This window comes from Canis lupus, chromosome 31 (assembly GCF_011100685.1).
Source record: "Canis lupus familiaris isolate Mischka breed German Shepherd chromosome 31, alternate assembly UU_Cfam_GSD_1.0, whole genome shotgun sequence".
NCBI lineage: Eukaryota > Metazoa > Chordata > Mammalia > Carnivora > Canidae > Canis > Canis lupus.
In genome coordinates, this window is record NC_049252.1 from 2,110,118 (window position 1) to 2,224,029 (window position 113,912).

At 37.0% G+C, this 113,912-nt stretch overlaps 1 long non-coding RNA gene across 7 annotated transcripts; it reads right to left on the bottom strand.

Moving 5' to 3' along the window:
* Positions 1-37,207: 37,207 nt before the first annotated feature.
* Positions 37,208-103,288, bottom strand: LOC106558107. 7 transcript variants are annotated; one of them, XR_005382057.1, is made up of 6 exons: positions 103,093-103,288; positions 101,304-101,387; positions 99,635-99,651; positions 98,456-98,482; positions 45,825-45,894; positions 37,208-38,201 (listed from the first exon to the last, which is right to left on the bottom strand). It is a non-coding gene; the product is annotated as an uncharacterized LOC106558107 (long non-coding RNA). The 7 variants fall into 7 exon arrangements; XR_005382060.1 differs by lacking the exon at positions 103,093-103,288 and adding an exon at positions 102,844-103,079; XR_005382058.1 differs by lacking the exon at positions 99,635-99,651.
* Between the last annotated feature and the right edge of the window lie 10,624 nt (positions 103,289-113,912).

The window sequence follows — 113,912 nt, forward strand, 5'->3', positions numbered from 1 at the left end:
CATTCCATCAAGCAAGATTAATATTCTGTGACCTCTAGGGACAATTTTGGGTATTACAACAGTCATTCCCCTAGCTCTTTAAACACAATCAGAGATTATTTTTTCACTCCCGAGACCTAATGAATTAAATTGCAAGTCATTGGTGTTGTGACATTTATATTTTTAAGAATAACATGAACTTCTAATGGACAATTGGTATTGATGTGTAAAATATGACATGGCCAAGTGAAGAGTCAGATTTTTTGCTATTCCTGGACGTGCTCCAAGAAAACTGAGTCCCCAGGAAAGTTATTAAAATTATGTAGGCTTTACTTCTACATTGGAGAGGTTAGGTAGTGTGTTTGGATATTCACCAAAGATTTATTTCACCTTTCTTATAATAAATTATTGAACTCTAATAAGCTTGCTATGGCACTAGTATATATATATATATATATAAAAAGATTTTCTAAACCTGCCATAATGATAACATTATCCGCTGTTTATTCTGGAAGCAAGATTTTGGTTTTTGATGCACCTAAACATTTCCTTCAAAGTTTATAAAAGCAAATTTCTATGTGTGTCCATAAATGTGCTAACAATACTTGATTCTAAAGATCTACATAGCATCGTTGAGTCTGGGAGAGAAAATACTGAATTGGATGCCAATATATTAATGTGGACATGTTTCAGTCTTATTTCAGTCATCTTGAAGTTTCAGATAAGTTCTATAGAAATGGAACTTATCTAAACCTTACTTTTATTTCATTTTTTGCTAGAGCAAACCATAAGTGCCAAACTCATAATTTGTAAAACATAGCAGGCATCATGAAAAGTGGGCGGCTGTATTGTCTTTCTTCTCTCATACTGACAAACTTAATTTTGAAATGCTGATGGAAAATTTAAAATGCAGTCTGCCAAAAAAAAAAAAAACATCACAAAAGTCTTTGTCTCTATTCTTTAGAGGAGAAAATCATTTTTTTAACGAAATTCGTAATTAGGGATAAATTCCTTAGTTGAACATGAGGATAGCTTTGTGGGTTTACTTTTATGTGAAATCTAAAATGGCATTTCTTTTATAGTGTTCTGGATGTAGGAAGTGACTTACATTAAAATAAAATATTAACTATATGTTATTTATTTAAAAAGTGAATACACTCTCATCTGGTTTTATTTGAATAACCCATTTTGGTATGCCTGTGATGTTTACCTAGATAGAATGTCAACTTATTTGCAGAAAATTAAAATCTATGTGGAAAATATAACATCTGTTAATTATTTTTCTGTTGAAGACAAATAATAAGTGAGTAGATTTCTAATAATTAAATTAAAAAGCTCCCTAGAATGTTGGGTAATTGTTTATCTATGCCCATATTTCACAACTAAAAATGCAAATTACTCACAGTGGCTGTAAGTAAAATGTGGGTCTTCAAATATTCATATGGAATTGAAGGAATTGAAAGATACAAAGAGAGTTTGTAAAACCTGCTTATCTTGCAGGTAAGTATCTTATTCAAAGAGAAACATTTAGATCATATTAAAGCTGAATTTGGAGTCTCACTTCCAGGTTTATTTCAATTCAGAGTCAGTTCCTGGATGAATTCCATTATTCTCAGTATATTATTAAAGAATAAAGAAGAGAAAACAGATGTTGGGAAACAAAGACAAATAAATGCAATCCAAGAAAAAAATTCAGATAAAAATATACATCAAAAGCTACATTTGCTTTCACCATATGGGGATAAAATGAAACGGCCAGACTTTCTCCTGAAAGGGATATAGAAGGTTCAAGATTATTGAATCATGTCAAAAACATTGTCACCATCAACAAATTGCTCTCTATTTTTCTCAATTTTTCTTCAGACATAAAGTTTTAGTTCTAACTTTTCCATTGTCTTCATTTCATTTCAGTCTGGCTTTAGCTCCCATTTCACAGAAATTTATTTCATTAAGGTTACAGTGACCTTTATAACTTTAAAGTGAATGGCCAATTTCTTCTTACTTTATCTGACATCTTAACTTTGGATACATGTTGCTGCTACTTTGTTCTTGAAATATTATTTCCCCCAGCTTCTGTTTATGATCTTTCTCTAATATCTCTGAACTCTCCTCAGTCTTCTTTGCTGACTGCTCTCCTTCCTCCAGACCTTTAAATAATGGACCACATCAAAGTCTGGCTTTAATCTATTTTTGCTTTCCCTACACTCTCCCTAGGAGATCTCATCCATTCCATGGTCAGTTTCATTCTGTACACAAAACACACAAATGTCTATCATAATCGTGAACCAGTCTTTTGTGTTTGAGAAACCTAATATCCAATCTTCATTTGTCATATACAAGATATCTCCAAGACCTTTTGAAACTAACGTGCCCAAAAGCCCAAAAGCAAACTCACCATCTTCTTCCTTGAAAACAAATTGCAAAATAATGTTCCAGTTGGCATTTCTTTACTGTTAACTGTACCCAACACAAAAAGAATTCCTTCTATTCCATAGATGATATTATTTCAGACAATATTCTTCTTTATGAAATTCTTTTTTACAAAACTCCATGACAGGCCACTGCCAGTCTTATACTGACTTCTCAAATAGCCTCTAATTCTGTAAAAAAGAAATCATGCTTTGAGTTGTAAGTATAATATTGTAAGTCCAATATTTTTGTAGTTATTCAATTTACTCATCATTTGCTTACAAATCTTGTATTTATGGCAATGAAATACAAAAGACTAGGCCCCTGGCCTCAAGGAATTTATGGTCTACTAAGAGGAAAACAAACAATAAATATATACACAAAGAAGGTGATTTCAGATAGCAATTAAATGTTATCTAGAAAGTTAAGCAGGAAAATGTATACAGATTGTCTTTTTTTTTTTTCTTTCAGATTGTCTTAAATAGAGTTATGTGGTACTTTAGTTTGAATGTGAGGCCAACTCTGAGTAGGAAATATTTTTGGTAAAACCAGAAGAATGGAAAGATTCAGGAGTATAAAAATCAGGAAGAAAAATTGAGACAAAGCTGTAGAAGTTTAGATGGCTTAGTGGGGCGGGAGAGGGCTGAGTGTGCATGATTGAGAGGGGGAAAAGGACAAGAGTAAACAGGAAATAATTAGTGGAGAATTCATAGGGTATGTGTGGAGGGGGGTGGAGGGGATGGCGGTGCAGATAAAAGAAGATGAAGTTGGGGTGGGGAGTGTGAGAAGCAACAGCCCACTCAGGTAAGGTATTTGGTTATGGAAAATTTGGCTTTATTGTAAGTGTAATGGGAAGCCACTGGGAGTCAGAGGTTTATGGAAGGCAACAGTACCACTTGTTTTATGTATCTAAATGCTTACCATCATTAGGGAGAAAGCATCGGTCTTTTCTGATGGCAAAACCTAGGAGATATAAAACATAAAAGTAGTTGGGGGCCCTGTCCTCAAATTGTGGAGGAAGCTGAACCACAATACAAGTCAAACCAAACATCAGAGAGAAGCAAAAATAAAGAGATGAGAGTAAAGGTTCTACATTATTTGTCTTTTTGATGCATAACAAATTACCTCAAATCTTAGAGGCTTAGAACAATAATTATTATCTCAGGTTTTCTGTGGGCCAGAAATCTGGGACAACTTATCCCGGACCTCTACTTCAGAGTCTCTCACAGGCTATAAACAAGATGAAAACTGGTCTTTAGTCATCTCAAATCTCAACTGGCTAAAGATTTGCTTCTAAGATCATGTGATTGATAGCAAGATTCCATTAGTCGAAGGTTGTCAAAACGAGCTTCAGGTATTCATTGACTATTCACCATAGGTTGCCCTTGGTTCCTTGCCACGTGGGCTTCTCCAGCAATGCAGCTTGCTTTGTAAAATAATACATGCTGAGGGGTACGTGTATGGCTCATTTGGTTAAGTTTCTGACTCTTGATTTTGGCGCAGGTCATGATCTCGGGGTTGTGAGAGGGAGCCCACGATCAGGCTTCAGACTGGGCATGGAACCTACTTAAGATTCTCTCTTTCCCTCTGCTTCTCCTCTCCCCCTTCCTGTCCCCCCTCCACCAAACAACATATATGCTAAGAAGGCAATAGAGAGAGTATGGTAGAAAGATAAAAATCACAGTCTCTTAAAAGCTAATCACGGGAGTGGCATTATATAATTTTTTCCATATTCTACTTGTTGGAAGCAAACCATCAGATGCAGGTATGTTCTAAAGGGAATTACACATGGGCAGAAATTCCAAGAGGTAGAGATCACTGGAAGCAATAGAAATGACTCCCTACTACACTCTATCCTCTGGCCTCCACTAATTTGTGTCCATCCTAAATGTAAGATATCTTCTCTCACATTCCCCAGAAATCTCATTTCATTATAATATCAGCTCAAAATTCTAGCTCTTCCTTATTAAAATCAGTTCTAATTCCTTCTTCAGTACCTGTGACCTGCGATAACGTATTGATGTCACGCACAGCAAAAGAATCATTTAACCAAGCTTCCCAAATTCCTCAGTCATGTAGTCACAGTATTTAATAAAATGGTTATTTTAAGCAGCTAGATTTTATAGCATTTTCTTATACAGCAAAAGAAAAACTTGTAAGAGTCCCAGTTCCCAGAACAACAGAAATGCAGGACCACAAAATATACTCTGCAATAGAAGTGTGTCAAAAGTCTTGAAGCAAAACATCCTTATGTTTCATGGTCAGATGCTCAGAGCACTATCCTCTGGGAGAGTAGACATTGAAAGCCAAAAAGCTACAGTATAAGACACGGGGTGCGTATTAGCACTGACCTTGATGCTCACAGAAGGTTTTTCCATATGTGGCACACAGGTGAAGCCATTCAGAGGCTATAGATAACTGAGTAACTCCGGTAACCAGTGAAGGGTAGCAAGATATGTCATCCCAAAATGTGTTGTGTTGGTATATTACTTTAAGGTTAGGCACTTGAAAAATTCAGGAAGAGATTCAGATAAATTTCCTTTATCTGCCTAAAGGTGGATCCTCCAAAAGAAACTCAATAGTCATAAATGCCTTCCCTGGGAGTTTGATCAGCCAAGGAAGATTGACTCCTATCAAGAGAAAGGAGACTAGAAGTTGATACCACACCCACACAAACCATCACATCTAAACCATGTCACACCACCCATTTATTCTTCTGAGAGCCCATTCATCTTTCCAAAAAATCACCTTTCCCTAAGATACCCATATCCCCTTCCTTTTCCTTATTAAGATAAATTTATTTAATCCTGAATTATAAACCACTCTGGAGAGTCACTCCCTTTTCCCTGGGTACCTCCATGTTTATTTACATGAGGTATACAAGTTCAGAAACTTTTGTGCATTCTTCTCTTATTAATATTTTATTACAGGGGTCTCAACCAAGAACTCAAAAGGGTAGAAATACAATTATTTTTTTCCTCTATACCACTCAAAGAAAACACATTCTTTCTATACATATCAAGAAGCGGTGGAAGACCCATTGTTTCTTATTGCCCAGTCCTCCACAAGCTCCTCAGGTAGAGTGGGGAACAAGTAAATAACATCGGGCCGCTCTTGTTCATAAAGTCAATGCCAGGCTCCTAGATGTTACTGAAACCTCTATCTCATTTCATAGATATCTTATTCCATAGTTTAGGAGAAATATTGATTGCCTGGATAGCTGAAGGTGGGTGAATATGTCTGACATGATTGTGTGTCAGAAAGTATAGGGCTAGGCTTCCAAATATCTAAACCAACAAAAGGTTGACTACTTCTTATGAAACTTTACCTGAGCAAAAGCTGGTTGGTATTTAAAGAAAGCTTTGGACTTCCTCTTGAGTAAAACCTTATTCAGTTAAGGAAAACAAAATATATCCCTAAAGATTAGAACATAGGAGCAGTAGAGTTATCAGCCTGGTACTGGGGAAGTCTAGCAATGTTCATGGCTGTGGCAGCAATTTTCATGGCAGATTTTGGACTCAGAGGATAGTCTTTACCACAGATTTTCTCTGTGTCAAAAGACTTATTCCTGTAATCCCCATCATGACTTACACTGACTCCTATTTTCTCATGTCTCATGACTTTAAATATCTTTCTACTGATGACACTCCAACAGCTCTCTCTGGTCTCCACCTATCATCCAAATACAAAATTCATATTTCCACCTGCTCACTTCTCCTCTTAGATGTCTAATTGGTATCGCAAACTTGACATGTCTGAAGCTAAATATTTGAGTTTTTCATTCCCCCAAATCTACTTTTCCCATGGTCTGCAATTCCTCCGTTCATCTACTCAATGTGAAAAAGCTGAAGTCATCTTTGCCCTCTCTCTCGCTCACATCACACAGTGCTCCAGCAGACAATCATGTTAAGCATACATTTAAATTAATCCTAAATCTATTCATATGACTCTATCTCCACAGCAGCCCCTCTGACTCATACCACCACACTTTAAGTAGATATTGCAATAGCCTCCTGACTAGTCACCCTGATTTGAATCTTATGCTTGGTCTAAAGCTATTTTGATTCTTTAAAGGTAAGACTGATTATGTTAAATCTTGTAATTCCAAAAAATGTTCTGTATTCCTAATAAACCATCACCTCTGGTATCCTACTTGAGCTGCACTGTTGGAATCCTTTAGCAGCCAAACCACTTCAATACATTTTATCTTCTCTATAATGACAGTAAACATTGTTTGAGTGCAGATATATTGCCAAAGATGCTTTCTATCCATTCCTAAGGTTATCAATAGTTGAAGGGCTAGAGTATCTCTGAAAATCACCTCCTTCCCAACCCTATGATGATATTTGTGTGTTACCTCCAGAAGTAGATCTGTGTATGCCTATACCCATTATTTCTCTTAACCCCAAAAAAGAATTGGGAAAGCTTCCTTAGGTATCAAAGGAGGAAAACAATCATAAGAATGGTACCTATGTGGGACTCAGCACTTAGCCCAATATGTCCTGCTAGACCTATAATTTGCTCATTTGGGCAATACTAACTTATGAATGAGGTGTCATGTCCTTGGTCAGAGCTTTCATTTAGTACCCACGTGTTTCTCTTATTCCCATTGTCATGCCCCTGACCCTGTGAACCTGTTGTACTTGGGCTTGAGGTTTCTTGAGAAGCTTTTTGCCAATATCAGAAGATGAACACAGATCAATAAAAGGTCATGAAACTTGGTGCTATATTTTATTAACAACATATTCAGACTGAGAACATTTGCCTGCTTTGAAGAAAAGTATGAAAAATAATGTGGGATCCTGGGTGGCTCAGCGGTTTAGCCCTGCCTTCGGCCCAGGGCATGATCCTGGAGTCCCAGGATCAAGTCCCACATCGGGCTCCTTGCATGGAGTCTGCTTCTCCCTCTGCCTTTGCCTCTGCCTTTCCCTCTCTGTGTCTCTCATGAATAAATAAATAAAATATTTAAAAGAAAAGAAAAATAATGTGATGAGCTGAAGTCCTACTGTAGAGTTTACAAACTTCCTTTTGTTTGTAACTTGTTACTTTCAGTCTTTGTTTCAAAGGTATTAGATTGCTCCTCAGAGTTTGGAATTTATCTCTCCAGAAAATTACAATGTCATAAAAATGGAAAATATCCCCAAGTTCAGACTTCTATATTCTGTGATAAAGGCATAAGAATCCCACAGAACTTATTCTTTATCGCAGTATTATGTACTCCGCAAGCGAAGAAGTAGGACAAAAAACTGCACACATCTACTTTCCCCTCAGTTCCTAGCAGTTTTCATCTTTTTAAGACTTTATTTATTTATTCATAGACACAGAGACAGAAGCAGGCTCCATGCAGGGAGCCCGACGTGGGACTCGATCCCGGGTCTCCAGGATCACACCCCAGGTTGCAGGCGGCACTAAACCGCTGCGCCACCGGACCTGCCTGCAGTTTTTGTTTTCAAGCAACCACTACAAAGTTCTCTTTCTAGTTATCAAGATGAATATTAGAAAGAGAGAGAGAGAGAAAGAGAGAGAGATTTAATGCTCCAGAATGCTTCTGTGTTAAAATATATATGTGTGTGTATATATATATATATATATATATATATATATATATATATATTCAAGTGATATATATATATCACTTGAATAACTAAATGCATACCTTAATGTGATTGATATTCAACTTTATGATTCCAGTTTAGGCAAAAAGAAAACAGATGACTTACACTTGACTACATACCAAGATATACCTGTAATCTTCCAAAAGAAACAAAAAAGGTAGATGCCTTTTCATAAGCCAGGGTTACCCCATTCATGACAATGCCTGTATTTCTCAACACCAAAATCCACTAACACAAAGCATAGTACAAAATGTACAGCCATCCACTCTTCTCACAGAAGAAAGCTACCACTAGAAAGTTTTCACCTGCATATACATATTTTTAATATAATTATGCTGATTACTAATTACAAAACAACTATAAAGGATCAGTTTCTGTAGTTTTGGGATGTAAAGTATTTGAAAGGGTTTGCATATTTTCCATGTGGGAATTAAAATTAGTCAATAATTTTAATGCACAGAAACTTTACTGAGTCATTATTAACAGTGAATTCCCTTTGTAGATGAATACCCATCTTTTCAAAGGACTTTTTATAATTATTTCAAAACAAAAGAATAGAAACTATAACCAATTACATTGAAAAACAAGCAGTAATTACTTTTACTTTATAAACTTCTAGGATGTTAAAATCCAGTGATCCTTATAGACAAGGAAAAAAATACAAATACACACATGTAAAATAAAAACATAATATGTTTAGTTGTTTTATTTTAAGCTTCCACCATAAAATTAGATTTTTTTCAATTCAAAAAAGGTAAAATAACCCATAGATAAGTGTTTAAACTTCCCTGTGTCAATGATAACCATAGTGTGATAGACTCCTAATTGGAAAAACTGGGTTTGAATTCTGATTTACACCTCACTGCCTAAAGAATAGGTAGGCAATTCAGTTAGTTTCTATTGGAAGCTACTTGGAGTACAAAAAAGATTTCTTTAAGAAATTGTCCTATGAAAAGATAATTAAATTTGTTTTCCTGTATCTCAGTAGTTATAATAGGACTACCATGTACAAGCATTTAATTTAAGATCAAAGCTTCTACGTGTCAGAGGTACCTAAAAATGGTGTGGCCAGCAGGCACAGTATATATTCAAGCTTAAGCTTATATTGGATTATTACATGGCAGGAACCTGAGAGAGGAAGACCCAGTACTTGAAAGAATACAGGACTGGAATTTCTACTTACCCTGAGATTTTATGACTTTCTGGCATCCATATTTCCAATCTTTCTCAAATACTTTCTTCAGGTACTTGCCTTTGCAAAGGCTCATTAATTTAAATCATATCAAGTTCCTTTGAAAGATTCTTATGACTGATTATTTCTATTTAAACGTATACATCCTTCAAAAGTATCTTCCCTTCTAGCCCGGGCAGTCTTCACCTTGGGCCACAACACACTGAGGTCATACTACCTCCATTCTCCACTGCACCCACCAACTCAGAACACCTTCTTAATTTTCTGTGTAGGCTAAGGCCTGCGTTCTTCAAGATCTGCCTTACTATTTTAAGCACTTTCTATTTAGCCCATTGGTGAGGGATGGATTCTTGTCCTAAGGTTATGAGAATAGCAGAACACACAACACCCTGCTCTAGACAAGTGATATGGACAGCAGTTTATCAGCCACATATACTCAGCCCAGGGGAGGAGGGCACTATGTCACAGGGACACACAGCATATGTACTTCAGACCAGAATGGACAACCAATAGCTGTGGGAAGTAGGTTTTGTAGTATCAAGAGGGTAAAGTTCATTATGGTTCCAAAAGAAAGACATGATGAGCTTGTTTGAATTAGTTCTAGGTCTAGCAGGAAATGAAAACGACTACTCAGGAATAAGTAAGAAATTTACCTATCCATTTAATGAGGAGGACTGTTTGGCTAGGGAACCGTATTTGTGCAGGAGCAGGCTGGTTAAGGAAACTTGCAGAATGGCTGTTTGAGGAGCTCAGATGTCAGTGCAGGACATAATACTGGACCTTAATCTTAGGCCTTCCTCCACAACTATGTCTTATGTTTCCCATAAAATCTTCTGATAAAATGAAATAAAGTACACAGATATGATCTTTAAGTTACTATACTAATCTATTATTTTTCTGTTGACAATAACTTCCATTGATGTCCCTAACCAATTGAATAGCAAGAATGTAATATTATTTTGTATTTGCATTCTTATTACTAATTCGCTATTTGTGTCTTAATGTTTAGTTTTTATATCCCTTAAAGATACTGACTTATAAAAGTCATATTTTACTTCACATTCTCTACTGCATATCACTGAATACAGAGTAGTTATTTGACTGATTCAGTCACCCTATGAAGGGGGGAGAAAAAAACCCTAATGCTTTACCCACTGCTTTCTAGTAAATTCGTTCATTCTCACCAGAATGTATGCATTTCAGGAAAATAAATTATAACGTGTATTCCCTTTCCTAGATGACTTCTATGATAAAATTCGGATTTCTTTCCATGAAAAACTAGGCCTCACTAGACCATGTTAAATATCTCTAAGGTCGGGGATCCCTGGGTGGTTCAGCGGTTTAGCACCTGCCTTTGGCCCGGGGCGTGATCCTGGAGTCCCGGGATCGAGTCCCACGTCGGGCTCCCTGCATGGAGCCTGCTTCTCCCTCCTCCTGTGTCTCTGCCTCTCTCTCTCTCTCTCTCTCTGTCTATCATAAATAAATAAATAAATCTTTAAAAAATATATCTCTAAGGTCAAAGTGATTAAAATAGTCATATGAAATTCTGGAATAGAAGAATTATTAAACAGGAAGTTTGTGGGCACCTACAAAATAAAATTAAAACAACTGCAAATCAGCAAAGATTTCTTATAGACAGTCACATGAAAATTAACTTGCTTTTTAGCAATTTTACAAGTATTATCAATTTAGAAACTACCATATAGTATATTTTAATTTTGTTGAGATATTTGACAGGACTCTAATACTTTTAAGGATTAGAAATAAACGTATAACTGATAGAGAAATACATAAAGCATATTAATGTCAACCTAACCAGAAGTTTCTTCTAGTTTGATGAAAGGCTCCATCTTGGTCTTATTCTTTACAAGCAAAAAAAATTTTAATGACTAGGTTTGGACACAAAGTATGCTTATCAAATTTTAAATGGCATACAGCTGAGAGAGATGATAAATGAAAAAATCAGATATAAACATATCTCAAAAAAAAAAAACATATCTCAACAAGCTAGAATGCTTAGTCCAAAGGAATAAGACTAAATTTAACAGCAATATTACAAATCAAATCTTACCTTTAATTTAAAAATAGTTGTGAAAGTTGCAGGATGGCTAAATTTGGAAGTACAGTTGGCCATAAGGTCACTAATGAAATGTCAGTGTTATGATGATGATGTCCAGGGTCTAGACTGATGGGGCAGGTTGAATAGGCATACGTCCACAATGCTGCTCTGCACACATTGAGAGCTCTTCTCTGTTCCGAATGTGCAGGGGAGAACATACGAGAGGAACAAGATGACCAGGGAAAGATCCACTTAAGTTGAGAAAAGATACAAGAGAGGACAAGCTCCATAAATTTAGGGGGAAATGCTTGGCTGTGATTTGAACATACTAGTTTAAGCTTTCTGTGCTTTGATTTTGTACTTAATACTAAATTGAAGAATGGAGATATCATTCTCAGTTACAAGGGGCTGTAGTGGAATGCATATATACTTGCATAAACATCAAAAGTGAGTCTGACAAAAATTACTACCAACCTGAAGTTGATCGATATTCACTTACCAAGCTCTCAAGCCCTCTTCCCAGATCACCAGGCTAAAAAACAAATGTATATCCCTGAAGCCAAAAACATTCAGAGGTCACCCACAAACACAACTTCCCCTATATATCTAACAAAAAGGTAATAGAAAGAAGCTGCAGGAAAGGAGAGATAAGAGACAAGATAATAATAGTGCATTTCAAAGCTGTGAACTTCAAAGGGAGAAAGTTTGGAGAAAGGAAAGCAAAGGGTTGATGTGGTTCGGCAGGCGTGGCCAATAGCAAAAAGTATTTTGGAAAATAATTTGAAATTCACTGCTTTTTCCTCTCCTTTTCTAAAAAAATCCAATTGATAGTGCAACACTGGTAAAGAAGATTTTCAAATTTGCATATTTACTTTAAGATATTCCAAAATGTCAGGCAAATTAGATTTTTATTTATATTTAGCAAATTAATCATTTTCCCTGAGAAACAGAAATCTCTGATGTTCTGAGATGTTTTTTCAGCCATTAAATCAGTTGATATTCTCTCAGAATGTCCCAAGCTATTAGGAAACTGAAAAATTGACACAAAAATAATTTTGTTATGCCAGAGAACCTGACAGGTGGGTAAAGTATTTGAGGGGAATTGCAGTGTCTTTCAATTATCTATCCTTAGACACTTATCCGTTCCTCATGGTGCCCTAGCTAATGAATAACTCTTCTGCAGCTGGTGAGAAAACCAGGATTCTTAATTGCCACTGGGCTAAAATTAACAACAATCATGAGCAACGCTTAAGGGAAGAACCAAGGTATAATATAGTTCATCTATCAAGAAAAGGAAGCGTAGTATAAACTTTGATGATGTGCATTATAAAATGGGTGGTAAGGATCATTTTAGCATTATGAAACCCAATGAAATTCTGTTACTTCTCAGGGGGTTGAGAACAAGTCTCCCCAAAATGTGCCACTCTGGCATGTGAGCTTTTTTGACCTTACAGCAATTGAGACTGAGGGCTCTAGAGAGACTTTTGCCTCTCTCTTAACTACCTAGAAGAATCTAAATTGGGGATCTTTCCCAGAATAAGTGTCATTACCAGAGATAAAATTTGATCTGAGTGACCCATCTGAATGACAGAGCAAATATCTAATTATCAAACATCTGCTCTTTTCTTTACTCCCAGTTATTGTCTTCCTCCCTCTTGAAGCCTCAGGCCCCAATCCCATTCCTTAGCTCAGGATGACATATATACCTCATTGTTCCTGTCTTTGACCCTCTCATGCACGTGGAGCTCCTGTGTGTACAAAACTTTATTTCTCTTGTTAATTTGTCTTATGTTGATTGAATTCTTAGACCAGCCAGGAGAACCTTTGGAGATTAGAGAAAAAACTTTTCTTGTGTAACACTTCTAAGAGCAAGTATTGATAAAAACAATTATAATTTTATATAATTTTTCCTTTTCCCTGAATTAATGTTTCCTAAATATGCTTTCATATTTATATTGATTAGCCAATTCTCAAAGCTACCTTGAAAGAAAATGTAATATTGCTTATCTATATCTCAACATTAACAACTGTAATATGAATTTAAGTAACTCAAGTTGATATCAGCGACTTCAACAGTATATACATTCCTCTCTCAAGATCTGAGTTCACAGTTTTATAAGTGCTACCATTATTTCTCATATGAACTTGAGTTTCTGAAGCAATGATTATATATCCAAATAAATGTCAACAAAATGGTGATGGGTATATACAGTGTGATTTCTGGACACATTTAACATTATTTTGTTATAAGTCATCCTGTGCACACAATTTAAAACTTAGGGTAATAATACACACTTGCAAGGGAAAAAAAGGATTGAGTACACAATGGTTTTTTTTTAGAAATTTATTTTAGATAATCACCTAGATCTCAGATAATTTATTTTAGCTGCTATATTCCCACCACCAAATATTCATGAGTTCAAAATCTTGCATATTGCCTCTTTCAATTTTCATTTCTTTATCACATCTTGAAAGTGAAGATATGGGACAAAAACAAGGAAGCAAGAGAACACGCTGCCTTTTAACCGTAGCTCTGTGTTTCACTTCTGTTTCAGTGCTCCAACTTCTAGGTCAAACAATCTAATGGTTTTGGGAATGAGAAAGGTTAGTGAACTTTCTCCTTTCCTAATCTCTCCTTTTATTGGCTAGTTAAACAAGGTCTACGAGATTAGAAACTTGGCTCTAGGTTACTGGTATAAGTACAGACTTGAATCTATACCAAGGCAAGTGATGTGCTGGAATCGATATAATTCAAGTTCTACCCTCAAGCATCACTAAAACAGGAAGCAGTACAAACATAAATCTAGGTAAGTCTTGCTGGACCAGGGTCTTCTAGGTGGAATTACTCTGTAGGGGATTTCTAGACCAACCCCAAAACCATACCACAAAACTCCAGAGTTAGATGGCTCAAACATCAGGAACTCATAATTTTCATCATAAAGTTCTCTTCAGTGGTGGAATTTCAAATGTCAAAATTTTTTTCTCTTCCATCAGGAGATTTTATTTCTGTAAGAATAATTAGATTGACAAACCTGGGTCTCATGGTTATATTTTGTTCTGACTGTGGCTACATGGAATCTTCTAAATGGCTTCAAACTGGTGCTCCAGTTCCCAGGTTGAATTTGAAGGTGGGCAAATTTCACGATATTGAAAACCTTTATATAAGAAAAGTCAGATATAGACTAATTTTTTCATCTTGCAACCATGTGTCTTAATTACCTTTCTTTGTGTTACTGGATATTTTTGGAAAGCTGTTACAATAAAAATACAAAAAGGAAAATTGAATGGCTCTTTTCCAAGCCTTCTTGAGCCTTTCAGGACAAATAAACAAGAAGCTATTAAGTTCTGTGACAGCCTCCAACTTACGCCCTCTCTATGAGCTGTAAAGAACTGCATGAAAAGGATAAGAAATTAGAAGCTCTTAGATATCAGCCTCTAAGATGGAGTTGTCATACTTCCTTATACCACGCAGTATTTAGGTCATTATACAAATATTGACCAGTTCTTAAAGAAAAAAGATTTATTTCCTTGTGGGAGGAGCATGTAAGTGTTCTAACTATTGTTTTTTTTTTTTGTTTTGTTTTGTTTTTGGCTCTCATATCATCCAGGGGATTTAAATAAGGCAACTTTGGAAATTATTTATAAAGAGTTGGCTAAGTGACATGATGCTTTAGCAAAAATCTCTGTGTGGCTTTTTAAAATTTAATTATGTCTTCAAGCATCTGGCTACTATTCAATTACTGCCCTTGGTGTCATCCATATCTACACTTACTAGAAAGAGGCAGTACTTGAATGGTCTGCAGTTTAATGTTCCCGATTTTACTGGTTATTTATTCTTGCAAATGCCAGTATGCCCAAATCAAAAGCTTTACCCCAAAACACAAACACAATTTCCCAGAGCTTATGTGTCTGTTCTGCACATTCCATTATCTTAGATAAGTTGTCTATTCCATCACAATGGAGAAATGTTTTCTTTCCTGCTTGGCATTAGACACGTACATTTTACTTCGTAATATGTTTATTATCAATCAGTTTTCAGGAGCTGAGTCTATTACTAACTTAAAACAGTGGAATGCTGCCTTGATGATAGAAAACAGAATGTCAGAGCCACAAAGACAGTAACTCTGGGAGACAGAAAGGCTAACACTTAAATACAATTTCCTATTTTTTGGAAAGGAATTATTGGACTTCCTTTGGTCCTCTTCACTTATTCTGTTGCCCCTCAGGTCTTTCCTTTTTCGCTTTTAATATTAGATTTGGGGAGATTCAATTGACTGCTGTGCTCTACTGCCTAATCAGTCAGTAAAAGAGCACCAAAGTCAAGAAAAATATTTTAAGAGATGTCAGTTCCATAAAAGTCAACAGAGATAAAGAGATTTATTGCTTCTATCCTCACTGCTGACCTGATTCTATTGGAGTCGGAAATCAAGAAAATCCGATTGTTTGTGTGTGGGTATGAAAGCAAGCAAGCAAGCATGAGAAATAGATTTAGTTTGCAGGGGAAAGGAATAATATTTATAAGTTGTCAGAAATCCCCAGAAGTTGATATTTTACTGTGCTACCTGAATTTCTGGAACTGTTTTTTTCTTCTCCTGTTGACAGAAGAAAAGAAAACAAAATAAACTAAAAGTTAAAATATTCTTTTATGTTTGTACATTACCTTATGTCCTTATTTCATAAACATTTATTATGCTCCAACTGGATGTTAGAAATTGTGTTAGTCACTAGACTTATAATAGTGGACCATCCTAATTGGGCCTATTTTCATATTACACAGCTTAAGGGGAAAGACTCACATTACTCAGTCATCTTATATAAAGAAAGAATAAAGGGTTTAGGATAGAGCAATAATGAGTGAAGAAACTGCTCAGGTTGTAGGCCATCTCCAGCAAGTTCTATAATTATTAGGCACCTTCCGGGGCAGTTCTAAGTTAGAAGAGACTGGCCAAGACTGAGTCCCTGGATGGTCCTAGGGTCATGTAAGATATTGGTATAGAGATTTTTCTGGGGTAGCAGGGAATTCAGAGATCATAATACCGTCCTTCATTTTACTGGTGACGAAAAAGAAAATATGTGGCTCATAAGGGCTAATTTGTTCACAACTTATTACTGATAGTGTGAAACGAATGCAGTTTCCTGTGCTCTCTTCACTTCGTCAATTCTGCCAAAACGTTTTAACAGTCTCTTATACAAACAGCTTCTTTCAAAAGCCTTTCTTGTTGTAAGGTCAGTAGGAATGAGTGCTATATACTACATAAAGTAGGTTACGCTTTGGTTTCTGTAAGAGAGTGTTAAATACTATTTACATATATCTCAAGTCTTACAGTATACTCATATACTAATATGAAAGATTTTAAGCCTACTTACTGCCATAGGGACAATTTCATTTAATAACCTGAATATTCAAATAATCAATTAATTCAACAAATAGGAATTACTTATTACTTCAAGTGAGGAATTCTACAATGTGAATATCTTGCCACACCATCTAAGCTCTCAAAATGTACTAGCACACATAATCCATAGTCACTTAATAGCCATGTTTCTCCATTTAATATCATTTGGGAGAGGAGAAGAAAGGAAGCTAAAAGTTACAGACTCATTTTCACTTTATATATATATATATATGCTCAAGCATTATGAGTCTGGTTAAGACAAGGTAACTCCAATATGCCAGAAAAATTCATTATAATTTACCCTGAATCAAATTAACCATTTCTTTTAAAATAAATACGTTTCAGATATTTTGTAAATACAGTATAGATTTATTTTTTTAAGATTTTATTTACTCATGAGAGACACACAGAGAGAGGCAGAGACACAGGAAGAGGGAGAAGCAGGCTCCATGCAGGGAGCCCAATGTGGGACTCGATTCAGGCATGAGATCACACCCTGAGCCGAAGGCAGGTGCTCAACCACTAAGCCACCCAAGCATCCCTACAGTATAGATTTAAAAACATAGTGAAAATCAGCTTTATTAGAAATTTTAATAAGATTTTAAACATAGAATACCATTATTTTTATTCCATATTTTTTGAAGGTACATACCTCAAATGGACAACACCCAGGATTTAAAAAATATATTTATTTGAGAGAGAGAGAGACAGAGACTGAACACATGCATGTGCACACACATGCATGCATGCATGCAACTTGGGGGAGGGTGAAATGTGTGCAGAAGGAAAGAATCTCAAGCAGACTCCCCACTGAGCACAGTGCCCAATGAAGGGCTTCATCTCAGGACCCCGAGATCACCACCTGAGTCAAAATCAAGAGTCAGTAGCTAACAGACTGAGCCACTCAGGCTCTTTGGTCAATCTCCTTTAAATGCCTCCAACTGCGTGGGGTGCCTGAGTGGCTCAGTCTGTTAGCGACCAACTCTTAGTTTCAGCTCAGGTCATGATCTCAGGATCTTGATCAAGCCCTGGGTTGGGCTACATGCTTCGTGGGGAGTTTGCTTGAGATTCTCCCTCTGCCTCTGCACTCCCCCCACTGCATTCAGCAGTCTCTCTCTAAATAAATAAATAAAACATTTTTATAAATAAATACATGCATACATGCATCTAACTGCTCAGCAAATTTTAGGCATGGACCAGAAACCTACCCATCTTATAAATACTGATTCCACATTTCAATATATAGCTCTAACGGGTTCTAGTTTGTCATTGCTCTTATTCTTCTTCTTGAACTTTAATCACCAGAACCTAATGCCTTTAAATATTTTGACTGCTCATAATATTTTTTAAAGAGAATGGCCATGATTTATGCTTCATAATTATAAAACATTTTTTAGGTCTATGAACACCAATTAAAGAAGCCAATTAATCGTTTTCCATTTCCACTTGATCAATTTCTTTTCAATCCTTTTGTATTACATTGGCCTTCAGCATTTTTTCATTTATGAAATATATCAAGTACATTTCAGTGACTATCAAAAAGATAGAAAATATCATCACATGTTTTGTAAGGAAAAAAGCATGCCTCAACTCTGTTATAAACTGCATGAGAATATCGTATTTCCTTCTCTGTCCTTAGAAATGATGGTCCTGTGACTCAGTGTTACTCATTAATACTTGAGTCTGAGGAAATTCATGTAACATACAGTATTCTGAAGGCATATAATCTGAGATTTCTATTTCAACATCACCAATATCATTAGAATCTTAGGTGCACTATCTTGCTCTGCATTTATCTTCTTATTACCTAATAATCTTGAAATGTCTTCTTTTGTTCATGTCCTACTCATTGCCATTACAGATGGAAAGTATTTTTTTTTTTAAATTAGAGTTCTTAATTCTATTCAATGAGAACTTCAAATTAACTAAAATACTACAAGGAAGGTGGCACCAGATTTCCCTAAAACATTTTTGAAGAAAGAAGCAATCCTTTAGGCAATGTATAAGACAAACTGACAAATGATCCAAAGCTGGTCATTTATTTCACTACTCTATCATTCTACCAGGTGATTCCACCATTTTCCCATTTGCATATTACTTTCATTTGTATTAGAATAACTTGGCACGTTGCAGTTCTAGATGGCAACATAGAGACCCCGAGCCCACTTTCTCCCACAGATGGACCAAATCTAGCTATACATAGAGAAATTCCCTCTCAAAGAAATTCAGAAAGCCGAGTGACTCCTACATATTAGACAAAAGAGAAAAAACCCACAGCAAAATGGGAAGAGGCACAGACAAAAAAACTTACCATTAACCCTACTCCTAGCATGGCAACATATGGTTAGAAGGAATTTAAAACTCCTCACTTCATTCTGAAAATTGAAGGATTTGGGCCCGATATCTAATGCCTCATCTTTTATTCCTTCCACCTGAGGGATAGGCCCTCAAAACACTTAGCTCTGAAAGCCAATGGAACTTTGTCCAGGATACCCAGGAGTCAGGCAACAAACAAATAATTTGGGGGCTTGTTAGGACTCACTTTGGCTATCCTCCCAGGGCTCAGTGATGAGGAAGCAGATTGAAATGCCCATCCCCTTCCCCCCACCCAGTCTTTCCTGGAAAGAGGTCTATTTGCGTATCTTAAAAGCTGCAGCTCAAGGTCAGGCTCCTAATTTAAGACAAAACTAGGGACTGACAGTAATTTTCTCCAGAGACAGGGAGGCCAGCAGATACCATCTCTGCACTCTCCCTGTCCTGCTCCAGGTTGTGAATCTCCCTGGGAAGATGTGCTTATGCACACAAGATATGGGAAAAGATCACCAAGGTTCCATAGTAAATCTTATATTTATGAAAGGGCCCAGTTGGCACTTAGGGAAAAAGCAAGATAAAAGTTGTTTTATTTCTTTAAAAATGTATATTTTCTCTTTATTCATTGGAAGATCTTCTAAAAGAATAAAAGTTATGAAATATAAATCCTTACAAATAAGACTTTATTTTATTTATTTACTTATTTATGTTTTATTTTATTTATTCATGAGAGACACAGAGAGAGGCAGAGACACAGGCAGAGAGAAGCAGGCTCCATGCAGGGAGCTCCATGAGGGACTTGATCCCCAACTGGGATCATACCCTGAGCTGGCAACTGCTGAGCCACCCAGGTGTCCCCAAATAAAACTTTTTAAAGAAGAAACCCTAAAGATTTTATTTCAGAGCAACCTGCTAGTATTCCTAGTGTTAAATTTAAAGAGTTTATACTTTGTATTAATAAAGTTGAGTAAGTTCTTTATATGTACTCTTAAGGGCAATAATAAACATATATACTTATCAAAACATTTATTATTCAAATTTGCCTCCTTCTTAAACTGCTGGTAGATAGCCGAGACCTGAATTTAAGGCCAAGGTTTTTAATTATTCAATTCCTGCCAAATGGAAGGAAAATGCACTTCCTTAGGCTTTATAGGGGGAAAAAAAAAAGTTTGCTAAAACCTTAATATGTTGCCCTAAAATCCCATGGTTTTTAATCTACTTAGAATAAGTTTTCACATTCTTGTAGGCTTTATTTCCGATTTGTTTGTTTGTTTGTTTGTTTTATTCCTCCCTCTCCCCCCTTGCCCTGTGATTTCAGATTGAGGTATTGGGAAAACTTTGCTTGCTTGCTATTTATTTATTTATTTATTTAAGATTTTATTTATTCATTCATAGAGACACATACAGAGAGAGAGAGAGGCAGAGGGAGAAGCAGGCTCCATGCAGGGAGCCCGACGTGGGACTCGATTCCGGGTCTCCAGGATCACTCCCTGGGCTGCAGGCAGCACTAAATCACTGCGCCACCAGGGCTTCCCTAAAACTTTGTTTTTAATTAATTTTTTTTGGCATTATATATTCTGCAAAGGTAAATCTTGGAGTGCCTGACTGAAGATCCAGCAATTAGCTGTAGGACCTGGTGACTCCACATTATTCAGGGATAAAGTTCTGCTCACCCAAGGAAGTCTGACCTTGGAAAATGAACTTTAGCTTTGCATGAGAAAGCATCTATTTGGCTGAAGATAACTAAAATTTATTGATAGGGGTTTGGAAGACTGCACTGAAGCAGCCATGTCAGAGTTAAAGACTATTCAGGCAAAAGACTGGTCTGTGAACACTCCAGGGCATGAACCATAGTTTACCAAAAATATCTAATAGCAGCTACTGTTTGTGCTTTTGATAGGCAATAATTAATATAATTGCAAGTGAAAAAGTTGGGTTCTGCTTTAGGGTATTTCTCTCTACAGCAAACATTTCCTAGGTATTTGGATAAAGATAACAGTTACTAAAACAGCAAAACAAAAAGTTCTTCTTGCTTTGCATACATTTACCTAGAGGTAACACAACATTCAAAAAGATGGAGAAACTCAAGTAGGTGAATTAACAAGAATTTAACAAAACATTGCATATTTGAATAGATGCCGCCTTACATTACCCTCTTGGCAGGTCTTGGCTTTTATTATTTCTGGATATTAATCATATGACTTAATCCTTCACCGATTTATTTTAGATTGAACAATAGCAGAAGAATTAAGAACAGCAATTTTATTGGGTTGTCAAAAATACTTAGCCAGGTTGTCCAAAGACATACCACCTACAAGTCAGGTCCACGTATATCCTGGTGTGCCTAGGATAATCCTGGCTTATGACTAGTTTTTTCTTCTTTTATTCTCAAAGAGTTCTGATCTCCAAAAGAAATAATATGGTCATTCTACTTACAAGAATGTAAAAGTACTCATCCTTTCACCCCTTAGTTTTTAAATAAATTTTTTAGTTTTTATTTTTTTTTAATTTTCTAAAAGATTTTATTTATTCATAGTGACAGAGAGAGAGAGAGAGAGAGAGGCAGAGACACAGGCAGAGGGAGAAGCAGGCTCCATGCAGGGAGACTGATGTGGGACTCCATCCGGGGTCTCCAGGATCATGCTCTGGACTGAAGGCAGAGCTAAACTGCTGAGCCACCCAGGCTGCCCACCCCTTAGTTTTTAACAGCTAACTTTGACCATAATAAAAATGACTGAAGATGGAGATTAGGAAAACTCAGACCCTATAAACCCTTGCCAACAATGGGAAAGTTCTCTATTAGACGAAGGTATTGAGTTGAAGGATACAGCAAACAGATCTGTGAATCATTCAAAGACCAAAGTCTGATTCCTTTATTGATTCTTCTATATTGGAAGAATTGGAAGTGTTGGATAGGTAGAAACAGTAAACACTAGCAGATAGATTAAATACAGGTAGTTTGACAGACACGAGAATGACCACTCAATATCAGAATAATATATATTTGTAGTGCTTTTAGGGAATGCCTCTCTGAAACACACACCCATACATAAATAGGTTACTAAGATTTCATTTTGAATAAACTTTTCTATTTAGTAAATACAGTAAAGAATGAATGTACTTGTCTCTGATGTTCTTTGAGGCAAAGTATGACCCGTAGTCATTGACAATTGATTTGAAGGGAAAAAGAAAAAACAAAACTAGCGTAAGAATGTATTTATACTGAAAAAAAAAGTTGTTTTTACAACCAGATTCACTGTTAGAACAGTGAATTTTTTAGAACATGTTCTAAAAATGAAGCTTTAGGTTCCAGTGAAGAATATTTTTTTCTCAGTAAATTTTGTATTTCTCTAATTACAGTGGTTTTAATATTAAACAGACTTTTCTAGTCTATGCCAAGAACTTATTTGGGAGTAATTTCCATACCTGAATGAAAAAATTATGATGTAGACCTGCCAAAATGTATCATTAAGTTAGTGAATCCTAAACTAGGACACTGTATTTTGTGTGACTAAAGAGGCACCTGAGGTGCTGTGGAAGTATAGGGGCTTTTCCTGAGATCTGTTTCATGACTCATACACCCCGCCCCCCCAAAAAAAATTGAAACAGGACAAATCTCAACAGGGACACAAACTAAAGATATAAAGCACAATTAAAAAACAAAAGCAAAAAATGCCCACAAAGTATTTAAAATGGGCATTTAAGATAAAAATCAGAGTCATCATAGAAGTCAGAGTACTTGACAATGATTAGTTATTGAAAGAGCCTATAGAAGGTGAGGAATGGTCACTCACTCTGAGTGGCAGCCAGGGTACTCCTTGACCCTGTTTTTCCTCACATAGTTTCTATCTTAATGAATAACATTACCATCCACCTGGTAACCTAAGCCATACCCTGAACTCATTTATCTCTCTTTCACCAGCCTCCTTAGTCATACCCCCACAGCCTTGCCCAAGATCAATGAAAGTGCCACACTCATGCCAGCTTCCTGTTAATATATGCTAATCCTAATGGGGGTTGATCATTTTGTTGGACAACCTACTAGGTATGTTTGAGAGTTACCAGTTAGTAATATGTTCCTTCTTTAGGCTAGAATCTTTTTTTTTTTCCTTCCTCCCTCAAAGAGGTGGAATATTCAGGACTGCAATAGATAGAAGCTATCAAATACAATGCCTAGGCAATATTCTATGTGATATATGGGGTCTATATAAAGGTGGGCATATTCAATTATATGAACTAGGCTCCTAAAGATAGATGGCAGAATGGTCTTGCTTTCACCTTGTAGCCCAAATTCAGTAGAGGTTGAACTTCAAAGAAGGTTTTTTTTGTTTGTATTTTTTAAGAGAGTGAGGCAGAGACACAGGCAGAGAGAGAAGCAGGTTCCATGCAGGGAGCCCAACGTGGGACTCGATCCTGGGTCTCCATGATCACGCCCTGGGCTGAAGGCAGCACTAAACCGCTGAGCCACCCGGGCTGCCCAAAGAAGGCTTGTTCTAAATACTGGGATTACTCTCCTGAGATTAATGTGTGGGCCATGATAAATCCCAGTAAAACTTCAATTTATTATATACAAAGAAATTCGTTCTCAAATTTTTAAGGACCCAGGTATATTAAAAAATAAGCAAGGTTTCTGAAAAGGTTGCTTATTGCAGACAACACTGAATTTTTTTTTTTTACATGTTGCAGGCACTGTACTAAGTTTACTTGATATAGCAATAAGATAAACAAAAATCCCTCTTAAGCAAAAACTACATTATTTTTTTTCTCTGTAAATACTCACTTCATTGTTTAAAAAAATAGCAAAGTTACCATGGACCCCTAAGAACAATTCATTTTGTTTTGTTTCTGTGAGAAATGCAAGTGTTTACATAACATAATGCCAGAGACCTCAGTCTCCATTTGGAGTTTGAGGACACTGAAACTTTCCACTCATTTCTAATGACTACCCCACGTCCCTAAAGAAAAAAAAAAAAAAAACATTTATTACATTTCGATCCAACATCCATTTCCTATTCTTCTTGTAATCATTCCACTGTTGTACTAAGAATGACCTTCTCACTACCAGATGATGATATGATCAATCAAGATAAAAAAAAAAAAAAAGACTGGAAAAGCTGATCATAAATTCATACCCCCCAGTGGTAACCAAAAAAAACCTATTACTTCTTGCTACCTGAAACCCAGGTTCTGCCCTTGTTCCTTACTTTCTCAGCATCCAGCTATCCCTGGGAGCTCCATAAATCACCCCAAGAAATTTCCTTTAGCTTAAATTAGCTTCAGTATCCTTTGTTTGCAGTCCAAAATTCCTAACATACACCATGGATTCTTCCGGAGGCACTAACTGCATTCCTTGGGCTCAGAGCATGCCTTACTGTTCCCAGCAACAAGCACTGAGACAAGTATATTTTACTTAAAATGAAAGTGAAGTAGCACAAAAAGATGGTGTTAGACTCATCTTCTAATCTATTTTTATAAATTTTTCCTTGTGATTAATGTAGGTAGTAGTTAAAACTGTTGCTTGGACACACACAAAAAAAGCCAGAAAATTATTTTGCTGGGTAGTAAAAAGCTACCGACTCTTGTACCAGATTATTATTATGGCAATTACACAGCTGACGTGCAGAAGCCTTGAAGATATGTGGCTCTTGGGAGAGCAAACAAGAAGTTTGAAATAAATGAAACTCCAATACCAGAATCATGTTGATGGTCAGCACTGCTCCTCTTGGCAAGAAAGCAGTTTCTCCTCTTCCAAGAAACAATTTGCATGACACTTGCTGTAGACATTACTTTCCTCCCGGCCACACATTAATTGACTACCCAGGTGCTCAGAGTAATGAGAGTAACACCAAGTGATTTAAAAAAAAACAAAAACAAAAAAACCTTTCAAGAAAGCACAAAGTAATCACAAACATGATTGCCTTGATAATAATTAATGCCTGGGGGCTAGCTTGTAGCCTAAATCAATAATGATTATTTTTCCCTATCTCAAATCTATAAAATTCCAGACATGATTCTTTCTCCACACTCCTTGCCATAAGAGCTAAAAGCAAGACTGTGTCAAATTCTTGATTCCATATCTGTTGCAGACACAATGCAAGAGATAAAACCTAATGAGTTTCTACAAACATAAACAATTTGTTAGCATTGACTGGTCACTTCAGTGAAAGAACCAGTCAATTTAATCAAATTGGCCAAACTGGCCTTAAGCTGAAGTGACAAATGGATGCAGTCAAAATAATCAAACTAAGTAAATAGACTGGGTGTGTTCACTTCAATATCCTTATTATGGTTCCGAATCCTAACACTTTTGCTAATAAGCACTAGTCTCTCTGCAGAGTGAAAAAGCATTAGTATCGGGGAACACAAGGCAAGATGCCTGCTCACCCCAGTGGTCATAGCCAATCATCTGAATGAGCAAAACATGTAGGCAAATGGCATCAACCTTTCCCCCTACCTCTTGACTGAGGGCATGCCCAGGAGTGCTACACCAGGTTTTCTAATCATTGGCATGTGAAGAATCCAGAAGAGACATTGCCCCTAGCCACAGTATAATTGGTTATATACATACAGTATAAACATACGTTTACTGGACAGTGGACACAGGAATACTGAATTAGAAAACATACCCAAGTGACTCTACCAGGAATCTAAGAAGAATAGACAGCAGAGAGGGCTTTCTAAAGCCCCAAACAATCATGGTAATTCACTTCCAACTGTTGCCCTGCTGGCATTCTTCCTAAGCAGACAGGGGAGAGCTGCATCTCTCAGATAACAAGGTAATTAATGTTAAAAAGGAAGACCATATTGAGGAGGGTCAGTTGTAGCTTCAGAATTATAAAAAGGTAGAATTAAAGAGCCTATTTTCTTTTGGCTCAACTTTTTTTCTAAGGCTTATTTTAAAAAGATTTGAAAAGGCAGGGGGAGAGACGTGAATAAACAAAAACTATTACGGGAAAATGAAATTCCTTTCCTCTTAGCCTCTTTCCATTTCAGAACTTTTCTGAAGCCCCAGTGGCATTTCATAACCCAACCTTCCAAAATTAGTTTCATCTACTTAAAAAAAATCACATCATAGAATTTGTTCATAAACATCTTTAGAGGTGATGCCATCCTTTCAGTGAACTAAGGATCTGCCTCACCTTCCCACTCATAGATTCTCCTCTTTACAGGTAAATACATAATCACCATTTGTTAATTGCTTGAACTCTACTGACAGGAAGTACAATTATTATTACGTTACATCTGGGCGAATTTTACCATCAGAAGATGGTGATGAGCTTGCAGAGGGCTATATGGGTGGTTTACACAAGACTTACATGTTCTACATTAAAAGAAAAGACTAAGAGAAAAATTTTTAAGAGATTTTTATTTATTTGGGGCGCCTGGGTGGCTCAATTGGTTAAGTGTCTGACGCTTGGTTTTGGCTCAGATCATGATCTTGGGGGCATGAGATCAGCTTGAAATTGAGCTCATGCTCAGCCCGGAATCTGCTTGAGTTTCTCTCTCGCTTTCCCTCTGCCCTTCCCACTCATGCTCACTCATGCTCTGTTTGAGAGAAACAGAGAGACAGACACAGAGCATGAAGGAACAGAGGGAGAAGGACAAGCTGACTCCATGCTGAATGTGGAGCCTGACAGGGCGCTCATCCACCTCCCCAAGATCATGACCTGAGCTGACATCAAGAGTCCAATGCTGAGGAGGCGGGCAAGACGGCGGAAGAGGAGGGTCCCCAGGTCACCTGTCCCCACCTAATTACCTAGATAACCTTCAAATCATCCTGAAAATCTACAAATTCGGCCTGAGATTTAAAGAGAGACCAGCTGGAATGCAACAGTGAGAAGAGTTCGCGCTTCTATCAAGGTAGGAAGACGGGGAAAAAGAAATAAAGACACAAAAGGCCTCCAAGGGGGAGGGGCCCGCGAGGAGCCGGGCTGAGGCCGGGGCGAGTGTCCCCAGGACAGGAGAGCCCCGTCCCGGAGGAGCAGGAGCTGCACCGACCTTCCCGGGGGAAAGGGGCTCGCGGGGAGGTGGAGCAGGACCCGGGAGGGCGGGGATGCCCTCGGGCTCCGGGGACACTAACAGACACCTGCGCCCCGGGGGGAGAGTGCTCCACACCCCGCGGACCACGCAGCGGAGCGCCCTAAAAGGCTGCAGCACACCCCAGGCTGGACCCAAGAGCAGCTGGGAGCAGCTTGGGCAGAGGCTCCGCGCAGAGGGGCTGTGCTGCCGGGAGCGCGATTCTAGCAGCACAGGCCCCTGAGCCCAGGGCGCCGGGGACACAGCCCAGGATCCGGCCTCACCCCCCGCCCCCCGGACAGGCAGAGGCCTGGAGGACACAGGGCAGCAAGGACACTCCTGCCACACGCTGACCCGGAGCTGTGCAGATCAGCGGCCCCACCCCCCGAAGCATCCAGGCCCTGCAGACCGAGAGCTGCAGTAGTTACTGTGGGAGCTGACTCCAGGGCTGGAGAGCTGGCTGCCGCCACTGTTGTTCAGCCTGGGGCCTCACAGGATAAAACCCCCCACTGAGCCTCACAGTGGCCTCAAAGGATAAACAGATTAAACAACTTTCACTAAGCCCTGCACCAGGCAGAGGGCTGAGCAGCTCCCCCAGGTGCTCACACCTGAGAATCAGCACAGCAGGCCCCTCCCCCAGAACACCAGCTAGAAGGACAGGAGAAAAACAAATTATTGACCAAGCAGCACTGGAAAGTTCCAGGGGAAGTCGAGGGATTTACAGTATAGAGAATCAGAGGATACTCCCCTTTGTTTTTTGATTTGTTTGCTTCCCCCCCTTTTTTTCTTTTTTTCTCTTTTTTTCTTCTTTTTTTTTCTTTTATCCTTTTTTCTTTTTCTTTTCTTGTTTCTCTTCTCTTATGTTCTCCCTTTGCCAATACAACTTGTTTTCGGCCACTCTTCACTGACCAAAATGACTAGAAGGAAAACCTCATCTCAAAAGAAAGAATCAGAAACAGTCCTCTCACCCACAGAGTTACAAAATCTGGATTACAATTCAATGTCAGAAAACCAATTCAGAAGCACTATTATACAGCTACTGGTGGCTCTAGAAAAAAGCATAAAGGACTCAAGAGACTTCATGACTGCAGAATTTAGATCTATTCAGGCCAAAATTAAAAATCAATTAAATGAGATGCAATCCAAACAGGAAGTCCTAACGATGAAGGTTAACGAGGTAGAAGAAAGAGTGAGTGACGTAGAAGACAAGTTGATGGCAAGGAAGGAAGCTGAGGAAAAAAGAGAAAAACAATTTAAAAAATCATGGGGATAGGTTAAGGGAAATAAATGACAGCCTCAGAAGGAAAAATCTACGTTCAATAGAGGTTCCTGAGGGCGCCAAAAGGGACAGAGGTCCAGAAAGTGTATTTCAAAAAATCATACCTGAGAATGTGCCTAACGTGGGAAGGAAAACAGGCATTCAGATCCAGGAAATAGAGAGATCCCCCCTAAAATCAATAAAAACCGCTCAACACCTCGACATTTAATAGTTAAGCTTGCAAATTCCAAAGATAAAGAGAGGATCCTCGGATCCTCAAAGCAGCAAGAGACAAGAGATCCCTAACTTACATGGGGAGGAGTATTAGGGTAACAGCAGACCTCTCCACAGAGACCTGGCAGGCCAGAAAAGGCTGGCAGGATATATTCAGGGTCCTAAATGAGAAGAACATGCAGCCAAGAATACCCTATCCAGCAAGGCTCTCATTCAGAATAGGAGAGATAAAGAGCTTCCAAGACAGGCAGCAACTGAAAGAATATGTGACCTCCAAACCAGCTCTGCAAGAAATATTAAGGGGGACTCTGTAAAAGAAAGAGGAAGTCCAAGGAAACAATCCACAAAAACAGGGGCTGATTAGGTATCATGATGTCACTAAACTCATATCTTTCAATAGGAACTCTGAACATGAATGGGCTTAATGATCCCATCACAAGATGTAGGGTTTCAGACTGAATAAAAAAACAGGACCTATCTATTTGCTGTCTACAAGAGACTCATTTTAGACCTAAGGACACCTACGGCCTGAAAATAAAAGGTTGGAGAACCATGTACCATTCAAATGGTCCTCAAAAGAAAGCAGGGGTAGCCATCCTTATATCAGATAAATTAAAGTTTATCCCAAAGATTGTAGTAAGAGATGAAGAGGGATACTGTATAATACTTAAAAAAAAATCTATCCAACAAGAGAACCTAACAATCATGAATATTTATGCCCTAAATGTGGGAGCTGCCAAGTATACCAATCAATTAATAACCAAAGTTAAGACACACTTAGATAATAATACACTTATACTGGGAGACTTTAACACGGTGCTTTCTACAAATGACAGATCTCCTAAGCACAACATCTCCAAAGAAACAAGAGCTTTAAATGACACACTGGACCAGATGGATTTCACAGATAGTTACAGAACTTTACATCCAAATGCAACTGAATTCACATTCTTCTCAAGTGCACATGGAACTTTCCCAGAATTGACCACATACTGGGTCACAAATCAGGTCTTAACTGATACCAAAAGATTGGGATTGTCCCCTGCGTATTTTCAGACACAATGCTTTGAAATTAGAACTAAATCACAAGAAAAAACTTGGAAAGATTTCAAGAATGTGGAGATTAAGGACCATCTTGCTAAAAGATGAAAGGGTCAACCAGGAAATTAGAGAAGAATTAAAAAGATTCATGGAAATCAATGAGAATGAAGATACAACCATTTAAAATCCTTCGGATACAACAAAAGCAGTCCTAGGAGGGAAATACATCACAATACAAGCATCCATGCAAAAACTGGAAAGAACTCAAATACAAAAGCTCAACTTGCACCTAAAGGAGCTAGAGAGAAAACAGCAAATAGATCCTACACCCAGCAGAAGAAGAGAGTTAATAAAGATTTGAGCAGAACTCAATGAAATAGAGACCAGAAGAACTGTGGAACAGATCAACAAAATCAGGAGTTGGTTCTTTGAAAGAATTAATAAGATAGATAAACCATTAGCCGGCCTTATTAAAAAGAAGAGAGAAAAGACTCAAATTAATAAAATCATGAATGAGAAAGGAGAGATCACTACCAACACCAAGAAAATACAAACGATTTTTAAAAAATATTATAAGCAGCTATATGCCAATAAATTAGGCAATCTAGAAGAAATGGACACATTTCTGGAAAACCACAAACTACCAAAACTGGATTAGGAAGAAATAGAAAACCTGAACAGGCCAATAACCAGGGAGGAAATTGAAGCAGTCATCAAAAACCTCCTAAGACACAAGAGTCCAGGGCCAGATGGCTTCCCAGGGGAATTCTATCAAACGTTTAAAGAAGAAACCATACCTATTCTACTAAAGCTGTTCCGAAAGATAGAAAGGGATGGAATACTTCCAAACTCATTCTATGAGGCCAGCATCACCTTAATTCCAAAACCAGACAAAGACCCCGCCAAAAAGGAGAATTATAGACCAATATCCCTGATGAACATGGATGCAAAAATTCTCAACAAGATACTAGCCAATAGGATCCAACAGTACATTAAGAAGATTATTCTTCATGACCAAGTGGGATTTATCCCCGGGATACAAGGCTGGTTCAACACACATAAAGCAAACAATGTGATTCATCATATCAACAAGAGAAAAAACAAGAACCATATGATCCTCTCAATAGATGCAGAGAAAGCATTTGACAAAATACAGCATCCATTCCTGATCAAAACTCTTCAGAGTGTAGGGATAGAGGGAACATTCCTCAGCATCTTAAAAGCCATCTAGGAAAAGCCCACAGCAAATATAATTCTCAATGGGGAAGCACTGAGAGCCTTTCCTCTAAGATCAGGAACACAACAGGGATGTCCATTCTCACCCCTGTATTCAACACAGTACTGGAAGTCCTAGCCTCAGCCATCAGACAACAAAAAGAAATCAAAGGCATTCAAATTGGCAAAGAAGAAGTCAAACTCTCCCTCTTTGCAGATGACATGATACTGTACATAGAAAACCTAAAAGACTCCACCCCAAGATTGCTAGAACTCATACAGCAATTCGGTAGCGTGGCAGGATACAAAATCAATGCCCAGAAATCAGTGGCATTTCTATACACTAACAATGAGACTGAAGAAAGAGAAATTAAGGAGTCAATCCCATTTACAATTGCACCCAAAAGCATAAGGTACCTAGGAATAAACCTAACCAAAGAGGTAAAGGATCAAAACTACAGAACACTTCTGAAAGAAATTGAGGAAGACACAAAGAGATGGAAAAATATTGCATGTTCATGTATTGGCAGAATTAATATTGTGAAAATGTCAATGTTACCCAGGGCAATTTACACGTTTAATGCAATCCCTATCAAAATACCATGTAGTTTTTTCAGAGTTGGAACAAATTATTTTAAGATTTCTGTGGAATCAGAAAAGACCCTGAATAGCCAGGGTAATTTTAAAAAAGAAAACCATATCTGGGGGCATCACAATGCCAGATTTCAGGTTGTACTACAAAGCTGTGATCATCAAGACAGTGTGGTACTGGCACAAAAACAGACACATAGATCAATGGAACCGAATAGAGAATCCAGAAGTGGACCCTCAACATTATGGTCAACTAATATTAAACAAAAGAGGAAAGACTAACCACTGGAAAAAAGACAGTATCTTCAATAAATGGTGCTGGGAAAATTGGACATCCACATGCAGAAGAATGAAACTAGACCACTCTCTTTCACCATACACAAAGATAAACTCAAAATGGATGAAAGATCTAAATGTGAGACAAGATTCCATCAAAATCCTAGAGGAGAACACAGGCAACACCCTTTCTGGGCTTGGCCACAGTAACTTCTTGCAAGATACATCCATGAAGGGAAAAGAAACAAAAGTAAAAATGAACTATTGGGACTTCATCAAGATAAGAAGCTTTTGCACAGCAAAAGAAACAGTCAACAAAACTAAAAGACAGAATAGGAGAAGATATTTGCAAATGACCTATCAGTTAAAGGGCTAGTTTCCAAGATCTATAAAGAACTTATGAAACTCGACAGCAAAGAAACAAACAATCCAATCATGAAATGGGCAGAAGACATGAAGAGAAATCTCACAGAGGAAGACATAGACATGGCCAACAAGCACATGAGAAAATGCTCTGCATCACTTGCCATCAGGGAAATACAAATGAAAACCACGAGACACCACCTCATACTAGTGAGAATGGGGTAAATTAATAAGGCAGGAAACCACAAATGTGGAAGAGGATGCAGAGAAAAGGGAACCCTCTTACACTGTTGGTGGGAATGTGACCTGGTGCAGCCACTCTGGAAAACTGTGTGGAGGTTCCTCAAAGAGTTAAAAATAGACCTGCCCTACGACCCAGCAATTGCACTGCTGGGGATTTACCCCAAAGATACAGATGCAGTGAAACGCCGGGACACCTGCACCCCAATGTTTATAGCAGCAATGTCCACAATAGCCAAACTTTGGAAGGGGCCTCAGTGTCCTTTTTTTGTTTGTTTGTTTCAAAGTTATAATGCATGGTTTAAAAGAGAGGAAAGAAAAAGGAGAGAGAGAGAGCATGCCAGTTACAAGTCTGAGAGAGTCTTGGAAGAAGGGAATATAGAGGGAAATGTCAGGGGCATGGGGATAAGTTTGGGGAAAATCCCGTGGCCCAAAATCCCATTTTCCTACCCACAGCCTAGCCCTTGGAGTGAAGAATTATATCAGTTTTGTACAAGAGTTTTTAATGGATAAAGAAGATGTGGTTTATGTATACAATGGAATATTCCTCAGCCATTAGAAATGACAAATACCCACCATTTGCTTCAACGTGGGTGGAACTGGAGGGTATTATGCTGAGTGAAGTAAGTCAGTAGGAGAAGAACAAACATTATATGGTCTCATTCATTTGGTGAATATAAAAAATAGTGAAGGGAAATAAAGGAGAAAGGAGAAAAAATGAGTGGGAAGTAACAGAAAGGGAGACAGAACATGAGAGACTCCTAACTCTGGGAAACAAACTAGGGGTGGTAGAGAGGGAGGTGGGCCCAGGGGGTGGGGGTGACTGGGTGACAGGCACTGAGGAGTGCACTTGATGGGATGAGCACTGAGTATTATTCTATATGTTGGCAAATTGAACACCAATATAAAAGAAATTTATAAAAAAAAAAAAGTCTAATGCTTAACCAACTGAGCCACGCAGACACCCTGAGACTGAAATTCAATATCATATTTGAATCCATGATATTGATTTGCTAATAAATGACCATAGTAAATCTTGTCTTTAAATGTCAAATAAAGAAAATGTGTAGCCTTATGCAAGGGCCAAAAGAAATAAATGAAACCGTAAGAAATATTAATTAGGTTTACTCAGAGAAGCTGTAATCCTAAAAATGTAATAGTTAACATGTACTAAATACTCTGCTGGATACTAGGCTGTTTTAATATGTATTAGTACCTTTAAACTTCATAACAACTTTAAGAGGTAGTTATGGTTATTATCTTCATAGTTTTAAGATAAAACTGAGACACAGAAGTTAAGCAACTTGACAAACATATCACAGCTAATAAGTTGAAAAGCTAGGATTTGAACCCAGAAAATCTAGCTCCATGATCGAATCAATGGGTAATAGTTCCATTTTTAAATTATTATCAATGGATAATAATAGTTCCAATTAATCTATACAAACAGTAGCCCTTAAAATATCTGGGTATCTGTACAAGTACTGTACATAATTTAGTTTTATAGACAATGTTGGAGCAGTAGGGTAACCCCCCATAGAATGCTAATATTAATGGTAGAAGAAAATATAGTAAGGAGCATATAACTTCTAGGTAACTTCTAAAAATAAAAAAGCTCACATTAAAAAAAGAAAAACATTTTGATACTATTTACTTGTATATGTGTAGGTACCACACTCCCGTACTTAGTACTTAGTGACAAAATATATATTCAGAAACAACAGCCATTACAGAAATTTTAAAGTTTTCTTTATATTTAACTATAATGCCTGTGTTTTTTAAATAAGTATGCATGTATTACTTTTTGAGTCATAAATTTAATTGATGAGTTTGGATTTGGAGAAAACTATCTTGAATGATAATTACTTTATGGTAAGTCTTAACAAGCTTTTATGTATGTATAACACCAACTATTATTTTATGTTTATAGTCACGAGAGGACAACTGAATGGTCTCATTAAAATCCTGCTAGATAGAGAACAAGTCAGAACTTTGGGTACAAACTGAAATGCAGTTAACTAAAATCTATGACATTGGGTATTTCCTAAAATACTTCCTAACACATGTTAAATAGTATGGAAGCAACCTTAGCCCCTGTTGGAAGGGGCCCTCCTGCACACATAAGCACACACAACCCCACCACCAATTCCATGACAGTAAAGCAGGAAAGGAAAATAAAAGGAAGTGAAGGAAGTGGTCACAAAAAAGTCTCTGAATATTTTATATTTTTCAAAGAATAACTTTATCATTTTGATCAAGATAACTAAAAAGCCAAACAGCTCATAACTCCTAAAACTGAGGTATGCCATAAACACAGGGAAAAGACAGTCATGATTCTCACGCGAAGAAAGTCCACACAGAGCATTTTCACCCAGGAGACAGTCTGCCTCATTAACCTTTAGGTGATGGCAACTGAGGGAGACAGCAGAAAAAAGGGGTTGGAACAGCTCAAGGAAAGATGACAACAAGTCAGAAGTAAGATGGGTTGTGACAGGGACAATCTCCAAAGGAAAGAAAAAAACATGGAACTCGGTGACACAAATGGAAAGTGACAGGAAGAAACTGTTTGGGACTATAAATTAGCTCAGTGGGAAAAGAAGTAGAACATGCATTGGAGTGAAACCACTGAATTATGGGATTATGCCCCCAGAATTCTTAGCATAGCAATATTGTCTCCTAGCCAACAGAGCACGACTAGATTTATTATACGTACATCCTTCTGCCTTCTTCACCCTGTTCTCAGAGAAGCAACAAAGTCAATTGAGACTAGAAAATTAACCAGCTCTCTCCTTTTTTTTTTGCCTCTTCTTTGCTTCCCAAATTAGTGAGAAAATGTAAATGTGAATTTTCCCTCTGTAGCTGTCTCCTCACAGATGGTGACACATTAGAAAATCCTGGTGAGAAAATTTAATTCCAGTTTTCTTCTCTCCATCTAGGCTGATGTCCCTTTGAATGTGCTAATGAACCCTTTCTATTCAGACTCTAGTACATTTACTTTTAACTCTTTTCTATAAAAGGTCTTTTAAAATGAAGAAACCTGACAATGTAAATGTCTCCACTGATTCTCCGTATTTGAACCCTCAGGTGTTTCACTTTGTATTTCCCCTATAGGCATTCTTAATAGATTGTCAGTGGAAGGCCCCCTCACTCTGAAATCTAGGTCACAGATTGCTCCTTACTCAGCATCCACTTTCCTTTTTGTTTCTAAGGGACAGCCTCAGTCCACTTCGAATTAAAGATATTTAACATATCTCTAAATACCGTGAAGTATTGCAGACTTCTACAATTGAGTTCAACAGGAGCACATCAGCTCACACTTCTTGAATGTTGGACAGCAAGAGCTGGGACCATTCTACGCTCTACCCCATGCAGTCTAGCCTTTAAATGAGTACCCAAATAAACACCTAGCATGCGGTGTGTTCAGTGCCTCTCTGCATGCATTACTTGCTTTATAACAGATGCTTAAAGATGAAGAACAATAGTAGTCAGGAAGTAGATTTGCTTGGATAAAGCCTGTGAAACAGGTTTTATTATTATTCTTTTTTTAGATGCAGGTTTTGAATAGAATATAGATATACAAAGTTATTATAAGTCAAGGATTAAAAACAAAACTTGGGGATCCTTGAAAACTTGAAAGTACTGCTGTGTTTAAAATAAAATGGCTGCTTTGTAACAAAGCACAGGGGGATGAGGCAATGAGAGGGCAGGATATGGACACTCTTGAATATGCATTTTAAGCCCCTACAGTAGATGGAAATTGTCCTCTCTGGAGAAAATGAGTGATTTTCAGGGTTTGAACAGATATATTTATTAATTAGGAAGTTCTGAGACAAAAGCTAGCATGAATAGAAGCTGGAAATCCCTCACCTCATTATCTACCACATATTAGATGGGCAACAGCAGGAGTTGCCAAAATGCAAGAATATATAGAAGACTGAACTACTTTCTCCAGGTCACTCCAATCTCCTTCAAGAGAGAAGGAAGATTCAATGTCCGCACTCTTCAGGTGAGGGGAAGCTTTGAGGGAGAGATGAGAAACTATTGACCTCCCTTGGGTTGCACTTCAAGGTGTCACACTAGGGGATCAATTCTTCAATTTTCTTGTCTGAGAGATGTAAGAGAAAACATCAGACAGCCTATGTGAGTTCTCACAAATTTGGGACATGTTTTCCCAGATGAGTGAGAAGTGCTACCTGAAAGAGGAGGGGATTCACACCAGCGCAGCAGGCAGGATCAGGAAGCCTGAATGAGGAGATGGAACAAGGCAGGGAGTGTATTTCAGTGCAGAGGAGAGCCTAGGTGGAGGTGATGTACAGAGCACCAGGTGACATTCGCACTTATTACTAGTATTATCCATAGGAGGAACTGACAATCCCAGAGCTTGGAAGTGACCACAGCAGGGACAGCTGGATGCAACTGTTCACTGGGAAATATAAAGCCTTGAGCAAGACAAAAGAATCAAAGAGAATAGTGTTTTCAAATAGGAGGGGATGCATTTCTTCCCATTATTTCTTCATTTCAAATCTATGAATTGTGGTCTTATAGAACCAAATACCTCAGAGACTAAATATTAGGGCTAACAATTGAATATTTTTATATAAATGCTGGCACAGTTGGCTTGGCTCCAATGAGGAAAACTGCTATAGTTTCCAATGAAAATAAGACTTTTAATCTGGAGAAAACAATTTTTTTAATAATTTTTATTTAAATAAAAATTTTTAAAATTGTTTTTGTAGCTTAATATCTTTAGTAAAGTGTTGTCCATTTCAGTAGGAAAATATAGTTCTTTATAGAATACAGACTTTCAGAATACAGACTTCTAAAAATTTCTTACAAACCGCATAAAACAGAAGAGATGATCTTCTGTTGTAAATCATGTAAATTTCAAGTAAATCATGAACATTTTAGTAGTTAAGGCTGAAATAAAACAATACAGAATACTGAAAATTTAAACTTAATTTAATAATTAAAATTCTGAAAGAACAAAATATGGTTCAATTATAGCAACTAATATTATTTGAAAGTATTTAGTAATTTCTAAAATGAATTTGTTATTAAGTCTCATAAATATCAATAAAATCAGTCAACCAATAAAAGTAACAAATAAGGTCAACAACATCAGGTTTTATTTCACAAAAATGTGTAGATATTAAATATGTATATTTAATATATATATATATATATACCTTTTAGAGTTGGTGAAAAATAGGAAAATAATGATCACATTAAATCAGAAAAAAACAAAATAATAGTTCTACAATCTCTTATCTGAAACCTCGGTTAATGGATTTTGCATATAGCATATATTACATAAACTTTCCATCCATACTTTATAATTTAACACATTGTTTCTCAATATTCACACTAAGTGGGATAAATAAGAATATCAATGGTAATGTTAGCATAGTCAAGTTTAGTTACCAAATACGATTTGGTGCCAACCCAATAGGGTGGAGGGAGAAAAAAGTATTGTTTGTTATTTTCATAGTTTACTATGTCACAGGATTATAAAAATATGGTTATGTGCCTGTATTTAATACACACACACAAACCTAAGAACTTCATTGACATTAAACGTTTTCTGTCCTTTAGCAGCAATTCTACTAGCTATGTAACTCAATGGGAATGTAGAAGACTAGAGTCTATGTTGTGCTGACTTGCAGAGGACTCTACAGCCACCAATGCTATGCAGAAATTCAAATGTACCAAAAGGATAATAACTGAATTCAGAATGTTAACAGAAAGAGATTTACAAAGAGTGTTGAAATATAATTTCAAGCTATATAATTATTAAACAGTGTTAAAATTCTAATCACTTCTTCATTATGTCATTGAGTATTACATTGAGTACATCCGCTGTAGCTTTTCATCCTTGAAATGCTGTATTCTTCAGGCAGGAATCACAGTGGACACTAAATCACAGTGGACAATACATACTTTAAAAGGGCTCCTTGATGTCAGGAAGAGTCGTGAGATGGTGGACATGGTTACTATAAGGCACCACAGCCTGGACAGAGATCAGAACAATATGACCATTAGATCTTTGTAGTAGTTTACTGACTTTAGTATCTCTAGGACAGAAATAGGCAATTGATTCAAAACCCGACTTGAAATGCATACCAAAAACAAAGCAAAAATAGGTCTGGTGAACAAAAGCCTAATATGAATCAATACAACAAACAATCATGGTCTTTTATTCAATGCCCAGACTGAGCCAGTCTATATACTAGGAGTCTCTTTTTAAAAATGACTGTGTCACCGTAAGTAAAGACTGACAGTTCTAGAAGTATATATTTCTAGATACTTCCCCTAAGGGACCTGAAATCATTTACCATGTAACTGAACTGGAGAAAAGAAATGAGATTACTGGATACTGGGTTGAAGTGATGATAAACTCTGGGCACTGTGGTTTGAATGTCAGGTGATAAATGGAGTTTTGGTCCAGGTCTGTCTCTGCTTTCTCATTTTCAGAAAGCAAAGTTGAAATAGACATGCTTATGCTGAGTGAAATAAGTCAATCAGAGAAAGACAATTATCATATGGTTTCACTCATATATGGAATATAAGAAACAGCATGGAGGATCATAGAGAAAGGGAAGAAAAACTGAATGTGAAGAAACCAGAGAGACAAATCATGAGACACCCTTAACTCTGGGAAACAAACCAAAGGTTCCTAGAGGGGAGACCCCCCCAAGGGGGATGAGGTAATTGGGTGATGAGTATTTAGGAGGGCACATGATGTGATGAGCACTGGGTGTTATACAGAAGTGATAAATTATTGAACACTACCTCTGAAACTAATGATGTACTATATCTTGGTTACATGAATTTAAATTAAAACAAGAAATAGACATGTTCAGCAACTGATAGAATTAAATGCTTAGCTATGTTTTTTTCAAATAATCATACTTTTATTTTGTGACATCAAATAGAATAGTTGAAGTTATTATTTTAGAAGTTAACCTGGAATTTTAAGAAGTTAATCTTCATATAAAGAATTATGCATCTAATTTTATAATTGATATACAGAGAAGTAACATTTGGTACCCCTAAATATGTCCCTTTGGCATTTGGACTATTTTAGTTGGATTATTTTTAAGAAATCAAAGTCTCAAGGTTTGTTTTATTTTTTGCTTCCCCACTGATTACCTAAAAGAATTTAGATAGAGAATCTGTTTCAGGAGGGGAGCTATCACTAAAGAGAACTATAGTAGAACATGAACTAGGTATTTGTAGACAGGGAGAAACCGAACGAAATATATAATTAAAATTTCCTCTGTATGACGCATTGTTCTTGGATGGTCAAGCAAAGATTTGTTTAACCAACATTTACTTTTTCCATTCTCCTAGTGAACTAACTTCCTTTCTTCCCTTTGAAACCCCAGACTCATACTCCCTTCATGTTAGCCCAAAATGACATAAATAATTCATTTTGCTTGTTTCCAAAATCTCTCATTTATTTGAATTCTCCCTACATATATAACTAAATTAGATTTTTCTCTTGTTAATCTGTGTCATGTCAATTTGATTCTTAGACCAGCCAGAAGAATCTTGAAAGATAAAGACAAATCTTTCCTCCCTAACAATCAAAATACTATGAAGTTTAATTTATGAGGGTCTCAAATTTTCCTTAACAGCAAAGATATATGTAAAGACAATGCCTTAACACTATCAAATATAATTTTATTCAAAGAAGAGCTTCTCAACCAAGGTGCTGCAGAAAGACTTATAGTTTTAATTCAATAATTATAACCCTTTTGTTGTGATTAAAGTTCTCGTCACCCATTTGGAAATTCTTTCACCCTACAGCAGAGGATGGAATATACATATAGATACGTAATTAAATTGGTTTTAGATAAATAAGCTTGCAAATATAAGGAGTATATTCCATATGTAATATACAGAGGTCATGTAATGCAGCTCAAATAATAAAAAATATAATTTAATTAATCTTGACAAAATCAGTATGAATTAGCCTCTTTTATTCTCCCCTTTTTAGAGATGAGGAAATTGAGACATAAACTGATTCATGAATTTCCCCAAGATCACACTCCTAGTAATCGGGGACAGTATTGCAACTTCACAGGTTGACCCCAGTGTCCATGCTCCTAGTTGTTATGCTACTTATAAGTAAGAATTTGGGGCTAAGAGAAATATGTTGATTTGAGTTCTTTGCTGCTGTATTGAATTTTCCTGCTCAGCATAATAAGGAGGAGGTGCTTTCATAACCAGCTAGTGAAAACAGAATAAGGAAGAATTTGTCACACAAGTAAGAACAGCCAAGAATACCGTGCAAGCCTCACTCTTGGCTGTCCTAGCTCTGAGGACTTTACCTGCCATTACTAAGATTATAATATGAAAAACCATGTGCAAAGGAAGTAAATAGTAGTAAGGGGGTGATAATCTGTGTTTTAGCTAACTCCACCTTTGGGAAAGGTCTAGACAGGGACTTGGCGGGGGACAACATATAAATGCTCAGACTTGGATTGTAAATAGAAGGTATTGTAATAAGACTGCTTGCTCATGAACTTTGGTGCCCTCTACATTTTACCCATTGATATTTATATCTTGGATAAGCAATGGTTTTTGTGAATCCAATTTCCTCACCTATTCTACCACTGGTGGTAGTGTCATTACTTGGAAGAAGCTCTAGTGTAGACTAAAAATTATGGATCTATTTCTTCTTGTGAAACTTGGATGAGAAACATAGCAACTGTAAAAACTGATTTTTTTTTCTCTCTTTGACCTTTACTAAAGTCAGAGAGTTGAGCCCACTCTGAGGAGTTAATGGGAAGAGAAAAACAGATTTTGTTGTTATTGCTGTTACATAGATGACCCTGAATATGACACTATGGTTTAAGTGACAAAACCAGTTTACTACTTTAATGCCAAAAGAGTGTAGTGGTACATGCAATTAAGAATTCTGGGATGTCTAGATACAGGTTTCAAACTATGTCATCAGGATTCTCTCTTCTGATTCCTATTTTCCTGGGTGTTGGTTCATTCTTAAAACTCCTCACATAGTGCAAAGAAAAGAAAAAAAGAAGCAACATCAGGAGTTCTACCTTAGTATTTGAAGAAAAGACCTTCTCTCCTCTTGGGCCCATACATTCATAAAACACACATACACAGACACAGACACATACACACACACACACACACACACACACACAGAATAGCTATTAATCTATCCCATCTCTAGACTTGGACCAAATAATTACTTGATCAGGGGAAGGTGGGTGAATAATCTGATTTTGTAAATTTCGGTTACATGTCCATAGGTGGTACTAGGGTTTGGGGCCGGCCTCAGTCAGAAATGTTGACAGAGAGGGAGAGGACTGTTAACTTAAAGAAACCCTGGACTTACATGAGTATTTATCAATGTACAATGAAATTTCCTTTCTTTTCAATATTCTCTTTGATTTCTTTTCCAATGTTCCAATGCTTGCTACTTATTTCCAAGTTTAGAGCATTTAGATATATGAATTAAAAAAATGGTTTTAAATGAATAATACCTTCAACCCCTTTATTTATATACACTAGAGAAAACTAAAGATCACATTAAAAAAATCACTAATATTTCCCTTTTAGAGGATTTGTTTAATAAAGTATAACATTATAAAAATTCTATATATTAAATAAGTTAGATCAAGGGAAATAGTCTATAATTTTTTTTTTCTAAAGGAACTTTCTGTAAAATTTTAAAAACTATGCTGTCCTAACACACAATCTTGCAAGACTTAAAGGATGCTGCAGAAGTTGAATTTTGCCACTGGTAGCTCTGTGTATATTTTTATTGAAGAGAATGATATTCAAACTAGAAATAGAATCTTACAGTCTCTGTCACCTACATTTCAATATTTGCTTTGTGTCATATATCCCAAGTACCCTTCATCAAAGTCATAAGCATTGACCTGTACATTAAAAATTCACCTCTAAAATACCTGAATATTTGCTTACTTCCAATTTTCATATTCTCTAAGATTTTAGGGAAAACAAATTGAGAATGATCATATCCAAACTTATTAATTTGAAAATTATTTAATGTAATTATATACTTTTTAAACAGTTTTTCTTGCCTTGTACTTCTGTCTTAAGGCAATTTCTGATTATAAAAAATTTAAATATTATATATACAATATATGGCAATTCAAAAGAGGTATGAAGAGACAAAAAATTTCCTTTTATCACCTAGAGAGGCTCTCTGATAATATTTTGGTCATATTTTTTCTTTGTATGTACATATATTTTAAACCATTAAAACCACATTAATAGACTTTTTATCCTTTTTTACATAAGTATTTTCTCATGTAATTAAGTCTTTCAATTATTTCACCATAAGAATCTATAATAATTTATTTCCCTACTCCTAAATACACATATTCATGGGTCTGTTTCTAGGCTCCATTTAATTCTCCAATGATTTATTAGTCTATTTTTACACTGATGCCACTCATTCTAGCTTTACAGCATATCTTGATCCCTTATGGAGTTAAGTTTTGCCCCTTCTGCTTCTTCAGAATGCCTTGGCAATTGCATTTCCCTATGAATTTTATAATCAGCTTTTCAGTTTCCTGACAAATGCATACTCACACAAATCTGCGGGGATTTTCACTGGGATTTTGCTGAATCTATCAGTCAATTTGAGGATAAGGTCTTCAAGGTTTCTCCGTTCTCTTTGCCTCTTTCTGTCTCAATATATTTCAAACCATGATCATCATACATTCTCCACTGATGTCTTTTTTTAAGCTTCTCTTAATATTGTTTCATTGTCTTGAACACCTTTCATTAGATTTGGTTCTACTTGATTTAATAGGTTATTGTATATTTTACAGTTTATTTAATGTTTATTGCCACTGTGATATTATTCACTCCTGTACTATGAAGCATTTGTTCACTTTTAAGTTAAATGTGTGTATGTGTGGTGTGTGTGCACGAGTGAGTGATTTCTCTGCATCCTTTAGCACTTCACTGCTGCAGTTAAAAAATGTTAATTTTATAGGTGAAAATCACATTTTATGATCTTAATTTTCATTTCCTTAATTATTAGGGTGAATGTTTTTAAACGTTCATTAGCCATTATAACTGAATAATTAATGATTCTACAAGCTACGGAGAAACCCTTCTAGAGATAGTAGCTGAATTCTGATCATATGGTTTTTATGAATAAGCATGTAGATCAGCCTTTATTTAAGCATTGTTTTATTTTGTATAATACCATTTCCTTGGACTGAAACTCCTTTTATTATGCTCTTGTTATTAACTGGATTCCCTTATTCCATTCTTGGGATGCTGGAGGTTCCTGACACTGCCAACTTTTTATTTATGACAAAGTTTGTCTTTTTTTTTTTTTTTGCTTATTAAATCCTGACATAGATACAAGATTTTTTGTCATATGCTGTGAAAGAAATAAATGGGATTTATTCCTTACTTTCAAGTGGTTGGCCATCTAATAGGGTAGAAAGTCACATGTGCGGTCAAATATAATCTAGGCTGGGAACAGAATCGGAAATTAGACAACTACAAAATTCCAAATGAAACATAAATTTTACTTTGTAGTTTAATTACATTTGTCCTATTGCTTTCTTAGATGCTAATGAGTCCTACCTGGCCACCTGTGGTAACATGAGTTAAGTTGATAAAAAGACAATTTGAACTGATGTAAAAGTTATATTAAAAAGGATAGGTGGAAGACAAAACTGTTGCCATAGGAATAGATACAGGACTGAAATTCACAGGTAGGATGGTATTTGCATTCCCTTTACTATGTATTTAGGATAATTTATAGATTGTTGAGTGAAAACTGGGATATGTTCGGCCAGCCCCCATGTCCCCAAAAAAGCAGCAGATTCTGCATCTTCTTACCCTGCAGGTGTTACAATTAATTAAACCAGTGTTTCTATTTTGTAAGTACTATGATTGTGATAGCAAATGGTGATTAGTCTAGATAATACTGATAGGCTCTCACGTTCCAGCTTAGGGGTATCACTTTCATTCTAAAGTGTTGATTGTTTCTTATCTAACTTTGAAAATAAGATCTGATGCTTTTTAAACTGATGTCTCTTATATTGTCTAACTATGGAAATTTATATGGTAATTTAAAATCTGATAAGCTATGAGTGACATAAGCCTGCATAATAAAGCAATCATAAGCATTGACACATTGGGCAGAATTCAGTTCAGTATGCCTTTGTAAGGAAAAAAATTTCCCACCTCATGCTGAAGAGTTAGAGGGGACATTGAAGGTATTAGTCATCATCTAACAGAATTGTCTTTATTATATTCACTTTCTACACATATCTGGAAAAGTTTTATTTTGGAATTTCAACAAGATTAATGAAGAAAATAAAGGGTAATATCCTTCTGGTTAGCATTTTGTTAAGTTTATATTCAATTTTTTGAATGTTAACTATATAAAAAAGCCACTCTGCAAGGCACAAGAAAGGATTAAATGTCATTCTTGACATCTAATACAAGTCAGACAACTTATATTGAATTTTCATCATTGCAATCTGAGTACAGATTTGCAACTTACTAGCAATGTGATCCTATAAAATTAATCAAAAGTGTCCTCTTGCCAAAGGCAAAAAGAGAAAAATAATCAAAATATGGATTACAGTCTATATTATATTAGACCAATTTCTGACATAGCAGATACCAAGAAAACACTGGTTTTTGTTGTAGGCAGCTCTGACATGGCTCACAATAATTCAAACCTCTTGGTATTCACACCCTTGTATAATCTCCTCCCATTGCATATGAACTGAAACCAGTGACTTTCTTTCAAAGAACAGAATACAGTAAAAAAGGTGGATATCACTTTGTTGATTATAAAAGATCACAATTTTGCTCTTGCCAGTACTACTTTCTTACCGGCACTCTTTCCATCCAAATTTGTATCCTCATCTTGCTCACTTTCATAGAGCAAGATGCAAATGAAAAGTTATTTTTTCCTGAAAAGTTATTTTTTCCAAGATTTTTTTTCCACCTGTATAATAAGAAACTGAGACCCTCAGTCTACCAGACTATGAGGAACAAAATTCTTCCAACAACCACTAAGTGAACTTGGAAGTGAATTGTGCTCTGTTTGAACCTGGAGACGTCTACAGCCCCTACCAATATGGTGATTGCCATCTTGTGAGAGAGACATGAGTCAACATTCTGATTTCTGTCTGTGAGACTCCTGAAGCAGAGAACACAGTAAATGTATACTCTGATTCCTGACCCATAGAAATTGTGAGATAATAAATGTGAGGTGTTTTAAGCTGCTATGCTTAGGAGTAGTTTATTATCTAGCAGAAGGAAGCTAATATAGTTTGTCTCCCATATTGCTTCTCTGAATCTGCCTTTGCTGATCTGTAAAAGGTGATAATATGTAACTTACTGACCTCAGAGGTCTTTTTAAGTTTAAATATGTTAATGTGTACAGAAGAATGTAGCAAACTCTCAGGTACTCTACAAATATAAGCTAATTTTAAGGAATCAACAATGTTAACACAAATGATCAGTATCACAAGGCAAGTGATTACTATTAACTGAACACCTAGGATATTCCAGGCACTTTCCAAGACTTTTTAGAAATACATTTAATTAACAATGCCATAGCATAATTGAGAAAATTGAAGCTTACCAAAGTTTACCGACTTGCGAAGGCTAGGATGGGATGGTTCATGTTCTTTCCTCTAAGAGATCTTGTTTTCCTATTTTTTTTAAACAAAACAAAAACTCAGGTTTTCCAAACATTAAATGTCTCATTGTGGTGCTCCACCAATATGTCCTTAATTGAGTGGGTGCCACTTAATTAGTGGGTGCCACTAATCCTCCAGCCATTGAGTATTGACTGCCAACAGCTCTAGGTACCTCCTTTTTTAAGAAAGCTCTTGCAGAAGAGTCACTGCCAGAAGCTTAGTACTAATTTACACAGGCTAGAGTGTGAATACTTCAAGTGGAGACCAGCTCTGAGCTACAATTCATGTTTCAAAATCTCCTACAGGATGAAGCAGAAGCTAGTCTCCAGATGCAAACACATTTTCACTATGCTTTTATTTCATTACCCTCCTGCTTCCTTCCATCTCTTTCTCCTGAGAACACTTCCTCCCTCAGTAAATCTCCTTCACCCTCATTGTCTCAGCCTCTGCCTCCAGGGAACTCAATTTAAGACAATCCTTTGTATCTCTCGCTTTCTACTTTCTTTTACACATTTCCATCCCCAAACCCAGACCCCACACACACAATTACACAGCAGTCTATTTATTCAAACCTTCAGGTTATAATCACACTGGTCATTGAGCTTAACAAAAGAACCAGCTAAGGTACAAGGAGCAGTGGCCAAAGTTTATGTTGTAGTTTTGCAGACTCCTGAAAAGTTATTTTTTCCATGGGTCTCTGTAACAAAATTTGTGTATACTGCTGATATGTCCATTGCATAGGGGGAATTTTGTTGCATTAGCAGATATTTTATATATGATTTTTAAAACTTTAATCATTTTATTTATGAAGTAATGCAGTGTATGAAAAATACAGGAAAATTATTTGAAGAAAATTATACATGAACCCTTAACGAACCAAAAAAATTGTAAAAATTAGTCCAATTTTAAAGAAATTAAAAAGAAAATCCTAGTTAAAACTGACATTTTACTACTACAGAATATTAGTTTTTTTAATAAAAATTCCTGTAATTTTACCACTTACTATCCTTTGGGTACAAGGTTTTTTGTTTTTTGTTTTGTTTTTTGTTTGTTTGTTTTTTAAGTAGATTCCAGCATGGAGTCCAACATGGGGCTTGAACTCAGGACCTTGATCAAGTCTTGACCTGAGATTGAGATTTGGATCCTTAACCAACTGAGTCACTCAGGTACTCCTGGGTACAAGGTGTCTTATAAATTCATTTCTTAATCTTCCTAATAGAGTTATGGTAGGAAATCTTAGTCTTCAGATAAACAGTGCAATAAACTCCTATTTCCTTATATTGTGTTCTTATTAACTCTGAAAGACAGATTCCTCAGAACACAAGTATATTGACATTCTCTAGTTATGGTTCAACATAAATACAAAATCAATACTCACTGCCCTTACCTTGAACCCTACTCAGTGAGGTAATTTATCATTTAAGTAATTATTTATTATTGTAAAATTTATTAATATCACTGACAAGATATAATCATAATAATTGCCATCATATTCATAGTGCACTCCCACAAAAGCTAGGATTATATATTGAAGATACCATGTGACCTGAAATTAACAATTTATGTAGGCTTGAAGATTACACTCTTTAAAGCCCTATGTAGCATTTTTCCCCTCTATGCAGCATTCCTTTAAACACAAACTGGCAGGCAGTATCTTCCTCAAGAATGCTGGAGTGTTACATAGTATTTAGCACAATTTCAATATTTAAAAAACTTAGTTCTTTGATGCTTACATTATTTAATATCATGCATGTGGCAGAGAATGCAGAGGTCACACACTGTCTCTTTGCTGGTTTGGCTTGGGTCACTGACCCCTGAGATCATTCTCAAGATGTGTCTCAAGTAGATGCTAATCTTCATCATAAGGTCTCTTATCAAATGCATATTTGAAAGAATTCTAGTTAAGTTCTTTTTTTCTAGATGATATAAAATAGTGAAAAAGGAGCAAAAAAACATGTTGAGTGCAAGTGAGTCATTATCAGGTAAAGGAAGCCTTGTTCCCAGGTATGGCCAGCTATTGTAACAGGGGTCAGCAGGACTATGGTGGTTCTGTGGCAATACCTCTATTTGAGTATGTTTCTGTCTATTATGCAAATGTTACTTAGGGTATTTTGGTTGTGTACGTTAAAATAAATCAAAATAAAGGATCCATAAGTTCAATTAATACTCATCTGTCTCAATATTTTTGTTTCATATAGCAGATTGAAGTCTATTTTAGATGCAAGATTATCATAGTGCTTCATTCTGCCAATGATGGAGTCCATTTGGATATAAATTCAGCAAACACATGCATGTATTTCTTATACATAAGGTGTTATTCTCCCTTTGGCTATTGTGTCCAAGTTTTTACTCACCAATTTTACCTCTCATTACAAATACTTTAGAAGGTGATATGCTCAGAAACCTCATCAAACTTTGTAATTAAAATAATATAAAGTCAAAAATATAATTACAATAATTAAAAATAATATCCTCGACTTTATTCCAAAATATGTTACAATAGCCTTTGGACAACAGCATTTCAAAGATTTTATTTATTCATTCATGAAAGACACAGAGAGAAAGGCAGAGCCTGCGGGGAGCCTGATGTGGGACTCGATCCTAGGACCCCGGGATCACGACCTGAGCCAAAGGCAGACCCTCAATCACTGAGCCACCCAGGCATCCCTGGACAACAGCATTTCAATACTGATTTTTCTTATTTTGCCTTTTAAGATTATTTTAAGCTTGTTCCACCCTACAAGATGCTTTGCCTTCCCTGAAAACAAACAATCCTCAGCTAGGATACAACACATTGATTGGAAACAGTGTAACATAGTAAAAAGATAATTTTGGCCAGCTGCTCATTAATAAACTGGATAAAGAAATCAGTATGTAATTATTCATCTACTCAACAAAAATGTATACCATAAAATTATGAATATGATATGAAAAATACCAATAGGTAAACACTTTGGTTTCATTTTAAGCCACCATTAAATAAAGAGAATCATGGAATTTAAAAAAAAACTCACCCTGCTTTATAAGAAATAGTACATATGAAAAATAATTCAATGACAGATCCTAATGAGTGGTAACTTATTTACAACTAGTTTCCAATCAGAAAGTTTCCTAAGCACCATTTGAGTTTCAAATGCTAGGAAATTAGAAATAAAATGTATTGCTATTTGCAGTTAAAATATTTTCCTGATTAGAATTGAGTGGGATGTCACACCATCAAAAAATAGAAAAGTCAGTCTTTTCATATGCATTAAAATCCTAATCCATAGACTCTTTGAGGGAAAGATCAGAGATTCGATTTTAGAAATGAGGAATCAGGGCCCTGAAAGCTGAATAATTTGCAGAGATCTGCAAGTTAGGGATTGAAACAGGGCATCTCACTACCAGTTAGTCTCATTCTTAATGGCACGTAGTCTCTAGTCGTTAAAATAAGCATGAGATAAGCATGGCATCTGGTAGTCCAATCACATTTTGGTTCACATCAATTACCTCAAAAGAAAGAACTAATGCTTTATGTCTTAAGCATTCTAATGTTAACCTCCCACAATCTACCTATACATAATTTAGTTTTTACACACTTGTACATGATTTAAACAAGAATATCTGAATAATAAGTCTCTGCTTCTTATTTTAAAATATGCCTGTTTTGTTTGCACTAGCCAAGTTATTAGGAAAAATTGTGTCTTTTTGAAGACATTACTTTCAATACTTTATGAACTCAAAAAAAACTTTAAAAAAAAAGATAGTTTAATTCTGTGCGTGTGCATGCATGTGTTTTGTCTTTGTTGAAATAAGCAGTTTCTAAGTACCAAGGCTGCATTGTGTGTTCAAACAAGACCATTTGCACATGATATAAATTCAGCTTTATTATGATATAAAAAATATGTGCTGCAGATACAAGATTTTCCTTTATAGTAACAAATTCTAATCAAGCTGTAATAATCGAAAATCATGATTTTCTTTACCTAAGTTCCAAACTTTCCTACTATATGAAAGGACAATATAGACCACAATATTTTGATTTTAAGTTGTATACATATGCATATATTACCCCCCAAATGGCCACACATTTTCCCATTCCTATATTGTATACTTTCCTGCAGTGGGAATTTCAATTCTACTGAAAAAGTAGAATGTGGGCTTTGCTCGATCAGGGTTTTTTTTGGCCAAATTGACTAGGTTAGTGAATTTTCTAGGTCATATTGGCTTAGGCATGGTGCCCAGATATGTGGTCTAGCAATATTCTACAGGTTTCTGAAAAACAAAAGTTTTTTCAGACATGATTATTATTTAAATCAGTGGATTTTGAGTAAGCAGATTGTCCTCTATAATATAGGTGAGCCTTATCCAATCCGTTGAAAATTGGAGTAGAACAAAAGACTGACCTCCCTTGAGCAAGAGAGAAACGTGCTGCAGAGAGGCTTTATTTATTTTTATTTTTAAAAATATTTTTTAATTGAAGTTCGATTTGTCAACATATAGTATGACACCCAGTGCTCATCCCTTCAATGTTCCCCCGGTCAGTGCCCATTACCCAGTCACCCCATCCCTTCGCTGCCTCCCCTTCCACTACCCCTTGTTCGTTTCCCAGGGTTAGGAGTCAGTGGAGGGCCTTTAGACCTGAACTGCAATGTGGGGCTTTCCTCTGGGTTCTCTAGTCTGTTGCCTTGCTCAGCAAGTTTGGACTCACCCTGCCTAGAATTTTGTAAGCCAGTTTCTTAAAAATAAGCAAACGAATGAACAAACAACTCTCCTTCTATAGATATATACATCCCATTGGTTTTGTTTCTACAGAGAACCCTAATACATTGCCATTTTAAAAACTCAAAGCACACAGGGGACCCTGAGGTGTCTGACTCTTAATCTCAGCTCAGGTCTTGTCTCAGGGTTGTGAGTTCATGCCTAGTATTGGGCTCCATGCTGGGTGGGGAGCCTACTTTAAAAAGGCGGGGGGATCCCTGGGTGGCGCAGCGGTTTGGCGCCTGCCTTTGGCCCAGGGCACGATCCTGGAGACCCGGGATCGAATCCCACGTCGGGCTCCCGGTGCATGGAGCCTGCTTCTCCCTCTGCCTGTGTCTCTGCCTCTCTCTCTCTCTCTGTGACTATCATAAATAAATAAAAATTAAAAAAAAAAAGAAAATTAAAAAGGCGGGTAGGTGGGGAGTGCCTGGGTGGCTCAGTCGGTTCAGTAACCAACTCTTGGTTCCCATTCAGGTCATGATTTCATGGTCACGGGATCCAGCCCCTGCCTCAGGCTCCATGATCAGTGTGGACTCTGCTTCAGATTCCTTTTTTTTTTTTTTTTTTAAGATCTTATTTATTTATTCATGAGAGACAGAGAGAGAGAGGCAGAGGGAGAAACAGGCAGAGGGAGAAGCAGGCTCCATGCAGGGAGCTCAAGGCGGGACTCGATCCCGGGTCTCCAGGGTCTCGCCCTGGACTGAAGACAGCGCTAAACCGCTGAGTCACCCGGGCTGCCCCTGCTTCAGATTCTCTCTCCCCTCCCTGCTTGCACTCACTCTCTCAAATAAATAAATTCTTTAAAAACAAAAACAAAAAACATGAAGCACAGAGAAGCTTTCAAAATCATAGGATGATAAGGCCTGATCTCTCTGCAAATGGTCTCCTTAGAACCTTGTGGGTACCACCATATGAACAAACCTGGGCTCCTTGGCTGGGTGATGAGGCACAGTTAACTTCCTCATTCATATCAATAGCCAACCCACGTAGAGTCACGAAAGGAGAAACTCAACTACCAGCTCTCTACAAATGCATGATCAAGCCCAGCCAATGGCATGCAGAGCTGGGATGAGCCATTCCAGTGAACACAAGTCAAATTTCCAAACCACAAATTTTAAAAGTTATTTTTATTGAGGGATAAACAATAGAGAGTTATATTTCAAGTGTATAACATACTTCAGCAATAGTAAATATCGTTCAGTGCTGCTCACAGTAAGTATAGCCATGATCTGTCACCAAACATATTTATAATCTTACTGACTCTATCCCCTATGCTATACTGACTTTTTAACTGGACATTTGTGCCTCATAATCCTCTTTATCAATTTCCCTCATCCCTTCACCTACATTGCCTCTGGCAACCACCTGTTTCTCTTCCGTATTTAAATGTCTACTTTTTGGGTCTTTTTTCTTTGTTCATTTGTTTTGCTTTTTAAATTCTATATATGAGTAAAATCATATGGTATTGGTCTTTCTCTTCCCCCCCATAAATAGAGTGATAGCAGGTGTTATTTATCTAAAAATAAACCTTTCAGTCTTCATTATTAAGTATGATGCTTGCTCTATGTTAGAGCCATTATTTAACCTTTATCAATTTCATTCTAGTTTAGCTATGAACTTATGGATGAACAGTAGATTTTATCTAATGTTTTTACTACATATATTGAAAAGATCACTTTTGTTCATTTAATGTATTAATATGGTTACAATATAGATTTTCTTAAAGTTAAGTTAGTCTGGCACTAGCAGGGATAAACTCAACTTGGTCATACTATTTTGTCATTTTAATCCATGCTGTATTTTTACTTTGTATTATTATAAATGTGTTTTCATACCTACTCCATGAGATTAATCTGTATTTTTTTTCTGTTTTATATTATCATTGTCAGTTTTGATATTAAGGCTATGTTGGCCACAAAATTTGGGAGAGTTCCTTTTTCCCCATTTTTTAGAAAAAATCATATTAAGCTTAAAATTACATCTACCACATTTTATCTGAGCCTGGTATTTATTTTGGGGGATAAAAATATATTTTACCTGGACACCTGGGTGGCTCAGCGGTTGAGCATCTGCCTTCCACTCAGGGCGTGATCTTGGAGTCTCGGGGTGGAGCCCCACATCAGGCTCCCTGCATGGAGTCTGCTTCTCCCTCTGCCTATGTCTCTGCCTCTCTCTGTGTGTCTCTCATGAATAATTATTATTATTTTTTTTTACCTGCCAGTTCAATAGTTTTAATGGTTAGTTTTCTATTGAGATTTTCTATTTCTTTCTGAGTAAGGGCTGAGTATATTTTAAGAAAGAATTCAATTTAATCTAAATTTCAAATTTAAACTAATTTTTAATAATTATTAACTGTATAATCTCTGCTAAATATATACATATATACATATATTTATGACAAATTTTCAATCTTATTTCTGACATTTGTCTTATTTTCTTTATAAAATGTTTAAGGTTTTCAATTGTATTAGTTTCAGAACCAACCTTAGTTTTGTAGGGTTTTTTTGTTTTATATACTTTTATATCTCATTAACTTTCAGGATAATTTCAGGACTCTTTCTGTGCCTATTTAATTCAATGCTTGGGTCATTGTCACTTTTTTCTCATTTAAGTTTCCCTAACAGCATAAAATTGTGATAGGTGATATTTTCATTGTTATCATTTTGGAGATTTTTTTTTTAATTCCATAGTTATTTAAGCAACTCATTTAGGCTTTCTGAATTTTTAAGCATTTGGATTAGTCATTTAAAAACATTTTCCTCAAGGAGGCGCCTGGGTGGCACAGTTGGTGAGCAGCCACTATTGGTTTCAGCTCTGCATGATCTCGGGACATGGCATCTAGTGTGTATGGCTCTGCTCCCAATGGAGCAGTGGTGGCTTAAGAGTGCTTAAGACACTCCCTCTCCCTCTGACCCCCCCTTCTCTTTGGCTCTCTGCCTCTTTAAATAAATCTTATAAAATATTTCCCTTAAAAATACTTATTTACAATTTTGGCCTTACAGATGTTAATATGTTTCTTTTCATGTTTGTTCCTAATCTGTATTCTCCAATAGTTTTCTTTATATATTCAGCATAAACTATTTTTAAAAAAATCTAATTCCACTATATGTGGTGTTGCTGATTTCTTCCACTATTAAAAGCCTATCTCCATATTTCATTCATGATTTTGTAAGTATTTCATGGATACCTATGTCAAAAATTGTTCATATTTCTTAGGAAATGAATATTTTTTGCTTAATAGTTCCTTAAATTCTATTTTATATTATAATAGTTATATAGGCATTCTTTTAATATCTCTATGAACCATTGTCTGCTATTCTTTCCTTTTCATATTTTTTGACCCAAGTTTTTATGTGTTTTGTAAATGGCACAGTTTCATTGTACATCTATGTGTTCTCATCTGGTCTAGCCACTTTTTATCGTATAAATGAAAATGTTCCATTTACATAGATTAGAGCTTCTATATTTGCATTTATTTCCATCATCTTGTGCTTTCCATTTTACCCATGTTATTGTTCCCTTTTATCTCCTTTTCTGTGCTATTTTACTTTCTCTTTTTATTCAGTTTTTAAGATCATTTTGGAAAACTTATACTTCAGTTTTCTTTTTGTGGTTCCAATAAATATTAACATGCATTCATAACAAATCTGAATTTACAATTCCTCCTTCTGTTAATACTACAAGGACTGAAACATGATACTTTTGACTTCTCTCCTAGCAGTCTTTTTAGTACATAAATTACTATTACTTATACACCATTTCTTATCAATAATAGCAGTAGTATTAAGACCAAATCATCATATGATGATAAACTGACAACCTCGGACTCCCCCATCCTGGAAGGCCCAGGTATTGCTGTAACAGAAATAAATACGCAATCCAGGTAAGGGTTTGTCTTTACTGCATGGAAGCCTCAGTCAATACTATTTTACAAAAGCTGATAGCATGTTTGTTCCAATGTTCTAGAATGTCCCAAAACATCGAAGAGACCAAGGAACCACTTAACAGCAAAAGAAGCTCCTAGAGACTGCCTGTGAACACAGGCTCCATCACATCACATAGTGTACACACAGATGCTGCACAGAAGTGGAGAGATGGAAAAACGGCCTGTTGACAACATAGCTGAAGAGCCATCATGAAGACGAAAGTCTGATTATGAGATACTCTCTTCACTGGAATGCTGTATACTCATTGACTCAAAGTCCTTTCAGTGGTGCTGGTCTCCCAACAGGAGGACCATATGGTTCGGAGATCCAAACAGTGAAACAGGAGTTGCTGCATTTACTGCTCCCATCATCTTCTGAGGAGACTTCATGCTTCCAGTGCCCACAGCTCTGGGCCCAGGTGTTAGAGGTCCTGGTCCCCAAAAAGGCACAATTTTGCCAGGGGACACTTAAGTAAGTGACCATTCCAATAAATCTACTGCTGCTGTGTAGGCACTTTTTTGTTTCCAAAAACCAAGAGACAAAAAGTAAGGATCAGTTTTGCAGATGAGTTGACTTTGATTACCAGCCTCAGGCAGGGCTGCTCTTATACACTGAGAGCTGGAAGGAATACGTGTCAACAGTTTCTGGTTCTCGTGCCCATGGTGACTCTGAACTAACAGGTACAGAGCAAACCTGAGAAAGGCATGGGGACTACGGGTTTGGACGTCTCAGAGATGAGGCTCTCAGGTATATTGGCAAGTAAGCCACTGAGTCAGGCAGAGGTGGTAGCCAAGAGTAGGAGGAATTGAGGATGCAAAGCAGTGAAGGACCACAAAACCAACTACAGCAGTCCCAGGACTAACCACTCTGTCCACTGACTTCCCTCTTTTACATTCTTTTAAGATAAAAAGTCCACTGGGATCCTGATGGGACTATTCCCTGAATCCATAGGGAGAAGTGCTTCTGGGCAGCACATGGAGATGGCGGTGATGAAGAAATGTGATACCTACATTCTCATCCAAGGAAGGATTTGCTACCCAACTGTAAAAAGGATAACCAAGAAACCATACTTCAGCTGTGAAGTATTTTAAGGTCTGCTTCTGCCACAGAGCTAGCCAAAGACCATGTACTTGTCCAGGCAGCGGACATTTGGTGATAGAGTCTAATCAAGGTAGAAAGGTCAAATAACTGACAAAATACTTATTCCAAATCTCCTCACCAGTTTTATAGAGTTTTATTGGGCTTGTATTACAATTTGACTTTCTCTTCCAGCTAATCCCTTTCCCTTCATGAGAACTGAACTCCAGTAAGCTCTTAGATACTGAACCCCACATAAACATTTGCTTTCAGAGATGATAATACTTGTTTCTTATCCTCAGAAATAAAGAACAATCTCTGAGTGGCCAGTTTTCACATGTGTCACATGTTGTAGACAGGTTTATTGAGCAAATAAGCCAATACAGTTTAGTTCAAAAATAAATTGCTCTATGAAATGTATTTTCTTTTAGGACTATAAAATACTATATATCATACCTATGCATGTGCCTATTAACCCCTTTCATTACTCTCAACTTGAATGACCCTCTGAATGCCCAGCACAGACATTCCTGAGCATTTGTATTCAACAGCTTCTTAACATTTGACTGTGACCACCTGATTTGTGTTATATTAAGAACATTCTATTAATATTAATTGAGAAGAGGACAGCTAAAAATTATTTTTTAAAGGTTTATTTATTTATTAATGAGAGACACACACAGAGAGAGAGAGAGAGAGAGAGAGAGGCAGAGACAGGCAGAGGGAGAAGCAGGCTCCTCACAGAGAGTCCAACATGGGACTTGATCCTGGATCCCGGGATCACGACCTGAGCCAAAGGCAGGCGCCCAACTGCTGAGCCACCCAGGCATCCAAACAGCTAAAAAGCTAAAAATTATACAATCAGATCAATGTAGGAAGGTGAATGATTTTAAGATTACTTTTTTAAAAACCATAACATCCATCCTTTGTACCACCTAAACTAAAACTAAAGTAAAAGCAAATTGTTTAGACTATGGTTCTAGACCTTCTTCCTGGATAAGCAGCAGATACTATGATGCAGGGTCTTGATTTCTTGTATATAAGTGCTAACCTAGGAATTATGCAGAAGAAACTGATGGAAAACTTTCAGAGCCCCTTTCTTATATGTTCACTTACAAATACGTACATGGGTCATGATATAGTTCTCTCCAATAATCAATCATATAAGCAAATCATATAGACTAAAGCAGTCTTTGTCCTTTTGTCAGAAAAAGGTAATTTGTCAGTCACTCCATGTATCCTCAGAAGATGTTTGTCGAAATTTGTTAGGATTGTTCATGCAGCTCCATAAATACAACATTCATTTGGTGCTCTTTTGGTTGCTCTATACGACTCAAGCAGGGAAACTATTGCCTGGAAATGGTCTTATTTCCTAATATTTTTTCACAAGGAAATAGTTTGTGTGTCATTCATCAGTTTTATGGCCTTTTCTCCCTGTTTTTAGAAAGCAGAAGCATGCTCAGTATTCAGTCACACACAGAGCAGACTCATTACAGGATTGTCAATGAGCAATTTAGCAAGCAGAAAGTCAAATTAGCTTTACTGGAAAGTTGACTGTGGTGTGCTACCCAAAGTGAAAGTAGCAAGTAAAATTTTACCCACAACTGGTTACATAGGGGTAATTAAAACCATTAATCTTTCCATTGATCTTTGTTGCCTACTATATTTAGCAGCTAAGAGTCATGAGCTACTGGAGTGTGTCCATTGTCACAGATCTCCATCAATAGATATCCCCTAAAGAGGGCTCCAGGGTAAAAGAGCATTTATCTGATTTATGCCTATTATGTGGTTCATTCAGACCTGAAACAAATAATGGTTATGCTTTATTAAGAAGGAATATTTGCAAACTGCAAGTCTCATGAAAATTTTAACTTCTTTCATGCTACACAGAAGTAACACATGGTAAATGCCTTTTGAGTCCTATCTGTTCCATTTATTTTTATATTTGATGGGGATATGGTTCTACTTGATAATATCCTAAAACATTATAGGGGCAATGTATAATTTTTATACATAGGTGCTCTCTTAAAAAAGTAAATGTTTGACCTTATAGTCTATAATTATGTCTCTGAAAGGATAATAGTCTATCACAAAAGCATGGCTTGGTTCACAGATCATTGATACAGTTAGTTTTAACAGATGCTTGGGTGCCATTATAATCTTTCCTATCCATTTGGCTGTCACAAAAGTTAGACCCATGTGTCCAGTTTAGGCTATTATTTCTATAGGGCCTTTGCTCTTCTATACCAGGAACAATTAGTAATTAAGACTGGATAATCAACTAGTGACCTTCACCAATTAGAGAGTTTTTAGAATCAAGCATGGAGTAACTACTCTCAATATTTACTGAGAAAAGTGAAGTATAAGATTCAGATATTTCATTCTGGTTGCCGATAAGGAGAGGTCGATATAAGCCTAAGGATTTGGTATCTTGACAGTTGCAGTCTTAGAAACTTAATGGTGAGTGACCATACCCAGTAAATATCTGCTACACCATTTCCACACTCACATGAGACTGATTGGTGCCAATACAATTAAATTAGTCATTACAACTTTACTAATCAAAAATGCAGAAAAACAACATGTGCAATGAACAATTGTCACTTGAACGTTACCATTACCAGTGTCTACACACTTTATGTTTGCAAAGAAAGCACACTTATGTTATCACTTTGGTGAGGGAAGCAAGTAGGCCTTGTAAAAAAGAACCAGCTTGAGACACTAAATCTTACAAAAGAGATGTTCCCAGGGGATTAGAGGTGGAGGCTTTAGAGTGATGACAGCCTGACATCCTGCTCTGTGACTCTGGTCTAAGGCTCAAGAGACTCTGGCTCTAATTCTCAAGGTCTTAGGCTCATTCAATTCTTTTCAATTTTCTAAGCCAGGTTCTCCAGATTTCCAATCCTCTCTGCTAGTCACTCAAAAACCCTGCAATAAGTTATTTTCTTCTGAAGTTTACCAGAGCCCACCTTTGAGGTTTTAAATCAGTAATCATGATTGATGCACCATGTTTCTAGATATACATATATGTATGTATACATTGTCCTAAGTCAATTTGCTTAAAGAATTCTCCTGGCTAACGACTATTAGTTATCCATAAAATTTTATCCTTCATGCAGATTAATAGCAATAATTTTATCCATTTCTGGACTTCCAACTTCAAATCTCAAAAAGGAGAAATCCCGAGCTAGACGTTTAAACTCACTTCTGTATGTTAAATATTTTTTTTAGGCTCAAAACCTAGCAGTTTCGGAGACTACTAACAGAGGCCCAAAATTTACTCCTTAATACGCTTTACACATTGTCAAGAAGGGGTAGTTACAAATTTAGTAACTAGGTAAACGAATATATATTTGTTTCTTCTCCATTTATAGTAGTAACCAAGTCTTAACAAATAGTCCTTCATAGTGTTTTTTTTTCCTTGCCTCCATCACATCTAGTACTAGCTCATTTTCAAAATGTTCTCTTACTCCCTAATCACCTCCTACCGAGATAACTGAATTCACTCAATCTTCCAATAACTATTTATTAAGTCCTAATGATGTAACACCAGGCATTCATTAATTAATCACACATGGATTCTGCCTTTTTTCCAGCTTGCCCCTCTATGGGAAATAGACAATAAGAAGAAATATCAGGTAACAAATGTGGGTATGAGGCACAGGTTATGCAGACAACACACTGCATGCAGAGATGGAGAATAGTAGAGTATCAACTTAAGAGAGGAATAGTAAGGAAAGGCCTTTCAAAGGATGGGGCTGTAAGAAGGTACCCAGGAGTATGTAAAGAAATTAGTCATGAATAGGATGGAGACAGATATAGATAGATAGATAGATGATAGATAGATAGATAGATAGATAGATAGATAGATAGATAGATATAGATAGACCTATAGATACATCTATCTATATATATATAAAGAGAAAGGGACAAAGAAAGAGAGAGAGAGAATATGTCACAATTTCTGTAGTACTGAGAGTCTGGAATACATTAAAGCTGACAGAAAGTCCATGCAGCTGAATTGTTGGTGGCTACAGAGGAATGACATTGAAGAAGTGGGCAGACATTTCATGGAATAATTTACCTTCCATGGTAGAGTTTATACTGAAGAGAGTGGGATGTAGTTAAAGGGTTTAAGTCTAAGAAGTGACATAATTTGATTAATTTTTATTAAGCTGGCTAAAATGTGTAGAATAAATTTAAATTGTAAACTGGAGTCAGGAAGAGCAGGAAGGATGTTGGCGATGATGCTGGTTAAGGCTACAGTGGTGGCAGGTGAAAGCCGGAGAGCAAAAGACTATTTTTGAGATAGAAAATGTAGGACCCAGTTGACTATCTGGAGTTCAAGATAAGTAAGAAAAACCCATCAAGGGTAATTTCATGTCCAAAATATTTTTAGTGATTTTAAGAGCTTTGAATAAAATGCAGTTAGTTCTATTCCTTGGTACTATGTCTCCTTCTCCTCTCCTCCCTCTCCACTCTCCCCCTTCTCTCTGTTTATCTACAGAAAGTTCAGTAAACTTCCAAAAATGAAGCAATCAGATATCCTAAAAACCTCCCAACGCAAAATACAGAAAGTTTTGCGTAAACTATAATGAATGGAATATTAAATATATAATTGGGATTGCAGTAATTTTTTTAAAAAATTTATTTATTCATGACAGACACAGAGACAGAGACACAGGCAGAGGGAGAAGCAGGCTCCATGCAGGGAGCCTGACCCGGGACTCGACCTGGGGACTCCAGGATCAGGCCCCGGGCCAAACGCAGGTGCCAGCCAAAGCGCCAAGCCACCCAGGGATCCCCGAAAGAATCATTTCTACTTGCACTTTTTGTTCAAGATAATGCTGGCTCCCTTTGGAAGGCCTTGCCCTCCCTGTGGCCCCGTCAGGCAGTGCCGTGTCTTCTCCCCCACAGCCCAGTGCTTCTGGGAGGGAAGATAACACTGTTCTCCACGATGGCCCTTCACAGACTTTTACAACATTTCTTATTTTTCCCTGACAACAGCAAATTCGATTTTGAAGCTCATGTTATCACGTGATGTTACCAACCAATCTACAAATTCCCTTTAAACTACTTAACCCCCAAATCATTTCTTTTGATTTCTTCATGATTTTAGGTCTATTAGAATGACTCATCATAAGTGGTTTCAATACAGGTATAGAAAATCCTTTTCATACTATGGCCTATTGGTTTCATTAATTCTTCTCCAACAGTCTCATCTGCTCATATACTTCAGCCACTCACTCCAGTGGGGATTAATGATCTTTATCCTTACAAACAACCACAACTTCTCCATGGTCTCAATTTCATGTTCCTTCTCTGGAAGAACTAAACGTGGTACTATGTTAATGGTAATTTCCTGTGATGGCAATTTGTGATTATAGGAGATGATATTCTTATTTGTAGAATAGGAAGTATTGGGAATTGGTGGCAATTGATTTTGACAACCTATTCTCAAATGGCTGGAGGAAAAAAAAGGTTTTATTTGTATTATATTTTTAACATTTGTGCAAGTTTGATACTGCTATTAAGTTTTAGAAATACATATCAACAAATGTATAAAATGTCATAAGAGGTGCCCCAGTATTCCCAAAGATGAAGTCCCACCTTAGAAGAATTCAGAGCCTATAATCATGGAAGATACAATGCAACAACTCACCAGGAATAAAGTCAAGATTGCTAGAGAGAAAACATGCAATATGCCAACTTGTAATGAAAAAAAAAAACATTTGGCTGGAGGAGCTCTATTAATACACTTTCAATATAAGTCCAGATTCAACCCTCCAAAACACTTCCCAGCTCGTGGAGATAAATATCAATTGGTTTCCTAAGCAGCTTTAAAACCCTTGCAAGGTAGGCCCTGGCAACCCGGTAGTCTCATCTGGAGTCCTGCTCTTGGCGCCCTCACACATCAGCAAGTGATGTATTTCACAAATATCAAACAGAAGGTCTCTTTTGTAATATCTTTAAAACGCTTTTTTTTTTAAATTGAGTAACTATTAAGCAGGAATTAGAAGAGAGAACATGGCAAGGGAGGATGTACAACTGAGAAAAAATTAAAGCCTACCTTTGTTTAAAGTTGGAGTTCTAAAAAAAAATAAATAAATAAATAAATAAATAAATAAATAAACAAACAAAGTTGGAGTTCTCCCAAGTTATCCCAGAGGTCAGACTCCCCACGTGGCCTGGCTGCCTTCTCTGCAGTGGAGTAATTTTTTTTTTTTTTTTTTTGAAGGCTTTTTAGAGCAGCCTGGAAATCACAAGTCAGCAAAATCAGGCATGGGGAGGAAAACCCGTCCTGCTTCAGCTCTCTGGGAGCTGGCACAGGTCAGACTCTCCAGTGAGCTGAGGGGGGTCACTCAGCACCAGGACTCCTGCGAGCACGCTCAGCTTCTCCCCTGCTCGGCTTCAACAGATGGGTGCTCTCGGGCCTGCGGATGCCAGGCTGGCCAGAGCAGCAAGAAGGCACCCCTCTAATGTCCAGATCGTGAAGTGGGGATGCTGGGTGGGCCATGAGAATAGCTTGATATGTAACTGTTAAATCTGTACACACAGAACTTTTAACCTTCATTTTTGACTCTAACCCAATCCTGACATCTTAGGGCCGGGCCTGCTCATCTCAGCATACTGTCAGTTTTCCTGTTCTGGGAACTCGGGCTGCTTGTTGCTTCACACCTGCAATCTCTCTCACTTCAGGATTCTCACCTGCTAAACGTCTGCCCATAAAGAACTTTCCTGGGGACACCTGGGTGGCCAGGTCACCATCCTAGGACCCAAGATCAAGCCCTGCTCCTCCCTTGCCCTGCCACTTCCCCTGCCTGCCCCCCTCCCTCTGTCAGATAAATAAATGATTTTTTTTTTAAAGACCTTTCCTGGCTCAGGTGTCCGTACCATGCAGGTCTCCTGCCAACCCCTCCCAGCTACCACAGGTAAAACAGAACACACTTGCCCCATGTGTTTTCTTACTGTTTATCCTGGTTTTTTTTATTCACATCACCTAACCTCTCTGAAACCAATACTCTGTTTCTTATTTATCTCCCCTCTACAAAGTAAAGGCCATGAAGGCAGGATTTAAATCTTCTTTATCATGTGGCCCCAACATTTGGAGTACAATGTAGCTTCCCAGTAAATACCAGATAAATGGATGAATAAACTAGAAAAGGATGTGAAGTAACATGATTTTTGGTGTTTAAAAAATTACAATCAATTTGAATATATAAATGTGTAATATCTAAAATAAGCAAGTGTTACATAGAAGATAAAATACTGGAAAGATTATAATCATAATTATTTATTTAAAAGATGCAATAAATATAACAAGCACAGCCACATGAAAATGCTCCTGCATCACTTTGCAGTAAAAGTTTTTAAGAACAAGCTTAGGGGATCCCTGGGTGGCTCAGCGGTTTAGCGCCTGCCTTTGGCCCAGGGTGTGATCCTGGAGTCCTGGGATCAAGTCCCACATTGGACTCCTTGCATGGAGCCTGCTTCTCCTTCTGCCTATGTCTCATGCCTCTCTCTCTCTCTTTCTCTCTCTCTATCTCTCATGAATAAATAAATAAAAATCTTTAATTAAAAAAAAACAAGCTTAGAATGTTGAGGCAAAAGAACATTTGATAAAATCTTGTATTAACAAAACTCATATATTTTGGTCTTGTTAAACTCATGAAAAGCAAAATTAAAATGTTCAATTATATCACGTTAGCAGATTACATAACTGGTCACAAAGTCACATGGAGTTATTGATTGATCACTGCCAAATTCAGTCTGGTCCAGTGCTAAACATTTTTAGTAACCTTGATGACTGAAAAAAACACCTACACAGTAAGTTAGAAGATTATCCAAGCCAGAGAAAGAGGTAACAATAAGGAAAGAAGATGAAAAGATTAGAAAATTTTTTTAAAAAAAGCATTTAAAGATGATAAGACTGACCCAAGGACGCTGAGAGCAGTGAATTGACCAAAGGGAAAATTATATTCTATGTTTAGTAACAAGTTACCTACACCAATAAATATTTTGATACAGAAGTAAATATAAAAAGTGAAATCTAAGCAAGCAGTCATTTGACCTTGGGCAAATCATTTCACATTTCAAGGTTTAGAATAAAGAATTTGGGTGAAATTAGTAAATACAGTGAAAGTTACATATGAAGTTTCATGACTTCCTCAAACAGGACAATTTTAAAGTTGATGCATGTGTGAGTCAAGACAATGGAATGAACAAGAAGGACTTTATATTTGCTTGCCTAAATACCATTTTCATGAAGTAGAATCAGGAGAATATATTATTTTCTTACAAGTACATAGGCCCAAATGGGATTTCACTATCAAAACCATGGTTTTCAAATACTGGTAAATTTTAGGAATGACTAATTCTTCATGGGAAAAAAGATACTCATAAACAGTTCATGTTGGAGTTATTTGTTTTTCAATTTTCAATTGCTTCATTTGTCAGTCCAATAAACTAAGAGATGATCTTTACATTGTACCTTAAATTTAGTTTTTAAAATCACCAGATAAACAATAATGACTGTGGTGGGTAAAATCACAGAAAAGGTTCCTACAAGTCTCCCATTCTCTGGTTATTATTCAGTCAAACACTAATCTAGATACTGCTGCGAAGGGACTTTGCCGATGGTAGGAGGTTACTAATCAACTAACTTTAAAATACAGAGAGCAACCTAGATGATCCATGGGGGCTCCATCTAATCACTTGACCCTGAAAAGCAAAGAAATTTCTCAGCTGGAAGCAGAGAGGTTGCAGCAGAAGCAGAGTGGAGGTGAATCAGAAGGGAGAAGGGCTCATCTAGCTCTTACTAGCTTGAAGACTGAGAAAAGGGGCCATGAACCAAGAAATGTGAGTAGCTTCTATGAGAAGATAATGACTCCTGGCTGACAAATAGTAAGAAAACTGACTCTCTTCAAACTGTATGGAAGACTTCTGCCAACATCTTGAACAAGGTTGGAAACGGATTCATTTCTGCAGCCTCCAGAAAGAAACATAGCACTGCCCAAACCTTGATTTCTGCCCCATGAAACCCAAAAGCTCATCTACAAGGTGTGAGATAATGCATTTTTGTTGTTTTAAAACACTGTGTGGTAATCTGTTTTGCAGCAATATGACGCTAATAAAATGCCAGAGATCAAATTATATATTCAATCATTCTGTAGATTACAACTATGTTTAAACTATGTATTCTTAGAGGTGCAAAAAGATGAAATGACTTCTGCTACTTATAGAACTGATTATTTTTAGACATATTTCCTTCAGGTTTCCTTAAAATTCCTTCAGCTTACCATACAGTAAGCTACTATAATATATACTGTTGAAATAACTTTCAAGGCCCCAGATGGAGGCACTTATTCCCAGGGTGCCATGTCAGCAGACTGAAACTTAGATAACTTCTGTGGCCCTGTAAATGCCCCCCTTGATCAGAAATATGGCATTTCCAATCAGCCAATCCCAAAACGCTAAGCCAGCTGTGCGTTCTGTATTTAATTCTTTGTTCCTACTCACCCAAAACAAGATTGACTGTGTGGCCCCCACTAATCAGATTACTTCTTTTTCCTCCTTGTTCATTTTCCATCCTACAAAAGCTGCCTTCTGCCCAATTTTTCAGTTCTCCAAATGGATGCTGTCTATTCAGGCAGGACAGCCTGTTAAAGTTGAGTTTCTATCATTACATTTTCTTCTTTAATCATTTTTTAACAATACAAACACACATATATACATACTCATGAGCACAATCTATGTAGTAAAGGAAACAAATATTAGAGGGTTATTAATTGTCCACCAAAGACACTATATCACAAATAGCCCTTGTTTTTACCCTTTACTAATAAGTAGGTTTTCAAACAATAGACATCTGTATCCATGATTTCCAGTTTGATGCCTGTCTCCCAAGGCACAACTTTTTTTTTTTTTTTTTTTAAATAGCAAGTGCTTTTGAATACCTCCAAGCATTATTGTCTAACAAAATGCTCCTGCACTGCATTAGAGGATGAGCTTTTAAATGTAAACAGTAGAGTTGTCAGAGAGTGGGCATAGACTGATAATTGTTCATTTCTCATCTGATCTGATAGTTTCTGTCTTGTGAGGAGACTGAGTTTTAATTTCTGTAAGGTCATAGTGGTCTTGGTGCAAAACTGAATCATCCTCCTAATCATAATGTTGCTGAAATGCCTTAATAATCAGTTTTGTTTCTCTAAACTTGAACAATTGAATTTTCATTTCACTAGCTTTTTTCCCCCCTTATTGCTAAAAATATTTATTCTGGCTATAATGGTAATTTAATTTACCAATTTAAATGCTTTGCATCACAGTTATTTTTACACACATCGTAGCCTCTCCAGTAAATTTAAATCTCTCTTAAGGTCACCAAGATTTTCTGTGTCATCTTTTTATAGCCCCCAGCACAGGATCTTTCACCAAGTTCTCACTGAATACATAATAGTTGTTATGACTATCGAGCACAATATTTCCTGCAAACTTTCATGGATTCCCCCCTAATTAGTAGAGTGGAGTCTACATGTTATAGAGAGTATCCATATTATAGTCCTCTCTCCAAGAAACCTTAGAAATCTCTGAAATAAATGGGCTATTTTTTTCTGTTGTATTAGGAAGGTTAATTAAAACAAAAACCATTAAGCATGTGGGCTGAGAATTGCTGGCTACTCCCACTCACCTGACCCATATGTAAAACCTGAGAAACTCATAATTTCCTGGATTCTAGTGATTGGTTTAACTGCAGTCCCTAAAACTCCACTAAATGTTTCCTTGCTAATTACGTATAAAACCATTACCTACTTCCATTTGAAGCAGCCAATTTTCTAGGACTCGCTGTATGATTAGCCATGATTCTCAGCTTCCAAAATCCACAGACTGTGCTGCTATTGTGAGTGGCTTATCTAAATTCTTCCAATCCATAGGCTTTAAACTATAAACTCTTGCTGATTAAGTGAGGGAGACTCTAATGGGTTTCAGTAGAATGGGGGAGACAGGGAGTCCTTTTGCCTCTTCCCTTCCCCCCCCTTCAAGTTACTTCCTCTTACGGTAGGTGCTATTGCTAGCATTCATAGTGTAAAACAATTGAGACCACAGATTCTAAAAGCCAGATTCTAAGCCCAGCTACACTTTCTGACTAGTTGCATAATCTTGTAACTTCTGCTTAATGATGTTATGGTAAGATTGTTATTTGGTGCTTTTGATAAAGAGGTACATGGACTGAAAGACAAACTGAGCAATGATGTATCAACTATGCCTTTACTAAATTTATCTTTTTCATCTCTTTGAATCTCAAACATAATAAAGTTAACAAAGAAAAAAAATTAGAGAAAGGAAAAATCTATTGGATGCACCTGAGCCTGCTGCTGCAGAAACAACAGACACCATCTGTCACTCTGTGTCTTTTGCTGTGCCTCTAATGGCAGGGAGGAACTCCAGCTGTGGAAGCTCCTGGGAGCTCCATGGTATTGGATTGTACTCAGTCTGGTCATGTACAGAAAGGGTAAATGTCAAAATCCATTTCACAATGCATACTTTTCTAACTTTTCTATTGCATCTGATTGTATTTAGTAAACTAATGTAATTTTCCTACTGTAACTGTACTTTCTGATGGTGGAATGTGTACTCATTCATTAATTCACTTACTGTGAGAACCTTAGTGTTCATAGCCTGATTCACTTCACTTCCTGGAATTGTACACTAGCCATATGACACCAAAAACACATAAGTCGAGGGCGGGGCAAAATGGCAGAAGGGTAGGGTCCCCAAGTCACCTGGCCCCACCAACTTATCTAGATAACTTTCAAATCACCCTGAAAACCTATGAATTCAGCCTGAAATTTAAAGAGAGAACAGCTGGAATGCTACAAAGAGAAGAGTTTGCATTTCTAACAAGGTAGGAAGATGGATAAATAAATAAATAAATAAATATCCATTGGGGGAGGGACCCCTATGAGGAGCCGGGCTAAGGCCCATGGCTAGAGCCTCCAGAACAGGAAAGCCGAATCCTGGGCACCCTCCAGCTGTACAGATCAGTGCCCCCCACCCATGGAGCATCCAGGCCAGTGTGGACTGGGAGCTGCAGTAGTTACTAAGTGGGCTGACTGCACCAGTCCTGTTGTTCCTCCTGGTGTAACTCTGTCCCTGGAACACAGTGGGGCCACCAGGAAACAGAGGCCTCACAGGATAAACAGGTCCCACTGAGCCATGCACCTGGCAGGAGGAGGGGCAGCTTCTCCAGGGGCACACACCTGAGAATCAGCCAGCAGGCCCCTCCCCCAGAAGAACATCTGGAAGGACAGGGGAAGAGCAAGTTCTTAACCAAGCAGCAGGGGAAGCTCCAGGGGAAGTCAAGGGATTTACAGTGTATAGAACCAAAGGATACCACTCCTTATTTTTTGTATTTTGTTTTTGTTTGTTTGTTCTTTTTTTCTTTTTTCTCTCTTTTTTTTTTCTCCTTTTTCCAGTACAACTTGTTTTTAGCCACTCTGCACTGAGCAAAATGACTAGAAAGAAGAACTCACCACAAAAGAAAGAATCAGAAACAGTCCTCTCTCCCACAGAGTTACAGAATTTGGATTACAATTTGATGTCAGAAAAGAAGTTCAGAAACACAATTATAAAGCTACTGGTGGCTCTGGAAAAAAAGCATAAAGGATTCAAGATACTTCATGACTGCATAATTTAGATCTAATCAGGCCAAAATCAATAATCAATTAAATGAGACGCAATCCAAACTGGAGGTCCTAACGACGAGGGTCAATGAGGTAGAAGAAAGAGTGAGTGACATAGAAGACAAGTTGATGGCAAGGAAGGAAGCTGAGGAAAAAAGAGAAAAACAATTAAAAGACCATGAGGAAAGGTTAAGGGAAATAAATGAAAGCCTCAGAAGGAAAAAATTCTATTTTTAATTGGGGTTCCAGAGGGTGCCGAAAGGGACAGAGGTCCAGAATATGTATTTGAACAAATAATAGCTGAGAACTTCCCTAACTTGGGGAGGGAAACAGTCATTCAGATCGAGAAGATAGATTCCCCCCCCCCACCAAAATCAATAAAAACCATTCAATACCTTGACATCTAATAGTGAAACTTGCAAATTCCAAAGATAAAGAGAAAATCCTTAGGGCAGCAAGAGACAAGAGATCACTAACTTATATGGGGAGAAGTATTAGATTAACAGCAGATCTCTCCATAGAGATCTGGCAGGCCAGAAAGGGCTGGCAGGATATATCCAGGGTCTTAAATGAGAAGAACCTGCAGCCAAGAATACTTTAGCCAGCAAGGCTCTCATTCAAGATAGAGAAAAAGAGCTTCTAAGATAGGCAGAAACTGAAAGAATATGTGACCACCGAACCAGCTCTGCAGGAAATATGAAGGGGGACTCTGTAAAAGAAAGAGGAAGTCCAAGGAAACAATCCACAAAAACAGGGGCTGATTAGGTATCATGATGACACTAAATTCATATCTTTCAATAGAAACTGAACATGAATGGGCTTAATGATCCCATCAAAAGATGTAGGGTTTCAGACTGGATAAAAAAGCAAGACCCATCTATTTGCTGTCTACAAGAGACTTATTTTAGACCTAAGGACACCTATAGCCTGAAAACAAAAGGTTGGAGAACCATGTACCATTCAAATGGTCCTCAAAAGAAAGCAGGGGTAGCCATACTCATATCAGATAAACTAAAGTTTATCCCAAAGACTGTAGTAAGAGATGAAGAAGGACACTCTATAATACTTAAAAAAAAATCTATCCAACAAGAGAACCTAACAATCATGAATATTTATGCCCTAAATGTGGGAGCTGCCAAGTATATCAATCAATTAATAACCAAAGTAAGACACACTTAGATAATAATACACTTATACTGGGAGACTTTAACACAGTGCTTTCTACAAATGACAGATCTCCTAAGCACAACATCTCCAAAGAAATAAGAGTTTTAAATGACACACTGGACCAGATGGATTTCACAGATAGTTACAGAACTTTACTTCCAAATGCAACTGAATTCACATTCTTCTCAAGTGCACATGGAACTTTCCCAGAATAGACCACATACTGGGTCACAAAACAGGTCTTAACTGATACCAAAAGATTGGGATCATCCCCTGCATATTTTCAGACCATAATGCTTTGAAACTAGAACACAATCACAAGAAGAAATTTGGAAGAAATTCAAACACGTGGAGGTTAAAGAGTATCCTGCTAAAAGAGAAAGGGTCAACCAGGAAATTAGAGAAGAATTAAAAATATTTATGGAAACTAATGAGAATAAAGATACAGTGGTTCAAAATCTTTGGGATACAGCAAAAGCGGTCTTTAGGCGGAAAATATATAGCAATACAAGCATCCATGCAAAAACTGGAAAAAACTCAAATACAGAAGCTAACCTGGCACCTAAAGGAACTAGAGAAAGAACAGCAAATAAAACCTACACCCAGCAGAAGAAGAGAGTTAATAAAGATTTGAGCAGAATTCAATGAAATAGAGACTGTAAGAACTGTAGACCAGACCAACAAACACAGGAGTTGGTTCTTTGAAAGAATTAATAAGATAGATAAATCATTAGCCAGCCTTATTAAAAACAAGAAAAGACTCAAATTAATAAAATCATGAATGACAAAGAGGAGATCACCACCAATACCAAGGAAATACAAACTATTTTAAAAACATATTATGAGCAGCTATATGCCAATAAATTAGGCAATCTAGAAGAAATGGACACATTTCTGGAAAACCAGAAACTATCCAAACTGGAACAGGAAGAAATAGAAAACCTGAGCAGGCCAATAACCAGGGAGGAAATTGAAGCAGTCATCAGAAACCTCCCAAGACACAAAAGTCCAGGGCCAGATGCCTTCCCAGGGGAATTCTATCAAACGTTTAAAGAAGAAACCATACCTATTCTACTAAAGCTGTTCCGAAAGATAGAAAGGGATGTAATATTTCCAAACTCATTCTATGAGGCCAGCATCACCTTAATTCCAAAACCAGACAAAGACCCCATCAAAAAGGAGAATTATAGACCAATATCCCTGATGAACATGGATGCAAAAATTCTCAACAAGATACTAGCCAATAGGATCCAACAATACATTAAGAAGATTATTCACCACGACCAAGTGGGATTTATCCCCGAGACACAAGGCTGGTTCAACATTCATAAAGCAATCAACGTGATAGATCATACCAACAAGAGAAAAAACAAGAACCATATGATCCTCTCAATAGATGCAGAGAAAGCATTTGACAAAATACAGCATCCATTCCTGATCAAAACTCTTCAGAGTGTAGGGATAGAGGGAACATTCCTCAGCATCTTAAAAGCCATCTAGAAAAGCCCACAACAAATATCATTCTCTATGGGGAAACACTGGGAGCCTTTCCCCTAAGATCAGGAACAAGACAGGGATGTCCACTCTCCCCACTGCTATTCAACATAGTACTGGAAGTCCTAGCCTCAGCAATCAGACAACAAAAAGAAATCAAAGGCATTCAAATAGGCAAAGAAGAAGTCAAACTCTCCCTCTTTGCAGATGACATGATACTGTACATAGAAAACCCAAAAAAGACTCCACCCCAAGATTGCTAGAACTCATACAGCAATTCGGCAGTGTGGCAGGATACAAAATCAATGCCCAGATGTCAGTGGAATTTCTCTACACTAACAATAAAACTGAAGAATGAGAAACTAAGGAGTCAACCCCACTTACAATTGCACCCAAAAGCACAAGATACCTAGAAATAAACCTAACCAAAGAGGTAAAGGATCTATACCCTAAAATCTATAGAACACTTCTGAAAGAAATTGCAGAAGACACAAAGAGATGGAAAAATATTCCATGCTGATGGATTGGAAGAATTAATATTATGAAAATGTCAATGTTACCCAGGGCAATTTACACATTTAATGCAATCCCTATCAAAATACCATGGACTTTTTCAGAGAGTTAGAAAAAATTATTTTAAGATTTGTGTGGAGTCAGAAAAGACCCCAAATAGCCAGGGGAATTTTAAAAAAGAAAACCATACATGGGGGCATCACAATGCCAGATATCAAGTTGTACTACAAAGCTGCGATCATCAAGACCTAGACACAAAACATCTGGCACAAAAACAGACACATAGATCAATGGAACAGAATAGAGAATCCCCAAGTAGACCTTCAACTTTATGGTGAACTAATATTCGACAAAGCAGGAAAGACTATCCACTGGAAAAAAGATAGTCTCTTCAATAAATGGTGCTGGGCAAATTGGACAGCCACATGCAGAGGAATGAAACTAGACCACTCTCTTGCACCATACACAAAGATAAACTCAAAATGGATGAAAGATCTAAATGTGAGATCAGATTCCATCAAAATTCTAGAGGAGAACACAGGCAACACCCTTTTTGAACTCAGCCACAGTAACTTCTTGCAAGATACATCCACGAAGGCAAAAGAAACAAAAGCAAAAATGAACTATTGGGGTTTCATCAAGATAAGAAGCAAAGGAGACAGTCAACAAAACTAAAAGACAACCTACAGAATGGGAGAAGATATTTGCAAATGACGTATCAGATAAAGGGATAGTTTCCTAGATCTATAAAGAACTTATTAAACTCAACACCAAAGAAACAAACAATCCAATCATGAAATGGTCAAAAGACATGAACAGAAATCTCACAGAGGAAGACATAGACATAGCCAAGAAACACATGAGAAAATGCTCCGCATCACTTGCCATCAGAGAAATACAAATGAAAACCACAAAGAGATCCCACCTCACACCAGTGAGAATGGGGAATATTAACAAGGCAGGAAACTACAAATGTTGGAGAGGATGCGGAGAAAGGGGAACCCTCTTGCACTGTTGGTGGGAATGTGACCTGGTGCAGCCACTCTGGAAAACTGTGTGGAGGTTCCTCAAAGAGTTAAAAATAGACCTGCCCTACGACCCAGCAATTGCACTGCTGGGGATTTACCCCAAAGATACAGATGCAGTGAAACACCGGAACACCTGCATCCCGATGTTTCTAGCAGCAATGTCCACTATAGCCAAACTGTGGAAGGAGCCTCGGTGTCCGTCGAAAGATGAATGGATAAAGAAGATGTGGTCTATGTATACAATGGAATATTCCTCAGCCATTAGAAACGACAAATACCCACCATTTGCTTCAACGTGGATGGAACTGGAGGGTATTATGCTGAGTGAAGTAAGTCAATCGGAGAAGGACAAACATATGGTCTCATTTATTTGGGGAATATAAATAATAGTGAAGGGGAATAAAGAGGAAAGGAGGAAAAATAAGTGGGGAATATCAGAAAGGGAGACAGAACATGGAAGACTTCTAACTCTGGGAATGAACTAGGGGTGGTGGTAGGGGAGGAGGGCGGGGGGTGGGGGTGACTGGGTGACGGGCACTGAGGGGGACACTTTACGGGATGAGCACTGGGTGTTATTCTGAATGTCGGCAAATTGAACACCAATAAAAAATAAATTTATTATTAAAAAATAAATTAATTAATTAAAGTAAAAAAAATAAATAAAAGTTGATCCATTTATGGGTAGCTTATTTGAAAAATAATTTTTTTGAAATTTAGTGAGGTGATATTTTAAAATATTTTCTATACATAGATAAGTTATTGAAACTTAGGGTATTAGTTAAACTGCAACTTATCAGTGAAATATCCAGAGCAAAAAAAAAAAAAAAAAAAAAAAGAATCCAGACTTACAGTATTTATTCACAGGACATTGTTAAAGTCCATCATCCCTATTGTTAGAATGCTCTTTCCTTTCATAAGGTATTGCCAATATGGGGTGTTATATTCTCTAATCTCATTACTATCTGAAGGCCGATTTTCTGCAAGCCCCACCTAAAATCATCAAGCCTCACACTGATGAGAATTTATTATGTTAATTTTATCTCTGTGCTTTTCTTTTCTTAGCTAGAGTATTAACTTCATTACAAGGGGGTTACTAACATTATCAAAACTTCCCCCCAAGACAATGTTGGTAATTACCTCTATCAGCCAACAGAGAAGCACACAGCTCACTATTGATTTCTTAACGTTTTAATTCAACCTTATTTCATATGAAAACCCCAAGATTTAAAATAACCAAGAAGTCAAATTCTGATGATCTCTTCAAAATAACAGAGCAATGTAATGTTAGAAAATTACTACATGGCACTTAAGGCAAAAAATAATTTATTTGTATTTTGGTAAGCATGTTAGAGGAAGTCTCAACCGAGCAAAATTAACCAAATTCCTGTAAGAGAGTAGAAAGTTATGAATTCTTGTGCTAATAATTAAATAGAGAATCCATCTTTCCAGTCCCACCTATCTGGGAGAGAAATACATCTCTAACAATCAGCATGTTTCCCTGTCCTGAGAGCTACCACTACTCCCTGTTCAGCTATCAGCCATAACCCACCAGGTGTCTCAGCAACTTCTTCTTTTTTTTTTTATTTTATTTTATTTTTAGCAACTTCTGTATATGAAGTGACTGCAAAGTTGAAGGGATCAGGAAAGGACATCCAATGGCAGCGGGGTTACTGGCTTATTTGCATATGGATGGGCTGGGTTCCAGATGTGAAAACTAAGCAATGAGGTGTATGAAGAGGAGATGAGTAAGGCTGGAGCAGGTGAGAGGTGCACGCATCGTCTGCCATGTCCATGAAGAAGCATGAAAAGGTAGGCTGCAGATTGAAACAGGCAAGAGACTATGGATCCAGAGTGGGAAACTGAGAGAGAAGCTACAATACTGTTTCCATCGAGTTTCTGGTTCTACTAGACCCTCATAAAGCTAGAATTGCACTTACTCCCCTGGGCAGTGTGGAGATAGCATTTCTAAAGAAGTTCCACACTTTCATTTTCACTGCTTTTAAAGTTGATTTCTAGTGTTTGAAACTGCAGAATCTTAAGTAACGTGTTGATATCTTAGCATCCGTCCAACTGTAACCGAATCTACAGTCTTCCAAGATGACCCGAGCTCCTTATAAGCTCCAGTAGCTCTCAAATTATCTCACATGCCTCTTATCACCTTTTATCACGTTTTGCCCTATGGTATAAATAATTGTAATAATTCATCTTCCCCGGTAAATTGAAGGCTTCTCCAGACCCAGCACCATGGGGGATCCCTGGGAGGCTCAGCGGTCTGGCGCCTGCCTTTGGCCCAGGGCGCGACCCTGGAGTCCCGGGATCGAGTCCCACGTCGGGCTCCCTGCATGGAGCCTGCTTCTCCCTTCTCCCTCCTCCTGTGTCTCTGCCTCTCTCTCTCTCTCTCTCATAAATAAATAAATCTTAAAAAAAAAAAAGACCCAGCACCATGAAGCTTTGTGTTCTGAATGCATCCAGCACCGATTCGCATAAATAGTATCTATTTAATAAACATCTTTTGAAGAAATGCACTAATTAACTCGTGCCTTCATTTAATCAGCCAAAGTTGCCTAAATCATTACTGTGTATCTGATTCTGTGTTGGATACTAGTTATTAAAATGTCTTTTCTGGTTATCACAAAGTTCTTTTTCTTTTTTCCATGTACAGCCAGAGATTTGGTACACTTATTGTGCTAAGAGCTCCTCTTTGTCCATAAAAGAGAGCAAGATAAACACAGTACAGACATCTCCTAAGGTGATTAAAGAGCACTCAGACAGCCCCGTGTATCCGGACTCCATTCATTCTCTTAGGTATACAGATCCACACAGCCTGGATGACCTGTGATGTCAGTGTGCTACTGCCTACAGTCCTGATTCCTGCTTTGTGCATCAGCATGATGAGCCAGCTCTTCAATTTCTTCCTCTTAACTCCAAAGACACTACTCCATGTTTCTAATTATGTAATGGATCCTGCTGTGGTGGCTACTGCTGCTGCATTTTTACCATGTATATCCCAAGCTTTGTATCATGCAATCACATTTAGTAACAACCTAGCTGGTCCCTTGAAGAAAGGCAAATAATCTAATCTGGATGACAATATTATATTTTATATTAAAATTTAAACTTTAGGCTAATGAAGTTTCTGGAAAAAAAGAAGATGGCCCCAGTATACTCTGGCTGGATTGCATTTTTATGCTGGCATGTACAATTTTCACTTAACAGAATTCCTATGAGCCAATTTTATTCTTATAGAGCTTTGAACTAAACCATTGTGTTCACTGGTCTCATGAAAGTTTGATATCTGATTCATCTACTACTACTCTTATTTTTACAGAAATAGTACTAAAAAATGAAAGCAGTGTTTCATGGTTTTATTTTATTACAGAAAAACCTCTAAAATGTCACTTATATGGGGCTGCAAATGATACTAATTTCTCCTCTCACAGTTTAGAAGAGATGTAGCTTTATTTATTTATTTTAGCGTTTTCTAAACTTCTGGAAGATTTTAGCTCTACTTCTTTGGCAATGATTTTTTTTTTTTAAATCCCCTTAGCTTTCTACTAGTGTTTGCAAGTTTCTTAATTCTAAGAAGATACTAGTCTTTTATGCTGGGACCCTTTTTTTAAAAGCATGTTTCAAATCTATTATCTTTAAGCTTTTACTGTAATGTTTTATTTTATTTTTTCAAAAATAAGGCAAATTTGAGAGATTTTACAGTGAATGCCTGAAAATTATTAACTTTCACTAAACTTACTCTTTCATATAACTATCCATTCCTCCATTCATGAATCCATTTTATTTTGCATAAGTTACAAGTAAATTAATTGCAGGCATTAGAAATTTTTCCACTAAATATTTTCAAACAAAGCATTACTTGAGTTCAGTATTTATTTACATTTTTCTGTTGATATAAAGTTTACACAAAATGAAATACATATTTTTTAAATGTTTATTCACTGATATTTGACATAATCTACAGCTGTGTAACCGAAAATCTCTGTTAAGATAAATATATAAACTTCACTCCCAGACATCTCTCTCAGTCCTCTTTTCCAGTCAATATCTACTCTCAGGGTCAGTCTCAACTCTGATTTCCCCCCATTTTATATTTTAGTAGCCAGCTATCTATATTCTTAGGCCAAGAGATTTAATGAACTTTCATTGGAACAAAAACTATGAAAACAGAAGAATGGTCCAAAATGACTGTGTGAAGACCTTTGAAAATCTGCTTCTCCATAAAAGCAAAAAGAATACTAACAAAAATGGTCAAAATCAACTTTTCAAGAATTCTTGGAATGACTAAAGACTTGTAACTATCTAAGAGGCATTCATTAAAAAAGAACAAAAGAAAAAATATCTGAATCTCAGTTTTTAAAAGTGAACTTTGTGTCATTTTAATTTGCCTTAATCCCACTCCTCTCTCTTTTCAGTAGCTTTGAAAACCAATAGTCTTGCAACACTGGTGGCTATGAAAACCAGCATCCCAGAAGCTACTGGAGAAATATTAACAGATTTAGAGGTCCACAAAAAACTTACACCCCACCCAATGTCACTATTTGACTATTTGGCAGCTTTATGAAAGCTCTGTTATTAGGGTTTGCCTTTATTTGACCTGACTCTAGAAGCTTACTTTGTGGGAAAAAGTACATGCCCAAAGCATTCATGGCTAATGATCATGGCTAAGTGTTTAACATTGAAGCTGCTTGTGTTGAGGCTAACAAGAGGCTGACCAAAATCTTAAAATGAAACACTGAGGAATGAAATGTTGTATTCCTTTGATATATTCCTAGGAATATATCAAAGGGTCATGCATATATGCAAAGCATGCCCACTAAAGACACAAGAAGGCCATAATCTCACATTTCTGACTGACCTTGAAGTTCTTCTCAAGCAATTAAAAGCTAAAGCAGAATTGTAAACTACTTGTCAGATCACTGAACACATACTCCAATACACATATGAAACTTCTCAGCAAAGGCTGGGAGAATTACTGGTTCAAATCATTTAAGAAAGTCTCTGTCCAATCATTAGCTAACAATTAAACTAACCAGAGACTTCCATGGCCTCACATTACAGAGTTCACAGAATTAGTCCAAGAAAGTAGTCACATTATAGTAATTTAATTAATCAGTAATTATATTGAATATAAATAAACTAAACACTCCAACTTAAAGGTAGAAATTGAAAAAGAGAATTTTTATTTTTATTTATTTTATTTTATTTTTTTTTTGAAAAAGAGAATTTTTAAAAACAATCCAGCAATATACAGTGGACCCTTAAACAATATGGGTTTTAGGGATGCCTAGGTGGCTCAGCAGTTGAGCACCACCTGCCCTTGGCCCAGGGCATGATCCCGTGGTCCTGGGATGGAGTCCACATCGGGCTCCCCACACGAAGCCTGCTCCTCCCCCTGCCTATGTCTCTGCCTCTCTCTCTGTGTCTCTCATGAATAAATAATTTTTTTAAAAAAATTATAAAAAATATGGCTTTTAACTGTGCAAGTCCACTTATACAGAGATTGTTTGATTTTTGATAAATGTAGTACAGTACAGTACTGTAAATGTATTTTGTCTTCCTTATGATTTTCCCAGTAACATTTTCTTTTCTCTACTTTACTTTATTGTAAGAATATAGTATATAATACATGTAACATACAAAGTATGTGTTAATCAACTATTTATGTTATTGGTAAAGCTTTCAGTCAATAGTAGGCTACTCATAAAGCTTTCGGGAGTCAAAAGTTATGTGTGGATTTTTGACTATGTGGGGACTTGGCAACCCTACACCCATATTGCTTAAGGTCAAGTGTACTACCAAACAAGAGACACACTTGAAATCAAAGTCACAAAGAGGTTGAAGAAACAAAAAATTTAAGAGATATGCTATGCAAACAGTACCCAAAACAGAGTTGTAGTGGTAGTACAAATGGTAGAGTACAAATGGTGCTGGAACAACTAGACATCCACCACACAAAAATGAACCCAGACACAGACCTTACATGTTAAAAGAAATAATTTAAAATGGAGCATAGAACTAAACATAAAGCACAAAACTACTAAACTCCTAGATGATAATATAAGAGAAAACCTGGATGACCTTGGGTGAGGTGATGCCTTTATAGCTGCAACACCAAAGACATAATCATGAAAGAAATAAGCTGGTAAGTTTTAATTAAAATTAAAAATTGCTCTGTGAAATAGAACATCAAGAGAATTAGTAGACAAGCCACAGACTGGGAGAAAATATTTACCAACTGAAAAAAAAAAAAAAAACACATCTGAAGAACAGTTATTTCAAAATACACAAAGAACATTTAAAACTTAAAAACCTAGTTAAAAAATGTGCCCAAGACTTTAACAGACAAATCATCAAAGAAGATATATAGATGGAAAATAAGCATATGAAAAATATCATATGTCAGGAAAAGGCAAATTAAAACAATGAGAAACTCCTACACATACACCCATCCGAATAGCCAAAATTCAGAACACTGACAACACCGAATACTAGTGAGGATGGATAGTAACAAGACGTCTTATTCACTGTTGGTGGGAATAAAAAAATGGTATAGCCACTTGCAAGACAGTTTGTCAATTTGTTAAAAAACTAAACATACTCTCACATGATTCAGCAAATACACTCCTTGGTATTTACCCAAAGTGCTTAAAAACTTATCTCTATAGAAATTTCTGCACAACGATGTTTATAGCAGCTTTGTTCATAATTGCCAAAGCTTTGAATCAACAAAGATATCCTTGTAGTGAGTGGATAAACAAACTGTGATACACCCAAATAATGGAATATTATTTAGTGCCAAAAAGAAAGAAAATAAAAAGCGATGAAAAGACCGGGATGAACCTTAAGTGCATACTACTAAATGAAAAAAATCTGCAAAGGCTAAATACTATATGATTCTAACTATATGACATTCTGGAAAAAGCAAAACTAGAAGTAGAGTAACAGATTAGTGGTTACCAGAGGTGGAAAGGGAGAGAGATGAATGGGCAGAGCACAGAGGATTTTTAGGACAATGAAAATACTCTGTATGTTATTTCTAAACTCATAGAAGGCACAACACCAAGAATGAGCCCTAAGGTAAACCTTGGACTTTGAGTAATTATGATGTGTCAATGTAGGTTCCTCCTTGTTACAAAGGTACCATTCTGATAAGTGATTTTGTCTATTGTGGAGGCTGTGCATGTGTGAGAACATAGGCTATATGGGAAATCTCTGTACCTTCCTCTCAATTTTGCTATAACTAAAAACTGCTCTAAAAATTAAGATATCTAAATATATATATATTATAATTATATAATTTTATATATAATTTTAAAAATAATTCAGAAAAAAGCTCACTAAACTGACATAAGGTAGAAGGAAGACAATTTTATTTTATTTTATTATTTTATTTTTTAAAGATTCTATTTATTTATTAATGACACACACACACACACACACACACACACAGAGTGACAGAGACACAGGGAGAGGGAGAAGCAGGCTACAGGCAGGGAGCTGGATGTGGGACTCAATCCCGGGTCTCCAGGACTAGGCCCTGGGCTGAAGGCTGAGCCACCTGGGCCGCCCGGAAGACAATTTTAAAGCAAGGAAAACAAAATTAAAGAAAAGGAAAGTGGGGATCCCTGGGTGGCTCAGTGGTTTAGTGCTTGCCTTCGGCTCAGGGTGTGATCCTGGAGTCCCGGGATTGAGTCCCACGTCAGGCTCCCTGCATGGAGCCTGCTTCTCCCTCTGCCTGTGTCTCTGCCTCTCTCTTTCTCTCTGATGAATAAATAAAATATTTTTAAAAAATAAAGAAAGAAAAGGAAAGCAATATAGAAAAATCTGTGAAACCAAAGGTTGGTTCTTTGAAAGAGCAACAAAACTAGTAGGCCTTTAGTTTACTGATAATGAAAAAAAAATCACATTATTACATAAAAACTAATTTTAAAAAATTAAAATAAAAAACACTACACTTGTATAAATAAAAGAAGATGATAATAGGAAAATAATATGAACAATTGTATGCAAACAAGCTAGATAACCTAGATGACATGAACAAATTTCTAAAGATGCAATTTTTTGACACTGACCCAAGAAGAAATAGAAAATCAAAGGGGGTTAATAACTAAAGCTACTGAATTAGTAAAATTCCTGCAAAGAAAAGCCCAATCCATGTGATTTCAAATCCAGTAGCACTTTATAGAAATAATACATCACAGCCAGTGGGATTTATCCTAAGAATGCAAGGTTGGTTTGATGTATGAAAATTAATCATCATAATACACCAAAATAGTGAAATAAGTGTCAAAACCTATACAATCATCACCATAGACAGAAAAAGCATTTAACAAAATTCAACACCTTGTCATTGTACACTAGGAACAGAAGAAAACTCTCACTGTAATGAAGGGCATCAATAAAAATCCACAACTCTCATCATATTTAATGATAAAAGACTAAATGGGGATCCCTGGGTGGCGCAGCGGTTTGGCGCCTGCCTTTGGCCCAGGGCGTGATCCTGGAGACCCGGGATCGAATCCCACATCGGGCTCCCGGTGCATGGAGCCTGCTTCTCCCTCTGCCTGTGTCTCTGCCTCTCTCTCTCTCTCTGTGACTATCATAAGTAAATAAAAATTAAAAAAAAAAAAAAAGACTGAATGTTTCCCCCAAAAAATAATAAAAAAGATACCCATTACTTGTATGCAACACTGTACTGGAAATTTTTGCCAGAGCAATCAAGCAAGAAAAATAATTAAGTGCCTTCAGATTGGAAAGAAAGAAGCAAAACTGTCCCTGTTCAGATGACGTGATCTTGTAAATAGAAAATCCCAAAGAATCCAAAACATACTATTAGAACTAAGAAAGTTCAACAAGATTGCAAGACATAAAATCAATATATAAAAGTCATTTGTATTTTTATATGCTAGCAGTGAAGAATCCAAAAATGAAATTATAATAATCCATATTACAATAGGATCACCAAATAGATTAAAATATGTAGGAATACATTAACAAAAGACGTTCAAACTTATACACAGAAAAACCACAAGATGTTACTGAAAAAAAATTAAAGAAGGCCTAGATAAGGCAAACCAGTGCTCGTGGATAAGAAGACTTATTATGATAGGAATACACTCTTAATTGACTTACAAATTCAATGCATTCCCTTTCAAATCCCAGCCACCAGTTTTTGCATAAACTGACAAAATAACTCTTAAAAATCATATGAAAATGCAAGGAAACCAAAAGAAAAAAGAAAAAAAAACCTTGAAAAAAAAAAAGAATTAAGTTGAAGGACTTATACCTCCTATTTTTTTTTGCATCAACATCACATTTGTGTGACTTTGGAATCAAACAAAACCAGCATAGATATTTGTTTCTAGAATCTAAAATTCTTGCTCTTCTTTATCCCTAGTCATATTTCCTACTCTAATGTAAATGTACATGGTTGTAAGTTTTTGCCAGATACATGTTAACATGTATATGTTTATAAAATTGCATTTAATTTATTTATGAAAGATTTCATTTGCATTACAACTGGGAATAGAAAAGGACCTGCTCACTTATCTCTCATTCTTTCTTCCCTGTTAGCTAACCATAATTACTAAAAATTCCAATCAAATTTAAAATGAGACCCTGGAAGATATATAAATATTATTTAATGCTATAAATCTTTAAAATATTCCTCTGAATGTTTAAAAAGGTATTAATGCCTTATAATCAGTAAAATTTTAAGATTTGAAAATAACACTATGTTACCTGATATAAATATGGGTTTATTAATGAAATGATGACCAATAACATACATTAAGCCAACATATAATAGTTCTATATTTTATAGAGTGTATCCTCATTGTTTTCTTTTAAGAATCAACTTTGTTCATGTAATTGTTTGAAATTCATCAGTCTAAGCAAGGGAGTGCAAAGAAACTAATTTTTATATTAATGAAGTTTTATATACTGAAAGATAATTAGAATTCTGGAGCTATGAGAGATATTGAAATTGTCTAGCCAAAACCCTCATTTCTTGTAACAAGGTCACTCAGACATTTTCAGATCAATGTTCTAATCTTTGTGTAATGAACACAGACACACACACACACAAATTAATAATTAACACTGCAGGAATGATATGCAAATGAAGTGCACCTTTTCATAAAGTTTTCCCTCTTCTCCCTCACCTTCCTTTTCCCTCCCTCTCTCTTTCTCTTTCTTTCTCCTGACTTCAGCCTTATGTTATTTTCTCTTCTTATTTTTTGATAGTGATTCTAAACTTGAAGTACAGTTAGTGCTTAGAAACATCATATATTATTTAAGGAAAGATGTGTGTTAAATGCATTCCTGTAGATATTAGTCCCCAGGGAGACCCTTTGGAAAATTCTGCTTAGTGGTTAAGCCTAGACAATATGTTCTTAGATGCACCTACATTTCCTTACCTATCTCATACATAGTTAACTGTTAGTACCTGGTTTTGTGTTCTACTGTCATTAACCATTTGAGAATTCACATAGATCCAAGGCTTATATCCTATATAAGTATTAAGTATTTTAAGTACTTCAATGAAGTACTTAAGTATTCAATGAAATTAGACATTATGACTGACAGACTAACTTGGTGGCATTTTTTTTTCTCTTAATAAAATTAATCATTGCCTCGAGGAGTAAGTCAAACTTTCTCTGAATTCAATTTGACCATGCGGATTTTACAACTTACTTGAACTATTTTGCTGCTGGCAAAGAATCTCTCTGTCAGCCACTGCTGTAAAGTTTGCATTTGCTATCTTTTGAACCATGAAGACAAACATGAAAATAAAAGGATATGACTAAGAAGCTAACATTTTTGCATCAGTGTTTTTTGCATTAGTGGTAGTTTAGCAGATTCTATGTAATTTTTACTTAGGGATAGACTAACTAAGTCTTTTAAAGTTAAAGATAAAGGCCATCATTTTGTGGACAAGAATAGATTAAAGGACAAATTACAAGATACCGGCAGAGTTGAGAATGGCATAGGGCCTCAAGGTGTTTTGTTAAAAAAAAAAAAATTGACAAACATACTCAATAACTGGCACACATATCATTTTTTTTCTTACATTCTTCTACAGTCTCATACCTTCCCCAAAATAGTTTTATCTGGATTACCCATAAAACTATTTTATTTTGATTCAGTCATTTAATAGATCTGACCTGTGGTAGAAGGGTAGGAAAGTTAGACAGGAAACACAATAAGAGATCTGGGTTAAAAATGGAATGAATTAGTCCAGGCTCTCCAGAGAAACAGATTCAATAGGAAGTATGTGTGTATATGTGTGAATGTACATGAGTGTATATGCAGATTTATTTTAAGCAATTGCTCATGTGATGATGGAGACTAGGAAGCCCAAGATCTGTAGTCAGCAAGCTGGAGAATCAGGAGAGCTGATGGTACATGTTCCAGTCCAAAAACTAGCAGGCTCAATACTCAGTAAGAACCAATATTTCAGTTCAAATTAAAAAGCCAGAATAATGTCTCAGCTTATTCAGTCAGGCAAAAGGAGTTTCCTCTTACTTATTATTAGTAGACTTTTTGTTTTATTCAGATTTTCAACTGATAGGATGAGGCCCACCCATATTTGGTTGGGCAATATGTTTTATTAATTCTACAAATTCAAATGTTAATCTAACCTAGATATTCCCTCACAGACACACCCAGAATAATGTGGGACAAAATGTCTGGGTGACACTATGCCCAGTCACATTCATACATTAAATTAATGACCACATAGGTAAAAATAGAAAATGATCATTAAAAGGAGAATGATCAACCATCAATCACAATACTTTCATGTAAAATTCAGAAAAGTGAATTTTGGGACTACTCAATGAACAGTCATCCTTTAGTCATCTTGTCTCTATGCAATACCTCATACTATTGCAGCTACCATATATATGATTATATCATCCACAGATTTGTGAATCCCTTAAAGCAGAGCCTGTTTGTATCATTCCTGAATGTCTAACACAAAGCCTAGAACTTGTTATGCATTTAGTAAATATATGTTGAATGAATTAGGAGACCAATATCATCTACAATTTAATAATTCATATTATGTATCATTTTATAGTTGTCACAGCACTTTTACAGGCTTTATCTCATCAGAGCATTATAATCCCAGTTCCAACAATGAAAATATAAAGTTTAGAAATAATATTGACGCACCACCGTAAGTCAGCAAAAACAAGTACTTGAAATCAGAGCTCCTAAGCCCAATCTAAATAGCAAGCAAAAGTATGGAAATGGTTAAGAAATGGAAAGAAAATAAGACATAAACTGGTCATCTTTTAAAAGTTAATATAATTATATGCACTGTTTAAGAGTATAAGAAAAAAATGGGGGGATTTCAAACATATACTACCTTGTTTAATAGTGGAAATGACCAAATGAGAGGAATTATCAGTATTTTATTTGTGCAGAAACTGAAGCATTTAGAAGCTATATAAATTGCACATGATTATATAGTTTGTAGGGCAGCCCACCTTCAGCAGTTTGGAGCCACCTTCGCCCCGGGCCTGATCCTGGAGACCCAGAATTGAGTCCCATGTCAGGCTCCCTGCATGAAGCCTGCTTCTCCCTTTCCCCATGTCTCTGCCTCTGTGTGTGTGTGTCTCTCTCATGAATAAATAAATAAAATCTTAAAAAAAAAAAGATTATATAGGTAGTAGCCATTAGAACCAAATTTTCCACTGAAGTCTGGCTAATCCCTAAAACCTATGCTACTAGTCACTCATAAATACCATTATTTATTCTTTAAAACACTCCCACAAAGTATGTGTAACAACATTTTACAGGTAAAGAAATGGAATCAGAAAGTTTAATTTACTTATCTGGGCCACAATGACAATTAGCAGAGGGCAGATATTTAAAGTCAAGTCCAAAACCTGCTCTCTATTTCCACTGATTTCAGCCTCCACTGTATTTCAAGCCTTTTTGGTGTATGAAACAGGCAGTGGGCCTGTACTCATAAGCACATACTTTAACATAAGAAAAGGTTACAGAAATAGTTATTGGACCTTGAATTTATTTCTAATTTGGAGCCATTAAAGAATCCAAAATTTCCCTATGGATTGCATATCAACCCTAAAAAAAGAAAAGTCCAACTTATATTAACATAAATGATAGAAATATAATACTTAGCAAGATGAGTGAACAAGGAAATATAACAATAAATGAAGAAAAGAATCTATACAATGAATAACGTATAGATACTTCACCTACAATATTTGGCAAATATTTCCACCGAGTTCTCAAAGAGGATATTATTATAATCACATTGGCATATTCCAGTAGTCTTTTTTAATAGGTAAAAATATAGGTATTTGAGACAGACATATAGACACAGAAATACAGATATATGTAATTCACATGTGCTTCAGGTAACTATTTGGTATTCTCCATATAGTTTATTCTGTAGGGAGATTTTATTATTTACTTATTTGTTATTTAAAGATTTATTTATTTATTCATGAGAGACGCAGAGAGGGAGAGGCAGAGACACAGGCAGAGAGAGAAGCAGGCTCCCTGCAGGGAGTCCAATGGGGGACTCCAAGATCACGCCCTGAGCAGAAGGCAGGCGCTCAACCACTGAGCCACCCAAACATCTGTAGGGTGTTTTTAACATCCTATTATTTAACCCTTTCCTATGTTATAATAATAACTCTAATTTAGAGAACCTCACCAGACTTTCCTAAGAATCACTTTGATAGAACAGAACTAAACAGACATGTGAACGCAAGAATTTGGTTAGTCAAATGACTTATATGGTAATTATTTTGTATTTTGCATTCAAATTATAAAGTGCTAAATAGATTAAATTGATCTACAACTTTAAGGTATTCACAGTGGATTGAGAAATAAACCATGACATTTTGCCTGATAGCCAAAGAGAAGAAAAAATCTAGTTTGGGAAGGAAAGATATAAGATCAATACAAACCCATTGACCTTGAAGATGTCCGGGCTAAGGTGCTCATCAAGCTGTTTAAGATAAAAGAGATATCAGTAGGTAAATGCAAGCCCGAGATAAATATTTGGAAGTCAGGGACCTCAAATTATTTGTATAAGTTTTAAGAATGATTGTAATTTGATCAAGGAATAGAATAAAAATGATAACAAAATCCAGAATATTGAAGTGTTCCTGACATCAATGTTAGAAATAAAGGAATGGGGACAAAAGAGATGTGGTTCCAAAAGAAGAAAGAGAAGTCTCATTACTGCCATGAAAGACTCAGGAAACAATACTATAGAAAGAAATGTTGGCAGACACTGAAATATACATTGAAAAAAAAGTTTGGAAGAAGAGATGACTTGTGGAAAAACCTGTGTTTGATTATTAAGGAATTTTTTGTGACCTTTTTCAAAGCAACCTCAATATTGGGTGGGACATAAATCAAGGAAGAAATTATATGGGGCAAATGGCTGATGAGGATCAGATATTGATCTGACCAAACTTTAGCTTTTCATACTTTAATGAGCATATAATCATGACTCTAAAATATATATTTTTAACACAGTAATTCTGAAATGTAGACTGAAATTGTGCATTTTTAAAAACCTCCCACTGCAATTGGGATTGGTCCATGGACCAAACTTATGTAACAAGACTGTGAAGTGCTTAAGTTGATTTAGTAACAAACAATTAAGAGAGTATGCTTATGGGACACCAGGGTGGCTCAGCTGTTGAGCGTCTTCCTTCAGCCCAGGGTGTGACCCTGGGGTCCCAGGATTGAGTCCCGCATGGGAATCCCTGCATGGAGCCTGCTTCTCCCTCTGCCTGTGTCTCTGTCTCTCTCTGTGTGTGTCTCTCATGAATAAATAAATAAAATCTTTAAAAAAGAGAGTATGCTTATAATTCAAGGGGTTCCAGGGATGGAAGGAAGATGGTATGCTTTGAGCTCAATTGAAAAAGATCAAGTTAATTGGAAATAAAAAATGATGCAAGGATGCATTTTTGGTAAATTTACCTCTTTACTTGATACTACTCAATTATCAAGTATTTTTACAGGCACAGGGTGGGAAAAAATTAACCAAAAATACTGGGTAAGAGTATTATATTGATAGACAACAAGTTTTGCTTGTTCAATCCTGATGTATATGGATCATGGAAAAGGATAAGCCTTGAATTTGATTTAGTAAAGCAGCACTATGAAAAGCAGTTGAGGCTATTAGAGACACAAAAGCAATCTGCTTATATATACATAATCCAAATTTCAAATTTCATTTCCCCCCTACATTTGAAGAAGTTCTCCCCTCCTTTCTTTTTTTTTTTTTTTTAAAGATTTTATTTATTTATTCATGAGAGACACACACACACACAGACAGAAACACAGGCAGAGGGAGAAGCAGGCTCCATGCTGAGAGCCCAACGTGGGACTTCATCCCGGTTCCGAATATCCGGGGTCGGCCCTGGGCTGAAGGAGCTAAACCGCTGAGCCACCGGGGCTGCCCTCCCCTTCTTTTTATAGAAAAATTACAAAACAGTAAGAGAAGATATTAAAAGAGCTAAGTAAAATTTATACTACCTACAATAATTGTGATGTTTGAATAAAGCTTCAGTACTCTTGTTTCCCATTCATCACACAAATAGAGAACAACAGATCTTAATTACCAATTTGTTAGAAATCACGTCATGTATCATAGTGAACTTTTTCCTCACTTGGAGGCACTTCTGGGTAGAGAACTAAATGTCTAATAAGAGCATTCTCTTCTAGTTCTGATAAAGAAAAACAAAAGTAATAAAAGATTTACACTCAATAGAATGTCGGTTAAACAGAGAACATATAAATGAGTTCAAAGATGACACAAAATTAAACATGCTTCTGCGTATTTTTATCTACTTATTTTTAAACACCTGGATGCTAGCCAAGAATATCTGAAGAATTCATGCCAAATTAATTGTTTCTCTGGAGGGGAACACGTCAATAAGTTGACAAAACCAGTATTTATAAACATTGATTGAATATATTTCCTGGATTAACTTGTAGTTAGGTATCAACATGAATACAAGTTCTTTATGAACCAATCCTGGAAGAAAGACATCCACATCAGAACTAGGAACTAGGAAATAATAGCATACTCTTGCCAGGAATATGGATTAATTTCCATTAGATGCAGTACAGATGGGACCAGATAGAAAGAAGACAGTGAGGCCACACTCACTGTTGCCCTCCCAGAGAAAGCCGGATTATAGGGAATAAGCAGAGAAGAGGGAAAAGCCAGGATAGGCACAGATGTGGGAAACAACCACTGCTTGGCAGTGACAACAGAGGTTTCCCAAAGCAGTTTTTCTGGGAGCCATAGGGGGGAAAAAAAAAAAAGTCACAGCAAACTGAAAGCTAGCAGGTGGCAACCCAATCTCCTGGAGGTCAATTTGCATAGAACAAGTCTCCCTCTAAAAACAAACAAAAACAGAGAAGAGGGTACGACAAACACCTCATTAAAAAAGTATGAATATGAATAATGCCCTCTACCTAAAATATATCTATTATTAATATATGAATGATACATTACATTAGATACAAATTATTAATCATATACCATATGTACAAGTACCTCAACATGCAAGATATCAATGAAAGCTTCTAAAACCACTTGGCCGGTTTAGGCATAATAATTTTCCTATTTCACAGATGCAGAAACTGAGTATCAATGAGATTAACTTACATAAGGACACATTGCCAGAAACTGGCAAATCCAGGATTTGAATGTAAAAATTTCTGGCTCTCAACTCCTGTGTTTAACATTTATTTTATATGGTCTTATAGGTAACAAATGATATGCAAAATCAAGTAATAAAATATCACTTTCAACTTAAAAAACTAATACTGATAGTGATTTTTGGCAGAGATATAAATAGAGACTCTAAGTACTAAAGGAACATAAGTTACTATAACTTTTATGAATAATATTCTAAAATTAATTATCAAGGGACGCCTGGGTGGCTCAGCAGTTGAGCGCCTGCCTTTGGCTCAGGGGCTCAGGGCAGGATCCTAGAGTCCTGGGAACCAGTTCCACATCAGGCTTCCTGCAGGGACCCTGCTTCTCTCTCTGCCTGTGTCTCTGCCTCTCTCTCTGTGTGTGTCTCTCATGAATAAATAAATGAAATATTTTAAAAATTAATTATCTTCCCCAAATGAATGAGACTATGTAATGTTTGTCCTTCTTCGATGGACTTATTTCACTCAGCATAATACCCTTCAGTTCCATCCACGTGGAAACAAATGGTGGGTATTTGTCATTTCTAATGGCTGAGGAATATTCCATTGTATACATAGACCACATCTTCATTATCCATTCATCTTTCGATGGACACCGAGGCTCCTTGCACAGTTTGGCTATTGTGGACATTACTGCTAGAAACATCGGGGTGCAGGTGTCCCGGCGTTTCATTGCATCTGTATCTTTGGGGTAAATCCCCAGCAGGGCAATTGCTGGGTCGTAGGGCAGGTCTATTTTTAACTCTTTGAGGAACCTCCACACAGTTTTCCAGAGTGGCTGCACCAGTTCACATTCCCACCAACAGTGTAACAGGGTTCCCTTTTCTCCGCATCCTCTCCAACATTTGTGGTTTCCTGCCTTGTTAATTTTCCCCATTCTCACTGGTGTGAGGTGGGATCTCATTGTGGTTTTCATTTGTATTTCCCTGATAGCCAGTGATGCGGAGCATTTTCTCAAGTGCTTGTTGGCCATGTCTATGTCTTCCTCTGTGAGATTTCTGTTGATGTCTTTTGCTCATTTCATGATTGGATTCTTTGCTGTTGAGTTTAATAAGTTCTTTATAGATCTTGGAAACTAGCCCTTTATCTGATACGTCATTTGCCAATATCTTCTCCCATTCTGTAGGTTGTCTTTTGGTTTTGTTGACTGTATCCTTTGCTGTGCAAAAGCTTCTTATCTTGATGAAGTCCCAATAGTTCATTTTTGCTTTTGTTTCTCTTGCCTTCGTGGATGTATCTTGCAAGAAGTTACTGTGGCTGAGTTCAAAAAGGGAGTTGCCTGTGTTCTCCTCTTGGATTTTGACAGAATCTTGTCTCTCATTATATGGTCTCATTCATTTGGAGAATATAAAAAATATTGAAAGGAAATAAAGGGGAAAGGAGAGAAAATGAGTGGGAAATATCAGAAAGGGAGACAGAACATGAGAGACTCCTAACTCTGGGAAACGAACAAGGGATGGTAGAAAGGGAGGTGGGGGGGGGGGGTGACTGGGTGATGGGCACTGAGAGGGGCACTTGAGGGGATGAGCAGGCTGTTATGCTATATGTTGGCAAATTGAACTCCAATAAAAAAAAAAAGAATAGAAAATAAATTCCAAACTGAAATTAAAAAAAAAAGAGAGACCATAGATTTAACATATTCTAACCATTCTCTACGCTGTAAAAAAATAAGATGGAAGAAAATACAAACATAAACAAATAAATAAATAAATAAATAAATAAATAAATAAATAAAATAATTATCAAAGCAGTGAAATAATCCATTTGAGACAGCAATTCTACTTCTAAGAATTTATTCAAAAGACGTAAGAATGGATGGACTTACAAACGTCACTAAAAGATTATTACAACATTCTTTAAAATCACAAAGAATGAAGATCTCAAAAAAGGATCATAGTAAAATAAATTATAGTATATCCAAGAGAACATTAGTGACATTGAAATATACACTGAACATTATAAATGGCTTTTAAAGTAATATAAGGCAAAGATCTTTATATCATTAAAACAACCACACACACGTACACACACCTTAGATATACATGCAGTTTAAGAAATAATTTTGTAGTCACTTCTTTATTCCAAGTTGGAGAAAAATAGCATAATTCATATCAGTGGGTTAATTTAAGTCTATTTTTATTTCAGAGACTCCAAGGGAGTAAGACGTAAAACTGGAATGTTAGATTCTCTTTTCTAAAGAACTGGGTATGAACCAAGATTTGAACCCACAAAGTCTTAGAGACTTAGCACCTATTAAACACTACTCTCTATTTTAGTTAAGACTACTTTTCCAGGGGATAACATGTGCCAAGCACTGTTCTAAGTACTCCAAGTGCCTGACTCAGTAGTCTAATGTTGTTAAGCAACCCTCTGTGGCAGGAACCCCCTGGCACACGTCTCTATGCAGATGTCAAGTAGTAGGTCACAGGGCTGTCAGGGGCAGAGCCCAGGCTGCGATCTGAACAGTCTGACACCAGAACTATGCTTAACCATGATTCTGTCATCTTAATTGCCAAAACTGTGTTGCTTAATTGGAATTAATAAAGATTTTAAAGTTCACTAATTTTATCAAGCTGCCCTAATTCATCTCTTTCCTAAAGCTTGTCCTCTCAATTGGCTTACTAGGGGCAGGTTTCCTGACTTTTTAAAGTTTTCTGTTGTTCTCATGCTTGAGTAAGACGTTAGCTCAATCTAAAATTCTTTTTAGAATTCCACTTTACTTCCCTGATGACCTTGGAACAATGCTTCTTCATTTTCTAATTGTCATGTTGTTATACACGTGCTCTGAACCCAGCCTTATTCCAACTTATAGTCAAATTACATTTTCCCTCTGAGTGACATAAAAAATATATTTTCTTTTTGAAGTATACTTATATTAATTGATCTTCATTTTTCCCCTACTTTTTCCCCCTAAACTTCCTTATAGTTTCAGTATGTAGCTTCAAGTTTTCATTTATCTTACGCAAATTTTCTTAAATTGTCTCTTTGAAAAATATTTGTTTCTGCTTTCATTTATCCCATTCTACTTATTTTGCTTTCTTTAATAGGGTCGGCAATAATACCTTTGTTAGATCATCTTTTTCTATTACACATAATTATTAGTTTCTTCCAAAATCTTTTTTTTAAATTTTCTTTTACATTTCACTTGGCTCAATTTTCTTAACTATCTCCTTTATCTCCCTAACTATTTTTAGGAGGATATATTTCCCTTTATGTACTTCCAATGAAATTCATATAAAAACATGAATATATTAATTTTGTCACATAATCTTTCATTTCTTTGCATTGTCTCACTTTTTCTTAAGTCTTTGTATCTCACTATGCTATCTTGTTTTATAAAGAGGTTTCATTGATATTTACTTCAATTTGCTTAACATAATGACCAAATGTGTACACTGAATTTCACCTGCTTTATGGTATACTCTCTCTAGTATGTTTCTAGTATGTTCATAAACATCTTTTGGAAGCTAAACCCATTTTCACATCTTATTTTCAATTATTTTTCTAGTATGTTCATAAACATCTTTTGGAGGCTAAACCCATTTTCACATCTTATTTTCAATTATTTTTGCCATGATACTGCTCTTTTTATTTCTTCTTATGAATCTGAAAAGTTTTTCCAAGAAAAGCTCTTTGCAAAAGTTTACAATAAAGTAGGAAGTAGAGTGGTGAGTTAGGGTGATGAGAGATTAAATAAAACCCAGGGACATTGAACTTAAAGCCTTGTCATTTTCTCATGAGCATCTCCAGTGTAGCCTGGTGCTACTCTGGTATAGGCAGAAGTCTATAGCACAATGTGGGTCTGCTATTTTTGGACCTATCCAGTTGTAAGGAAATACACACACACACACATGCACACACACACACACGTGCGTGCACACATACACACTCAACTGGATTAAGGAATTATCTGAATTCCTCTTATTCAGGGTCTGACAGTTCTATGGTAGGGCTGACCAGGACACAGGAGCCAGATTATCAGAGTCATCAGAACTTGGCTGGAGTTAGAGTGCAGTAAGGGAGCTGAAGGGACTCCATTTCTAGAAAGGTTCCAACTCTACTGTTTTTCTACTATGCTTCATTCACTCATGTTCCAATGTATTTTGCCTCTGAGTAAGCCAAAGATATTATGTTCCCACTTCTAGGGGGAAAAAAGAAAGTTAATCATTCTCTGAGTTTTGTCTTAGGCCCCAAACACCTGATAAGACCTAAGAAGAGCCAGATCCAGAACACATTCCAGGACATTATCTTCAGATAAACCTCAGCTGACACTGGCATCAATATCCCTACTTTCAGTAATTTACAGAATAGTACCTATTGTTTACTTGTTTACTTGACCCTTGCCTTTGATTATATCCTACGCTAGATTCCTGAAGGAACACATCCCCTAGACCCTTTTCCAATATAAGGCCCTAGCTCCAAGCAACAATGAGACTCATTTTCCTTTCTGAGTCTCCCACACTATTCATTTTTTAAAGATTTTATTTACTCATTCATTAGAAACACACACAGAGAGAGGGACAGGCAGAGACATAGGCAGAGGGAGAAGCAGGCTCCATGCAGGAATCCCAATGTGGGACTTGATCCTGGACCCTAGGATCACACCCTTGAGCCGAAGGCAGAAGCTCAACCACTGAGCCACCCATGCATCCCTCACCTGCACTATTCAATAAACTCTGTTTCTACTTCCTCCAGCTCATGTTTGATTTCTATCATGAATGATTTCTATCATGAATGAAGATTTTCTGCATGAAGCCACAGACCCTCTTGGCTGGTCCTGTGGGACCCCTCCTTTGGGTTATGAAACCCAGCCTGCCTGCATCAGGAGGTTACTCAGTCCTGTTTTCTTTTAGATTTCTTCTATTTGCATGAGTTCTAGGCTTTAATACTCCTCTCACCAAATCCAACAGAAAATGTATTAACTATTCAATGGCTATTTTCCCTTTCTCCTTTATTAATAGAAGTGCTGTTTGGTTTAGAGATGCAATGTGTCCAGTTGAGCATTATTTGTGTTTCCAGACTGAGTGACCCTGAGGAGTGACTATATGAGCCAGTTCTTAAAATGAAAAAGGAAGATTCCTACTGGATGTGGTCCAGGAATGATACTATTTTCCTGGAATAACTGAATAGATTGAGTTGACCCAAGTCTTAACTCCTTCCCCTTCCTCCTTCTTTCTGCCTGCAGATGGAGCAAACATTCTATGATCATAAGAGCCACATAATAAGGAGAACAGAGAATGGAGCTGGCTGTAGCCTAGGTTCCTAAGTCTTGTAATGACTGTGCTTGCACTTGACTTGTTTTCTTTTATGCTCTAGTAGTCACAAAAGAAAAATAAACCTTATTTTCTTAAGAAACTGTAGTTGAATATCTGGTACATAGAAATAATAAAATTCCCAAATCACAAGATGAGAAAGGGACAGTATTTTACTTCCTAGCTTTCACTTACAAAATTTCTGAAATTCAATCTAATTTATTTATTGTCTTGTGTGATAGGTCATTCCTAAACAAACAACAATGTCTGGAGATGGGGGTGGAGGGGATGCCAGGCTAACATTCTCAACTCTAAAGCCAAAGATGGAAATAGCTTTACCTGGACCATAGAGACTACAAATGAAAGACACCCACGCCAAAGTATCCCTATGAGGAGAAGAGTGAATGTATTCTAGAGAGCCCAAATCATTCCCCTGTGACAAGGGAGGCTAGGTGGGAGGAAAGGAACGTGCATGCGTGCGCATATGTGTGTGTGTGGGGGGGGGCGGGGGGATGATTAAGTTCTTATTTAACTTCAGCTGACAAATATTGGCAGCAGCAAGGCTGTTTGCAACCCCTAGTCTCTCTAATTTGTCACACTAAAGGCTAGCTTTTGCAGTGATGGAATGTCTGCATGATTTCTGGCTTCTTCTCTAACTTAAATATTGTCAATCAAAATTCAGGAGATTTCTACAACAAGCTTCTATTCTATGATCTGTTGATCTGTTTGTTCAAAATAAGTTGATTTACTCCTCAGTTTGTGCCTTGTAGTTTAGAAAACCTAGTCGCTTGGTGAACCTGGCCAAAGTCTGACACGCTCTTTCAATACATTTTTCATGTATTGATGCTGCAGGCGCTGGTGCTTCCCAATTCTGGTTAAAATCAACTTTGTTTTGTTTTTTATTACCTCTGCTTATTGTTTCCCTTATTTTCACTAGCTCTGTTTAGGAGATGACAACAAATCTTCACTCCATGATTTTAAACTGAAAGTATACCATATACCACTTTTATTCACAATATAAACACACACATATGTATCTCCTACTTGTAAATTTTTATTCTAGATTTCAGATTTATCCTTAATATAAAAGTATACATTTCTAAAATACGGTTTTTATCATGCTTACTCTATCTTCAAACCATCAAAGGAAATTTTACCAAAAGATAAAATCTAATATTCTTACCTCGGAATGCATGTACTTATCAAAGTAAATTCAACTACACAGTCTTTCCAGCTATGCTCTATGCTTCTTCAACTTTATGAGTGTGCACAAACTCTATTTAAAATATTCTATCTAAAATGTTTACTTTATCTAAAATATTCTCTTGGTCAATCAACAATGTTTATATATTATAAGCTAATACCATGGAAAAGCTTCCTTCATTGACTTAACAGATACTATCATTTTTCAGTTTCTATGTTATTGCAACATTTGCCATACCCTGGTCCACATTTTATTTATTTATTTAAATATGTGTGTTTTAGGTTAAAATGTCTTACTCTTGCTTCTAGATATTTATATCTTTCAGGGCAGTATCTTTCTATCATGAATATTTGCATGATGGCTCCTAATCTAGCAAGTTTTCAGAGAACATTTGTGAATTAATTTTTTAAAAGTAAATCTTTGATTGATTGATTGATTTATACAGATTTTCTTCATTTATTCATGAGAGACACAGAGAGTGAGAGAGGCAGACACAGTCAGAGGGACAAGCAGGCTCCCTGTGGGGAGCCCTATGTGGGACTGGATCCCAGGACCCCAGGACCACACTCTGAGCCGAAGGCAGATGCTCAACCGCTGAGCTACCCAGGTGTCCCTTTAAAAGTAAATCTTCAAAAACAGTTGTATTAAACAGCTTCCACTTTTGTGAAGGCAAGAAAAAGATCAGTTTAACCATTCTGAGTTCCAACTTAACATTTAACTTGTGACCGCCCTGAAGTTACACATCCTACATAAAATTGACAGAACAAGTATGAATTATTATTGATAACATTAACTTGAACAAGTAGGTTGGTGTTGATGGGAAATAGAAAATAAACAAACAAAAATACACTGTAAGAATTCTGTTTGATATCACCTTCCAGATGATTTGGAACGTTTAGTCAGGAGTGAGCACCTCTTGGAAATATGAAAGTACATCATATACACCTTCTTGAGAGATAATTTTTAACCTAATGTCTTCCCTATTTACAACTCCTCTGGATCGCTTTCCTGGGCTTCTCTTCTGCAATGTATATGTTGTCTGAAGATACAAACATGAAATGTCCACTGCCCTGTGACACTTTACCAAAAAGAACTTAGTGTCTTTCCTCATTTGATGGAATTTCCTTTTAAATATTCTACCTACCGTCCATTTTTAGGAAAATGCTTTGGATAGCTAATGCTGCACACAAAACCCTAAAACTTAGTGGTGTAAAATAACCATTTTGCTCCTGGATCTGGTTCCTGGGCTGGCCCCTCAGCAGGACTACTTGTTTCTGCTCCACTTTGTATCAGCAGGGACAGCTTGAAGCCTGAAGTCTGTAATCATTCAAAATCTCATCTATTCACACGACAGGGTCTGGGATACAAAGCCTTGGCTAGGAAGGCTTGACTGAGCACCAGAATGGCTAAGGATTCCTTGGTTATCTCTCTTTATTTCTTTGTATTTTAGCAATACATCAGCTTCAAGGTAGTTGGCATTGGTACGTGGCTTCTCAGGCTCCAAAGCGGTCCAAGAGTTACCCAAGGGGAAGTTGTAGCTTCAGTATTACTTTGCCTTGGAATTTAAATAGTATGGCTTCCATCATGCTCTGCAGGTCGGAGCACTCACAAGCCCCCTTCCAGATTTAAGAGGAGGGGCCACAGGTACCATTTGTCTGTGAAAGGAAGTGTGATATTGGACTAGAAATATTGTGGTGGCCATGGCTAGAAAACATAATTTGTTACAGCAAATTTGTTTTACTCTTGGAAATTCGCTGAAAAACATAGTTACTTACAGTATGATGATATCCTATATTATTTATTGTCCTTCAAGAGGGATTAATCCTTGATAATAAATGAATAATTATGTTTGGCTATCGGTATTCCTCTGCTTAACTGTCACACTTATTTTCAAACTTTTTACCTGTACTTCTGCCTCGTTTTGCTTCTTTTTAAAACTGTTATTATTGGGGCACCCGGATGGCTTGGTCAGTCAAGTGTCTACCTTCAGCTAGGGTCATGATTCCAAGGTCCTGGCATCAAGTTCTGCAGCAGGCTTCTGCTCGTGGAGAGCCTGCTTCTCCCTTGCCCTCTGCCCTGCTGATGCTCTCACTTTCACTATCGCTCAGTCAAATAAATAAATAAAAATCTTTTTTTTTAATTTAAAAAGTAGAACTGTTATTATTTAGTCTTACTATTTTAGAGTACAGAAAGGGCAAATCATACTGTAATATCCACTTATCTGACAATCATAATATAACCTATTTTTCATATTTTCTTCATGTCTTTTCTCTCCTGTCTTTTTAGTCTTACTTTCAGCTCTGCTCTCCAACTCTTTCATTAAAACTTTATGGATGAAAGAAAATACTTCTGAATTATTTTCCCTAGTACCATGATCTCTTCCTCTTTAATCTACCTAAAATTTATTCTTGAATATGGTATGATGAAGGAAAGTGATAGTTTTCTATGTAGATAAAATAATTAACCTGGTATGATTTGTCATATACTTTATCCTATAAGTAATATTTTTAATCAGCTTCTTTGGGGTACAATGTATTTATAATAAAGTTCACCAATTCTGCATGCACAATTTAAAAGTATGGACAAATGCATGCAATAACTAACAAAAATTTGTTAATGGATATACTACCATCAGAAATAAGGACATACACAGATTGAAGATATAGGGATGGCAAAAGATTTTCCATGCAAATGGAAAACAAAAGAAAGCTTGAAGTAACTATATTTATACCACACAAAACAGCATACTCACTGTACAAAACAGACGTTCAGACAAATACTGTAATAAAAGACAAAGAAGGTCATTAGATAATGACAAAGGTTAAATCTAACAAGAGGATATAACATTTGTAAATATTTATGGACTTGCCATAGGAACACCTAAATATATAAAGCAAATATTAAGAGATCTACAGAGAGAAATAGATTGCAATACAATAAGAGTAGAGGACTTTAATACTCCATTTTCATCGATGTATAGATCATCCAGACAGAAAATCAATGAAGAAACATTGGCCATAAATGACATGTTAGATCAGATGGACTTAGATTTCACCAGAACATTCCATCCAAGGCAACGGAATACAAATTCTTCTTAAGTGCTCACAGACCATCCTCCAGGACAGATCATATGTTAGGCGACAAAAACAAGTATTAATTAAATTAAGAAAGTTGAAATCATATCAAGTATCTTTCTGACCACAAAGGTAAGAAACTAGAAATCAATTACAAGTAGAAGACTGAAAAAGTCACAAATATGTGGAGATTAAACAACATGCTACTGAACAATCAATGGGTCAAAGAAGAAATCTAAAGAGATATCAAAAAATATCATAAGGGGCACCTGCGTGACTCAGTTAAGCATCTGACTCTTGGTTTCGGATCAGGTTTTGGTCTCAGGTTCATAAGATTGAGCCCCCTGGAGGGCCTCACACTCACCAGAGAGTCAGCTTCTCTCCCTCTGCCCCTCCCGTGGCTTGGGTACATGCATGCACACAGTCTCCCCTCAAATTAAAATCAATCAATCAATCAATCTTAAAAAAAATCTTGAGATAAATGAAATTAGAAATGCAGGGGCACCCTGGGGGATTCAGTCAGATAAACCTCTAACTCTTGATTTAAGCTCAAGCCATGATCTCAAGACTGTGGGATTGAGCCCCATATCAGGCTCTGTACTCAGTGTGGAGTCTGCTTGAGATTCTTTCTTCTGCCTCTGCCCCACCCCTGCTTGTGTGCATGTGCACTCTCTCTTTATAAATAAATATATACAGACATATATACATACATTAAATATTACCAAAAAAGAAAAAAGAAAATGGAAGTATAACATATAAAAACTTATGGGATGTAACAAAAGCAATTTTAAGAAGGAAATTCACACTACTAAAGGCTTACATCAAGAAATAAGAAAGATTTCAAGTAAACAACCTACCTTTACACCTCAAGGAACTAGAATAAGAAAAAAAAAAAAAAGACCTTAAGTTAGTAGATGAAAAGAAATCACAAAGATCAGAGTGGAAATAAAAGAAATAGTGACTAAAGAGACAATAGAAAAGATCAATAAAATTAAAAGCATGCTTTTTGAAAAAATAAAATTGGCAACCCTTTAGCTATAATCAACAAGGGAAAAATAAAAGAGGATTCAAAATCAGAGAAAAAGTTACAACTGATACCGCAGAAATACACAGGATCATAAAAGACTATTAACTAATCCTTCTCAACCTCTTACCCAAAAAACAAGAGGAGGAAACATTTCCAAACTTATCTCACAAAACCAGCATTACCTTGATAGCAAAACCAGGATACAAAAAGCACCGCAAGAGAAGAAAATTACAGGCCAATATCCTTGAAGAACACAGATGCAAATTACCTCATCAAAATATAAGCAAGGCAAATTCAACAATACATTAAAAAATCCACACACTTTGATCAAGTGGGATTTATTCCAGAGAAGCGTAGATGGTTCAACATATGCAAATCAGTCAATGTGACAAACTACATTTCCAAATGAAAGAAAAGTCCTATGAGCATCTCAATAGATATATAAAAAAAGCATTTTACAACATTCAACATCCATTTATGATAAAAATTCTTAATAAAGTGGGTATAGAGGGACTGTACCCCAACATAATAAAGGCCTTATATGACAAACCCATAGCTAACATCATGCTCAAACGTCAGGTTCTCTTCTAAGATTAGAAATGAGACAAGGATGCACACTTTTGCCACGTTTATTCAACATAGCATTGGAAGCCCTACTGAAAGCAATTAGGCAAGAAAAGGAAATTAAAGAAAGAATTATAACTGTCACTTTTTGAAAAATGACATGATATTTTATATAGAAACCTTAAAGACTCAAAAAAACAATTAAAAAATCTTATTAAAATAAATGAATTCAGTAAGGTTGCAGGATACGAAATTAATATACAAAAATCTGCTGCATCTCTATCCACTAATAATAACGTATCAGAAAAAGAAATAAATTCTATTTACAATTGCTTCAAAAAGAATAAAATACCTAGGACTAAATTTAACCAAGGAAGTAAAAGACCTGGTAATTACACAGATAATTATAAATTTTTCATAACAAAAGAAATTGAAGATGACACAAATAAATGTAAAGATATGCTCTGCTCATTGATTAGAAGAATTATTGTTAAAAATGTCAGTGCTACTCAAAGCAATTTACAGATTTTTTTTTCCATATAGATCATAGGCAGGAGTCAACATAATTCATTTTAAGATGGAAAACCAAGTAGTTTGGTTGAAAAGGCTCAATCTCACCACCCTGAGATCATGACCTAAGGGGCAATCAAGAGTCAGAGGCTTAACTGGCTGAGCCTCCCAGGTGCCCCAGACAGATTTTATATTAGAAATGAGTGCTTGGGTTAGGTCAGACCAAGAGTCCTTGTCTGTGTGAACACTGAAAATTGGTAGAGTCCAAAATAATTTTTTTACTTCAATTTATTAGATTTGCAAACAAGCAATGCAATGAATACATGCTGACCCCATGTTTTGTATTCTTTTGTGAGATGGTCAGTCAGGTGTGGCCGCAAGAGGAGACAGAGGAGAGGCTGGGGGGCGGGGGAATGAGTGCTTACGTGTCCTAGAAATGGTGGGCACAAGTGGTCAGGAGAATGAAGACAGGAACCCAGGAGAGCCTCAGACCAGAGCCTTTGCTGGGGCTAAGAAAAAAGGCAGGATGGGTTAAGCAGTGTAGAATTGGCTAGCTTGAATAATTCCACTGAGTTTGGGCCATAGGTGTGGTCTCTTGCCCGGTTCCCGGTGCCAGGGTGATCGCATAGAGGAATTTTATCTCCTGAAGTGCATAGGCCAGGTCGAGTAGGTTTGGCTCTAGAATGGTTAGTTTTCACAATCACCAATTCCAGGTGGGCCATTTGCTATCTCAAAGAATTGGTTGGCCTCTTCTAAGCCAGTCTCTTCCAAGTCAGAAAGATATTTTATAACGTCAAAGTATTCTAAATACAAAAATTAAATATATATATATATATAATACACTCCATTATCATAAGCCGAGAGGGTCACAGAGGTTGGAATATAAGCACTTCTCTGTCCTCCCAACTTTCAGAGTCAGAAGTCAAGGGAGAACTTCAGAACTCTGCACTTTCCTAAAAAACACAAAACAAAACATCACAAACCCTCCCTCTTCCTCTTCCTTCCTTTGAACCATCAAAATTTCTATTTTTTTTTTTGAGATTTTATTTATTTATTTATTCATTAGAGACGGAAAGAGAGAGGCAGAGACAGGCAGAGAGAAGCGGCCGCCCCGTGGGGAGGGGGAGCCCGACGGGGCCTCGTCCGGAGACCAGGGTCAGCCCCGGGCCAAGCTGAGCCGCCCGGGCCCAGCCACAGCCACCGGACGCCGGGTCGTCTTCACCCGCCTCATCCTGGGGCAACCACCGGCGAGCCCGGCTGGGGCGGAGCTGGGCCCCGGCGTCCGCGGCGCGGCAGGGTCCCCGACCCACCTCGCTCCCTAATCCCGCCGGGCTTCTGCCTCCGCGGCTCGAGCTCGCACCACCCGCCTTTCCCCTACAGCGCCCCGGGCCCCGCCGCCCCGCCGCCCCGCCGCCCCGCCGCCCCGGGCAAGGTGTCCCGCCGTCGCCTGCACCCCTGCCCACCCACAAGTCCCCCCGCCGCCACCCGCAAGGCCCCTGCCGGCCCCCGCCCTGCCGCGGAGCAGCTTTCCGCCCCGAGACCGGCTCAGCAATCCCCGCCCCCCGGGGCGCACCCCCCCACCCCCCCCCACCCCGGGCCAGGGCCCCCGAGGCTCGCCTCCCGCGCTCCTGGCCACAGCCCCCCGCGGCCCCAGGGACGCTCCCCGCCGCCCCCGCTCCCCTCCCCTCCCGCACCCCCTCCCTCCCGCACCCCCTCCCCCCGGGACGCTCCCCTCCCCCCCGCACCCCTCCCCCCGGGACGCTCCCCGCCGCCCCCGCTCCCCTCCCCTCCCGCACCCCCTCCCCCCCGCACCCCTCCCCCCGGGACGCTCCCCGCCGCCCCCGCTCCCCTCCCCTCCCCGCACCCCCTCCCCCCCCGCACCCCTCCCCCGGGACGCTCCCCGCCGCCCCGCACCCCACACACCCCTCCCGAGACCCTTCCCACCCCTGCCTCCAGAATCCTTACTTTGCTGGTCCCGCAGTTTTCCTGTATACACTGATTTTTTTTAATTACATAATAAAGTCAAGTAAGTCCTTTTATTTAAATATAGCCCTCAATGCCCACCCAACTGCTTTTTAGAAAACTGCACGCTGACGCTCCGGCCTCTTGGACGGAGGACAGGCGACCCCGCGGGCCCTGCCGCGACGCCACTGCCTGCCGTTCCCTAGACTCTGCTTCCCTAGTCCTCTCTGTTCCCTCATTTCCCCACTTTACCAGCGGACGTGTTTATCGCCCTTTTTCTCTCGGTGCCTCCTCCACTCCTTTGTCGCTTTTGCTTTATCATTGTTTTCTGCATTCCACTTTCCTTAAATGAAAAAAAAAAAAAAAAAGAAAAGAAAAAGAAAAAGAAACTAGCTAAATTCTTCAGGGGTTCACCAGCTTCAGTCTCAGCTACTCATTTCTCTTTCCCTCAAATTTCCCCTCCCTCTCCTGAATCACCATTTTTTTTATATTGTTGGTCCTCTCCCTGGGGGGGGGGGGGGTGTAGTTCTCATCAATATAAGAATATGTATTTTTTAAGAATTTAAATGTAAAGTTCATAATAAATATCATGTGTTAATATCACTTTCCCTGCAGCTATCACCCATATATTTGCCTTAAAAGAAATTCTCATTATCATTTTACACAATTCTCCTCCAAAACACTCTTTGATGGGTTGAATTGTGTCTCTCTCCCCAAAAGAAATGTTGACGTCCTGACCCACAGCACTTTTTTTTTTTTTTTTTTTTTTGGAAATAAAGCCATTACAGATATAATTAGTTAAGAGAGATCACACTGGAATAGGGTGGGACCTTAATCCATTGTGACTAGAATTCCTATAAAAAACACAGGATACCCGGGGAGAAGGCTACATGATAGCAGAGGCCAAGGCTAATGCAGACACAAGTCAGGGACCACCAAGGATTGTCAACCACTACCAGAGCGAGGAAGAGAAAAGGGTTTCCCCTCAAGGGGTAATGGCCCCGACAGCTTGACTTCAGACTTCTAACCTTCAGAATAGTGAGATAATACATCTCTGAGTTTTTTAAGCAAACCAGTTTATGACACTTTCTTAGATAAGTCTAGAAAACTAATACACATTCCAGAATGAATTTTTCTACTAGCCAAACTATCTGGTCTTGTCAAGGTCATAAAATGTTCAAACCTCAATCCTTAACTTGGTTTATGAGAAATGTTAGACATACGCGATGATTGCTTCGGCATAGAAATACTTGCTTCTCTTGAATCCAAGTACTCTGCACTCTCCCTGTTAATTGCTGTCTCATTGGCTGTTCCTTCTCAGACATCTTTTCTGGTTTCTCCGCATCTCTTGGACTTGTGCAGGTTGGAGTGTCCAGCGTTCTTTCTTTGGACCTCTTTTCTTGGCCATCTCTTTCAGTTCCATGGTTAATCTTTATAAGCCGGCGAGTATTTGATTTATGTCTCTAGTTAAGACCCCTGTTGTCTGTTCAACGTGCCCTCTTGAATGTTTAAGAGGTATTTAAAAATGAAGATGGCTTAATTTTTCCTCTAAATTTCTTCCCCCTTCATTTCAGCTAATGGAAACTATTTATTTCCATTTTTCCAGACCCAGATCTTGGAGTTTTATTTGATTTTATTTGATTTATTTTTTTAACGCCCCATATTCAATCCTTCTGTAAATACTCAGCTCTTTCTTTAAAATACATCTGGTATTCTCTGAAAACTTATCATCATGACCTTGATAAATCAATATCATGTTTGAGGGAACTATTGTAATAATCATTTAACCAGTGTCCTTGCTTCTTCTGTTCCTCCTTATTCATAGTTTATTCTTATCACTGAATCCAGGGCCATTGTGTTACAACATGTTAGAACATGCCCTTCATCTGCCCAAAACTGTTCCATGGTTTTAATTTTACTTACAGTGAAAAAGACACAAGTATCGAAAATAGTCTGCAAGGTCCTACAAAGTATTCCTTCTCTCATTGTTATTCCTCTGATCTGTTCCACTTCCGTGACTCTTCTTTTCTTCAAACATTTTTGAGATTTTTGCATTGCTCTTCACTCAGCCTAAAACACTCTTCCCAGAATACCACATTCTCATTCGTTATCCTTTCTGTCTTTCAAATATGAACTTTTCACTGAAATCCTTAATAACTACCCTATTAAAAATTGGATATCTCTATTTCTTCATGATCTACTTTACTTTCTTTTCTAATTTTCTTTCATGAACTTTATTGTAATCTGAAAAAAAATATACATTTAATTTTTTTTACACATCATCTATCTTACCACTCATAGAAGAATACAAATTCTTAATTTATAATGATATAATCTGTACCTGAAAAAAAATCTGACATACAGGAAGCACCCAATAATGCTTGTTAAATGTGTGAATAAATGTACCATCCTTTAGAAAAACAGTAAATTAAAAAAAAGAAATAATCTGAATGTATCAAACATTTATTGAGTACGTACTGAATTTTTATTTTAAATATTCAGAATGTCTGTTGTTAAATGGAACCTCAGCTTATGCTATACTCCTACATTTTAACACACTCCATTGTATGTAAATATTTTAGCAATTTGTGAAATTTTCAGTTGTATCAACAAAGAAAGAGAAGTGCATTGAAGATTAACATAAGACTTGAACAGAGAGAAGTTCCTCTAAAAAAGACCTGGGTTTGGACAAAGAAAAAAAGAGAATATACCTAAATAAATACAAGTGGCCAAAGCAAATGGTCTAATAGAGAATAAGACTATCTTCAGGAATGATAGTCAAGGACTGAAGAAGATGGGATTATAGAACATTTCTCCATCTGTGCTTTGGGTGGAGCTAGCTTCACTTTCCATCATTTCCTAACAACCAATGTGTTGATGTGTAAAAACAACAAAAAATTTAAGGACTCAAATACTATACTACTGCTGAAATAGTATCGCTTCCATATCCCTCAGCAAATGTGGACAGTCCTGTCATTAGTAGCACTAACTGTTTTTGCTGCCCCCAAATGCTTGAAATGCTTTAATGACAAGGCGTTTCTCCAAGGGTAAAGTATATGATGCTAAAGGACATGTACAAGAATTCCTGATTTGGCTAACTTTTCTGAACTCATCTTACTTTTCTGAACTCATCTCTCCAACTTTGTAGACTGTATGCTCTTATTAAACAGTAGTTCTCTCAAATCTCTGTATTCATTTTTATGCTTTTTATTTCTATTGCTGAATATTCTGTTATCCATCTACAGGAGGTGTTCTCCTCCTCTGACCTCTCTGTAACGGGGGACCACCCTACTTCCCTTCTCAATCTCTATGTAGATGTCACTTTTCCCAGGAGTCTCCTTGATTTTTTCAAGATGCTGTAAGATGCCCATTTTTCTTTGAACTTATCCCAAACACAGTCCTTAGTACCATATACTGGAATTACTTGTTTACATATGTCTCCTTAACTAACATCTTGAAAGCAGAAAGTGGATCTTGTTCACTCAGTATTTCCACTGTCCAGCTCTGGGCTTAGCAAAAGGCTGGTGCTCAGTAAACATCCATTTTTTGAAGAAGTTAATGAAAGGATCTCTTCCTCTTCTGCTTTTCCCTCCTTGCTGCCAAAAGAGTTTTGTTTGTGAAAAGCAAAAAACAAAGAAAAAAACCTGTAATTATGTAATTTCTCAATTTAAATATATCTGTTGACTGTAGTAACTAGCAGTGATTTTCTAATGCTGCCCACAAATTAAACGGTTTAGTTAACTTGGAATGGCAAAGAAAAAATTAGTGAAAAGGAATTATAGGCTTCTTCAAGTCCATTTAACAAAGCAGCTACAATTTCATTTTTCTGTACTTCAACATTTGATTTTGTTAAGAAAAACAAAAGCTTCTGCACCTTAAAAAATAACAAAAGTAGACTTATAAAATGTCCTATAGAATTAAATGCACAGTCTTTACAGGCAAACAAAACCTAGCTTCCCCCACCAGTTCCATTCTCCTCAACTGCTGCAGAAAAATCCTCAAGTTGATCTGTTTCGGAGCGCCCGGGTGGCTCAGTTGGTTAAGCGTCTCTGCCTTTAGCTGAGGTCACGATCCCAGGGTCATGGGATCTAGTCCCACATAGAGCCCCACATCAGGCTTCCTGCTCAGGAAGGTGCCTGCTTCTCCCTCTCCCTTTGCTTACCACTTCTCCCAGTTGTGTGAGCTCCCTCTCTCTGTAAATAAATAAATAAAATCTTTTAAAAACTCTGTTGCTAAAACATGTCAAGATCTTACTGGCCTCTTTGCTAGTCCTACCCTCTTAGGTTGGGAAGTATTTTCCCATTGTCTCTTCTTCGTGTAGTGTTTTCTAAGAGCCAGCTAGTACTTTTGTCTTCTTTTTCTGGAAACATTAGCTAGTCATGATTCCTCTCATTATGACACCATAGAATTTTCTTCAAACTTTTATTGTAATATTCAGTAATAGTGTATTGTGACTATTTTTAGAGATGCTGCTTCTACTGCTTTTACTTCTCAGCAACATAAAGTAGATCTTTGTCATCTCCGTATACGTAGCATGTTGTATAATCTGTGGCACATAGTAGGTGCTCAGTATAACTTGTTGCTTAAATAAAACAAAGAGATCTGAGAACATCTTCAAATATACAAAAATGGCTCAACATGTATCAATAGTTGGTGTACTCAAATGAAATAAAATGAGTTAAAAACAAAGCTATCGGGATCCCTGGGTGGCGCAGCGGTTTGGCGCCTGCCTTTGGCCCAGGGCGCGATCCTGGAGACCCAGGATCAAATCCCACGTCGGGCTCCCGGTGCATGGAGCCTGCTTCTGTCTCTGCCTCTCTCTCTCTCTCTCTCTCTGTGACTATCATAAATAAATAAAAATTAAAAAAAAAAAAAACAAAAAAAAAAACAAAGCTATCAAATATTATAACTGAACCTCAGGCATCTGGCAATTTATTTAGAGCTGACTTTTCCTTATAATGTGGATGTGAGTTCAAAGTTCTTGTGCATGTAACAGGAGTTGTGGGAATAAAAAAAATATGTTTATTTGCATCCTTGGTGTATGTAATCATCACTAGCAAGGAATGATCTTCCTTGACTAGGTTGCAAGTTTTATAAATATAGAAAGCGTTTGGTGCTAGTAAACTCCCTCTTTACTCTTAGATAACTTTTGCTATCATCCCCAAAATTCTAACCACCAAGCCTCCTTGCCCTTTGGCTCATGGATATCACCCAGAACACTTTTGTGGAAGACTAGCACTCAGAGACGGGAAGAAAACATGCCATTCCTAACTGCCTTTCTGGGGCATCTTTATCTTCTCCCTGACTCGGAAGCCCACCAGACAGACCCTTCTTCTAGTCACAGCCCAGATCCTGACTGGAAGCATCACAATGGTGATAGCTCCGGGTAGAAGATCTTGACCTTTGAGCTTTTCAGTCTCTCTCTAGCCAGGGCATGATAGCAGGTCCCAATGGTGCGGTTCACCACCCGTTTGCCTTCCCCCCGTGTAACTAACATACTCTAAACTTTTTCAGTGATTTCTGTTTCTGTGGCTGCACCCTATTACATTTCTTCTATATATTTTACCCACATTATATATTACAGTGCATTACACATAGTTGGTAGTGAAAGGACATGTAATGCTAATTCTGCAAAAAACTAATGCCATGTGATAGATGCAAACATACATGAAAGGCCATGTAATTCTGCTATGGCATGTTTTCTGATCTTAAAAAAAAGCCTCCCTCAGCCTCTAACATTTGCTGCTTTCTTGGTCTCAACTATATTTTTCTCTTATGTTTACCTTATCTACCACATCTATTGGAACTGACAATTCTATGTAATTTTGTGAATATTTGGCTAATATCTGTTTTCCTACCTAGATTGTGTATACACAATATGTATGTGTATGTGTGCGACAGAGGAGAGGGCAGTGTCTGATATTGTATCTCCAGCTCATAGGACTGACTGGTATTTTCTACTGATTAAGAAACCTTTTTTTTTTTTTTTTTTTGTAAATGAAGATAAGAGTAAGGAAACATGAGGTATTTGTGGAATGCAAAATTTCTAAGAAAACTGGATAATGGGGTAAAAGTAGAGGGAATAACTGGTATCTAAATCGGATCAAAAAGCAAGATTAAATTAGAAAGATATGTGTATGTGATTTTATCTGAAAATATTGGGAATTATTAACGTGTGATATGGAGGAATAAGTGAAATCTGATTTGCATTTCAACAAGATCAATGATAATGGTCTGAATTACTTACTGTTGGCAAAGTCACTAGAACACAGGGTTTATGAATTGGATCAAAATAATGTTCCATCTGGTTCCCAACTTTAATCATAAAGGAGAAGTAAGTTGCTATTTACTTTTATTTGCTGTTAATAATTTAATCATTCAGTTTATACTATCTCCTTGGCTTGATTTTCTGTTTTTGTTTTTGTCACTGTAATTGCCACGTCAACCTGATGTCCTCAGAACATAATCTGAAATGATTGGCCAAGTCCCTTCCCTAAGTTATATAAAATAGCACTGGGCCATGTATTTTACGTATGTGATTTGGATTATTTATTTTCAAAAGAATGTACCATCTATCAATTTTATAGTTTTATTGTTCACACAGAGATTAAAATATAGAAATGTAAAATGAAGGTGTTAATTTTCTAAGTAACTTTTGTCTTAGGATTGTGAACCAGTAACCCATGTGTCTCTCCTGAATTAGGGAACTGAAAAGATTCGTAGAATGTTTAACCAAAAGAAGAAGAAACATTATTTCATATCTTACAATACCCCCTTTAGATTAAGGCATCTAAAGATAGTCAAGGGGCATTCTAAAGATAATTTTGAAAATATTTGATAGTTGCTGCATTATTGAAATGGTAAATAGGGCCAGCTACATAATTTGTGGGGCTCTCTACAAAATGAAACCATGACATTTCATGTGTCAAATATCTTCGTTCAAATATCAGAAAAAAATTTCCTTTCCGGTATTTTTGAATCCACCTGTAATACTTATTATTTGCCACTTAAGGTTGTACTTATTGGTCATTAGACCATTCATATGGTGAGTGCAGACCCTCCTTAGCACCTGGGCTGCCTTTGTGACCCTGTACTTGGGGCAAGGACTTCCTGGCCCACGTGTCCCTAAGATTTTGTCTTGGGTCCTGCCTTAGGTAATGGGCTGTGGTGGTCACTAAGTATGACTGGAGAGTAAGCAGCTAAGAACCTGTCCTGGGAAACAAAGAGGTGATGAGAGGCAGAATCACACAGAAGCTGAAGCTCTAAGCCCCTTAGCACATACTCCATTAATCCTTCGGACTTCACTTACAAAACACTAAGAAAAGTTTTAAGAACTTCAAGATGGTACCGCAGGGATTAAATTCCAAACAGGAGGCCCTGTTTGGAGTTTGAAGTCCTGTGCAACTCTTCTGGCCAATCACCCATGAAGCCAGCCCTGATGGTAAGCATCAGATTATGGCTTCACCTAACAAGTCATTCTAAATAAGATCTAGTCTTGCCTGAGATTGTCAATGTAAGCAGACCCCAACCTATATAGATTTGGACTTAAATTGATTCATATCTATACACTTGACAAAATGTGACTATTTATTCAATAAATGGAGTTTATTGCTTTAATTTGCTTGTAATGTTGAGCTTTAATCACTTACGCAAAGATAATTTTCACTGGTATTTTGATGGATTTGCCTCCAGAGCTCCAAATTAATTTGTACAATAAATTGGGAAAATTGAGGAAATATATTTATTTCTGCCACGTTCTCCCCAACATCTCTATGCTCCCTAGAGTATCCAAGACCTCCATTGGTGGAAAGTTGTTCAGTTCTTACTTCCATGAATTACCATGTTCCCAAATTGCTCCATTCTCTTCTACACACCATTGCTCCATTCTCCTCTACAATCAAAAAAAAATTGATTTTTATAGGAAAAATCAAAAAAATAAAAAAAAATCGATTTTTATAGGGAGAAATCAAATAAATCTGGTTAGGTGCCTACTTACTGACAGTAACCTCATTAAATACAATTTATTTTTTTTTAAAGTTTTTATTTATTTATTCATGAGAGACACAGAGAGAGAGAGAGAGGCAGAGACACAGGCAGAGGGAGAAGCAGGCTCCATACAGGGAGCCTGATGTGGGACTAGATCCTGGGACTCCAGGATAACTTCCAGGGTGAAGGCAGGCACTAAACTGCTGAGCCACCCAGGGATCCCATTAAATACAATTTACATGACAGTTGGATTTTAATCATCTATTTGTGGGGGCACTAAGAGATGCTCACTCTTACAAATTTTAACAATGGTGGCTCTAAAATTCCTTCAGTGTAGGTTATGCCTCTGAGAGATGAACGCTACTAATGATGCTCTACAAACATTGTGGTGGGAAGGAGAATCTATGTGTTCCCAAGGGCACACAATTGCATAATAAAGAGGCCATGGGGTTCAGTAGATTTATGTTCTAAATCTCACTCTTCCACAGAATTGCCCTGTATGTGACCTCTTATGCTTGTTGTCTCTTTGTGTCTGAAAGGAGAAGCAGACTACCCTTACAGCAGACTTCTGTATTCCAAGTGTGTTTGTAGGATGCGGGGTGGGAGGATGCTGGGATTCTCACGTCAGCTAATTCTCTGACACCAGCTGTACGTCCTACAGTGTATCTCAATTCTGACACTAAGTACCTGGAGTTAGTGCAGATCCCACAGATTAAGGGCTCAGTTTCACAAGATTGGTCCTAACATTAGGTGCCAATTGACAATGGTGGGTCTCCACATTAGCTGCAACTTTTGTCCAACTTGGTTACAAATCGAGCACAACCCCCTCCTCAGTTTTGAACATTTGCTAGAACTGATCACAAAACTCAGGTAAACAGTTTATAAAGATTGTACCTCAGGAACTGCCAGAAGGAAGAGATGCATAGGCAGGGTATAGAGAAAGGGGAACAAACTTTCCATTTCCTCCCCAAACTCTCCACCCTCTGATCACCTCTACATGTTCACCAAGTAGGAAGCTCTCCAAGTACTGCCATACTACAGAGATTTTTATGGGGGCTTCATTACATAACCATGATGGATTAAATCATTAGCCACTGATGATTAACTCTACCTCCTACCCTTCCCTCTCCAAAGGTCAGGGTTTGGAGCTGAAAATTCCAACCCTCTGATCACCTGGATAGTCCTCTGGCAATCAGCCTCCATCCTGTGGCTATCCATAAGCCCTTAGCCACTAGTCATCTCATAACATACAAAAAGACACTTATTATTTCTGGAGATTCCAAGTGTTTTAGGAGCTGTATGTCAGGAATGGGAAATGGGAGCCATATTACAATATCTTAACACCAAGATCATAGCTAGTGGCTGCAAACAAGAAAGACAAACATGATTAAGAAGTGTTTCTGCAGCTGGTTAGACTTGAAAAGTTCCCCAATTTCTGAGCAAAGTACTGTGTGTATGTTCCATATGACCTGACTCCATCAGAAGGAAGATCTTTAAGGGAAATATGATGAAAAATACTGTTGTCTTCTATGACACCTAGAGACCAAAGAAGGGACTCTGGTCCCACAGGAGGTAATAAAAGTGTTATTTAGTGCCTGAAAATATAGCCTGAAGCATGGGAATTAATTTTATAGCAGGGGCATAGAGTTAGTGGTTCTCTATTTTCATGGAAACAAATCCAATTTTAAAGTTACTTTTGAAGCAAATGAATATGCAGTTGGTAGGTTATGTGGTTAGAGTGGGAGTCCTTAGACTCCAAAATCCTCTTGCCACGGGGTCACAGTTTGTGAGATGCAGTTTTGTAAAGTTTCTCTGATCTCTGACAGAAAGTTATTAGGACATGTTCCAATTTGATAAAATTGCCAAGTAGACACACCTTATCTTTAGGAATTTTCCAATTCCATTTTAATAATTTTTTCTCCCCAATACACTGAAAAAAATTCCACTTCCTTTATTCTCTTAATTTGTGAGTAAAAAAGACATATATTTCTGTTATACCAATCTTAATAGTTAAATGTTTTCAAATCTTAGAGTGAATGATTGTCATATTTCAGGAGTATTATGTTGTTTTCCAACAATAATTCATTAATGTAAAAGACCCACACTATCTCCAATCTATGTGAAAATGTATTCCTTAAATCTGCTATGTGAACATCTGTGTAAGGATTTAGTTTAGTAAAGACAGAGTGAATTCAAGTTTTGATAGTATGTGCCAGACATGTGTTTTTAGAACTTTTAATAATAATGCACACACTCTAGTCATTGTTATGGCCACTCCTGAGAATATTAATTTCCTAAATTTATAGGCATAATAAAGTATTAGCTGATTAATCAGATTTATTTTTTTAATACAACATAGAAAATCTTCAGAGAGACATAGCCATCCAGTATGAGACCATGATCACTTGTTGAAATATATCCTATTTTTTAAGATTTTATTTATTTATTCATGAGAGACACACAGAGAGAGGCAGAGACACAGGCAGAGGGAGAAGCAGGCTCCCTGCATGGACCCGATGTGGGACTCGATTCCAGGACCCCGGGATCATGCCCTGAGATGAAGGTAGACATTCAATCACTGAGCTACCCAGGCGTCCCAAAATATATGCTATTTATTTGCTTTTCGGTTTGACTAAATTGCGAGACTTCTTTCATTATACTATTTTTATCATTATCGTTATTATTATTATTATCATTATTAACAGAATCCCTCCATTCTTCTATCCAACATAGGAATGCCAAAAATACAGAAAGTGGTCATTACTTGGAAGGATAATTTAATTATTAAAGTTATGAAGGTCTGGGCATAGAACAATATATTTAGGTTCTTAGTGTACTTCATGAAGTAGATTGATGATATACAGTAGGTGTTCAATAGTTATGTTTTCACTAAATAACATGCAATGTAGCATAACATTAAGTGGCCTTTAAAATACAATTAGGAAACTGATTTTTCCCTTTAATATTTTCTTTACACATTTTTTATTTGCTAGATTTCTAAACATAAAAAAAAAATCCTGAAATTGCACTAAACAAGTAAAACATGGTTTGGAAAAAAATCTAAGACTATGTATGTACTGGAACTT